Here is a 143,109-nt window from a genome sequence, read left to right on the forward strand (position 1 = left end):
TGTTGCAATTGTGTGTGCAATTTCTTTAGCACACTATACCAATCCCATAGATGATTAATATATCTTTTCTTGTCATGACAAGACATAATACAAAATGTCTATAACAGAAGTCCAGTCTCTGCATTATGGATGTGTTTAATGCTGGTACTTTAAATAACTGTATCTGTTACACTTGCAGTTTTATTTAACTTTTGGTAGTGAATAAGTTATTTACACTTTTAACCCTGTTTGGCCTCCACCAACTCCCTCAGGGAAATATCTGACCGTATAGCAACTAAACTCTAGGCTAAAGTTATAAGCTACTGGCTCAGCTGAACAGGTTTGTGAGACTTTTTTTTGCTCCGTTTCTTTTGCTCAAACTGTTCTGTTTCAAATACTGAGCTGAAAGAAGCTAGAAGGCTCTCTTGAGGTGTGTGGAACTCCGCAGTTAAGTGATATATTTTTTCCTGATCTACCACTTTTACATTGTATTTATAGCAATTAAAATTATTCAAAGGATAATTAGTTGGAGTAAATTTGAAATAAACCTATTATGCTTCTCCGTATTTTCTTTATATACTGTTAATACTGAGGTTCATATTTTATACATTTAACTCTGTGAGGTATCATATAGTTATGTAATATCTTGGCTCATAAGCACATCCGCCTCCCTTACCTACCGTGTTTGGTTTGGAAGAGTCTGCCACAAGAACCTATTAAGTTGTTGTTCTTGTTTTTTTAAAGACTCAAATTGAGCAGCTGCACAAATACCGAGAGTAATATTATAATAATATAATAAGTAGTGGATTTTTTTAAACCATGGCTCGCGCAAAGTGACTCAAATAGAGTCCAAAAATAAAATTACAAAGTTGATAAGATAATCAATTCCCTTGTAAAAATTTAGATTTTTCTCTTTATTATTAGCTTTCCCAGCATCAAATTTTCTATTCATACCACTAGAAGCTTTCTAGTGAGACAGCAATGAATTTAGGATATCAATCTATTAATCTATTCATTTGTAATTGTATGATTAAGTAAGTCAGGCATTCTATTAGTATGCTAGTCATATTTTGAGCCTTCCAATATTTCTTCAATTTGTTATGCTCTTCAAAATTTGAGATAGAATTACAAAACAAATATATGACAGAGAAATGTAAAAAAAAAATCTAATAGTGTATATGTATATAGATGAAACCATTCTTTTAATTTTTACTTATTTGGACTTGGATGTGAACATTATCTAATTTTATTCCATCCTACATGAATCTTGAGTCTTCACTGAGGTGCTTACTCTTACTGCGGTTAAAAGATTATATTATATGTAATAAACTGGGTACATGAACATCTGCATCCATGTCATTTAAGCCCATCTGTCCTGGAAAAACTGCTGAGATAGAAATCTAACATGAAAAATGTGTTAGACATCCTGCGTAATTTAAACCTCTGCACTGTGTATCAGAGTCCAGAACTTTTTCTCACAGAATTCAAGGAAGTCGTTTCTGGTTCAAGATATATTTAGATGTGTGGTCTGATGAAAAAAAAAAGTGCCCCAAAATAAATATAGAAACTTCAAGAATACAAGTTGGTGCAGAGCTTCTGCACTCATGTATTGCCATTAGCTCAGAATGCATGAACAGGGGTCAAAGTACTTCATTCACTGCTGCCAGAAGCATCTGATGAAGTACTGCTTCATTCACACAAACACATCTGCACTTATTTAGCTACAAGAAAAATCTCCTTGCTTGCTTTACTCAAACAGAATGTGAGAACGATCAGAATCTCACTTTAACTTTATTTAGGTTGGCTAAACCATGATATCTTTTAAATAGGAAACACTGAGTTGTTTCGTGGGGGGTTTAAACAGCAATGTAATAATTTGCTGGGCTTTTCCTGCTTTACATAGTTCACAATAGAATATATCTGGGTTTGAGCTCTGAGCAAAACAATGTATGTAATTACAGATTTAAGTACATTGAGCCTTTCTCATCATTGATAAAGAACAGAATGTCTGCTTTTGCTCCACATACATAAGATCACACGTTGTCCCCATCACTGTCTCTGTCTGACAGCCTGAACTGAGTTCCAAGCTGGACATTGACAGCTTTTTGCCCATGTTCTCAAAAAAGTTATTCTTGAGCTTAACAGTTTCACTTTGTGGTTAAATAAAGAGTAAGAAAAGCAGAAATTGATGATACAAGTCATGTTTTCAGGTCAGCTCATGTCTTAAGAGGAGCCAAGCTCTCATTTGCTTCTCACAAGTTCAAATTTTGACCCAGACGCTAAGCTTTTGTCCGAATTGAAAAACCCTATTGCGTGAGTTAAAAACAAGGCATCAAATAGCTGGGTGATTAGCTGGAAAAAGCCATGTGAGAAAAGATGCAAAAAGAGAAGTAGGATTACTACTAAAAGTAAACTAGTGACAAATGAAATTTAAAATATAAATGCAATTAATCAAATAACTTAATAAAACAGTCACTCTAATCAAAAGCCAGGCTAAAAGTCAGTTATGCAATACATTTTTTAAGTTTAAGAATAACTGGAAAGTAAAAACGCGGTCCTTTGATAAATGAATTCAGCCTGAAGAGGGAACGTGTGGAAGTTAACTCCCCTATCTTCTTCTGATGTTAGTCAAACAGAGTAAATTACTACTGAGTGGAAATCTCCAGTATACTCTTGGAGTAGTATACTCCAGCCCACCCTCATTTTAACCACTGTTATCTTTAGTGGGCATAGAGCATGAATTAAAAATGTTCAGTATTGTAGGTCCCAGAATTACTGGTTGAAAAAAGCAGTTGGTTGAGAAGCAAAACTATATCCACTTAAGCATCCTGGTGTAAAAAAAAAACAAGTGTTGGTGTATCTAACCTCATATATTTATCCACAGGAAAAAGACCACAGTCTGTGTTTGTATTTATTGCTAATTGCCAGAGAAATATACAGCTCTGGAAGCAGGCAAATATTGTTTGCAAGGCAATAAACACTCTTGCAATGAGCTGGAAGAGCTAGAAGAATAACTTTCATTAAACTTTAATGATGCATTGAGCAAATATGACAAACTGTACCACAGAAACAAAAGTATCAGACTGTTCTGTTAAAAAGGTTAACAGGTTTCCAGATGGTACTCTAAGTTCGAATGGTTGTCTGTCTCTATGTGTTAGCCGTGCGATAGACTCAGTTATTCCGAATGACGTGACCAAATGTGACACCTGAAAATGGTAACTAAAAAATTATTCTCTAACTGGGCACTGCATTCGTCCTTTAAAAGTAATAAAATCTAACATTTCCTCTCAAATTTAACACTTTGGAAATATTTCTGGGGTCTTGATGCCTTGCTAAGTTTATTTTTTTCCCATGTTTTACTTTAAAGAAGACTCCAATGTACAGTATATCCCCTTAGAAAATGAGAAAATATTGTCTTTGTTTTGGAGAGAGCATATAATCATTGCTCATGTTTGACAAATGTATCTGACCACTGCACCATGTGGGATCTATGAATTGAATATTTTGCCTATAAGATTGAGCATTTTTAAATAAATTAAGTGTTTAATAAATTAATTTTTTTGATTCATAAAGGGAGTATAGATTAACTGATATGAGATATGAAAGTGGAAAGGGATAAAATTATTACTTTGCAATAAAAAAAGAGACTAAGTGTTTCTTTCTTGACTCCTCTCCTTTAACTCCCTGTGTGTTTATACTACTGTATTTAATCATTAGTAATTATTAAACGGAGGTTCTTTATCTCATAGTTTCTTTTGTCCTGTTTCTCTCTGCCTCTTCTCTGAGCCAGATGTTTCTTCCTGTTAAAAGAGAGTTTTTCCTCCACTGTTGCCAACCATAGTGGTTGTTGTGGAAGTTTTCCACTTAAATAAAGCCTGCAGATGAGCGGTGAGCGGTAGCTAACATTCTTTAATCAAAACACACAGAACAGAAAACCAAGCTTGGTGGAGAGCCTGCATGACCACGGGGCAGGGTCAGCAGAGTCTCACTGAGCCTAGTGTGGCTCTCAGTTAAATACCTTCTCCAGGAACAAAAGGCAGTACACAGCTGTTTCACACCTTAAGGTTCACACTCCCTTGCTACTTCCCAGAGTCCTTGCAGAGACAAAAGACTGGTCCTCTGGAGTTCCTGTTTCCCCCAACATCCTACTACACCCCCTACCATTTGTCTTAAGTATGAGTGTCAGACATGCTAAAATCACCAAGGCATTACAATAACGTGATTAACACATAGGTGAAAGAAATTCCATTACATGGTTTTCTTCTAATATTGTAGTCTATACCTTACAATATAAACTGCCTTGACGCAATTGTGGTTCTGAACTGTCATTACATGAAAAGTCCTAAAAGTCCCCACTCGTCCACATTCAGTGATTCAAAATGATTTAAAAAGAAAAAAAAAACTTTTGTTGAAGACATTTTGTTGTAAATTTAAATTATAGGTAAAAGTTATAGGACACTTTGACAACAATTATTTCTGTTTTAATTCAATTTGTGCACCTGGATTTGGATAGTTTATACAATTCCATCAAATTTACAAAGAGTCTCGGATCTCTGATTTATTATTTCAAGTTTGGAACTTCAAAGATATTATCAACCCTATGCTTTGATGTTTCCCCATAATAAGTTTTCATTCTGCACTATTCCAGGACACGTGGGCTCTGTTCTCAGACTTGTTTTTCACCATCATACAGTTTGATCCTGTGAGTAAACAGCAGTCACATGGATTCCCACTAGACTTGTTTTACTGAAACATGTAAAGTTGAACATTTTAGGGTGTAATAAAAACAATTCATACAAATACCTGCTTTTATAGCCATTCTTGATGTCAGTGAAGTTGTGAGACAGGTAGAAATTTAATTAGAATTAACTGGTATATTTGTTACAGAGGAATCACCTTTGAACACATGAGTTTAACCTGGTTTCTTCTACTTTTAGATTTAGGAATGTTGTAAGTTAGAATTTGTTACATATTGCAAACAAAATAAATATGTTTTTGTTTCCAAACAAACAAATACCATGCACAGTGCTTTATAGTGTATCCACAACAACCTCAATGATCTGCTTTCATGATGGACAGATAAAAAACAGCAGAGAGTTCAGAAAATGGAATTGTATTTAGCTGACTGCATAATCGCAAACAGTCCTTGTTTTCACCCCACCCCCAGACACACACACAACACTGTTTGACATGAAAAGCAACAGAGGAAGCTCTACTTGGGCACATGGCATCATGAAATACAAAACAGGTGCTCCTGATGGATGAGTGAACATGTTTACCAATAAGGGGAAACCAATTTTCCAGGAAGCACGCATGGCTGCTTCACATTTATCTTGTTTTTAATCATAACTAACATTAATGATAGGACTTTGGGTATTTTATGTACCTTAATAAATCAGTTTGTCCTAACATTAATTGGAAGCTCAGTTCCTCTTTGTATTAATGTTGGACATGAGCTCTGAAAATAGTTAGTCACACCCGACTGGGTTCAGATGTGGCTTTTTCCTGTAAACAGACATTCATGTTACACACACGCACACACATATATATATTATATGTGTATATATTCCACACACACATATATATATTTTGCACTATATATATTTTGCACTTGCCCTGCACTAGCTTCAGCCTCCTAGGAGCTTCCTGCACATTATCTTTGCTATTCCTAGGACTATTGTCTTCTGTACAAACATCTCAGATGTCATTCCTTAATCTGCTGGAGCAGTGGGCGAGTTGCTGATGCCTTCGTCCTCCACCTCTTCTCTGGCTCATCTCTCTCATCTCTTAGCCCTTGGTATTTCTCAAGCTTCACATGATCTTTCTTCCTGATGTTGCTATTACTTGGTATATCTAAATCTATCACTACGGCCTTCTTCCTCTGCTTGTCCACTACTACTGTGTCTGGTTGGTTAGCTGTATGTATCTGGAAGTCCTACAAGATCTTAGCTCAGTCATTCTCAACTGTCCTAGGGGGCTAACCTATTTTGATCTCTATGATGTTCCTGTATACTATGCCATCCATATGGTTCGATTTATGCCCTGTCTGCTAGCACCTTGCACCCTGCTGTTACGTTCTGGATTGTCATAAGGGTATCTTTGCACAGCCTGCAACTGGGGTCTTTCCTGATGTGGTAGACCCCAGCCTCTATTGTAGTGGCTGACATTTGTTCCATTTCGTAATCGGTTTCCGCAGCCAGTCTTGATAATCATCTGGCTGACAGGGTCCAGGCCTATAGAGGACAGCAGTGGGGACAGAACATAGTAAATCCCACACTTAATGGTGATTTGTGCAATTGGATTGAAGCTGGCCTCTAGTGTTGTTCGCCATATTCCCATGGAATTCCTGATGAAGGCTCTTAGGCTCTTGTTGAGCTTGTTTTAGGCATTCCATGATCCATATCTGAAGCACTGAGTGATAGACTTTCTTGTAGTCAATCCAGGCAGTGCACAGGTTGGTCAGTCAAGTCAATCTCTGGAAAGCTGGACAATCTTAAGTGACTGCTCTATGCATCAGTAGCCCCTCTTGTGTGTCTGCCTACTTCTTTCTAAGAAACAAAGCTGAAAAAAATAATTCTACTAACGGATTCATAGAAATGATTAATTAATAATAATTACAGAAAACTCATACGGCTTTGTAATACTTTCACTACATATAGAGATCATGTGGGGAAATACAGCAAACCAAGTGTTTTTTGTTTAATCGGATTCACGAACCTAGCAATTCCTCATCAGTCCAGCATTGGCATCTTTAAAAAACTGAACATCATGTTATTTCATCCATGCAATGATTTCTTAGCCTTTGTGTGTCAGTCGCACTGTCTCGGACCAACTGGAAGACTTTCCTCGTTGCACTTCCTGTTGACAGTTTTGTGGGCAACTAAAGTCAAATTATGTGTGTTGTTTGTGTGTGCATGTGTACTGTTAATCATCTCATCATGGTGGCATCAATCAGTTTACACAGTCATGTAACAGCTATGAGAGGAACTGTTCTGAAGATCTCTGTGTTGTTTTAGTAGTACCCCATGATGAAGATTTTTCAGTCACTGTCTGTGCATGTGCCATGTGCAGAGTACCTCCCCCTCTAGTTTTTGGATGGTAGTGAAACACACAAACAGGCACACACACGCACTTATTCAAACTTATTCCAAAAAGTAGTCAACCAACTGACTATTTCATTGTTTTTATAACATATAATTATATTCTATAATACTGTCATTATAAAATATGTGTAAAGATGGTCGGTGTTACAGATAACACCATGGAAATGGATGAGTCACAAAGACATGCAGTTAGTGGGGTTTAGGTTAACTGGTGATTCTAAATTGGCTTAGGTGAGAAGTGCAAATGGTTGTCTGAGATGGGCTCCAGATCCCCCCCGCAATGCTTAATTGGATAAGCAAAGGAGAATGGATGCATGGATGGATAATTATAGTTTTCTGTACACTTAATCATGACAATACACTTTTCAGTCAGTCTATGAACAGAAACAGCATGTGAATGATGTATAAGGTATGGATGTTTTTCTTTACACTAGTCTATGCTATGTATATATATAAATATATAAATACATATTATTTATATATATAGCGTTAATCTCGTTAAAAAGACGTTAACTCCATAACCGCATTAACGCGACAAATCGTTAGCGAGTTAGCGCGGATGGCCCTGAACGTGGCGCTGCACCGCGCTAACGCGTTAACGAGCTAACCGCGCTAACGCGTTGATGCTGTGCAAAATATGTGAAATAAACTTGTTTATTTTGTTTGTTTGTTTTTTTTTAAGTGAGTGTGTGAGAAATAAAGAAAAGATATCCCTAACAGTGGAAATGTTTGACTTGTAGGTATAATATGGATTGGAAAATCGTCTGACAATAAAGCACACATTTTTTCTAATCCTTTGTGATTCCTAGAATAATGCATACAGAGAAAAACAATCATATGACCTCCTATGAGCAAGTACTTTGGCGACAGTCGTAAGGAAAAAACTCCCTTTTAACAGGCCACCTCCTGCGACCGGTTGGGATGAGAGAAGGAAGACAGGACAAAAGACATGCTGTGGAAGAGTGACAGAGATGAATAACAAGTATGATTCAGTGCAGAGCGGTCTGTTAACACACACAGTGAGTGAGAAAGTCGACTAAAGAAGAAATACTCAGTGTATCATCCCCCAGCAGCCTACACCTATTACAGCATAACTAAGGGAGGACTCGGGTCACCTGATCCAGCCCTAACTAGCTTTTACTTTATTCACAATGACTGTGTTGTTAGTTTTTTGTTAACACTCCTCACTGACACTTTGCAGTGCTCACTGCTCCTGCTCTCTGCTGTAGCCTATCTCACCTGTCTGCTACTGAAATAGGGAAGACATTCCTGCATTTTAACTAATTGGTGTGTGTTATGTGGCTTCATGCATAGATAAAGTTGAAGCATAAACAGAACTGGTCCTAGCACTGAACCCTGTGGAACTCCATAATTAACCTTAGTGTGTGTCTTAAGAAGACCATTTACATGAACAAACTGGAGTCTATTAGATAGATATGATACAAACCACTTCAGTGCAGTACCTGTAATACCTACAAGCATGCTCTAATCCAGTGTTTCCCAACCTTTTGGAACCACAGCACAGATTTCAAATTAGAAAAATCACACAGCACACCACCAAACAAAAATGTCCCAAAAACCAGATTGATAATTTTTCCCCGCCAGGTACAGCGGAATTGGCTCAGTTTGTCCCCAGTATACCTTTTTTGCTTTCTTCTGACCACTACTCATCCTAGGCCCTTCATCTGGGTCGGAATTTTTTCCAGGACCCAGGTCAGATTGACTACTTTTTATTTTCAATTATTTATTTATTGCTATTAAGTGCTGGTCTCACAGCATGACTATTACGTAATTTCGTCCTCGTTGTCTTCTGTTTTACTGGCAGTTGACAACCAATTTAATTAGAGCAGGTAGTTGTACTGCCCTCTAGTGGAAGAGAATGTAATTGTTTTACCCGTTATTCACACTGATTGCTTAAAGTAGCAATCAGGTGGAACCAGATAATCTTCCATGGCACACCTGATCATTTCTCACAGCACACTTATATGTCACGGCACAGTGGCTGGGAAACACTGCTCTAATTGCTCTAAAAGGATATTATGGTTAACAGTATCGAAAACTGCACTGAGGTCTAGCAGGACAATGAGTCCACTGTCAGAGGGCCTAAGATGATCATTTGTAACCTTCACTATGACATTATGAAAACCTCAATGCATATGACTTTGTAGTCACTTTTTATGGTTGTAAAGAAAAGTTCTTTTGAAAAAAAATCTCAGAGTATTTCACATATCTTTTGACAAGATAATCTCAGAATACACAGCCGGTATATTTGACAGCACAAGGCTTTGGGGCCAACAGTACATCACACTGCATGAAAGGCACATTTTGACTGGCAGCTACTGACAGTTACACTCTGTTCCTCTCAGGCTGACAGATTTGGCCCTGGCACAGTTCAAAGCGTTGAAGAATTCTTGCTTTGTTGTCATGTCATACAAAAGTGGGTTTTTTTAACCCCAGGTCAGACTAATTAATTGACTTTTGCGTCATACTGCTGTGGTGAAATGTTTTGAGACCGATCAAAAAAAATCATCTCCTCCTCGCATGTCACCCTGCAGTTAAATTTGACAGCAGTGGGAAAAATAAGAAATTATTCTTTAAATTTTGTAATTTTTGTTTACTTTAGACTTCTACACAACCTTACAACCACCGGACCCCCACCCCCATTAGCCATTAGAAGAAACACAGGTTCAAGGCACCTCGAGTGATAGCTTCCTTTTTCAAAGACTGAAATTTTCTGCAGCAAACCAGTAGGATCAATCCATTTCAAGAATAACATTTACTGTACGTTAGTAACACACACAGAACAGGCACCAAGTTTTCAGCTCACTTTATTTAATAACCAACACCCCCCACCACCAAGAGATTAAAAAAAAAAAACCCAAACAAAACAAAACATTCTTACAAAAAATTATGCAAGATGAGGCGAAACAGAAGTCGTGGCAAACTGGATGCATCCTTGTTCAAAACTGTATTTGTTTAACTGTACAGCCAGTTGAATGATTTCGTACTTGTTTAACACTGACATGAACTCTACTGAAATCCAGGACTTTAAAAAAAACAAAACAAAAAAATGTGACGATACACACAAATTTGCAGAGACTAAATAATGCACCTTGAAATGGAACGATTACCACTGGTAAACAAAAACATCTAGAGCATATCAAAATAATAAATAACACTGGATACAATATCCTGTAAATGTATGTACATAGACTTTCAGGGTCACACAATGCATAGCAAGATTTTGTAGTACCACTACAATACTCCTAACCTACAGTAATCAGATCTCCAATTTGAAATCTAAAAAAAAGAAAAAAAAGAAAAAAAAGTACCAAGCAAAACACTTTGCTGAAACAAATTACAGCACTGTGTAGAGGAAACCACATCATGTTGGGAGCTGTGAAGACACAGTTATCATCTTACAGGAAAAATAAACTTCTGCTTACTTTGAGCAATGAATTGTACACGGGCGACTCACAACAGTAGTCAATAGGCTCTTCATGACTATCATGGCTTCTGAAGATGGCTCTGACAGTAACAATTTGCAGTACCAGGTAGTATTCTAGCTTGTCACTTCCTCACTATTACTGATTTAAGCATCAGACCTCTTGAACGGTAGCCAATCAGCCACAAGGTTTTATATTGGTGTAATAACAAAAAAAAGAGCCAAGGAAACAAGAGGGAGAAATCTGTGCACTTAAAAAACAACAAAAAACAAAACAAAACTGTGTACATGTTCACCAGCAGATCAAGTGGTAGTTTTATTGTTGATACTTCGGGGCATTTTTGATCCAACTGATCACATAGATGTAAATACTGGAAAAACAACCCCCGCCCCCCTCCAAATACAAGGTCTATTATCAAAATTTGAAAATGTGGAACACCCCAATAATGTTTCAGTCCCAGCAAGATAAAAAAATAAAATAAAAATCATGACTGTAGAGAAGTATTGTGGGGAGATCCATTTTCAGATGGATTTTCAAATGTGCTCTGAAAATCCCCCCCTCCCCCTTTCTTGTGATGTGAAAGGACCTTTGGAAAATGAAGAACGCATGACGCTGAGGATGACCGTGCGTCACGGTTGACAGTCATATAAAATGGATCTTGCCAATGTCAAAGCAATGTCTATGGGAGTTTACCGGGAAAGAGGGAGGGGAAAAAAAACAACAACAAAAAAACCCCCCATCCAAAACGTCTCTAATGGGGCCATAGTGTCTGAATCATAGGAGCCAGCTGTAGAGATGTAAGGAGGAGGGATGGGTAATGTGACAAAATGAATAAGAGAAATATCTTTAGATGGGTTCACAATGAAATTTTGAGGTAAAGACTGCAAGGAGTACAGGCTGATGATGCAGTAGCAGGAAGTACTGAGTGAGATCAATAAAGATTAGCAAATGTGGCTGCAATGGAATACACATATGCCTGATGTCAGTGTAGTGTGGAGTCATTTTGTTCACTGTATGGTTTATTTTGAGGGGGCAAACTCTGCAGATATAATCCTGCTTTGAGGAAATCTGACGAACATGTCACTTCCTTTAATTGTCCACGATACAATCATTCTGTTTTTAAAAACAATAGCGCAATGACTCACATCTTGGTGAGACAAAAAAAAAGAAAAAAAAAAGTAAGAAATCCAGTGATAAACAATGATTACAAATGAAAAAACAAAAAACAAACAACTACTACCGATCTATGATATGTGATCACATTCAGATAAAGCACATATGCACACATAGGCATCTACATAAGCTTTAAATAGATCATCCCAAGTTTGCTTTGTGCTCAATTTTACTGTTAATGTTGTGAATTTCATGTGCAGATCAAAATTTCCCTTCCTTAAATAATTAATGTTAAACCAGCAGACAATACTGAGTAGCCTGTGAAAGCAGATAAATCAAAGAAATAAAGTGATAATTGATTATGATTACACATTGCTAAAGGGAAGAAGTCTTAGTTGGAGCATTAAAGAGCTCCAGAAAAGTAGTCCAGCTAAAAATTGCAACAATGTCAATCACCACTCAATATGCGCTCAATCTCCTCTAGTCTCTTCAAGGCAGCTGCTCTTTTTTTCTCTATATCTTTAATGTCCTTAGTGGACTTACCCTTAGTCCGCTTGTCAGACTGGCTATTATCTAAAGATTTTGATTGGTCCACACCCACACCTCTGACACTTTCTGTAGAGGATTTCCGCTCATTCTTCTCATCCCCAACCTCCTTTCCAACGGCATCAACACCCCTCCCTTCCTCTCCACCCGCAGCAGCCTCTTCCGTGCCCTCCTTAACACTCTGCAGCACTTCCTCCTTGGATGATGCAGCTACCCCCTCTGTGGTTGCTCCCTCAGTGTTAGCTGAAGACAGTGGTTGGCCTGCTGCACTCATGGCAGCCATTTTACTACGTACAATACTCAAGTGGCGACGCACATACTCCTCATTTGGTGCCAGGGCCAGCGTTTCCTCCAGGCATCGCTCGGCCCTCGGCAGGTCGCGCTCCTCAAAGTAGACCACGCACAAGTTGTGCTTCCCTTGGACATTGGTGGGGTCCATGCGTAAAATACGCTCAAAACAGGCCTTAGCACCACGGGTGTCCTTCTTGTGATTCATGAGGATGTCGCCCTTAAGGATTAGGCCCTTGATGTGCTCTGGATGGTGGTGTAGCAACTCATCCAACACAGGTAATGCGTCGACTTCACGTTTTGATTGAGAGTAAAGCAAAGCTAGGTTAAACAGAGCACTGCGGAAGCCAGCCTGCAGACCAATGGCTTTGCGCATCCACCGCTCAGCTGCTGCATTTTCATTTGCATCCATGGCCAGCATGCCAAGATTGAAATAGCCATTGGCATCGTCAGGCTCCTCCTCCACATAGGTGAGGAAACGACGATTTGCTTCAGGCCAGAACTTTGGCTCACCTGTCACAGGCAACAGACACAAAGCACAGGGTGACTTTGGGTAATCAAACGTTGATATTCAACCACAAAAGGTGCTTTTATGTGCATTGTGCAAGATTTTTATCCTTAGCTGGCATGAAAAAGTTTAAAACAATAATAGCTAAATGTGACAAAATCCATTGGAAACAGACTTTGTAAATCATGTTTACTGATATCTTTTTTCACAGTTTGAGGTTTTGTGATTTTGTTATGTCTCTTTTCCACAATCGCTTAAAGGCACTGAGTGGATAGTCGGCACCACCAGTGATTGAACCAAGGTTTTTCATGTATTGAAATGTGGATTAATTGACTTTTCTCCCCCAAATTTTGCTAATATTGTTATATTGGTATGGAATCCACAATTCAAAAACCCGAGGGATGGAGGTTTGTGAGAGTTAATATGTGCATGGGTTTTCAGCTTATTTAAAAATCAGACTGTAGAATTTATGAGAGACTGTACTGGATGCTAGGACAGTCCATTTTACAACAGCACACTGTTAGGCTAACCTTTATTGAAATTAATTTGTCTTACAACGTATGTCTATCTATCTACAGTAGAAAAGATTGTGGACTTATTGCTCTTGGTGTCAGAACTGACAGACAACTACAGATCATATACAGAGCTGGGATAGGCTCCTGCCCCCTCGCAACTCTTACACAGGGAAAAAAATATTTGCCTCCTTATGGATTTCTTGTTCTTTTTGCACAATTGCAGAAAACTAATCTTAATATTAGACAAAGATACTCTGAGTAAAAACAAAATGGAAGTTTTTAAATGATAATTTAATTTATTCAGGAAAAAAAGGTTATCCAAACTAATCATATAGCATGCATTTTTTGAAACGCTGAATTCGATTTCACTTGCCAGAGCCAGGCCCGATTACTGCCAGACCTGTTGAACCAAGAATTCCCTGAAATACAAACTGTTTGACAAGGTCTTACAAAAGGAAACTGGAAACACGCTCTCATGAACTTAACTACTCCAGTAATTGCTAATGTTTTTCAAATAATTTTGCAATAAATTTAAAAAAAAAGAAGAAAAAAAAAGTGCTGTACTTGATATTTTTAGCCCCTTACAATCAATAAGGCATTCTGATTAATCTGGGGCAGCAATGTTCCAGCAGTAGTTTGGTGGGTCATTTAAAAACAGAGGTGGGATTTAATGATGTACAAAGACAGGAGAGGAGAGGAAGAAGAGGTTAGATTTACAGGTAAGGACTGCTCAGTGGGATTTGATGAAATGGAAATTTAAAGCTTAGATGTAAGTCCTCATGTTTTAAAATCAGATACTGGGCCTGTACATTGTACTGTGTACATTGTACTGTACTGTGACATTGTTTTTTTATGATATTGTGAAATCTGCTGCAAAACAAAAACAAAGGTAGACTAACTGTGTTATTTAACGGTTGAATGAAAATACTCTGCAAGTTAGTGCAGGATAAACAGGTTAGTTTGCTGTTCGCCGATGGATTTAAAGTAAATAACAGTGTGTATAACCAGTACACAGTGTCTGTCTAGTATCAAGTTAATATGACCAGCAGGTCAGCTAATCACCTGTACACTAAGAAAACCTAATGGAGCTCTCAATAGAAATTATTGAGTTGTGTTTCTTTCCCCATGCTGAGTCATTCCAACTGATATTAGGGTTTTGCCATCTGTGTTTAAAAAACAAACAAAACAAAGTACAGGGGTGGAGAAACTAGCAAACACTTTTGTCATTGAGCTGATGAAGGGTGAACGAACAGAAACTTGGCTAAGAAATGTGTCAGTACATGCAGTGTGCACTTCAAAATAAGCATCTGGTTACACCCTAAAAGGTAATAAAAGGTTATTTCCTTTAACAAGTGACAAGTAAGGCTCTCCTCATTCTTCTTATGAGGAACAATCATGCTTTTACTTCAGTTGGAGATTGCAGTTAAATTATTTATTTCCTCATTACACTCACCAGACTCCTGCATGAGAAGTGCTGAGTTAAAGAGTGCCAGCTTGTGGCGTGGGTTGAGCTCCAGGGCATGGTTGAAGTTCTTCAGGGCTTCAGATGGGTCTTTCATCTCAATGTTGACAATGGCCAGGTTATACCACAGGTCAGCATTGGTGCGATCAAGCTCCAAGGCTCGGAGGTAGGCATCCCGGGCTTCTGTGAGCTTGTTCATCTTGAGAAGCAGTTCCCCTCTGAGTCAAAAAGTATAAAAGAAATAAATAAATATAGAGGTGATAATGTAAAAACACTTTAACACATTACTACATTATTTGACCAACAAAATCTGAGATAAGGGGAATGTCTCAGTACAAATGTTTGACAGTAATACATTTAAGATGAAGAATTGATTCATTTATTAAAGAATATGTGTGCCATTTTAACTCTTTATCTGACAGATAAAGAGTTAAAAAATAAATAAACAAAACTTGCCTGCTGATGTAAGCTTGTTTGAAGTCTGGTCTCATGCTTATTGCTTGCCGGTAGAGCTGATCAGCCTCCTCCAGCCGCGAATCATTGGCCCGGATCAGATTTGCTAGGTTTATGTAAACATTGAGATGGTTTGGGGCAACACGCGTCGCATACTTCTTACCGGGAATAACCTAATGAGTGGACAAACAATATTTCATTAGTATCAAAGCTTGTGTAACATCAAATAAAGTAGAGAATTAGAAGGGAGTGGAAAAAAATCTGCCTCATCATCGTATTACAGTCTGTTATGAGAGATTAGATTTTAATGCAGATTTCTAGTCCCTTTTTTTTGGCTCAGGCCTTTCTGGGTAGTGCACCTTGCAACTATAACTCTTATCACTATCAATGCTTTTATCCTAGGAAGGCCGTTTTCCTGAATAGAAGAACTTGGTGCCCCCAGTGAAAGTTTGACCAGACCCAAGCATTATAAGAAAGCTATTTTTGCCTTTTCAACCAGTTTTGTTAATTGTTGTTTACTTATTTACTGAAAATGGAGTTAAAATACCAAGGATATTTACAAATGTTTCTGCCATGTAAGGTATAGTCACCCCAGAAACACCATATCTGAGCCAGGAAAAATCCTGTAAGTGTTTATCCTAACACTGTAATTAAATAAGCAAAATAACTATAATTCATCAACACCATGTCCACATTCGTTATATATAATTAAAGTTTTCCATGGTATGACTGAAAGGCTCTTGTATGCTGCATGATCTGCCACCATCAGGTGGTAAACAGTGGCTACAATGAACCTTACAGCCTTGAATGGGTAACAATTGCATAAATGGAAGCAGAAAAAAACCCCCAAAAAAGCAAATGATTAAATACCTGCGGCATGAGGGATTTGGCAACCAAGTAAGCCTCTTCTGCCTCTTTGGACTTGTTCAAGTTCTTGTAGGTTCTTCCAACATTCATGTGAGCACCAATATCGTCTGCAGCAACAAGAATGAGAAAGAGCAGTGAGAAAACAAAATCCTACCCCATCGGTTTGTGTGTGTTTCAACACATTTACTAAACATGACTATATTAAATACCAACTAATGCTAAACATGACTACAAAATATAAATAATTTTTGGTTATAACATCAATAGTGTAAGACAAAACAAGCAACATTATTTTGAGGAGCTTATTTAATCCTTCTGGGAAGACGTAAGAAAAGTTAAGCTTTAAAAGAGGTCAGTTTGTAAAGCCAGAACTGATGCTTGATGATTAGCAGAGCAGGAAATCCTCGCTGGGAAAATGTGTTTACATTGCTAATCTTGGGGAAACACTTGTGGGTGATGAACCGGGCAAAGCTGTTGATATCTCAGTTTATGGTAGGCTTCCTCTAAACTAAGGCATTAAGCACAAATTCAAAAAAAACAAAAACAGAAAGATGCCCAAGATGTCGAAATGATACACTTTAGATAGTAGGATTACACTTTTGGTCTGTTTGACTGCAGTCATGAGATCTTAGAGTATAATGAATGGACTCATAACAACTGGCTGCCTATTAACTATGTGTCAAGAGAAGTTTAAAAAAAGCATGTTGGACTTTCAACTGAACTAGATGTCCAGGGGATTTTTTTTTTGTCATATTTTTAGCCAAGAGTGTTACTATGTAAGCATTTAATCTTCCAACAGTCACCCTTTTCATTTCTTCTAAGACTGCTGCCGAATTAAGTCATTGAGTTAACTTCATTACACAAAAACACCCTGTTACATGTGAATTTGCAGCCCATTTGATGGAGCCTACATTTAATTTCTTAATATTCTGTGTTTTTTCTTTGAATCTTTGCCATACTTTAGCCTGTTGTTGTCTATCCCCTTTCATTTTTAATCGCATTTTACAATTTCCCATTGATTGTTTTCGTTCCCCTGACTATAAGAAAACAAGCAAATGCATTAACAGACAGCTTCTGACAGGGTCTTTTGAGCATTGCACAACATCCTTTGTTAAAACAAGTTCCTACTTTACCAAAACTTAAATGAAAGAGGTTGGAAGCAGTAGTTCAAACAGTTTAGAATACACTATCAATGCAATCTGAAGTCACATTACTGGCTTACCATCTGACATAGTTAAGAGTTTTTGGAAGAGGCAAAGCAATAATGTAAGCAGTGATTACAGTGGGGAAATAATTATTTAAACCCTTGCTGAATTTATAAGTTTCCTCACAAAGAAATAAAGTCTCTAAATTTTACGGTAGTTTTATTTTAATAGAGAGACAACACATCAGCCAAAAATCCAGAAAAAATACATTACATGAAAGGGTGAAGATCAGCCCAAAACTAAATGCTGGCTGTCTGTGCTTATATGTGCTTGTTAGGCGCTTGGGACCACAGTCACCAAGAACACCACTGGTAACACACTATGCCGTAATGGACTGAAATCTTGCAGTGCCCACAAGTGTCCCCCTATTCAAGAAGGCAGATGTATACAACTGTCTTAACCTTGCCAGTGAACACGTAATATTCAGAGAAGGTTTGGGAGAAAGTGCTGTGGTCAGATGAAACCAAAATCAAGCTCTTTAGCATCGGTTGTGTTTGAAAAAAGAGAAATGCTGAGTATGACTCAAAAAACCCACAATCAAGCACAGAGGTGGAAACATTAACCTTTGAGGCTGTATTTCTGCCAAGTGTATTGACAACGTCATTGCTTTGAGAGGCCAATGGATGTAACCTATACTGTAAATATTTGGATGAGAACCTCCTTTCTTCACCCAGAACACTGAAGAAAGGTCTTGGATGGTTCTTCCAGCGTCACAATGACCGTAAACATACTGGCAAGGCAACAAAGGAGTGGCTAAAGAAGAAGCACATTAAGGTCATGGAGTGGACTACTAAGCATCCAGATTTTAATCCTATAGAAAATCTGTCAAGGGAACTGAAGCTTTGAGTTGCCAAACAGAAGCCAACAAAGGATTTAGAGAGGCCTCTCTCTTTCTTCCTAATTTCCTGTCTTTCACTGCTCCACAATCCAATAAAGGCAAAAATGCTCCAATAACAATCTTATCGTACAAATAGTGCTAGGGTACTAAGTCATAATTTGCTTAGAGATCAAGTACTTATTTTACTCAGTGACATGCAGACACCTTTGCATGTGTTTTTTGGTTGACATTCTGTCTCTCTCCATTAAAATTATACTACCATAAAAATGAGAGATTATTCATTTGTTTGTAAGGGAGAAAATTCAGCAGGGAATCAAACAGGTATTTCACACACTGTATAAGCTTCCTTGATTTGCTGTTTGAATTTGAAGAGGAAAAGTAGTATCTTGTGTAAGTGCAACTATTGTACAATAGTTGGTGTGTTCATTTTTAAATAAGAAAGAAAAACAACAACAACAACAAAAAAAACCCTTACAACTAATTCTACATGACAAACAAAATTAGCAATAATCATACCCTGAAATAAGATATAACCAAAAAGCACAATGAAATGTACTTGCTTACTATTCCTACAAATTGAAAAATGAACAATGTTATGAGAAGTACAATGAGAACCTCTGACCGTCTCAAGCTAGAATTACTTTCTTGCGGTTGCATCCAGCCACCAGTGAAACTGCAGTTTATTTACATGACCAGACTCAAAACATGGTTTCTGGCAGAAAAGTAAATAGGCCTGAGGTCTGTTATGGGTCTTTTTGGCTACACCGTGGGTAGAGCACTAATGGGCTAGAGCACAAAGGCTAATTTCCTTCATGTAGACTGATGGATGGTTTAGTCTGCCATAAACAGTAGAAAGATCAGCTGAACAATGCAAGGGATGTTTTTTTGATTCTTTTTCATTCAACAAACATTTTCATGCTCACAATGGTTAATGGCAAGAATAGATCTCTCTTTTTAAAGGAGCCTAAAGTAATTGGACAGTTGACTCAAAGGCTATTTCATGGGCAGGTGTGGGCAATTCCTTTGTTATGTGATTATCAATTAAGCAGATAAAAGGCCTGGAGCTGATCTGAGTCTGGTGCTCGCATCTGAAAGACTGTGGTGTGAACCGACAACATGTGGTCAGAGCAGCTCTCCATGCAGGTGAAACAAGCCATCCTTAAGCTGCGAAAACAGAAAAACCCATCTGAGAAATTGCTACAATATTAGGAGTGGCAAAATTTACAGTTTGGTACATCCTGAGAAAGAAAGCAAGCACTGATGAACTAAGCAATACAAAAAACCTTGGACGTCCACAGAAGACAGCAGTGGTGGATGACGGCAGAATTATTTCTATGGTGAAGAGAAACCCCTTCATAACAGCCAATCAAGTGAGCAATGCTCTCAAGGAGGTAGGTATATTGATATCCAAATCTACCATAAAGATAAGACTGCATGAAAGTAATTAATTCACTGCAAGGGGCAAGCCACTCATAAACCTCAAGAATAGAAAGGCTAGATTGAATATCTAAAAAAAGCCAGCACAGTTCTGGAAAGACATTCTTTGTACAGATGAAAACAAGATCAACCTCTATCAGAATGATTGCAAGAACAAAGTATGGAAAAGGCATGGAACAGCTCACGATCCAAAGCAAACCACATCATCTGTAAAACACGGCAGAGGCAGTGTGGCTTTGGCGTTCACGACTGCCAGTGGCACTGGGACACTAGGTAATACTGACACAGGACAGAAGCAGCCGAAGGAATTCTGAGGTATTTAGAGACCTATTGTCTGGTCAAAATGAGCTGAATTAAGTTAAATAATTGGGCGGCATTTCATAACAGAGATGGACAATGACCCAAAACATACAGCCAAAACAACCCAGGAGTTTATTAAAGCAAAGGAGTGGCGTATTCGTGAATAGCCAAGTCAGACATTTGATCTTAACCCAATCGAGCATGCATTTCACGTGTTGAAGACTAAACTTCGGACAGAAAGGCCCACAAACAAAATGCAACTGAAAGCTGCTGCAGTAAAGACCTGGCATTAAAATGGAGGAAATCCAACTAAGTATTTGAAATGAAGTTTCATTAGAAATGAAATTTTATTTGTAATTATTTAATTTGAGCCCCTGAAGTGAAGGGATTGTGTTTAAAAATGCTTTAGTTCCTCACATTTTTATGCAATATTTTTATTTAACCCATTAAATTAAAGCTGAATGTCTACACTTCAACTGTATTTGGGTCTTTTTCATTTAATAATATTAGTGTTTTGAAGCAGTTATACTGTGTTATACAGTGTTTCTGTTTTTGTATACCTGTTGGAACAGGTAGAACAACAAGTAAAACAGTTACTCTCAACACAAAGAAAATTACTGTAACCTCATTTGGTATCTCCCACCAAAAAACAAATAGTTCTTAAGAAGATCAACAAATTGGCAAACTGTAGTGGATTTTTCATCACTTCCATGACACCATCCTTCCTTTCTCAGTGATTTATGAATGACATCAAAGTGTCTCACCTGGTTGGACTCGAGTAGCCTGGAGAAAATACCGCAAAGCCTTTGCATAATTGTTCTGATTTTCTAAGGCATGGCCAACATTATTCCACAACTTGGCATTGTTCTTGTTAACCTGAGGTAGATGACAAGTAAAAGAGACATGACGATAAGAGTCATTCTTCAGTTTTGTCAGTGGATGATTCATTTTCTAGTTTACTCAACATTTTTAATCACAAGGTGTTTACAGACTTTGGCAAACTGCCATGACACACTGCCACCACAAAAACAGCATTTCCATCATACCTTCAAGGCAGATGTAAAGAGAGTATATTCTGACTCCCAGTCCCAATTTCTATGAAAAGTTTTCACTGTATGCGTAGTTAGCAGCACTCCAATCATCAACCAGGAAATCTTCTTCAATTGTCTACAAAGGAAATTATTAAGCAGATCAATGTAATTTTAAATACACATTTTCACAATCTTCACAAAACCTCATTATCTGCACCAATATTAAAAAACAAAACAAAAACGGGTAAAAGTGTAACCACAAACAGAAACTCGTAATTTCACAAACAGTTTCGCACTTCTGAGGGATTCTTCTTTTAAACGTCATTTTGGACAAGAACCTACCCTTTATGTGAGATTATCTTGAATCCATGTGCAACAAGAACACAAAAACCCATACTGGGAACATAAAGTACTCTCTCTGCTACAACAAACCCCACAGGGAAGAAGAGGTTGGATGCTGGAATAAAAGGCAGGACAATCAAAGACAGGGCCTGCAGGACAAAAAAAAAAAAAGAAATATGTCAGTTCATATGACAAGCTCAGAGCTCTTTTTTTGAAATAAGTAACAAACACTCAAAAATTATCATGGAGACGGACCTAAGGGGAAAAAAAGTCTAACTAAAAACAAGAAAACTGGATTTTGACATGTGTTCAATTTGGGAGCTCTTCTGATGTTTAAATCTCAGAAGTTCATTAATACTTCATTCACTTGTAGGTAGCAGGTGGTTAGGTTAAAATCTGTAATTTGTAAAACTTACAATAATTTGCAGGTTTTCTCATCTTTGTATGACAAACATGTTAGCTTCAGGTTCTTCACCAGTGATCACCTAAAACAAGCACTCTCTAGATGCTTGCTACATGACGATATAGGAATGACATTTATCGTCTATCTACAAAAGGATTAATTTAAAAAACAAAAACAAAAGCAAAACAAACAAACAAACAAACAAACAAAAAAACCCAAACCACCCCCCACCCCCCTCAAAAAACCCACCTAAAGGTAAAACTGATGTAACATTAGCCACAATGCCACCAAGTTCACACACTACATCTCTTTGAACTTTGCCTTCATTTTGCTATGAGCTAAACGCCTACAAAGTTTTTCTATGATTTTATCTTACAAATATGCAAAACTACTGGACTGACCAATCTCCAAAATGTCAAACAGAACTCCAAATAAAGATGGGTTTAAGCACTGAAAACTGACTCTGTGATAGTTCCTGCAGCACATCTACAATCTAGAAAGGGGCTCCTCAGTGGACAGTGGTTATCTAAAATTATTTATTAATATCTCATGCTCCATGTTAGACAGCTGGCAACCTTGCAGTGATGCAGTATGTTAATGTGTTGTGATATTGTTATGCAACATTTTTCAAAAGGCTCTTAGCAAACCAGAGTAAACACTGCAAAAGGTCATAATTCAGTTTTTTGTGCTGACTTGTGTTCCCCTTTCTAAAGCTGAAGCTTAGAGCAATATTGTGAGCAAGTTTACTGACCTTTAAGCATGAGAACAATGAACCTATTGCACAACACATGCTAATTTGTTTCTGTGTACCTCTATAAACATTCCCATTCATCCTTTCAAAGCTCAACTAAGAACTTGTGTTTCATTGCTCATTTCTGCTGGCCAACTTCATTTGAAGAAAAAAAGTGAAATATACACAAAGAGTGGTAATAAAAATTGTCTTAAACCCCCCCCCCAAAAAAAACAAAACACAAAAAACATAATGGTAAACTATTGCATCAGGTTGTATGTTGAGCCACTACCTAATTTAGCAGGATAAAGTATCATTATCTGGAATGTCTACTAAGCAGTGGATATGACCAGTGGACACCAGTGACACCACTTTAGCTTTTTATTCTAACGTCAGGGCTCTCTTATGATATTTAAAAACGAGTTCTAGTATTTATAATCCGTTTACATCCCATTAAGCTATGCAATGTGTAGGCAATGTGAACCCAGGGCATTACAGAGGGGGATAAAGGACCTACAGTGAGAATATAGTAGAAAGTAATTAAAGTCAACATGTTATTTTTTCCCCCCACAAGCAGACAGACGCTATATAAAACAAAACAAAAAAACCCCTTATGTTGTGTTTTTTTCCTCCAGTTTTGGCCTATGTAGATTATATGCTTAAGCTATTATAGAGGCCTTTTCATGTCGCAATACTGTTGTATTTTGAGTTGAGTACAATGAATACTGGCAGTAAATATTGTGCAAATACTTCAAGAATCATGCTATGTTCCCCAAGAAAGGAAACCATATTTTGTTGGTCATATGTCTCAGTAGTAATACTTTTGATTTTTTTCTGACTTTTCCTAAATACTTATGAACAGTGGTTATAAAGAGTGTTGTTCAAAAGTCATACAGTACTGAAAATCTATTATTTTGTTGTGTGTTATTTTGATATAAAGCTAGAAATAAGGATTTGGTAATGTTTAAAAACAGAAGATAAGGAGATATTTAAGATCCTATAAATTTCCAATTCCATTCCAATCCAATTTCTATTTCACTATTTTTCAACAAAATGAAGGAAAACATCAGATATCTTTGTGTTATATGTTCTATTAAAGTTTTATATGTCAAAGTGCTTCAGCTTCTCAGCAACAAATAAAAGCCTGTCACCGGTTAAGGCCACACAACCAGAAGACGAATACCTTAAGCTTTGTTTACTGGGAAACAGAAAAGCTCTCTCATCACAGACACACAAAATAAAGAAGGCCAAAATCCAATCGGCAGAAGTACTGTCAAAAGATGGCTATTAGCAGTGGTCTCAGGAGAAAAAGGGCCAAACACTTGGGGTTGGCCAAGACATGAATATTTCACAGTGGGTGGCTAGAAATAATATAAATAATTACAAATTTTAGATTTGTGGCAGTAGCAGAAGAGCTTATGGAAGGAGACAAACAAAACTGAATAAACTGCAATATATCAAACCCACAGTGAAACAGGGTGGTGGGTATATTTAAGTCTGGGGTTGATATGCCCACACTGGACGTGGAGACTGATTACATCAAACTGATTACAACCTGACCAACCAGAAGTATCACTTCAGTTTTCAGAACTGCCTAACTGTCTGGTTTAGTTTTGTGAAAGAAAAAAAAAAGTACACACACACACACACACACACACACACACACACACACACACACACACACACACACACACACACACACACACACACACACACACACACACACACACACACACACACTTACTTTAAAATATACATTATTTAACCAAATTTTCTCTCACCATGATGACTGTCTTGGCAGAACTCTGTCTGTATCGCAGGCTGTGATAAGCAAGCAGTCCAAGAAAGATGTAAAATACTAGTGTAGCCAGGTTACGCAGATCTACAAGTGATTCCACCAGGGGGATTGTGCCCATAGTCCAGTCACAACAGAGCTCTGAGGGATTCAGCAGGAGCCATGCATTTACAGGAAGTAGGTAGTTGAAAGTCAGTTGTCTGGTGGGTGTAGTGCTGACTGCTGCAGGGTTATCAAATCTGCAAGAACATTACATAGGGAGATAAGGAGATGATAAACATAACATAGTATCCACTTTCCTTTTCCTTGGTGTTATCATGAAATCATAAACACCAAACATTTTTGTAAACATAAAACAGTGCTATATTCTATTTGATTGGAAGGATCAAATTACTGCAAAACAAGTAAAGAAAAATGATTCAGAATTGATATTTTATATTTAGGGTAATTTCGTTTATTTTAAATTACATTGCATTTTGTTACATTCATACTGTTATTCTGGCCCTTCGAGGCCAACCATTATGTTGATGTGGCCCTCTGTGAAAATGAGTTTGACACCCTTGCGCTAAAGGAATCTCAAAGTGTTTATAGTTCAAATTACCAATATGATGACAAATCGCTAGGGCTGCACGATTTTGCATAAAATGAGAATCACGATTTTTTTGCTTAGAATTGAGATCAAGATTCTCTCCCGATTTTCTTTTCCAATATAAATATTTATTGCACTTATTAACTGCACATCAACTTCGTAACAGTTGAGACTGAACATAAAAACAATAAATGAACATAAAAACAATAAATGTCTCACATTTTGTCGTTGCCGCAAAATGTTGTACTGCTTGTAATTCCGTTTCCACCGTTGCTCGACACTGCGTGTATAGAGCAGGTAGTGCAACATTTGAAAAATAGTTGCGGGACGGCACTGTGTAGCGTTTGTCTAGGGTGTTGATCATTTTCCTAAATCCCTCGTTTTGCACAGTGTTGATGGGAGCCATATCTTTAGCCAGGTGATAAGTGATAGCCTCCGTAATTTCTTTGTGCCTGCGGGAGTTCGACGGGTATGGGGAAGCGCTGTATAAGGTTCCCGTTATTGATGTGGTTGACCGGGACGGATTTTTTCCTGTCACTTTCTTGGCTTTTACACCTTCGTCATCTCTCACGTGCTCTCCGTTGTTTTTTCCCCAGCTGGCTTCGGTATTACGTGGTATCAGGCTCCGCCCTTGCCATTTGTTGAGCAGGAAGAGTGAGCGCTTGTTTTCATGCAGATTATGTCCCGGATCAAAATGCAGTACAATTGTCATCTTCTTTTTTTTGTTTTTTTTGTTTTTTTGGTTAAATCGTTGTCATTTGGAAATGAGATCGCACATAAGTATGAACTGAGATCGCGATTTTCTAACGATTAATTGTGCAGCCCTACAAATCGCTATGGCTGGTGTGATCTCATAACAAGATGGTCTCTGGGTTTATCTATGCAGCTGCCAGTAAAGACGCTACAATAGGAACCACAGGAATGTTTTGTATCTGAACTGTTTGGGCAAAACACATTGCCCTAACTTGCTTTACAGAGGTGTTTCAGTCCACAATAGTCACAGCTGGGGATTTTATAATCTAAAGGTGTGGTATTGTTATGGCTTGAACACAGAAATCGTCTCAGACAATCGGGAGACAGCTTGAGGATTATAACTAGAGGATTAGGCCATCTAGGAACTGGATCCTATCTTTCCTGTCAAATGGCATTAGGCTCAATCCTGTGCAGACAATTTCAAGACAGTTTAGGCTCAATAAATGCATAATCTAGTTGAATTATTACTAATCTGGCATTTTCATGGTGTTCTAACCTCTTAGAATATCCCAACAATAGCTCCATATTATAGGAATTTGGGCATTAAATATCTGTCATTCATCTGGCTCTGTGTTTTAAAGAGATTTACCATGAAACTTCTCAGCTACATTACAAAGGACCTATTGTAAATTATGTTTAAAAATAGTTAAAAACCTTCCAATGATGACTAACAGTTCTGTGTGTTATATTTAAGGTACATCAGCTAAAGTTAAAACAAGTTTACGCAGTATATTCATGTAATACAATTAAGTACCACAAGAAGGCTGTTGTTCAGATTAGGATGCAGTCCCCAGCAGTTAATGCTGAAAATCAGTTAATGGTAAATGGACTGATTCTTGTATAGCATTTTTCTACTGTTCAATATGATACTAGATGATAGGTAGGGATAGGAAGTTCAATTGCTTGGAATTGTTAGTCTGTCTTTCTATCGATTCTGCTTATTGATTCTTGCACTCTTGTTGTGATCAGTTGATTTCAGTTCGTGTGTTGGAGAAGGAAAATAGTGGCGCAGTTTACAGTGTGGATATGCACATTACTTTTATTTTTATTGCATTATACTGTTAACACATCTTTGGCTCTCTGCAAGCACAGTATCCTAACACTACATTAGCCAAGAGTCCAGAGTGATGTTAAAGCTGAGTAAACGCAGACCCCAGCCCAGCACCGTGATAAGGTGAGCTGGAATTTGCGGTGAAGCCAAGCGCTGCTGAACTTCAACGGGTAACAAACTAATGACCAGTCAGGCTGCAGCCTCTATTTCTACCTGTTCATGTTTCTACAGTAGAATCACTGTGAAGATCGCTTTAAAGTCTCCTTAAAGTCTCTGGTTTTCATCTTTGATTTATGCTGTCGGCTTTGTGTTCATACCTAAATACTAAGAGAAAGATCACATGTGTCCTTGATAATTTTTCCCCACCAGGTACAGCGGAATTGGCTTGGTTTGTCCCCAGTATACCTTTTTTGCTTTCTTCTGACCACTACTCATCCTAGACCCTTCATCTGGGTCGGAATTTTCTCCAGGACCCAGGTCAGATTGACTACTTTTTAGTTTCAAATATTTATCTGTATTAGGCAGGGCGTAATATTGGTATTACACGCTGCCTTGTCTCACAGCATGACTATTATGTAATTTCTTCTTCGTCTTCTTCTGTTTTACTGGCAGTTGACAACCAATTTAATTAGAGCAGGTAGTTGTACTGCCCTCTAGTGGAAGAGAATGTAATCGTTTTACCCGCTACTCACGCAGATTGCTTAGAGTACTAATCAGGTGAAACCAGATAATCTTCCACGGCACACCTGATCATTTCTCACAGCACACTTATGTGTCACGGCACAGTGGCTGGGAAACACTGATATAACTAATGTCTTTCTCCTGGGTGTAATTAAGTAATGTACTGCATTACTTTTAAGAAAAGTGTTCTTTATAATTTGTTTAATTATTACTTTGAGTAATGACCCCAACATTGATCACAACAAAGAGGAAAATAACCTCCAACATGCACAAACATTTGACTACACAACATGTCATTAATTTGCATGAATGTAATGTCTTTGATATGCTGCTTAGAGATGGTGGTGACTCTCAAAGTGGAGCCAATGAGAATCGATAAGGGAATCGATAAGGAATTGAATTTTTTCTAGATCACCAAAACAAAAAGGTATTCATTCTAATATTTGTCATGTAAGAATAGCTTGTAAAGGAAGCTAATTCTTTAACTTTACTTGACTTACAAGGTTTCAGTAAGAAAAACCGTTAAGCCCATTGGCTTTGGCAAACAGAGGGATGATCCAGTTGATTAATATAATGCCATCCACCTACTATAAAGCTTGTTGTGTGGCACAAACAGAATAGCTGACGAACAGGCTTCTCTTGCAACATCTGTGCAAACCCAGTGTTAGAGAGAATAAAACACAGAATAGTTTATTATGCAGGACGAAGAGAGAACATTGAATCTCATGCAGCAGTTGATTAATCCTACTCTGAAATTGTTTTGAGCAATGACAGTTTTCCTTTATTCTTTTTTTCTTTAGTGGTATTACACATTAAGAGCACATTAGCAGGATAGTAAGACAAGTGAGATTAACAGAAGCTCAAAGGTTGCATCTTTGTGTATAAAAAAAGTGCAAAAAGTACAAAAATAACCCAACAGTTTTATGTTATTAGCACTTCAACAGAATCCCCTCTGTTGCATTTATTATTAATTAAACTGAGGTGATGATTGCTATTCTCTTACTGATAAATTCAAAAACTGTGGCGAAAAAGTACCTGGAAATGCACAGTAGGAATCGAACAGGCCAGTCACATCAGCTGTTGTGAATTATCGAGTCAACCCAGTGTGTAGCTGCTGTGAAGCCACAGTGCTAACAACCACAGTACCCCATTCAGGTCTTCTATACATAAATATCAGCAAAATCTGTTATCTTCCCTGTTCCAGGCCTTCAAAAACAGCCCTTCCTTGTTTTAGTATCTCTCTGTCTTTAGTCTGTTTTCTTTAGGTGGAGTGCACCTAAATCAGAGCAAAATTAGGTGTTAGTGAGGCAATTTCAGGGGGTTTCCATAACCCTCTCTGTGGCAAGCAATGTTTGAGATAATAGATTAACACTTAAAATCACTCAGTTGTCTTGTAGAATGGCATTCCTATAAATAAATAAGTCCTATTCAATGATGATCTAAATCTGGCTTTCACGCTACTTTTTAACTTGGTCCTAAGATGGCTGAAAAAAAAAAAAAAATCCATAAAGATGTGGTAAAATAAAAGAAACACATCTTTATGGAATTCAAAACTAAATTCGGTCAAATGTACTTGTGCCTTAATAAAAGGGCAGCAATAGCAATAAGCCTATTAACTTAGCTACACATTTGGACCATCAGCAGTTTTCTGTCTCTAATTTAAGGATTATCATTCGTTGCTGACCAACCAGGTTGATAATCACCACTATGGCAACACTCAACATAACTGCTGGTTATGTTAGTTTGTAGGTGTAGTCAAGCCAGATTGAGAAATATACAGAGTATGCTGCTTTGTAATAAAGGCATCAGTGACTCGGCCTCCAAGGTTTTTCCACTCCTTCACTCGTAAAAGCTGTCTGGAATGTTTTACTCATATGTTTAGATTTGTTGTTTTTCTGATTGAATGTGAGCACAGACAAAGCTCTTATATATTCATCCTGTTGATTCATTCAGCACTGAAGTTTTTAGTAATTGCCAGTGTACCAAATGCTCAAAACTATCTTTGTGGGAGGTTCTGTAACAATAGAGCGAGGACCATGCTTTTCCATGACATATGTGGTGAGACAAACTTCCTTATAAAGTGACCCATAGTTTGACACATAAAATTTGTTACTATAATTGGACAGAAGAAAACTGAAATTTCCTATTTATATAACACTTATATGAAGAATAAGTGCAAAGAAGAAAGGTAAGTCTGCTTGTTAAATTATACCAATGTGGCCTGCCAGGATAAAGTCTGAGTGTAGAACACATTGAAAGATAGGAGGAGGAGATACAACAACCACCAGTGGGTAGAGTCAAGGAGAGGCCTTGTACAACAGCCCTTGCTTGTTTCTATTTTACTGTGATTCCTCCTAGTTTTATTTATTTTACTCTAATTTTTGAACAGCACTTTGTGACTGCTTGTCTGTAAGACATTATTATAGAACAATAAAGAAAAACTTGGTAAATATTATATAATCCAAGAACACCAAATTTATGTTACCAGACTACATTTACAATACAAATTATAAATTTGGCGATATTACACAGGGTTTTTTTTTTTAGTGGCAACTTGTAGTTTATTTTTCTTTTGTCTGGAGAGGAAAAAAAAAAAAAAAAAAATGGGCAAACTCAAAAGATTTAATGACAAATCAATTAAAACAAACTGAAAATTCTTCAACACATCATTTTGCTTAGAGGAAATATATTCTTAAATTGTGAAATGTGTCTTTACCAGTTCACTAAATGACTGAAACTGGGCTTTTCCTTCCTATGAAAATGACCTTTTAGCAGAACTGTCTGTGTTTCTTGTTATTCCTGTTATGTTCACTTTGCTTAGATTAATAAATAAATAACAAAACTGGCTAAAATTTATTTTATTAAAATGCTGATGAGTTTTCCATCTGTAACACTGCCTACCTTGTGAAGACAGGAAGCTGGGACTGAATGACTTGGACCCTGATAATAACGAGCAGCAGGGTGCTGATCACTAGAACAATGAGCTTCAGAAGAGTTTGCAGGACAGCATAGGGAAACCCATCTTTACCCTGCAGAACTTGCCATATCGTGTCCACTAGCATGGGCAATGTAAACTGAGAATGGAGTAAAAGACATAAAGAATCAATTTAACATCATCATATAAAGCAATACCCATATGATATACACATTTATTCCAGGAATCAACCTGTGAATAATGAAATCTATGCCTATAGAAGAAATTAAAACAACAACATTATGAACACTCAAAGATAAAGCATTGATAGAAGACATGTCAAGATCTGAACAGTTCTGAACATAACTGAGTGTGAGCATCTCCAAAGCAGAAATCTTGTGGTCAGCATGGGTAAATACTAAAAGCCGGATGACTGTGATACAGTGTAGGGGTGTGTGTGCGTGTGTGTAGTCAGATGTAGACATAATTTATATAATGTTTTATGACACAAACACACAAAAGGTTTCTGATCCTTACCCCCTGTGCAACAAAGATCTCGTAGACACAGCAGACACCAACAACCGTGATTCCCTGTTCCTTACACAGTGTTGCTGCTGCCACTAAAACTACTGTCAGAGCAATGGGAGGCCAAACTGAACAAAAGAAGAAGAAAAAAATATTAATATATACACATGACAGCTTATTAACCTTGTAGCCACTGGTGCATTGATAACTTAACAAACCTAACAAATTCACTTGATCCATTATGAACATAAAAACCTCTGAGATGTCTTATTAACGTCTCCATGTAGCACCAGTTACAAGTTTAGACACAATTTTGTGTCTAAAGTGATAATAAAACTGAACAACAAAAGGTGGAAACCTCAAAGAAGAAAAAAAGTAATTTGAACGATCTAATCCACTTTTTACTTCATAATTCTATGTGTGTTATTTAATAGTTTTGATCTTTTCAGTATTTCTCTAGACTGGGGAAAATGGGAAGAAGAAAAACTCATAAATGTTAAATTGGGTTACTTTAATAGTCTGATTTATTGTGATCCATATAAACAGAAGAATGATTTAAAAAAAATAACAGCTCACTGTGGATACAAGTTAAAAACTTAAAAGCTACTGTTATAAGCAATTACTTGATCTTGCATCTTCAAAACTAAAAATTACTGCCTCACAGTTATGTGTTCACCAGCAAACATGCATGTCCAGACTCGCACACAGTGATATCCTCTTTGAAAACTAAAGCAATTTTAAAAAGCAAGTACCACAGATTAATACAACTGGACAATTGATACAAACTCAATATCTCAACAAAACAAACAAACTCCTCTTCTGCTCCTAAGCTTTATTGTTGAATAACTGCAGAAATCATTTTTTCCAGAACATTATGATGTCAGAATAAAGTTTAAATTTGAACTCTTGGATACAAAATGCTATCACTTTATAATTTTATCCAATAAAACATTTGCCAGAAATTGTGTGCGTGTTTACCAAATTCAACTGAATTCCAAATTTAAAGAGATTTCTTCCACATGGTCCAGAGACATTTGTTTTGGGAGACTGAGGAATACATACAGCTGCATCATCTAGAGGCATGGTAGGTGTAGCCATACTAAAAAGAAAGTATACCCTCTGTCATTTCTAAGGTTTTACATATCAGGACATCATAAAAACTGACCTAATCCTCACCAGGTCTTAAAAATACAACCTGAGATGAATGTTATACAGTGTCATTATTTATTTAACAAGAACATAATTCAGTAGCTTTAGAGCTACCTTTAGCAGCAGCAAGTTTAAGTAATTGTTTTCTGTATGACTTTATCAGTCTTTTACATCAGATAATTGAAGATTGCAAAAATTCACTTATGTATAGCTCTTACCACAACACTCAATCAGATTGAGGTCTGGACTTTGACTAGAGCATTGCAAAAGCTGGATTTGTTTCTTTTTCAGCCATTCTGTTGTGAATTTGCTGCTGTACCTCAGCTCAATGTCCTGCGGTGTGACCCAATTTTGATTAAGCTTTAGCTGTTAGACAGAGGGCCTTTGACTCTAGAATACTTTGGCATATAGAGGAGTTAAATGACTGCAGAGTGCCCAGGTCTGTGGCTGCAAAACAATCTTAAATTGTCACACTTCCATCGCTGTGCTTGACAGATAGTATGGGGTATTTTTGCTGATTTACTGTGGTTTTCTACATACGGCGCTGTGCATCATAGCCAAACATCTCCACTTCTTTATTTTTCTGTCTAAAGGACATTGTTCCAGAAATCTTGTGGTTTGATGCCACTTTGCAAACCTATGCTGTGCTGCCATGTTCTTTTAGAAAGGCTTTCTCCAAGCAACCATTCCAAACAAGCCATACTTGCTTCGTCTTTTTCTAATTGTATTGTCATGGACTTGAACATCTAACATGCTAACTGACATGAGCTGCAGTGCTACAGTTTTTTGCAGTTTCTCTGAGCATTACGTGGTCTGATCTTGCGGTAAACTTCCTGAGACATAGACTCCTGGGAAGATTGCATGTATGTGAATCATCTTTCTTACTATAGAATTATAGACTTCAAATTGCTTGGGAATAATAATAATAATAAAATAATAAAAATCTTTGCCAGATTGATAGATGACAACGACAATTGCTTGCTTAAAGATCATTGCAGATACATTTTCTACTTTAAACTGCTCTAATACATGCCCGAGTGCTCAAGATCAGCAGACTACCAAAGCTACTGCTTTTACACAGGTGGTAAACACCTGCTGATGATCATTTAATCAACTGCATTTAATTATCAGCACATAGCTGTAACTTAGTTACAGCCATGTGCTGTTACTCTCTTAGTTCCAATATAAGCAGCAAGAGTGCACTTTCACACACCACTTCCACATTTTGGCTTAATTTTGGATACATAAATAATGAAATGGATCACAAGTTGTAGTATAGCGAAAGTTTTATTTACCTAATTTTAAGAGCTGTTAACAATCAGGTCTGGATACATAAAACTTTAGACTTAGATTTATTACCATGACTATAAGTATTAAGTAACACTGACTGAACATTCCATATTAATTACCCTCAAAGGGAAGTGTTTATTTATATCAAAACACTGGTGGAAAAAAGATGGAAGTTAACACCTGAATACCCAGGTGTTTGATCTTATCCAATCTGTTGCCACAACACTTCCACTGCCCCTGTCTTGATTTTTTGTATATGTATTTGCTTATTTTGGTAATTAAAATAATGATATAATCTTAACGGAGACCAGCATGTTGAAAATAAGTTCATACTTAACGACCCAGCAGATTTTGCACATGAGACAGAAATAAATAAAGGCCAGGGAAGAACATTATACTTACCAATGGAATGGTCTGGTCCAGTTGACTTTGTATACGCCAGGAAAGCAGCCAGAAGAAAGATTGATGAAAGAAGTTCAGCTCTGCCAACCACACCAGTGACCTGATGATAAACAGTCAATCAACACAGAGACCCAACCATAAAGATTTGGAAAGATGATTTCTTAAAATATACTTAAATGTTCATTGTTTGGTAATTCAAGTTGAAATGTAGATAAAAAAAAGTGTCAGAAATAAGTTTGTGAAATCATTCAGAAAAGTTTACTTTTCCTATTAGGAGGTGCTATTCTATGCCCATGCTACTTTACCTCGACTCTGAGTCTGAAGCCACCACCACATGACCTCCATGCCTCAGACAACATATCTAATAACTCTGAGAACATTACACACGTGTCTTCGACTGGCACGAACCAGAGCTCATGGTCTAAGGCTCTAAAAATAAAAATAAAAAAAAAAAGCTCTGTTCAGCGCATATCAACTGATGGGCACGCAATTATATGTAACGTAGTCTCTCTGACAGCAACGTCTGTCATTTAAGTACATGATGACTGCCCTCATGCGGAAGAAATATCATTATCAAGTTCTTAGAAAGAGACATACTCTAAGAACATAAAGGTCCCACAAATAGTTCTACAAAGCACTCACTAAAAGAAGAGGGGATTGTTTACACTTTAAGAATTCAGCTGGCATCATGAGAGGGCTGCAGCTTCCAATAAATAGGGATTGCCATGAAGATTCAAAACAAGCACAGGCATTGTGCTCTGACTGACCTATTTGTCAACTGGTGGGAGAAGGAAAAAATGCTGGCAGCATTCAAGAGCCCCCTAAAAATGTCTGGTCAGTGCAATGTTACTTCAACAGAATCTTAGAAAGACTGATTACAGTTGGCTCAATTTCCTGAAAATACTCGAACTACAAATTTCACTTTCCATCTATACAGAGTTGGCAACTCCTTTCACCCTAATGCCATGTTTGACCCAAGATATTGGTGTGGTGTACACTAAATAATTTGTATCTAAAGATGTTTGAAGATATAAAAAAAACAAAAAAAACTGAAGTCCTCATTCAAAAAGACAGATCACCAAAAAAAAAAAAAAAAAAAACTACTGAAAAAGACATGGGACACACAGGCACTCTTTGTATAAGCTTATAATGCAGGGACCTTCAGTGCTTGAAGCATAATTCAAAAAACAAATGACCCGTTCAGTGAGAGATTCCAGACGGTGATAACATGAAGGGCATTTGCTGGACTAACACTAAAGGCTCATTTGTGAGGCAAATTGTTTCCATTCAAGAAGTCTGAAAGACTGTGCATAGATTAGAGAACATGATGAGGAAGATAGGAACAGTGATGCATGCTGTGTAACAGTAGCACTCCACACCCAAGAAGCAGAATGTTTCCTTTGTTTTTTTACTCTGGTCAAGGCCTGTCTGGTCATCAGTTCAGCTATGTTCAAAAGGATGAAATACAAGTCCTAATTGGGGAAGAGGCTTTTCAGACAGTAGAATGAGATAAAGTTCAAATAAACAATAAGCTAAAGGGTTTTGATTTCCTATTAAGTTCAATAAGCTTTGTGTTACAGACAACATCCATGATAAGCTATAATAACAATCTTTATATTTCAAAAAGAAAAAAAATATGAAGCCATAATTTTAAAGCATTTAAAGAATGTTTTTACTGTTGCCATTTAAGGCTGCATTAACAGAGGTTTAATGTAACGTGTAGCACAAGTAAGCTAATATCATGAGCATGAACAAAAGGGTTTCTTTGAATAAGGTGGAGTCCCTTCTTGAGCAAGCCATAACAGGCAAGATGTGACAATTTAACTGCTGTTTATTGTCTGGTTCCCTCTAACGCAATTTTAACAATCACTGAAACGCATTCTGATTTGATGCCACAGTGGACATGTTGGCGCAAAGCTAAGTTTCTGTCCTACACCGCTTAGCAAAGACACAAAGTCTTTAAATGTAAACACTGTTTCTATATTAAAGTCTCTTTAACACCTTATTGCACATGTAGATTTCAAACTTCAAAAGATCTTTGTCCCCTTCCTAATTTATTTTAATGTTTGTGACTTCATTCAGATTTGTATTAGATAACCTAAATAAATAAAACATTCCGCTATTAAATTAAAAACTCATTTATTAAGGGAAAAAGTTATCTAAACCTATCTGCCTCTATGTGAAAAAGAAATTCCCCCCCCCAAAATCTAATAATTTCTGGTACCGCCATTGTAGCAAGTGTTTGCAATAACTGGTCTTTCCCATCTAAAGGAATTTTGGCCCATTCTTCTATGCAGAATCCTTTTAATTCAGCCACATTTACAGTGCGGTGAAAATACTTCTACAGCACTATCAAGTGAATTGCTCAGCTTAAGTTGGAATATTGCAGGGCTTCTCACGTATTTTACAAAGCCACCTATCTTGTTTTAAAGGAAGAGTGAAGGTGTGGCTGACACTACTGCTTGTTTGGTTTGCGATACTAGAGATCAAGTGGGACATCCAGTGGTTATAATTTCTGTGGAAAACCCTGTGCTTAGCTAGGGCAGCTTAGTTGGCTATGTTACCTCATTGCAAGAAGGACCTAGCTTCCAGTTCAGTGTTAGCACATTGCATGCTTGTATAAGTTCTCTCCAGATACCCTGGCTGGAGCCCACTGTCCAAAGTGCTGCAACTCGGTACCAAAGACAAGCATGGGTCAGTTTAACTGGCAATTCTAAATTGGCCAGAAGTATCTATTTAAACTAGAATGGTTGTGTATCTGTGTTATCCCTGCAACAGATTTGTGAACGATCCATGATAGATCGTCCATGATAGCCAAGTGGAATGCTTAGTTATGCAAACCCAGACAGATGTCCCTAAAATTTAAAAAAGTGACCTTGTATTCTATCTCATTTTTCCTAAAACTTTGCCTAACATATGCTCATGGAAATGGTTAAAATAGAACATGAGAATTTTGAGGAAGTCAGGAGTCGGATTGCAGATGGGACTCAAGGACCACCTGACCAATGTTTAGCATTTGTCTATAATTCCCAGTGGGTCTGTCCCATCCGGTGGAGCATAACTTGATGAGATTACTTTAATTTAGAAAGTGAAAGATAAATTGGGAGTATTTCCAGTTACTTCTCTCACTAATTTACACTTTTTCATGGACTTGTACACGAACATAAGTCTCAATTAGGCCAAATTTAATTTAATAAAACACATTTTTTAACATTTGCTAGCCAAACAAATGTACACTTACAGCTTCAGTGTGAATGGGATGCACAGCAAACAGTAATGCTGCCACCAAGCTGGAAGTCTTGTCCAGGAACAATCGGCACACTCGCAGGAAAAGCACACATACGACAGCATGTAAAATGACATTGAGCAGGTGGTAGGAAGCTGCACTGAGTTCACTGAAGAGGTAGTTCAGTCGAAAGGTGAGTACTGTCAGGGGTCTGTAAGATTTATGGCTGCGCTCCTGTAGTGGGACACATGTTGGAGGTTTATTTCTCTCTAAATTACTTTGAGTAACAACAAATGACAAAAAGACAAATTAGATCCGTAATATAAAATTCTAAAGAGAAATTACATAACCTCGTATTGAGTTTGATTCTTCTTAAAGCTTACCTCAGCCATGGGTGTTCCCCAGAAATCATTGAGAAAAAGGTTGCGGATTGGGGTTGATGGGCGCAGATCCTTGTTGTCAAGGATTGCTGAGACATCATCAAACACAAACCCGCATGACAAGCTGTTCCAGTAACACCCCACCACCAGTCCACTCAAAAGTAAAATCTCCTTCCATGACACAACAGCCATTGCTGACCAAAGCCTTCATTGATCACTGTGCAGGACAACAAAAGATTTAGTATTATTACAATTTTGATGGCATGACGATTTGTGAAATAGACACTTATAAGTTCAAACTTATTTCATCTTTGGACACATATTTTCACTAATAGTGCAACTTTGTGATGTACTGTGTATGTAAACAAGTCTTCTTAGCCCGATTCCTCATCACAGCACCCAGTAAATTAAATGCCATGCCAGCATTACTTCTTAGAGTGTGCCTCCTCGGTTTGTTGATAAAGCTACAGATTCAGATGTAAATGGAAATATAACAGCTAAATTATAGAACGAATAAAAGTACAAGTGACTAAATTTGTGCTTATTTGCTGAAAAACCGAATAGTTTGGTTACCGGTACAGTGACAGCTGGCAGCAAAAGCTATGGAGGGCGTACTCCAACAGCACTGTCGTGGCCAGCTAATTTTACTCGAGAGGATTAGCTACGAGAAATCGAACACCAGGTGTTTGATAAATGAAATTCAGTCGGCATTGTGACCAATCGATAATGGTTACATAATGGCACAAAAAGCCCAAAACAGCATGTAATGACAATTTCAGACCCGCCGTAACTGCAACATAACATTAGCTAACGATGAAGCTAAATTAGCGGCTACAGCTAACTACCTTGTCATCTGTGTTTAGGCTGAATAAGATGGGAAGAGAAGTAGCTTAGGTCTTTCTCACCGTGTCTATAACAGGGCTGATAGTTGAGCTCATAAAACACACTTTAGCTGACAAAACATAGACGGAATACACAGTTCATCAAGCGGCGTTCCATATGTGCTAAGTAGCTTTGGCGAATACCCACTATCACTTCCGGTGCAGAGGTGACCGCGCAAGTTGAACCTAGCGAGATTTGATGCTTTTTGTGGACTAACTGACGTGAATATGGACAGTACCGAGTTGCAAAACTGCGACGATACACTTTAATAACTTTATATTCACCGTCTCGCTACGGTTTGGTTAAGTTTCCGGGAACCTTACCGATTTTTTTGTAGTTTTCTTCTGGAGTAGCTTCATTAGCTAACTGTTGTTGTCAGCCGTAACCTAGCAGCCAATGCGTCTCTATTCTATAACCGTCAATTTAAGTGCCACATCGATGTTATATCAGTTCCTATTTAGCTAAGTCTTTAAAACACATCATGGCCAAGATGCCTGCAGCTCTTAATTGGGATAAAGTGTTGAGAATTGACCCAGAAACCCTCAATGAACGCGACAAAGACGAAGTGGATAAGGTCTTCGATATGTTAGTTTTGGTAATTGCCCGTCGATAACATTATTAATAACATTATGTTATTTACTTCTGGAGGTTGGCCAACAAGCAATGTTTTATATTTTTTAATTTACAAATTCTATCAGCTCAGTGATTGTCTATCTTTGATGGCCGATGGAATAAAGACAGACTATAGTCCTGCTTATATGAGACTATTATTTTGAGTATAGCAATCACTGATTGACCACTGATTGGTCAACAATTATGTACTTATGTATGCTACATTTTTCATGCCTTCGGTGACCATTGGATACAACACATAACAATCTAACTTATGCTGAAAGCTCTTGATGAATTTTCCGCATAAGCCTGAGTGCTGCGATTGAACCTTGAGCAGTCTTTGTACACCTCGTCATATTACACGTATAAATATAGATTGTTTTGGTCTAGGCAGTTGTGTCGTACAAGCATTGGTATTATGAGGTTGAATGACTCTACATTTGACTTTTCCCACGCAGACAGAAGAATGGGGTGTGAAGGATAAAGCTCCAGAGAACATTATTCAAGTCCTCAGGGTGTTTCAGGCCCTGCTGAAGGTGTTCAGTTTTATTGTTTTTATATTCTGATCTCTCCCACGCACATCTGTGACCCACCCTACCAACATCTGTAATGTATTTTTAGGAAAGAAGAATATTCATAAAGGAGTCACACTACTGACCTTGGTGCTTTTACGTGTTTATGCATGTTGAAATATTTCCTTTGAAATAATATTTGTTTCTCAGCGTCTTCTCTACGTTTCTGTGTTAGATTAGAGATCGAGAACTTTCTGTTGCCTTCGACTTTATTGATGACATTGGTGTAAAACATGCTAGAAAAGGTTAGTATCATATAAAGTTTGTTAGACATTTTTTCTTTTTTGTCTGTCAGGTTAATAAACAACATCTGCATTATTTTTCTGTGTTTTAGAAAAAGAACTCCTGGCTAAGGTGTCACAGTTGGAACAAGAACAGAAGGTAAATAAAATCCAGTTTTTAAATATATATAAAAAAACGAACTGTATATGTTATTGCTTACACATTATGTATTGGGCATTTTTGTTGATCTGCTGAACTGTTATTTCTTCACATAGTTGAACTCAGCCATCATTATAAATGTTTATGTGGTTTGATATCATTTTCTATGCTTATTTACTTCCTTTCAGCAGTGCCAACTCTTTCAGCCAATCATTGAGCGTAACCCTCCTTATGAAGGGATTTGCTGTAGTGACCCCTAAGAAGATTACAGCTAATTCCTTGCGCACTCACAGAAATTGCTTATCGTTTTGAATTGTTAACCATTTTCAATTTTCCCAGGGTTGTGTATTGTCACTACTTATATTCTGGTTGTTCTTATGCCTTAAAAAACGTGAACAGAACGTTGTTTAACAACTTGGTCATGGAAATGAACACATATGAACAGATGGAGGTAATAAGACACTAAGAGATTTCTTTGTGGGGGTTGTTTGGGTGTGCATCTTGTCTCCTGTTTGTACTACTCAGCTCCACAGCACTGTGCAGAACACCGGCTTTATTAGAGATCAGATTTGGCACCTCGAGACCCAGTTGGAGCAAAGGGAGAATGAGGTGACCCAGTTAAAGAAAGAAATGGGGAAGGAAAAGAAAACCAACGAGGAGGTATGAGCACTTTACCTGCCATAGGTAGTCTTGCAAATGTTAGCTCATTAGTTTGCACATGCTATGTTGACAAAGCGCTGGTAAAACAACATGCTGGTGAAAAGATTGAATGTTACGTTAAACTGAAAATATTTATGTATGCACATATTTATATACAAAAACAACCAGTACAAGAATACGATACAAATGGTTTGACTCATCTGTTGCTTTGCTAATCTTGTTTGACATTGTTTGCTTCCAGCTTTCCATCGTTTTCTGATGGTTACAAGGCAACAGCAGAATGTTTTCGATGTTTCTACATTGTAAAGTTGGTTTTGTCTTTCTAGTTGGTTGTGCAAGTAGAGAAGGCTGAGGAAGTCATCAAGAAGCTGAAAAGAGAGGTATTTGATAGTGGGCATCACACTCGTCATTTCTTTTCATCCCTTGTTTAGTTACGATCCATTCGTACTTTATTTAAAAGTTTTGTGTACTCATGCTTTACCTTCATTTTTTACTCATTATCTCCTTTTAATCTATTTTTTTTCTGTCTCCATCTGTTCCGTGGTGTAGTTAGAAAAACTTAAGAGGAAGGTAAGACACAAAGGTAGTGTAGTTAAGTAAACTAAGTTTTTGGTTATGTGAAATGAGGTATAGTTTGTAGGTTTTGTAGCCATATAAAGGTGTACATGAGGGTTTTTTTGCATCACAGCTTTTTATAAATGTACATACAAAAAGTGAGTAGGATGATGATAAGAAGTATATCATATGCAATATGCAATCCTTAACATAATGGAATTTTAGCAGAATTTTGGGCTTTTAAAGGGTTTAAGTTTTGATTTTTGATTTTTGTGCACAAAGTGAACTTTACTAACCTGATCGATTATAAATTATAACACATATTTTATATTTAATATACATAAGGTGACACCTTCTAGACTGCGTGTTTTCTTATAAACTATCATAGAAAAATCCATCGCTGTTCAAAGTATACTGAAAAGCAGGAAAGGCTTGTATTTCAGGGGCTTTGAAAGTCAATTTAGTGTTTCCATATTTGTGAGTGAGCAGAGGAAATTTTTGGGGGTTCATTTTCTGAACTGACGTCTGTGTTCCTGCATCACATCAGAATGAGCAGCTCCAGCAGGATGTGGACTTTTATCGCGGAGAGCTGGACCAGAAAGAGCCTATGTCTTCAAAAGACGAGAATGCTGAGACTCAGAGGAAGCTCAACCTTGCCAACCGCCAGCTTTACCAGTGCTTAGATGACCTGCAGGTACTGAAAATCTGTTTGTTTACTATAAATTCTGGTCAACTAGGCAACAGACTATTGTGTGCCAAGCTTGGCAATGGTGCCATGCTTTAGTTGTTAACAAGTATCGGATGCTCAAGGCCTCTTACGCTGCCTCAAACATGCAAGATTAGTGCTGTTTGTAATTGTTAATTAAGACCTTTACTGCTTATATTTATGCTTTCATTTGTTTTTATTATATACTCTTTGTACTGCTGATTGATGTGTCTTAGACTACGCCCCCTAAAATTACGTTTATTGAATTATTTTGTGTTTATTAGCGAGCGGAAGATGAAAACACACATCTGAAGACTGAGAATATGCAGATGCAGAGAAGCCTGGAGGAATCTGTGAAGGAGATGGAGAAGATGACGGATGAGTACAATAAGTTGAAGATTGTGGTGCAGCAGACTGACTCCATTATGGACCAGCTTAGGAAGGAGCGAGATCATACAAAGCTTCAAGTAAGATCCTTCTCTTCACATACTGTTTTTTTTAATGGAGATAAATTACCTGAATCCATTAATTATGTCACACTCTGCATTTTTTAAGCTGATAAAATAATGTTTGAGTGCAAGGTACTGAATCATGGCTCCACTTTTTATGTGCAGGTCAGAGAGTTAACAGATAAGATTCATAGCATGACTGAAGAGAACGACCCTATTATGGCAGCTGTCAATGCCAAAGTGGAGGAGTGGAAGGTAAGTATTTATTCAAAGTAACTCTCCAAAGGGCAACTTTTATTTGTTTAGTTTATTTCCTTTAAGCAGGTGCCAGGTGCATTCGAGGAAAAACCTGAAACCTTGACCCTGACACCAAGGGGCTCCTGGTGCCTCTGTTAATCTTCACTTCTCTGCTTAAAAGAAAGGATCACTGAACATTAGTGGTGCAATGGATCAAAAATCTCACGGTTCGGATCGGATTTCACGGTTTTACGTCACGGATCGGATCAATTTTCGGATCAGCAAAAAAAGAAAAAAAGACAAAATTTTAACATTTACTTATTAACTTATTTAAGTATTTTTTGCCTATTAAAAACATTCAACTCAAAACTCATTATTATTATATATATATATATATATATATATATATATATATATATATATATATATATGTGTATGTATGTATATTATATATTATTATTATTATATAAAAACAAATTAAGGTGCAGTATAGGGCAGTACAGGGCTTTGTATCTACCACTCCGCTGTGATATAATGAGCGGTCACGGTCACGTAGCTTTCTGTTGACCTGGAGGTCCACCCATTTGTAGTTGGGCAACAGAAGATGCCAGGGACAGTTCAGCCATAACTTTAAACTTTTCCTGCTCATACATGCCTGGGTATGATCTTGTCACTGAAGTGGACGCGCAACGGGATATCATAGCGTGGCTCAAGCACGTTCATCATAGTTTAAACCCCTTGTTTTGCACAAGGGAATACGGCCTCCCGTCTGCAGCTAAACACCCCAGTAGCTTTTGTAATAGCTTTAGCCCGATCGGATTGGGGAGCAAAGGGCTGCTTAAATGCCGCAAACTCCTCTGCTCCTCCCCTTGGACCTCTAGCGCTGGCCATAACTATCGCTTGACAGACTGACCGCGCGCACCATACACATACTTTTTTTCCTTCTTTTTCGAATCTTCGGATCACGTGCATCCCGAACCGTGGAGTGGGATCGGTTCGGATTATGGATCAACCATGATCCGTTGCACCACTACTGAACATTAATATCAATATTTATTAATACATATACTTACATATGGGACTAGTCTCTTCACTGCCTCTTCACATAGTTTAAAACTACAACCCCAATTCCAAAAAATGTACAGAAAAACAGAATGAAAAGACTTACAAATCTCATTAATCCATGTTTTACTCACAGTAGAACACAGAAAACATATCAATGGTTAAACTGAGAAAATGTAACACTAGGAAATAAATAAGGCAATTTTGAACATGTTTCAAAATATTAGACAGGCCTATATTTACCACTGTGTAACAGTCATTTTCATAAACATCTGATAATTGAGAAGACTAGTTCCTGGACTTTGGGAAAGTAATATTGTCTCATTTTTCTCTGACAGAGGATTCTAGCTGTTTTACAGTTAACAGCAGTTTATTTTCTCATTTCATAATGCGCCAAATGTTTTTGGCTGGTAAAAATCGTTCACTCTTTGGAATCTTCAACTTCAAAGTTATAACAGATGAAGTATGGGGCTTAGCATTGTCTTGCTGAAATATGCAAGCCCTGTGTTGCTCTATATTTAAAATGATGCCTTTTTTAAATGCAGTGCTGTCTGTGGGGTTGAAGATCAGAGGCACCCAGTACTGGTTTTCAGCCCTGTCTCTTCTGGATTTCTCCAAATTTTCTGAATCTTTTGATGATGATATGTGCTGTAGATATTTAAAGTAGTTAAAGTTGTCACATTTTTATGTTGAGGAAGATTTTTCTGAAATTCCACAATTTTTTTAGACAGAGTGGTGAACATCTTGCCCAGCTTTACTTCTGAGAAACTTTGCCTCTGTAAGATGCTCTTATAATAGTCTGGTGTCTCACTGACCTATGGCCATTTAACCTAATTAGTTGCAAAATGTCCCTCCAGATCTATCTTTTTGGTACCATTTCCAGTTTTTTGTTGCACTCATCCCAACTTTTTAAACATGTGTTGCTGCCATTGAATTCAAAGTGAGTTTCTATTTTTCAGGAAATACGAAAATGTCTAACTTTAAGCATTTGATATGTTTTCTGTTTTGTGGTGAATGAGATATGGGTTTATGAGCTTTGCAGATTCTGTTTTCATTCAAAGTTTGAACAGCATCCTAATCTTTTTGAAATTGTGATTGTAAATAAATACTTTAGCTATAAATCTTTGATCTGTTTTCTCTGGTTCTTACAGCTGGTACAGTGTTCTCAGGTTTCAAAGTCTCACCTTTACTTTTCCAAGAACACTGCTTGTCAATGTGGCCAGATTGCTCAGTCTTTCTCTTCTCGCACCATTGAACCTTCTTCTTGAAGGCATTGTCCATGTGGGCACCTGCAAATTTCAGTCACTGAGTTCACCACTGAGTTTTGTTAAATTATCCTACAGGACTAACATGAGTTTACTTTTGTTGTTCCTGATAGCAAGTGCTGTCTGGGAAGGACGATGAAATTTTGGTGTACCAGCAGATGATTCGTGACTTGAGGGAAAAGCTGCGTTCAGCACAGCTGGACTTGGACAAAAGCAACATTCTGGCCTTGCAGCAGGTCTGTTCAAAAATAGGAATGAAATAATCTTTGTGTATACACATTTCTGACTTTCATCTCCTGCCATTGTGGTGCACTGAATGTAGATCATTGTGTTATCGTGGCGACAATTTTGTTTACGTGAACACAAAAACCCGAGCTCAGCATAGGAATGCAACTTTTACCTTATCTTAAAAGTGATTTGGGGACGTTTTGGGACACATTTCACCACATACTTTGTTATTAATGGATCTGAGTGTTGTGCTTGGATATACATATATGTTATTTTATGTCACCTTATCATAGAAAAGATTTTTGTTTTACCCACATTTTTTTTTCTGAGGAAGTTTGCTTAAATAGAAAGAAAAGCATAATTTTACTTCACTATTGCCAAAAAAAGTTAAACTAAAACAAAACAGTTTGTTACAGATATAATTCTTATCAACCTTACATGCATAAATAAAATACTGGGATAAAATAACGCTATGGACATCTTAAATGCTCTGTGGGGGGGCGGGGGGGTCATTGTTTATACATTTATTTTTATTCTTTGGGGCAGGGGCATCCTAATTTGGAGGTTATAGTCATATCATCTTTTTTTCCACCTATCTGTATCTATGTGTATATCATGTTTCTTCTTTTGGTTCTCTCTCTTTGCCCTGCCTTTACATATAAACCTATCCTTCCTTCCATCTCTATTGCTGCCCTGGGTCAGGTCATATATGAGCTCTGCGCTGTAAGTTTCATCCATCGTGGGCCTCTTATCCTGTCCCTCCCTTTGTTTTCAGTCCATAACGTTCTCCAACAATGAATGTGTAAATATTTATGTGTGCCACAGCTGTGTAGCATGTGTCTAACATTGAAATCCTGATAACTCTGTGTTTTTGTGTTGTGTTGTGTTTTAATTTTGTGGTGAATATCCTAAAGGCTGTCCAAGAGCGAGATAATCAAATCAAGATGCTGAGTGAGCAGGTGGAGCAGTATACAGGGGAAATGGAGAAGCACACCGTACTTATTGAGGAGCTCAAGACGTCTACGAAGAAAGACAGAGGTTTGTACATCCCTGATTAATTTAATATATGTTGTTCATTAGCCTGTCTTCTGACAGTTGTTGTTTGCATATATTTGTAGTTACGGGGAATGCCCAAAAAGAGCAAACTGTAGACAAACAGGTTAAGTTAGCCTTGGAAAATACCAAACATCAAAATGTAATCATCATAAAGGATATATGTTCTGAATATATCTGAATTTTTGAGGTAGATGTTTTGTTTTTTGTTCTTACTTTTTTTTTTTTCTTTTTTTTTTTTTTTACATTTTTGCGATTCATGATTAAGCTAAAGTTTAAACTGTTTAAATTAGAACTGATAAGACCTGGTTGCATGCCTAAGAAGGTAAATGGCCTGGAACTTGCAGGTGCAACTGAGCAGTTTATGTATTTTAATGTGAGTCAGTGGTTTTTTTTCTTTAAACAGAGCAAGAGATTTTGAACATAACATTTCTTAGCATATTAGCTTTTTGTATTTTTTGTTTTGTTTTGTTACCAGTGTCAGTGTTATTAGCAGTGATGGGAATAACGGCGTTACAAGTAACGGCGTTACTAACGGCGTTACTTTTTTCAGTAACGAGTAATCTAACTAATTACTATTCCTATCGTTACAACGCCGTTACAGTTACTAACAAGGTAACGCGGTCCGTTACTATTTTTCAACAAACAGTTGAAGCTGTGTTCAGCTTACCGCAGTTTATATCAGTTGCACGGAAGTAGCTGTAAGTAATCTGGACGCTACAGCTTTAAGCAGCTGCGCGCTCCCGCGGACGGTAATCACGATCACTAGCACAACACCTGGAGCTAAGGAGGCAAAACAATCGCATGAGTGCTGCTGTTTGACTGAGGAAGAATAAAGTAGTCGTGGTAAGTCAATCACATGACCACTTAAAGACAAAACAACAAGGTGCCAGTTTATAAATTGTGTTGATAGGCCACGTAAAACCAGAGTCATGATAAACAAGATATACGCGGCGTTTTTTCCTCAATAGTTTCGCCACGTTAGCGCTAGCAAGCACTCTCTGCTTATGAGCAAAAAACAAAACAAAAAAACAGTTTTAGGAGTGACGGCGAGAGAAAGAGAGAGGGAGAGGGAGAAAGAGGGAGAGAGAAAGAGAGAGGGAGAGAGAGCAGGAAAAGAGAGAGAGAGAGAGAGCGAGTTTTGAGATGTGAGATTTGTGACGTTTAGCGTGTTTGGAGTGTGTAGTTAATGTGTTGTCTTGTGTAGTTAGTGTGTAGTGTTGTGGATAGTTTTGTGTTGTGTGTCAGAACAATGAGGCGACTGCTGTCTCCAGGTAGAAACAGGAGTGATACACCTGCTGCTGTCAGACCTGCAGGTATCAGGCTGTGATGTTCTCCTTTATAGTGGACAGAAATGATTTTTTTGGAGTGGCACAAATAATTTGTGTGGCATCTTATTGAAGAACAGCTGATTGTTCTGTAAATAGTTTGAAATGGTTATTTAAAAAAAGGGTAAAAGGTAAATGGATGCAAATAAATTTGTTGTTTGCAAAACTTGTGCATAGGATTTTAAAATTGACAATTTATATTTGCATTTGAAGTTATAAAATATGATTCATTAAACATGTTTGTGGTTGTTACAGTAAAAATATAACTTTTTCTACTGTGATTTTATGTTTTTTGTCTGATTTTAGATCAATTCTGGTTATACAGTATGACAAAATGAGAACATAACTGTAAATTCAGGCACGTGAGGTTGCGCTAAAAAGAATGATACCAAACAAGGCAAAGTAAATAGTTTTTAAAGGTAAAATGTGGAGGGAAAATCAAGAGTAGTAAAAAAATGGCCAATTATACCCTGGACGCCAGGGGGTTAAACGTTCTTTGTTTTTTTTTTTAAGTAACGCAATAGTTACTTTTCCAAGTAATTAATTACTTTTAGAATATTGTAACTCAGTTACTAACTCAGTTACTTTTTTGAAGAAGTAACTAGTAACTATAATTGAATTACTATTTGAAAGTAACTTGCCCAACACTGGTTATTAGCACCCTGAAAAACTGACCTTTCAATGACACATAGAAACAGAGAAACCACAAACCACTGCTGTGCAATGAAGGGCTTAAAGCTTATGGTCAAAGCTTGTAACATCAAGTTTAAACTGAGTGTCATCGTCAGTGTTTCCAAGTATCAAGAACTGGAGCAATCATCAAGAATTCCAAGGAGTTGCCACAAAGTACAGAACAAGCCTGGAAGTGAAAGATTTCAAAGAAAGAAAACTAGAGAGAAATGTGCTCAGACATAAGTGAACGACTTAAAAAAAGTGGGAATTGTAGTCTCAAAGAAGACTGAGGTTGTCTCTGAGGTTGCAGTCAACCTGGAGAAAGATTATGCACACTGGAAGCTCGGCCTTTGAGACGAAACTAGAGCTCTTTGGCCTCAGAGATGTTGCTTATGTTTGGAGGGAGAAGGGAAAAGTGTAAAATCCAAAGAGCATCACAGTGCCATATTATGCTATAGAGTGCGTCTGGCTTGTCGTTTTGTCTTCCAGCACATCATGCACGTAGTAGCGTCCAGAAATCCAAAGTGAACTTTACTGTATGGCCTCCAGAAAGGCCTGACTTGAATCCCTTTAAAAATGTGCATTGTAAACTGAAGACGAAAATTTCTGCCAGAAAACCATCAAATCTGGAGGAAGTTGAGAGATTTGCCAAAGAACAATGGGCTGAGATTGCTTGGGAAACATGTGTGAGACTGTTGTTAAAAGGCTCTTTATTCAGCAAAAAAAAAAAAAAAGATTGGGCTGGTCAAAATGATCAGCCAAAACTTTTTTTTTTCTGAATAAACAACCTATATATATATATATATATATATATATATATATATATATATGTATATATATAATATATATGTGTGTGTTTGTGTGTATATATATATATAGAAATATAGATATATAATATTATATATTATATATAAAATTACATTTTTCATTTGTTCTTGAAGGCCTCCCATCCACCTTACAGCAGAAGAAAATGGAGGAGCTGAAGTTAAAGCTAGAAGCTGCAGAGACAAGAGCAACAGAAGCAGAGCATGCGGTAAAACTAGCAGAAGCTCATGCTGAGGAGAAAGACAAGGCACTTATTGAGGCTTCAAACCGCTTGAGCCAGTATGAGTCTGTAAGTCTGCAAACATATTTTTTGTTCCTCATTTTTTTCTGTTTTGTTTTGTTTTTTTATTTTGGCTTTCAATAAAAATTTGTTTTCAGTCAAATTAAATTATTTGTGACTTAATTTCCAGGAATTGATGCATGTGATTTTTTTTTTTCTTTTCCCCATCCGTCCTCACTTTTAATAGAGACATTGAAATGACAATGTGACTATGGTGTGATCCACGTGCTTTTTTTGGTCTACAAACATGGTGTTTGTTTTTCACCATGCCAAATCACATCCTGATTTCCCCAAAAAGCATATGAGTTAAAAACAAGGAAGAAAGACATTTAGACAAGACTTGCTTTTTGGTGAAACACTTTGAACAACAACTTGGTTTCTGTCTTACAGGGCACTTATGGCCTGGAAGCAGCCATTGCGGAGATCAAAGAGTGTAAAAATGTAATTAGAGAGAGAGAATGTGAGGCAGAGGCCATGACCAAAGAGATCAACCAGCTTGAGATGAGAATCAATGACCTCATGGACGAAAATGAAGGTTTCAGAGAAAAACTAGGTCAGATGGGTTTTTTTATTTTTTATTTTTTAACTCGAACAGTCCCATTTCGCAGTATATTTAGACAACACTCACTGACGTGGAACTATAAAATTAATTTAGCTTTTGTTTATACTGGTCTTGACTCCGAAGGTCTGGAACCAAAGCAGGAAGTGGATCTGACAGAGTTTAGGCGTGCCGCAGATCTCAGACAGCGCCGATACAAAGCAGAAAACCAAGTCCTCACCAAAGAGGTATAGTGGGAATTATACTGGTTAAAACTAATATTTAAGTAATGTAAGTAATTTTGCTCATGAGCTTCTTTCTACTAACACCCTGATGGTTTTCTAGATTGAACGACTTGAAGAGGAAAGACTGGAATTAAAGAAACAAATCAGACGCATGGTGAAGGAAAGAGGTGACATTAAAATCACTCAGTTTAATTCCACAGATTATTCCTTTAAAAAGTGTATTTGTATATCTTTTCACCTGTTCTGAAAAGCGCATGTGTAGTTGGTTCACCACATCTATCGTGTAACAGGGGTCGGCAACCTTTCTGATGATGAGTGCCATCTAAAATTTCCTCAGAAGTCAATGTGCCATATGATTGCATTAGCATTAAATTTAATAACGCTCTATATGGACAGTTACACACTATATAGAACAACTTTAAAGAATTGTATTTGTTTGCAGATGTTGGCAGCTATCAGCAAATAGTTATCAGCTATTTTGAAACAAAAAAAAGACACTTTTTATCCATAACAAGAACCGCAAATGAACTGTACAACAGAAAATGCAAATGCTATTTATGGTCTCCTCACAACAATGATAAGAAAAATAAACTGGGCCAATATGGCATATTTGTTAATACAGAGATACACACGTTAATGTGATCTCTGGTGTCCCACTCAGAGACACAGGTCTGCGAGTGTCCAGCATTCAGACGGCTACCTGAGGACACTCTTCGTGTCAGAGAAAATCTGTTCACACAGATATGTACAGCCAAGTACTGTCAATAATGCCTCTGCAATGTTCTGAAGACAGTTAAACTTGTCAGGTAGTGATGTCCAGCAGGTGAAAATGCAAGCTCCATGAACACGCACAGCTATGGATTCCAGCTGCGTTCATAGTTCTGCAAACTTTGACCCCCACAGAGTCGAGCTATTCAGTTCAGTCAGCTGCATTTCGATGTCCTCTGTGTCCAGCCAGTTAATGTGAGACAAATCATTGGGTTACTTTGCGTAATCCTTGGTTCTTTTTCTAACTTCGCTCGGTGTTTCACTATGGGAATCGCCTCGGCGTGACCAACTACAGAAGCTCCAATGACACCACATCTGTCTATGACAGACCTTTCGAGCCGTGCTCAGGGCTCCGCCCCCTCATTATAACACGGCCGACCAGCTCCTCCTAACTCATTCCAAGCAAATTTCTTTCTGTGCCTAAGCAAGGAGGGAAGTGTTGGTGAAACACCTCACTCTGTTATCAAAGAACCAGGGATTACGTTTAATTAACCCTACATTCTATTTCTAACTTTGCTTGGTGTTTCGCTATGGGGGATATGGCCCACTCCCAGATTGCGCCAGCTCCCGAAGCTACGCTCCAGTACTACTCCAGGATCTCAGGTTGAACCTGAGGCACCAGAATCAAGCACTGCCGGAGCCAGGGATGACTGTGCAACATCCAGCCGATAAAACCGGACAAACGTGTGTGGTGTAGCCCAGCTTGCTGCCGCACAAATATCCTGAACTGATACACCTCTGAACAAAGCCCAGGATATGGCTACACCCCTAGTGGAGTGAGCTCGGAGTCCCGGGGGGGCCCGCGAGCCCTTACAGCTATAAGCCAGAGCTATGGCCTCTACAATCCAATGAGCTAGCCTCTGGCATGATATGGGCCTGCCCTTGTGAGGGGCATTCTTCAAAAACACACCATTTACTGCTGCAAATGGAACGAGTGGAGGAGGCTCTAGCATTCTGAATGGTTTCAATAACCTTCAGAGGCATGCCTGCCGCCTTCAAATTCCACCTTTCACGGGCCAGGCCTAGAGAGCCAGACCAGGTCTGGATGGGGATGGTATATCTCCCCACGCACCTGAGACAGAAGCTCCCTGCGGATGGGGAGTGGCCATGGCTCGTCCACCAGAAGCTGGATGATTTCTGCTATCCAGTGTTTGGATGGCCACCGTGGAGCTATTAAAATCAGTGACAGCCCCTGATCCCTCACTCTGATCAGTGTTGGGGAGATCAGGTTGAGGGGAGGGAAAGCATACAGCAGTGTTTTTGGCCATGGATGGGCCAGCACATCCACGCCCAGTGGCGCATCTGCGTCTGACAGGGAGAAAAACAGAGGGCAATGTGTGTTTTCTCGTGAGGCGAAGAGATCTACAGCAGCCCGGCCGTATCTCTGCCAAATCTGCTCCACCACCTGTGGGTGAAGCCTCCATTCTCCGAACAGTGGATTCCCTCTGGATAGGAAGTCCGCCCCCCTGGTCAGAATTCCTGGCACATGAGTTGCTCGAAGGGAGAGGAGCCGTGCGCTGCTCCACACAATTATTTCCCTGACTAACCTGTGTAGCTGCCGGGAACGGGTGCCGCCCTGGCGGTTGATATAAGCAACTACAGTGGAGTTGTCTGTTTTCACTAAAACATGTTGTCCCCGGAGATACGGCAGAAAATGCTTTAAGGCTAGGAGCACCGTGCGGAACACATTTATGTGTTTCAGCGCGAGTCTCTGTGACCAAACGCCATTCAATGCTCTACCCATCATAGTTGCACCCCAACCTGACAGGGATGCATCTGTGGTCAGTGTCACCCTGGATGATACTGCCCCGAGAGGTACCCCCGCAGCGAGAGCTGTCGAGCTCCTTCAAGGCCGGAGAGCCGCAATACACGACTGCGTTATTTTTACACCACGACTGAGATGTCGGCGAGGGCACAGCTGCAGAGAAGCGACCCACCGCTGAAAATCTCTCATCATAAGCAGCCCCAAATGTACCACCGATATCACCGAGGCCATGAGGCCGAGGAGGCGGAGACAGAGTCGGAACCGCACGACAGACAGTGAGTGAAGGATGCGATCCTCCGCTCTGAAAGTGCGATACGATAAGAGATGGAGTCTATTCTGAGCCCCAGATACTGTGCGGGTTCCAAGTGGCTCTTTTCCAGGTTGATTGTGAAACCGAGCTCAGTGAGGTGATTCACTACCACCTCGGAGTCTTTGATCACCTGCTTGCGCGATCGTGAGCATATTAGATAATCGTCTATGTTAGAGAATATTCTGATGCCGCTGTTCCTTAACGGAGACAGAGCTGCCCCACACATTTGCTGAACACCCTTGGGGCTAAGGATAGCCCGAATGGGATAGTCTGAAACTCGTACGCTACTCTCTGATAAGCGAAACTGAGATATTTCCTGTGTGGAGGATAAATGGCGATGTGAAAATAAGCATCTGAGAGGTCGATTGTAACTAACCAATCGCCTATGTGAATTGAGCGACAAAGCGTCTTGTGTGTGAGCATTCTGAATGTGTACTTTCTCAAATGCTTGTTTAATACACGCAGATCTAGAATAGGACAAAGCAATGTTTCGTCCTTTTTCGGATTGAGGAAATAGCGGGAGTAAAAGCCCTGCTGAGCTTCTTCGCTCGGAACCGCTCTGATCGCCTGTTTGTGTAACAGGGAGGATATTTCATCCTCCAGCACATTCGCTGAATCGCCACTAGCCACCGAAGCTAACACTCCGCCGAATCCCGGTGGTTTTACCACAAACTGTAGTCTGTAACCATGGGAAATTGTTGACAAGACCCAGGGATGAACTGCACATGCGCGCCACCGCTTCAGCCGCGCTGAAAGCGGGCCCCTGAAGACGCGGTAGGGTGACGTCACCCCTGTCTCCCAGAAGGAGTTGGGGCTGTCCCCCTCGCGAAGAGCGTGAGCTCGCCCCGCTGGGGACAAAGACAAATGGCAGTGATTTTCTTTTGTTTTTATTTTGAAACTGGGGGTACATTCTGCCCTTGGCAAACTGCCTGGCTGCAGAAATGCATGTTTTATTTCTTTTGTTCAACCCTAAAACACAGTGAAGTGCCTGGTGACTCTGGGCAGTGCTTGGTGACACAGACCGAGTGCTTAGGAGTGCTTGGTGACACTGCGCCATTTGTCCACAAGTCTGTCCTCCCTGAACTGGAGGAGGAGACTGAGAGGGTGCTCCTGGTGAACTGGAAACTTCCAGAGACCCTGAACCTTGGAGTGATTTGGTTACCCCTTCTAACATATCACTCGATATCACTCGTAGCAGTAGCGGCCGACAAGCAGGGGTCTTGACTGTTCGTTACTGCTACTCTCAGCCTCCTTTTCAGGACTTTCTCTGGCATCAACGCACAGTGTGGGCATCCCTGAGGGTCCGCCAGTGAAGCCTGAGCATGCTTGGCACCCATACAGACGATGCACATTGGATGAGGGTCTCTGCCCGAGATGGTGGCACCACCTGATGCGGGGCATGGGCGGGATACAGCCTCTTTGGCCTTCGGTTCCGACCCTTTGGCGGGGGTAGGAGCCATAGACATGGTTAGCAGAAAGGGGTGAGACTAGGCTACACCTGGCTCGTCGTGACATGTTAGCCCGTACGTAGCTAGGACTAGCAGCGGGAGTTAAATCCGAGCTAGTCGCCGCGGGAGTCAGCTCGTCGTGACACGTTAGCTGCACTCCGCTACCCAATATCGTTAGCAACTTAATGCTAACCGAACCCTAGGTCGACTAACAAGCTAATGCTAGTGAGACGCTATTGTGGTTCGTGGCCTGCTAACAAGTTAATTCTAGCCGGACACGGAAAGAACAGCTCGCCGTAACGCGTTAGCCCGAGTTACACAACATCGGCTACCTCGCTAACTAAAACCAGGAACCGCTGGGACAGCACGCCTGACGCGATTGCTGTTCCACAGTGTAACTATAAGTACACTTCTTTCGAAGGACTTACTCAGCATGATCCAAACTGGAACCGGAAAAACTGCGTTCGGCGACGTACTCCTACACGGGATGCCTGAGAACTGTTAAGCAGATAATCAAGTTAGCCTGGATGCGCTGAGGGAGCTCGAAGTAGTTTCAGACGGGAAGAAAGCGAGAATGAGTTAGGAGGAGCTGGTCGGCCGTGTTAGAATGAGGGGGCGGAGCCCTGAGCACGGCTCGACAGGTCTATCATAGACAGACGTGGTGTCATTGGAGCTTCCGTAGTTGGTCACGCCAAGGCGATTCCCATAGTGAAACACCGAGCGAAGTTATTTTTAGCCAACTACAAGTTGAATCTGGTAGTTGGTGTTGTTAGCTAAGATACTGTCATTAAGAACTGGCACAACTATGCAAGCTAATTTGCGATGTGCACCGCTGGCCCGGCCATTTATATTTCAATGCACCTTCTCAGATTAATTCACTGCGTGTCGTGCGCCATGCCATCAGTTCCCCCTGGCGTGCCAGCTGTGGCACACGTGCCCAGGGTTGCCGACCCCTGGTGTAATGTCTCCACAAACAGGCACATAGACCTCAGTAAGGAGCCTTGCCCACTAAGTTAATGTGAAATTTATGTCTCTCAAATCCAGTTGTCCCCTATTATATACACAGACATGAAACCTACAACACTCCTTTCAGGTTCCCGGTCAGACCTAACTCATTTTCATCCTTTTGTGACACTTGCTGTCAGTTTTAATGGAAGGGGCATATGAACTCATTGGCCCGATCATATCTTTTTCTTGCAGGGTCTTTCCACCTAAAATGTATTTGTATGAACCAAATCTATTGGTTTAGCTTGTACAAAAGGAAGACATTTAGCTATTTTTCTCCTGACTTATCTTGAATTTTGAGTTTTGTTTCAGATATACATTTTAAAAAATGTTGCTCTTAATCAGCTGTGTCTACAGGGATTCCACAGTCAAGCTTACTGCTGGAGGAAGATGTTAGACCGAGCAGGGCGGCACAGCTGTCGCTCAAACAGAGTGGCATGTACACAGATGAAGAAACCAGGCGCAAAGTAAGACTCTCAGTCTTACTTTGGTAAGACTGAGATGGTATACCATGGGAAAGGGTTATGTCAAAGTTTTTAGGGTTTTTAATTTGAAATATTACATTAACATTGCATTTCAGAATGAGTACCTTGAAAAAGAGTTAAGCAATAAGGAGCGAGAGCTGGAACTTCACCGGACCCAGTTTCAGGTCAAATGTGAGTATAGTCCTGCTCTGACTTCCACTTAAAGTTCACACAGACGTTTTTACACTTGAGTCACTGTAGCATCTGTACATTATGTAGTGAGACGATGATCAATGCAATATACACTGTATTGCCAAAAGTATTCACTCACCCATCCAAATGATTAAATTCAGGTGTTCCAATCACTCATAGGCATGAAGACTGCTTCTACACATGTTCATGAAAGAATGGCTCGCTCTCTGGAGCTCAGTGAATTTTAGTGTGGGACCATGATACAATTGCGATTGGCAATCCATAATCTGATGTATGAGTGTGGGTTTGGTGGTTGCCAGGAGAATGGTACTTGTCTGACTGCATTGTGTCAAGTGTCAAATGTCAAGTGTCAAATCTGGTGGAGAGGGGATTATGGTGTGGGGTTGTTTTTCAGGAGTTGGGCTCAGCCCCTTTGTTCCAGTGAAAGAAACTCTCAATGCTTCAGCAAGACATTTTGGACAATTTCATGCACTCTTTTGGGAAGAGTCTGGGGACGGGCCCTTCCTGTTCCAACCTGACTGCGTACCACTGTACAAAGCAAGGTCTGTAAAGACATACAAGAACAAGTTTGGTGTGGAAGAACTTGACTGGCCTGCATAGAGTCCTGACATCAACCTGACAGAACATCTTTGGGATGTATTAAAGGGGAAGCTTCTGAAAGAATGGTAAAAAAATTCCCATAAAAACACTCCTAAACCTTACGGAAAGCCTTCCCAGACGAGTTGAAGCTCTTACAGCTGCAAAGACATCACATTAAACCCTATGGATTAAGAATGGGATCCCACTCAAGTTCATTTGTGTGTGTGTAAAGGCAGACATGCGATTACTTTTGGCAATATAGTGTATTTAAAACATTTTTATCTGAATTATTTATGTCAGGGGTGCTGCTTCCCTATTGTTATTCATTCCTGTGCATGAACTCGTAGTGGAAGAACTTTCAAAGGTGAAAAAAGATCTGGAGGCTGCTCTGAAAGATGTCCTTCAAGCAATGAGGATTAATCAAGAGGCTGTTTCTGTTCCTAATCTGGAAATGTTGGCCAATGTAAGTATGCATGAAAGCTGATGCGAAACAGTGCTTAGTTTAAGACAACATTTGATTAATAGATGGTGTTTTTCAATGTGTTTCACACGGGCTCACTTTACGTCATGCCTTTACACGTAGATAAGCTGAAAACAATGGACTTTGTCCCTCGTCTGCGTTTTACCGTTGACCTTGTCATTTGTTGAAACACAGGGTTTGTCTCATAGCAACCTGATAAACAAATGTGGTTAGCGTCAAAGAAAAAGGCAAGAAAGCTATGCAACATACCAATCAGCAAGGAAGTAGTAGATGCTAGCACACATCAAACACATGAAAATCAATCTTAGGTAGTGGTATAAATTTATTTTTATCCTACACTATACAACTGTTGCATCTTGGATTTGTGAATAGCCCTTTTTTGGGGGGGAGGGTGGCAGTAAACTTTGTTCATTCTCCTACAGGGTTTAGATGTCAGTGGCATGGGTGGCCAGTCTGAGTCAGCCCCACACTTCAGGTCCCAAATACACCAGCTGGTGGGGAGAAATGAAGAACTGAGGCAGGAGCTAAAATCAGCTCGTGAGGAGGCAACCGACAGCTTGAGTCAGCTTGCCAGAGCCAAAGAAAAGGTAGATTAATATGATTTAAGTCAATGACACAAATTAATAATGTGGTGGACTGGCAGCTTTATTTGGCCATATTTCTGTCTTTGGCAAGAAAACAAAGCGGTATGATTTCTCAACTTGTTTCTCAAAGCCAAACATGTATTAAACTCTAGTTATGGAAGACCAAATCCCAGTGGTAACGGTTGCGTGTCTCTTCTCCAAATCAACAAAATTATTTTCTTATGTAAAAATTTGTAACCACAGAAATACAAAGATTTATGAAGATAGCTGCATGCCTTGCGTGGGCTCCATGGTGGAGAGTCATTAACATGTCTAGAAGATTTTTCCTTTCCTTTTTTTTTGGTCTGGTCAGTCGCCTGTTTTTGATATCTGCTACTTCTGTTTCATATAATGAGAGAAACGAGGTAAACAAACTTCTGTCTCAACTGTTCAGCGTGCATTCAGTTTCAATTTTCAAAATGATAAAACTTTCTTACAAATAACACTTAACAAAAGCCACATTATCCAGAACACAGGCAGTAACAATTTTGTTTAAAATGGGGAAGCCTCCTTTACAGAACTCCTCTGCCATTTCTCCAGTTTTATTTTCCAATAAGATTTTCTCTTTTTGTTGATCATTCTCTTTCATTAATTATTCCTTTGTCTGATTCATTTTGTTCATAAATAGTGTTACACTGTTTATTTTAATCCTCTATTTATTACTGCCTTTAGTCTCAATAATTTTTTGTTACCTTATGTTTGTGGTACATTACAATGGCCTCCTCACATTCAATAATCAATGATGTGTGTCTTCATTGTCCCAAACTATGCTAAATAATACTTTGAATCTAGAGACAAATGCATGAACTTTTTGATAAACAAGTGATTGACGTTTGTAGTATAATAAACACAACGTTTAATAGCCAGGTTTTGCTTGTGATTTTTTTTATTATTATTATCTGTGCCTGTTAGATATACCAACTTGAAAGTGAGTTGGAGTTGCTCAGGAAGTCTGGCAGCAATGGAGTCGTCCTCAGACCTCTGAGCCTTCCTGAGGGCCTGGAGCCCAGCAGCACTGAAGTCATCAGTTCCCTGAACGAGTACGCCGTTCGACTCCTTCAGGTTAGTGTCACTGTCTTCCAGTAATGTGGTTGGGAAGAACTGTAAACTAATTGTTTCAAGTAAAATCTAAATAAATTGATCATAATTATTTAGGAGATCAAAAACAAGGACGAAAAAATGCAGAAACTTGCAGGCGCTCTGGAAGAATACAAGGAGAAGTTTTCTGTTATTAGCCACCAACAGGGACTTCTCTACAAAGAGTACCTGAGGTGGGTTATCATGAAAGGTTTTGCACGTTGTGGGTGATTTATTTACATGTAAGAATCTGAAATATTTTCCTGTTTTTTTTCTCAGTGAGAAGGCAGAGTGGCAGAAGGAGAAGGAGACATTCACAGAGATAAAGAACAGGCTGGAGGAACAAAAGCAGGTGGACGATGTTAAAATCAGAGAGTTCAGTGTAAGTCAGCTTTAAAAGGTTAATAATACTTAAATGCTACAAGATGCACTGTGTTTATTTTGCAAACACTTTCCAATGTGGCTCTCATTCACTCACACAGATATATGGATGGTTTAAGATGATTCACTGTTAAAGGCTGACAACATGGAACTAAATGTGTCTCAGACAAATTACTGGAATATTTTCCTTTAACTCAATAAACATAAAATGCACATTAGGGGAACAGACAACTCGTTCTGGCATGTAGTGTGCAATATCAGCAAGTCGACTAGCAGCTCTTAAGTGATTAAATAACTATGTACTGACTTTTTACAAATTTGAGATGTACAAATATCAGAGTAGATTTTTTTGCTGTGCTTCTTTTTCCTTTTGGTATCAGTTTTATTAAGAGCAATTATTTGCCTTATCTATCAGGATCTGCTGGACACACTTCAGAAGGATCCAGAGGACATCAGAAGACAGCTGAGTGAAGCAATTCGTAAGCTGACAGTGCTTAAAGTTAACGAGAAGAAACTGACACGACGCTACACAACCCTGCTGGAACAAGAACAACACCTCCGCAAGGAAAACGGCAAGCTGAGAGATGAGAGCAGCCAGATGCAGGCATCGGTCACTCAGAGGATAGGTTACCTACAGAGATACAAGGTAGCAAGAAGCTAAATCCCACCAAAAGCCTCAGTGGCAAACAGATTCTTATCTATTGTCTTTTATCTCAACTAGATGAGACTATATAAAACATTTTACACAAAAGTTTCCCACTCAAGTATTTCCTTAAATAACAGAAAATAATTTATGAAATATTGTGACCATTTCCATCAGAGTGTAGCGAGATGTTGTGTTTTTAGCACTATGTTCATTCAGCACCTTTCTAACGTCACTGCCTTTTCTTTGGTCTTTAGGAAATGGCTGCATATAAAATAGCAGCACTACAGAAAGCTTTGGATGATAGTGTGCCCTCATCAAACCTGGAGAAGGCTAACAAACAGTACACAGAGCTAACAGTCAAATACAGAAACATGCTACAGAGAGACAGCCGCCTCATACAAAGAACCACCAACTTAGAACATTTAGAGGTATTAAAAAAAAACATTTCCTGACCAGGTTTGCCCCACATCTCATGTTGTGTTCTTGACTAATGATAACATTTTATTCATCTTTTTTTCCCTTCCTCTCAGAGTGAGAATGAGTCTCTTCGAGAACAAATCTCTGCCATGAATAAAGAACTGGAGATCACAAAGGAGAAACTTAATACTTTAGAGCAAAGATGGGAGAACATCCCTTCAACAGGTAAACTAAGGATAGTGATCATTACAAACAGTTTTGTTTCTAACAAAATTCATCATATAATGATGTGAGTGTTGGCCACGGGTACAACATTTAAAAACTGACTCCCACTTTTAACAAAAACAATGGGGGTGGGGTGGGTAGATTGATCAAGAATCACATCTGAACTGCATATCTGAAAGTAAATTGGTCTGAAACAATATTGGTTCAACCTTCAATATAAATATTTTGAAGTTAGAATAAAAGATGTTCCAGCATTCTTGGATTCACAACAAGAAGGTATCACAGTCTATGAAGGCCATTAAAGTCTTTTACAAGCTGAAGTTCCCGCCATGAAAACATTTACTGGGCTGTGGTGAAACCAACAGAATAAGCCAAGGGCACAGACTTCCCACAGAGCCAAAAATTACAGTTATTTATGTCTATTGCTTTCTTCCTGAGCTTTTATCTACTGTATTGTCCTGCATGCATGCAGTGTTGTAAGACAGCTTGAATACATTTAGTGCTCACTGGATCTGAGCCATAGCTAGTGGGGTCATCGCATTCCAGTCTCAACAATGAGGAGGTTGGGTAAAATTCATCATATAATGATGTGAGTGTTGGCCCGGGTGCAACATTAAAAACTGACTCCCACCTTCAACATAAACATCACATTTTTGAATTTCATATCTGAAAGCAAATTGGTATTAAACAATGCCTATAGACAGTTGTGTATCATTTTTGCTGGATAACTGCTTGAAGTTTTGCCACTCCTCAGTTCACCCCACAGTTTGTCAAAGAGATTTATGTCAGGGCTTTGTGCAGGCCACTCAGTAAAGTTCACTTTGGTCTTCTGGACGTAGTTCTTGACCATATGTTGGGTCTTTGTCGTGCTAGAAGACAAAACGATGACCTAGACCCAGTTTTGCTGCTGCTTAAGGTTTTCCTCCAGATTCTTCACGTATCCATCCTTCTTCATGATTCCTTTCACCTCGTCGAGATTCTCAGTTCCAGGCGTACTGAAGCATCTTAACAGCATAATGCTCTCACCACCATGTTTCACTGTGGTGTTCTTTAGGTTGTATGCCTCTCCATTCTTTTTCCAAACTGTGTTTTAACGGTCAGTTTTTATCTCATCTGATGAGCTTCCAGTATGCAGAATCTTTCTCCAGGTTGCCTTTAGCATACTTCAATCATTCAATTCATTCCTGTGCATGGATCTAGTAATTGTTTTCTTTGACACTACAATTCCCAACTCTTTCTAACTCATTCACTAGTGTCTTGGCAGTTCTTTTGAATCTCCAGGCATATCTCTCATTAGTTTTCTTTCCAGAGTCTTTGAAATCTTTCACTTCGTACCTCTGCCTGGGTTACTCTGCGCTGTATGGCTCTTCCTTGAATTTCGTGATGAAATTCAAGGAAGAGCCACACAGCGTTCCAGTTCTTATCAGTGGTAAACGCAAAAGTTTAAAGTGGTTTCTTTTGGTTTTTTGGAGTGATGCTTCTTGCACCTGCCTGTTCAAAACCTTCCTGAAGTTTTTCTGCTTGGAAGATAACCCTCAGAGTTAACTTGGTATTACATGCTTTGAGCACTACAAAGTCACAGCAGTGGTTTGTGCTATGCCTCAATAGAGAGGTCAGTTTTTCAAATAACTAATAATATTTGACCTTGGTCATTTTTGTTTTTTCTGAAATCATTCTATTGTTGCCAACAGAAATAACTTGCGCTTTCTAAATCAAATTAGTATGTTAAGAATTTCCATGTCGAAGATCTTTTGCTCTGTTAAACAACACACTCTGTAAATTTTTGGCTAATAATTTTGTCCTTACCTGTATACAGTGCCACAGTTTAACGTCATTTAAGTAAATTATGCATATGATTTGTATATTTGTATTTAATATATTGTGTGTTTTAAATTATCATTCCAAACTGTTTACATATTTTATTATCAGGAGAAGAAAATGGGATGGCTAAAGCAGACAAGGCATCACTCAACAATGAGATGATATCTGCTGTAAGACGAATCACCACTTTAGAGATGAAGGAGCTGAATGAGAGGCAGAGAGCTGAGCATGCCCACAAAATGTATGAGCACGTGAAGAACTCACTTAAGCAGGTGGAGGAGCGCAATGTGGAACTGGAATCCAAGTTTGTGGAGGTATGAGACCAAGGAAATCAACAGATATGTTTTTCTGTGGCACATGAAATGTGTTGTTTCCCCAGCCATCACCATGACCATCTTTTAAGATATCTAAAAGGCGATTTGGTTCACCTGACACATAATGTTACAGTGAGAGAAGTGAATAAATTTTGATTGGATTGGATTTGCATTTTTATGCTATCCAGAGCCTGCTCAAAAGTAATTTTTTATTTCATTATCTTAACATTTTGGTTCACAACCTTTGCGATATATCTCACTTGTCAGTCTCTATCAGGTTATAGGTGTTCAAAAAAGAATTTATATGACTCTTATCAAGAAGTCTTACTTCTGTTTCTCTTTAGTTGACTAAGATGAATGTGGAGGCCCAAAGGGTTGAGCGGGAGCTGAGAGATGAGCTGGCAAGCAGCGTTAGCAAAGCTGTGAGCGATGCTGACAGAGCCAAGATTGCAGAGCTGGAGAAGGCAGAGGCTGAGCTTCGCATTGAGGTTTCTAAGTGCGTCTGACAGCAACTATGCCTTAGATTGATATTTTTTTTTTTTTTTGCTCTCTATCATGTGATCTAGTTTTTGATAAGCACTGCAATCACAATTATCCCGCGTGTGTGTGTATTTATAAAAGCATAGGTTTTGCGGTCACAGCATTGTGTTAACATATCTGGATCCTATCAAAGATAAGCTTGTCCTTGTCAGCGGGGGAATAAAAACATTACAAGCTAGTTGTTTTTATATGAATGTTTAGTATTGATTGATACCACTACCACCATTAAATCAATCATCAATAATTAAAAACAAAGATCACACCGTGTTTCACTATAAAATACCAGAGCATTAACAAAAATAAAAAAACACCTAAACAAATATCCAGCTATAATGTTGGTATTTAAAGGGGTTCACTATTTTATTTTAAAAACAAAACATAAAACATTTTATGTTGCATTTTTTTATGCTTTTTTCCCCTTTGGCAGGCTTCAAGAGGTCTCTGATGTGGCTGTGACACAGGTGTCTGCTCTACAGGCCAGACAAAAAAGCAACGAAAAAGAAGTGGAAACTTTGAGAAGGCAAATATTGGACTTCCAGGTAACTTGGTCCTGGTCCTTTACTGCACTTTCTATTTGTTGGCATTTGACACTGTGAGATACTAGAAATCAATCATTGCTACTTTTTATGGTGATTTGTACAGATTTTCAGATCTTTGCTTTCAACATAGTGGAATAAAGTGGAACAAATGTCAGTGGTTTGTTAAATTCTCACATGTCTGCGAGGCAAAAATCAAAGAGAAATCATGCTTTGTTTTTCCCTCAGTCGCAGTCAGACGAGAAAGCCCTCATTGCAAAGCTTCACCAGCACATTGTGGCTCTGCAGCTCAGTGAGTCAGATGCTTTGGGAAAACTTGAGGCTGCCACCAATCACATCCAGCAGTTGGAGGCCTACAAGCTGCGAGCTGAACAGCGGCTTGATGCAAGTGAGCGTACTCTGTTTCTCGCTCGCCAAGAGGGCCGAAACCGCTCGAAGCACCTACGGCAGACTATCCAGTCGCTCCGTAGGCAGTTTGCAGGTGCGTTGCCACTTCCTCAGCAGGAAAAGTTCTCTTTGACCATGCTGAGCCTCCAGGAGGACCGAGCAAAAGCTCAAAAGGAGAAAAAGAGGGCAGAGCAGGAGAGCAAGAGAGCGGAGGGAAGGGCAGATGAGCTGGAACTAAGGCTGCAAGGGCTGGAGGAGCTTGTCTCAACCCTAAAGGATGTGAAAGGGGCCCAGAAGGTTAGTGGGGAATAATATTCTTGAGATCACATCTTGTCTTGTTTTGACCAGTTTGTGCTGCAGTTGCCAAAAACCACACTGTTTACGACTTAAACCAGGTAACTGAGTGGCACAAAAAGATGGAGGAAACTCGCCTGCAGGAGCTCAGGAAAGGCAGGGAGCTGGTGGTCCAGAAGGAGGAGATAAAATACCTCAGAAACCTTGTAAAGGAACAGGAACAAACCATCCACTCACTGGAAGAGGATATTGTTCAGCTAAAGACTGTGAGAGAAAAATTAATTTATACACACTCAGAAATTTGGTCATTTCTCAATCACTATGTTAAAAATAGACATCAAAGTTGCACAAAAATTAAAGATGATTGTGGTCTGATTAAACTGCAGTGAGTGGAGAATCAGGCATTTTTAAATACATATTTAGGTTTTGGGCGCATAAGTGCTTCGGGGTAATGCAGAAATATCTTCTCATTACTGTATGAAGCTTCATGAAGAATGCCAGCTTGCATGGGATCAGCGAGAGGTGGAGATGGAGCGTCAGCTGGACTATTATGAGAAGCATCAGGATGAAATTCTGAGCAATGCTGAAAAGGTAAACCATTGTTTAACTGATAACAAATAAAACACTGAAAACAAAACCAGTCATCTCAGATGAATATTGGTGATCTTGACCTCATGGTAAAGGTCAGAGGTCAAGTTCTCTTAAAATCTTGTGTACCTGATAACTTGAAAGATGTCACCTAAGATTTTCAAATTGATACCATAAGTATATCTACTAGGAGGCTGAGGGGCAGCACTGGCAGTCCAGGATTGGTTTTTGATTATTTAATGTGGAATTTTACATGTAATTTGTTTTTTTAACATGCTATTGCAAAGGTAATTGCTCTTATCTTTGTGCATTTTAAGCTTGATGAAGGTAAAGGATGGCTACCAGACCCAAGTCTACCTCTCGCTCGTCAGTTGGAGTTTACCTTGGGGAAAATCAGAGAGCATGTCCGCACCATTTTGGAGACACAGGCCACGTGCAGAAGTTTGGAGAAGGCACAGTATTTTGTCCCTTTTCACATACTCTACAGTCCCTGTAAGTATATAGCAGTATTGTTTTTATGTATTATTGTTTAAATTTGTTCATTTGTACATATGCAGAAATTGAAAGAGAGGGAAGCAGCTCTGTGGAAGGCAGAACAGAACATTGTGTCAAGGGATAAAGTAATCAACGAGCTGCGTCTGCGACTCCCAGCTGCTGCCGACAGAGAACGGCTGCTAGCCAACCTTGCCAAACATGAAGAGGGGCAGTCAGACAGACAGTCTGCCCTCAAGCTGGCTCACCAGACCATCAAAGACCTGCAGGATCGACTTGACAAAAAAGAGGATATAATAAAGAAATACCAGAACCAGCTGGCTCAAGCTAGACAGGTACAGTGATATAAAGTGACTGTGCAGTGATTTTAAACACAGCAAGTCTCTGATGTTGATTTCTTTTCTATGGGCTGAGGAGAATCATTAGTGAATCAGTAACATTTTATCAGTGATTAATTGCAGTGTTGTAGAATCTTCAACAGGTGAAAAAATTAACATGGCAGATCTTAAACAGTAAATATCACTGGTTAACTCTACACATGAAACATTTCAGTTATTTACTTCATTTTAAGCACCATCACAACAGTTTAAAAATGATTTCTTGTTTTAACCATTTATTTGTTTCATTGTCCTCAATGGTGTTGATACCAGGACCAAGAGGAACTGATAAAGAGACATCAGGAGGAGATGAAGATGTTGCACGAGAAGCTGGACTTGCATACAGACACCTCGCTGGATCGCTTTAGACAAACAGCGATGGTACTGGTGAAAGTGTGGCCTTGTTTCACAACTTTTTTGTTCTGTTTTTGTAGATTTTGATTTTTTATGTAGGGCTCACAAGAACATTAGACCATTGTAGACCAGAGAGGGCATTCAGATTCATTTCCTGAAGCGTATTTCCACAAATAACTGGATGTATTTTACACCAATTTTCCCAAAGTAACAAAAGATAATCAACAAAGAATGTGCTGTATTTGTATAAAGAAAGACCAGCAGAGAAAAACATATATCTGAGGGGCTTTGAGCTTTTAAGGCTTCTGTTTTAATTCTCTCTCTCTGTCCAGGAGTTGATGAAAAAGCCCACCTTAAGGGTGCCGACCTCCAAACACCTGGAGCGTCTGGCTGAGCTAGAGCAAACAGTGGCCGAGCAAGAAATTTCACTTTGCTCTCTCACCGAGAAGCTGAAAGTGACCACTGCAGAGCTGGACCGACTGAGGGTTACCATGGAAACGGAGGCTAAGAGACACACTGACGAGACGTCAAAGTGATTATCATTTTTAGTTTTTCTAATGTGTGTTTATTTCTGTTTTTTAACCCAGTGTTTGCCACTAAAAGTTACATTAAAGCAGCATCGGAATACTTAATGTTTCCTTAATGTAGTCCGTAAAGTAAATATTTAAGTACTTCATGGATGTAACTACCCATATTGGTTGCCAGTTTGTTAGGGAAGTCCCATGTGAAGGTGCAAGCTGTGCATTTTTGCTGTCATTATCTTGGTTCACTGCGCATTCAAATAATAGCACCTTGTGCAAGCAGAGCCGTTTTATCCTTCTTAATTACTTTAATGGGAAACATAATTTATAAAATAAATATCCCTTTCTATTCAGTGCAGCTTAAATTTATCAATTAAGACCATAAATGCAGAAGGAAAGTGTTTACTGAAGTCATTTATCCAGGAAGCTGAAGGATGTTTTAGACTTCTGTGCAATCAGACTTTTTCTGCAGCCAGAAGAATGACAGGCTGGTGGCCATTCCAAAGAACACAGCTGTAAGACAAGTCTACATTAGCTTCACTATACAGGCATAGCATTACAAGCACTGATTATCCCTTCTTCATGGCACCTTTTAGTGGGTGATATGTATTAGGGAGCAAGTGAACATTTTGTCTGTAAAGTTAATTTGTTAGAAGCAGGAAAAATGGGCAAGCATAAGGATTTGAGTTGTGTTGGCTAGACGACTGGGTCAGAGTAAAACTGCAGCACTTGTAGGGTGTTACCGGACTGCAGTGGTCTTGTATTTGCTTTCTATCTATAAAGAAAGTGGTCCAAAAAAAGAACAGCGGTGAACCAGCAACAGGGTCATGGACGCTAAGGGTCACTGATGCACGTGGGGAGTGAAGGCTGGCCTGTGTGGTCCAACAGACAAGCTACTGTAGCTCACAGGGAGCACAACAACAAGTTTGAGGTGTTGACGTGGCCTCTAAATTCTCCAGTTCTCATCTGTGGGATGTGCTGGACAAACAAGTCCGATCCATGGAGGCCTCACCTCACAACTAATAGGACTTAAATGATCTGTTGCTAACATCGCGGTGCTAGGTACAACAACACACCTTCAGGGCTCTAGTGGAGTCCATGCCTCAAGGGTCAGGGCTGTTTTGGCAGCATAAGGGTGACCAACAGTGCTGTGGACATGGGTTCATTTTAATGGTTTCATTCATAACTAGCCAAGAAAATCAGCATTGCCAGAATTCACTCGAGTGTACCCATACTTACTCAAAACACTCAATTTACTGAAGAAGGACAGCATCAGTGTTGTGACTGAAAGGGTTTGGCTGACTTAGAGCATATCTATTTGAAAGAGTTTCTCTTTCAGAGAGCAAGACGTTGGAAGGAGGGTGCTTGAATTAATTATGTAAATTTGATTTGCACTACACAGTTTAATGGAAATTGCACCAAATTTAATGCTAAAAAACATGTTATACTGTGTCTGATGTGGTTGTGATGCCTTAGACTCTATCAGAGTGATGGCTCAAAGCAGTGACCATGCCAGTGTCTTGTAACACATTGAGTCCTCATTCTGCGTGTTTAAAGTTGAGCCTCACATGTTTCCACCTCTCAGTAATGCTGGTATTTTGATGAAAAAGTGCAGAACTTAATTCTGTTACTGAGTTACTTTTTATAGTGAGCTGTTGTGTCTGCACTGTTTTAGATGTTCAGTCACATTTTTACAGAATAAAAACGTCTCGTGCTGCGTGTGTCTCGTGCGCGCACATGATAAAGTAGCTTGAAACACTGCTCTCCTCTGGGTAAATCAAGTCAGATTGATACAGAGAGCAGCTGTCCACACAAGAACTTCTAACAAAAGAGTATGCTTTTACGTCAAAAACATACTCCTCCCATTTCAGCTGCCTCTCACTGATCTGAATGTCCATGCTGTTTCCAGAGCGAGCATAAAACCTTTGCTTTCACAGTCACACTAGTCACACGGCTCATCTTTGACCCTCTAATTTTTGTAGCACGTTGGTCATTAATGAAATGAACTGTCTGCATGGTTGCTTATAAGTCAGCCCAGTGTTAGATCACCTGCTAACCTTTGGTCCCCCATTGCTGCACTTTTGCAGTTGTGGCATCATTAAGTAAGAGCAGGTTTCTTGAGTGTATGTGCTGTGGAATTCGAAACCAAAAAATACATTAACGATAGTCTTAGGAGCTTGGAAAGAAAAGCATCTGGACTTCTTTAAGTTTAAACTTAAAGAAGTCCAGACGCTTTTCTTTCCAATCTCCTTAGACTATGATGACCTGGATGACTGAGAACCTTCACAGACACACATTTCTTAAACAGAGGTGGTGAGATGCACAAATTATTGTGTAAATGATATCACTGCGGCATTCTTCAAAGCAGTAATATGCTTTAGTGAAACGAGTAGCTCACAGTTGTGAAGAAATATAAGCACAGCCTTAATCTTGCGTGGGCCTCTTCAATAATGCAGCTGCAGTTAAGACTCGTGAGGTGATGATGCAAATATCTGGAGGCTGCGGCGGTATTGAATAGAACTGTGTTATATTTTATAAGTATTTAAGCCAGGGGTGTGTCCACACAAAGATGCAACTTTTCTAGACTTTTGTTCTCAAAAGGCCGTTAACACTACAAGCTTTAGCCATTTGCTCACATGTTCATACAGCTCTTATTGTAGACATTTGACATTTTCCTTATCACACTCACATACCAATAGAAGCTTTGTTTTGGGATTCAGAATATTGCCCAAGGACACTTTGAAAATGCACACTGGATTAGCCAGGGATCGAACAACAGACCTTCTGATTAATGGGCAACCCACTTTGTGATGTTTGATTCAACTTGCTATCTGTAAAAATTAAAAAGAACATCTATGCTCGTGTCAGCCTCTGAGTTATCGACATTGGATATTTCAATATTATTTAAAGTCATTGAGTTAGAAGATTTTAAAAAAAGAGTAGAGTTTTGTTTTTTTTTTTAAGGATATGAGGTGTGAGACTACGCCCTAGCGCTGACATTAGACCCTGTTACCCCTTGATATGCTGCTATGTTGCTTTTCACACAATTGATGCAATGGCTGAGATCACTATAAGCCTGGGATCAGAGCTGCATTAGTGCCAGACAGATTCTTTCCTTAGTTTACAAAGCATCATTCCACAGCTCCATTGTCCTGATCTATCAGGCTAAAATACTAACGCCTACACAGTTTAGATCACTGGCGTTAGTTCATATCAAGATGGCAAGTCTTACTGACCACCTTAAGTACTTTAGAGTACAAGCCACATTTAACTACAAAGTCTGTAACCTTTGGCACTTTGTCTGTCTTTTATACATGGGAAATTTAGAATCACCAGTTAACATAGCATGCATGTGTTTGAAGTGTGGAAGGAAGCTGGATTACTCAGAGGAAACCCAAACCAGTCACCAGGAGAACATCCAAAAACAGAAAGGCCCCACTTGTGGTTCAAACCAGTAATTTTCTAACTTTCTGGCTGTGAAGTAACAATGCTAACTACTGCCCAGAGGGGAAAAAATGTTGCTTTCAATAGTGCAATATTTTTTTTTAAAAACTCATAACTAAATCCCTTTAATGCCACAGACACATGTTGATCACATTTTTTTTTAAGTCATTATTCTCAAACTGAGGCAAAGTAATCCCGAAAGTATGCAAAGCTAACAGATTTCTTGTCTTAAAACTGATATGGGGGATTTGTTGCAGGCTGGAGGAATATCATGTCAGCCAGGTGAAAGCTCTGACTGCGGAGAATGAGGATCAGAGGAGCCAGATGGCCCAGATGGAGAAGGAGATGAATGATCTTCGAGCTGAACTGGAGGCCCAGAAGGAGGCTAATGTCCGCTCCCCCAGTAACTCCATGAAAAATCTAGTGGAACAACAGAAGGCACAGCTCACCCAGAAAGACAAACAGCTAAAGGTTGTTGTTTTTTCCCCCCAGTTTTTCTTTGAAAGTCGTGCACACGTGTAAAGTGATTGGCACTCAGAATAGTTTCAGCGTACTGAGAAAATGCTTTCCACTCATAGTTGGTATTTTCCCTTCGTACCGCAAGTCCTTCCTACTCCAAATTTGTGAAATAAATCTTGACTGTCTTCTCTCTGCGCTGGCGGTGTGATGGAGTGGAAGCCTCACCTGAATATTTAGAGTTCACCCAGTATAATGATTTTGTGACTAAATGATTTGGATATCTGTTTCAGCTTTATTACAGCTGCAGAAAGTCTTTTAAATGATGCATTTATAATTACACCACACACATTGTAAAGTCAGATGTTTTTGATTGCGTCAATGTCAGTTTTGCAGTTTGCTTACCAAAATTATGTGTATGGTAGAGGGGAAAGAATCTGTTAATAGATGCTGACGTATTGTGTGTATTTTAAAGGCTCTCAGTAAGGTTCTGTTGAACCTGCGTGCGGAAATGACGTCTGCTGCAGAACAGCAAGTTATAGCAAGTGCTGCACAGAAAGAGGAGAGTCTGAATGTCCAGATGCTGATTGACAGACAAACCAAAGACCTGAAGGTAAGAGCCCACAGTCATCAGAATGTTTTTTTTTTTGTTTTTTTGTTTTGTGTGGGGTGTCTGTGTGTGTGTGTATGTTGTATTTCATCAGCTGTTGAACTAGTTATTCAACACCACAAATAATGATTTACTGTTGGTTCTATACTTGCCAAAAACCTGCTTCTAGTTTGTAATGTTTTACAATGTTGTTCTGAGAAGAGTTGGTACGCTGTTTAAAAGTGAAAAAAAAACCCCAGAATGCATGGATATGTAATTTATTTCAACACCATATTAAAATGAAAATAGTACAAAGACCATAAATCAAGTACTACCAAGACTTTTTTATTGTTCCTAGAAAATTAAATGCTCACTTTGAATATGAGTCCAGAAGGTTACAAAAAGAAGAAGTTAAATTGGCCACAACAGATGGTAAAACAAACAATGAAACAAGCTTTCTGTTGTTTGAGGCTGTGTTTCATAAGTAAAAAAGAAAAGAATCTGAGGATTTTGTCAAGCATGGCAAATAATATTAGAAAAGTTTGAGAATCTGGAGAAATCTTAAGAAACTGGTTATTAAAAGAGTTTTTGCAATCTTCCGGCCTCATAGTGGAAACAAGAAACAGTTAGAGAATGCAAACCTCTGCCAAGGCAGCTCACTCTCTGTGCAGAATTTACTTTTGAGGGAATATTTTTAAAGGTAAGTTTGTAGTGTAGTATAAATCAGACAGGGCAGCATGACAGATGTTTACTTTGATTATGACAAATGTTTACTTTGATTATTCAGAATCTCCATATATCATTCTTATATGCCTTTATGTTGTCAATGCAAATAATAGAACCAAGAAATATAGTTTTAAATAGCTCTATATAACATTATCAGTTTGACCAACAGATCTGTCGATTGACCTTGACGGAGAGGTCAAATGTGCCATATTTTAAATATTTATATGATGCTTTTATGTGTTGACAATACACACCACATTTGTAAAATTCACAGTTTTATTATGTTATAAGGCTTTTTTTGTCAATATTTGACCAATAAATCATTAAGTGGACCTTGAACACTGGTGGATGTAAGGCAAATTTTAATGGATTGTTAACATTACCCCACTCTACACCCTACATAGCCATTGTGTTTACCAACAAACAGAATAACATGCTACCATAACAATACTACCAAAAATATAACCTCCTTGGTGGAAGTAATCACAGCATGGGCTCAGGAACACTTTTGTAAACCAGTGTTAATGATCAAAGTTTGTTGCTGCATCTGCAAATTAGTCTCAAAGCAATACTATGCAAAGAAAGATATACTATATTACCAAAGGTATTCACTCACCCATCCAGATCATTGAATTCGGGTGTTCCAATCACTTTCATGGCCACAGGTGTATAACATCAAGCATCTAGGCATGCAAACTTGTGGCCTTCAGATTAGCAAAGAACAGCGTGCACCTTCATGGAATTTGTTTCCATGGCTGAGCAGCTGAATCCAAGCCTTATCTCACTGAGCACAATGTGTAAAGCATCAGATGCAGTGATGTAACGCATGCTGCCACTCGACTCTAGAGCAGTGGAGACATGTTATCTGGACTGATAAATCACATGTCTCCTTCTGGCAATCTGATGGACAAGTCTGGGTTTGTGGTGTGGGGTTGTTTTTCAGACGTTGGGCTCAGCCCCTTTGTTCCAGTGAAAGGAACTCTTAATACTTCATCTCCAAAAATTGAATCTGTTCATCTGGACGTAGCGTTTTGTGGGAGAAACGGGTCTCTGTGGCTTTTAAACCCCAAAATACGCTGCGCCAAAAACTGGTCCACCCCAAGGATCGGGTCCCCCGACACAAACAGAGTAACATAGTGTACGCTGTTAAGTGCCAGGAGGATTGCCAGGATTTATACATCGGGGAAACCAAACAACTTCTAGCGAAGCGGATGGCACAACACAGAAGAGCTACCTCATCAGGCCAGGACTCTGCAGTTTATTTACACCTACAGGCCAGTGGACACTCTTTCAACGATGAGGATGTACACATCCTGGACAGGGAAGAACGCTGGTTTGAGCGCGGAGTCAAGGAGGCCATTTACGTGAAAAGGGAAAGACCATCTCTGAATCGAGGAGGGGGCCTAAGGGTACATCTTTCGCCATCTTACAATGCTGTGATTGCAGCCATTCCCCAACTCTCTGTGAATGGTACTCATGGCCATTGATCAGTGTTCTTTGATCAGTGGGTTTTGGTCAGTGATTGTTGATCAATGGTCATGGGAATTTGCATAATTATGATTAAGGAACTGACCTCACAGCCCATTGTTCCTTCAGTGGGCTGGTTTCAGTCATTATGCAAATGTACTGTTTATAAGGTTTGGGGAAACCTGCAGTCAGCTGAGACTGAAGAAGTCACTTGGATGAGTGACGAAACGTTTCTCCCACAAAACGCTACGTCCAGATGAACAGATTCAATTTTTGGAGATTTACTTTCCTGGATGATTGAGAATGCATCAAGACGTCTTAATACTTCAGCAAAACATTTTGGACAATTTCATGCACCCAATTTTGTGGGAACATTCTGGGGACGGTCCCTTCCTGTTCTAACATGACTGCACAGGGCACAAAACAAGGTCCATAAAGGCATGAATGAGTGAGTTTGGTGTGGAAGAACTTGACTGTCCTGCACAGAGTCCTGACCTCAACCTGACAGAACATCTTTGGGATTAATTAGAGTGGAGACTGTGAGCCAGGCCTTCTCGTCCAACATCAGAAATGCATTTCTGGAAGAAAGGTCAAAAATTCTCATAAAAACACTCCTAAACTTTGTGGAAAGCCTTCCTAGAAGAGTCGAAGCTGTTATAACTGTATTGTGTGGGAGGACATCATATTAAACTCTATGGATCAAGAATGAGATGCCACTCAAGTTCATGTGTACGAAGGCAGACAAGCAAATAATTTTTAATAGTGTATATAAACAACATCCTAGACTGCCTTCACCTTTTCTGAGCCTGAGCTCATTGAAGATGGACTGGGGAAGAAAGGAAACTGTCCTGCACCCTGACCAATCAAATGGTTTCTGGAAATAATTGGATGTCAAGTACTCTGGCCTTTTTAGGGAGAACTTTGTCAAGACAAAGCCAAAGCAGATTCTGCGTGTATTACAACAGCATCTCTTTCTGGTCTTTACTTTCCAGACTTGTAACCCATCAACAACATTTAGTACTGTATGAAACATTATCAAGCAGACATGGAAAAACAATTTGCTTTCAGAGCTACAATAACCAGATACCAGACAGTGGAAACTATGTCCCTGCTCCAACCTTTTTTTAAAACATGCTGGGCTAAAAAAAAACCCCTGTCAATTTCATATTTAATATTTGGTCCTGGTTGTATTTTTAAATGGTATAGATTTGTAGATGATCTCAAAATCACTGCATTCTGATTTATTTGCATTTTTTATCATTCACTCAGTTTTAGGAGCCAGGCTTATACAGTCACAACCTGATGTTTTTGAATAGTAACTAACCAAAGATCAAATTGGTGAACAAGCTGCTTGCACTGGGCTTGTTGCATAAACAGCATGTTTGACATCTGGCTAGCCTCAACCAACCCTTCCTCCCATCATTAATTACCATTAGCATCCTCATGGGAGGCTCGGAGTGATTTATAAAGCTGGTAGATAGAAAAAAGTTATCATGATTTAGTTCAACTGATTAAGGAAAAAAAACATTACAGGCACTTAGTCTGTGTGCCGTGGCACGAAAGTAATGAATACAGTGCAAAGTTTTTATAGCACATAAATTTAAATGATCTACATGTTTTGCAGTGCTGCTATTCATAATTCTATTTGTTTAGGCAAATGCAGCCGTTTTTCCATACTGGTAGTTATTTACACTTAAAGAACAGTGTGTGTGATTGACACAGTATTTGTGGTATTAAAGTAAACTTCACCCAGCACAACACTGTGAAACCTTTATGTGTTTTAGTCAAAGGAGCTTGGAAAGAAAAGCGTCTCTGAAGAAGCTTCTCGGATGAGAGGTGAAACGTCTTCAAGCAACTTAAAGAAGTCCAGACGCTTTTCTTTCCAAGCTCCTTCGACTACGATGACCTGGATGACTGAGAACCTTCACAGACTTTGTGTTTTAATTGATTTGAGGCAAAATGTTACTCTATAGAACAAAAGAAAACTCTGATTTTGGCCACACAGAAAATGGATTACTATCGCGTCTTTTATGGTTGCCATTTCTCATCATGAAATAATATCAGACTTTTTTGAATCGGATAAGATTTAAAATGTCTTTTTCTTTTCCCAAAGGTGCGAATGCAAGAAATTAGTGAAGAACTTCAAGCGGCAAAAGAGTCTGCCAAATCAGCCAGAAGCCGCGAGAGCTCCTTGAAAGAGGAAGTGGACAGGCTGAACCAAGACATCCAGAAAGCTCAGAAAACCCAAAGACGTCTGCAAGCTGAGAAGGAGGCGCAAGAACAAGAAATCGAGGAACTCAAGCAGCAAATCAAAAGGCTCACCAGTGCTCTTCAAGTTAGTGCCTCCAGAAAGTGCGAAATCACAAACCACACCAGGGATTCCTGAGGAATCATACAGCTTGCTTTGAGCCGCTGCTTGTTGTTGTTAAGCTACGTGTTACATTGGAACCTCATGCTGACGAGCGACCACATGCTTTTGTTTAGGCGTCAGACCTTGCAGGTGATAAAACACGAGATGAGAGACATCCAAACCCTGTCGTGCTTATCTGTGGCAAAAAACTGAAGCATGCATCAAGAATGGAATCTCACATGTCACAAGCTCATATATCAGAACTGATTTAATTCTTGTGGATCAGTACCATGTAGGAGTTATTTTTTTGTAAGTTAAGTTTCAGGTTTATCTCAGGAGTTGGGCTATAATTTATATATTAACCAAAACTCCCCACTGTGACCCTAACCTAAACAGAAAACTTTCCAGCTCCATCTATGTACCTGTCTGAGAAAAGGTGCTTTCGTGTTTGTTTTTAGAGCCAACGAGAAGCAGATGGAAAGCGACCAACTATTGAGAATCTGCAGAAGAAGATCTGGAGATTGGAGTCTGACTTGGAGAAAAGAGCTGAAATAAAACACGTCAAAGACGATCACGGAAAGGTATGAACATCAATTCAGTCGGCATCAAATATTTTGGACCCTGTTTTCAAGGTGGTGCAGTGACCGGGGCCAAATAGTACAGCGATATTTTGCTCTTTTCCTGGCTATGCACATCGTGGAAAAGAGGCACATATTACAGGAGATGAGAGTCACTTGAAACTGAGTCAGTACAGTCGTTGGTGTTTTTTCTTTCTTTTTTTAGTGCAAAGTAACATCAGTTTGCAACCAGCCCTGTTATTTTAATCAATAAGCAGAACAAGATAGGTGGAAGAAAGCATTTGTTCATAAGGGCTGCACTGATCTCTGAAGGAACATCAGTGACTTTGACCAAATCTGCTGCCCAAAGTTGCCGTTTGTCATTTGAAAACCTTCCCTTGCGAATGTGTTTAATCTCAGTGGCTCTCCGATGGCCTTTTGGGACACGAGTGAAAAGGACTCTTGTTTTCTGCAGCCTTTTAATATATTATTAATATTTATATGTTGTACATGTAGTGATTTGATACATTTTGGACAGACTAAAGAAGAAATTGTGCGATGGGAGGAGGGCAAGAAATGGCAGGCCAAGATGGAGAAGGTCAAAAATTCACTGAAGGAGAAGGAACGAGAGAATGAATCCCTCTCAAAACAGCTCAGCACTCTTAAAGACCTCTATGCCAGGTTAGTTTGGACATGACACAAACAGCCTTCGTTGACTTACTTCTCTTCGTGTTTTCTGTCTAAAACCCAGAGGCACTTGTGTGGATGTAGAAGACGTTAGTGTGTCAGTGGAACTGTCACTTAATTCGTTTTATTTGCTGCTTGTGTCTTTTTGCATTTATAGGCTGGAGCAAGAGAAGAGTGCGCTGCAGAAAAAGCTGAAGGCTCGAGGGGTCACTGCTGATCAGGTGGTGGGGGTGCGGTCCACTGAAATGGAGAAGGAGATGGAGGAGCTGAAGAAGAAGAACTCAGACCTGGAGACAGAGATTCTCACTATAAAGTATTCAAATGTCCTAACGTGTAGATTGCATTTAGGCGGGCACGTTGATAGTTTTCTAGGCTTCGGCTTCATCTCTTTCTCTTCTTGATGGAGAGTAGGCCATTCTTGGAACATGCTAACTTTACGAAACAATAAAAGAATCTGAATCACATACACAAAATTCAATATTATGTGTAGTGTGCCGTTAAATTACATATACACAAAAGAGGCAGTAAACATTAACTAATTGGAAAATAAAAACTCACAATGAATTGTTTTAGTAATAAATACGCAGTAATAAACATAATAATATAATAAAACTAATCACAAACAAACACTAAATATTGACCAAAATACCAGTGCATTAGTTATGAAAAAACATGCTTACAGTAATCATATTCAGATCTCAAAACTGCAGCTGGATGTCGTAAAGTTAACCACAAATACACTCTTTTAATTAAAAAAATATCCAGGATTAATACGGCAAACTTAAATCAAGTTAATGTGTGCATGGATACATAAAGATGATGTCACTCGAGCACTGATGTCCTTGCCTTTGCCTGTGACACTATACGTTTCAGTGCTTGTAAACTGTTGGTAATTATAGATTCTGTCTGATAGAGCAGCTTTACATAGTCCAAACCTCCCTGCAGCTGTCAGACTGTACAATCAGAACTGCTCCCAACAATCATAGATGTTTACATCTGCGCTGTAACTGCAATAAGTTAATCAACCGATTCGCACTACAACCTGGTTTGCCTCTTATCTGTAGTTATTTATATTTAATTTAATAACTGTACAGTACTCTGTTTATAGTAACCATTGTCCATTGTAAATATGTAAGAAAAAACTGTGTATGTTTCTGTTCTGTGTCCTGTGTACTGTTTGTTTGTATATGTGTCTTTCTGGCTGCTGTTACAACCAAATTTCCCCTTGTGGGACAATTAAAGGATTATTCTATTCTTGTTTTCTTACTCAATGTACAGACAGCAACAGGCTTTACCGCGTGACGGTGCCATTGAGGATATGATGCTGAGAAACCGCTTCCTGGAGGAGAGACTCCGTTCCTTAGAGAGCCAGGTTATCAAAGAATCACCATCAAGACCTTCTGTAAGTATTTATTTGACTCTGAGATCAACAAATAAGATACATGTAAGAATTTCATCAAGCAAAAGGGCAGCTTCCAACTTTGAAATATGGAAATTTGCTGGTTTTACTCATTTTATGTCATTTTAAATTCATTATTCTTAACTAACTTAACATGGGATTTAATGTTAAGGCCATTATTTTGTCAATTAATTTCTTTGGTTGCTATTCATAAGGGCATGGGTGTACAAGGAAAACATCTGTATATATGTTAGTGTCATTTGCAGCTCTAATTGGAAGACACAGATATTTTTTACTCTTATTTATGAGTATGGACCTTAAGCAGAAGCTGAGGTTTGCCTTTTACTTTTCAAAAATAACATAATGAAAGGGGGGTTTTGTTAAAATTTATTTCATTTCTGCATTCACCCTTTTTTTACGTCCAGTTTTCTCAATACACATCTTTCATTTAACTGTGTTTGTCCATGAAGGGAAAAAGCATGTCTTCTCAGACTCTAAGAGAGATTCGCTCTGCTACTTTTGATGTGGACGATGGATCATGTGAAGGGCATGCGGGTTCCTGTCCTGTTGAATCCTGCAGAAGCCTTCTCAGCACTGAAACTGCTGAAGATGCCTTTGACCAACAGAGGGAGCCAAAGCAGACTTGGGTGAACAGAGAAACTCAGACCAGCTGTGCAGAAGCAGATGATGTTCACACTAAACAAGCGCAACCAAGCTCTGAAGCTCCAGGCGATCTCGAACCAGATGTGACCAGAGAAGTAGATCTTAGAACTGATAATGCTGAAGATGATGAGAAACAAACCGAAGGTGACATTTTAGAAGGCACAGAAGAAATTCATTGTGGCTCCAAAGTTCATACACCTGAAGACAAGGAAGAAGAACAGGCAAGAAAGGAAAGTGAGCCTGATGAACTGTCAGGAAGACCAGGATCAGTTATATCACCCCCTCCAGCAGAGACAGTTACAGATGATGAAATGAGTGAAGCGCCAAATAAAGAGGCTGTTGGCGACCAAGACGATCAAAATACAGATGATAATGATTATGATGTGGGAATCGCATCAGAGAAGCCACAGCAGGTGGACGAATGGGTTACACAGAAAGATGACACAACAAAGAATGCAAGTGTGGAAAATCCATTACATGAAGATGAGGACCCCAGCTCTATTCATAGCAAACATTTCATCAGGAACAAGATGGATCATGGAGTAAAAAAACGTGAAGGCAAATCTGTGAGCTGTCGAAAGGTATCTGAAGGCTTCTGTAGTCACCCTGCTGGAGTGGTAGTGCTGTGATAGCATTAGACATGGAAGAGCAAAAATTGCGCCGTGACTTGCTTTTTAGTGTGCCGTTGTTTCCTTCCCTCACACAGTCTATCATGGACTCGATGTTCCCAGTGGTTTCTGCACTCCCTTTGCAATATTTTGTTTCAGTTTAATTTGATAACCTTTATTTCCACCTGGTTCACTCTGTGCCCTTGCTATCCTCTAGACTTCAGGACGAGGCACCAATACTCCATCAGAGAGAGAGCAGGACCTCCAAAAAGAAAACCTCAAGCTGGCCTCTGAGAACCTGGAGCTGCGCTTTCAGCTGGAGCAGACCAACAAAGACCTGCCAAGGCTCAAGGTAGACATTACCCAATTAGACTGAGGTAGCTGATCAGTGCAACACGAGGGCTATGGATATATGAAAACATACATACATCCATAATATATATATATATATATATTTTTTAATAAATGTTACAAGCTGCAGATCTGGGAGAGCCAGTTTGGCAGAAAGCCCTGACTGTAAATATTTCCTGTGTGAGAACTATAATTTTAAAATATAAAGAAGACCATTGATGGCACCTGCAGAGTTTACCTCTTCATTAAACACATTTGCATTAATTCGCTTAAGAATCCTTTAATAATAGACCATTTACAAAAATACATAAAAATTATGAAAGTTTGCTTTATTAAAAAGTGACTTCATCTGTAGCATCATGTTGTTTTTCTTTCAGCACCACATTAAGAGGTTTAAAAGAATGGAGCAAATCTATTAAATTAATACTTTGATTTGGACAAACTGGAAGTAGTTTTTTTTTGCCAAAGGTGTTTTGTTTTTTCCCCCCTACAGAATCAAGTTGCGGACCTTAAGGAGATGTGCAACGCACTGAAAAAGGAAAAGACAGAGGCAGAAAAAAAGCTGGCTCATATACGTGGAGTACGTTTTTTTTTTCTTTGCCTACACGTGTAGGCATGTTAGACATGTTTAAAACAACTGAAAATAAATCTGTACACAGCTAACAAGAAAATGAACTAGTTCTGATGTAATACATGATTTGTTCTGTGATCCTCATCAGGGTGGTCACAGTGGTAAAACGGTGCCTGAGCTCGAGAAGACAATTGGATTGATGAAGAAGGTGGTGGAGAGGGTGCAGCGGGAAAATGAAACACTGAAGAAATCCAGCGCCACTGTGAATCAAGACAAAGTCACTGCCCTGGAGAAAGAAAATATTAAGCTAAAGGTTGCCAACGCGTGTCTCTCCTTACACGTCACAAACATTTTTTTGGAAAGGTTTATTTAGCATCTTTGTTCCGTGACTGCAGCTGACAGTAAGCGCTGTTTTCCAGGCTGACTTTGAAACGCTGAAGCGTGAGGCTGAAACTGATCTGAATTCCAAACTTGAATCCAAAACCAAAGGCCTGGAGAAAATAGTGATTGAAAATGAACGTCTTCGAAAGGAGATTAAAAGGGTAACTTCTTTTATGACTCGTTACAAGTTAGTTTTAAAGAAATTGAGTCGGGGCAGAATTAATTATTCCAAAAAAAAAAAAAAAAAAAAAAACCTATCAAAAAAATCTAAATGCTTGTTTTTGTCTCTTGGCTATGCGTGTCACTGTAAAAGGAAATGGAGGCTGCAGAAAGGCTGAGAGTGACCAAGACGACTCTAGAAGTGACAAATGAGAAGCTCGAGGCAGAGCTGGAAGACACCAAGCAAAGACTGAGGGAAGCTCTGTCCAGGCCCATCACAGAGGGGGTGGACACTAAGACCATGAAGTCATCTGTGGTAACCAGGTCAGCGAAACCTGTAGTCTTCCAGAAAAGGACACTTAAAAGTAATTTTTAAGTTTTAGGCTTGTGCAGCAGGTTAAATCAGCAGCGTGTGACTTAAATACACAATCATTATCATGGCCATGGAATTCAAACTCTGGTATGCTGCGAAATAGACTGTCGCTAACAGGCTTAGCATTATGCAAACTCTTTGGTAATAAAGGATGTTCATTTACGTCAGTCTCATGCTCAAGCTTTAATAAGACAATATTAACAAACAGCATGTTTATTTACTTTGGACACAATTTGAGATCTGATGGTCATTTGACTTCTATTTGTGCAGGATGTTTGAGAACAAGATGAAGGAGCTGGAGAAGGAACTCTCCCAAAAGACCGTCCGACTGTCTGAACTCAAACAACAGCTGAAAGAGATGACAGAGCGGGAGGAGAGAGCTCAGATAGCAATACGACAACTCGAGGATCAGGTGGCAAAAACTTTAAAACGTGTAGCCAGAATTTGTTCATTGTTGCTGTTATTTTAAGAGAGTGCTGAATCTAGCAGTCATGACAATCTTTGGTAAGCAGATACTGATCGGAAATGTCAGTTTTTCAAACTTTTTTGTTGTTTTTAATGCAGCAGCTTATGTTTATTTTGACAGCATTTTTTATTGTAGTTTTAGTCATATTTTGACAAAAACATAATTAAGTTTTAATAAATTCTTTTAGTTTTATTCGACTTCATGTCATAAGATTATAGTACACGAAATCTAAAGTCGATTCAGTGGAATAAAATGTAAAGTGTAAAAGTTTGTGTTTCTAGAGTTGCTCCACAGTTTATAACGCGTCTTATTTTCCTTGACATCAAATGCAAAATGAGTTGACATTTTCTGTGGACATTTTGTTGTGTTTTCAAGAGAAGCTTTAGTTTTTAGTTAGTTAGTTATCATCCTGTTTTTTTTTTCTCTGGAAAAAAAGAGATGACAAAATCTGTGATGTAACACGGTTATGTCTGGGACAAAAAGTTTTGTCTTTTTAGGTGCTGTATTTGATTGATGCTATCAGTTTGTCATTCTTAGGCTGACGTGTTCAAAACTTTTCCTGCTGCTGGAAAAGGTGATGCGGGACGCAGCAAGGCCTTCCCGGAAAGAAGGTACATTAAATTTCGCATGGAAATGATTTTTTTTTCTTTCTTAGTCTGAAACATTCAACTTTACATTTTGCTTTTGAATAAACTCTACATGTCACGTACGTGAAGACTGGCCAACACTCAGCTGGAAAAAGAGAATGAAGAACTGAAACGAAAGATGCAAGAATACAGTGAGCGATACGGCGAGACGACATCTAAACTAGGCGAGTCTTCCAGCTACGCTATTGTTTTGTCAGCGTGAATCTGAGGGAGGTTGGGATTTTTTTTTTTAAATATGTGCTGTCTTAACAAACACCTTGATAGGTATGAGGTACAGTACCGTCTAAAGAAGAATCGTGATGGTTTCTCTTCTTGTGTCCATAGATTATGGGAAACTCAAAAAACTTCTGCAGGCAGCTGAAACTGAAAAAACCGAACTTCAAGCTGAGGTCACGAAGCTGAAAAAAGAACTGGAGAACTTTGACCCAGCATTTTTTGATGAAATCGAAGACCTGAAATATAACTACAACTTAGAGGTGAAGAAGAATGTTCTGTTGGAGGAGCAGCTGAAAAAAGTGTGTCAACAATTTGGGGTAAAGGCAGAAGTGCCCAGTGTGTCTATCACTTAATGTGGGGTATGTAAGTCATGCTTTTACAGTCACATTCCTTGGAGATTTTGAGGAAGGAGTTTCCTTTTAACAATGAAATGACACAATATTTTTGTGTTAATATGTGAATACTAACTTATTGTGAAAATGTAAATTTGTACGTAACATTAAAGTTTTTTTTCTGTGTACTGTCAGTCACTTTTGTATTCTGTCAAATAAAAATTTGTTGAATAAAATTTTAATATTTATTCCTTCATACATTTATTCTTCACTTAGCAACAGATGAGTTGTAGGATACAGTATATATAAATTGGTCATTTTAACTTAACTTGCTAAAAAAATGCCAAGTTGGTCAGTTATTTTTACATTAAAGCTGTACACATCTCTGCAAAACCATCTTAAGTTTTGATTCACTTCACCGTTTCTTTTTTGTGCTAAACGTTAAACTTTGGCAGTCAGTTTTCTCCTTATTTCTTCCACTAACAGCTCACTCACTGTAAGCTACTCTTAAGACTTTCATGAATTCAAAAAGCAGCAGTTCTTAACTGGTTTCTGTGGAATAAATTAATCTATATGAGTATAGGATTGTAAATGACTCGCATGGAATTACAGATGAAATATCAGGGATCCATCAGCAAAGCGGCAGATCCTCACAAGATCCGGAGAGAAAAGAAATCCGTTTTCCCCGCATGGACTTATAGCTCAAAGTGAATGTCCTGAAGCCGGCTGAAGCAGTGTCCATTTAGTGCTACAAACGATGTAAACAGGTCTGTGCTGCCGTAAGCGTCGACACGGATGGCCGCCGGCTTGTTACCAAGGCAAGTGTTCACTTCTGGCCACTTCAGTCCCAGGTGATGACGATGAACCTAACAACACACACAGAAGAGCTCGGTGCCTGATTTCACACTATTCAGAACATTGAAGCATGACAGCATTGCTCTCTGTAAACTTCTTATGGCAGCTCAATCTTTTAATACAGATACTTAAATCCATTTAATGCACTGAATAATATATATGTCATCCCACCTTGATGAGAGTGCCGTCACTGCAGTGCCAGACTATACCCTCAACTCGACCGTCTGGATTCTCGTGAAACCAGGAGCACAGCTGCTGGAAGTCCACAGGTGGTGGGTTTCTGATTGGAACACTCCCATGTGTAACCAGGCAGTGGACAGGCTGCTTTTTGCTGCCCAGCCCTGTTTGTACAATATTAATGAACCTTGGTTTACTTCAGTTTTTGTTTTAAATCAATCACCCAATGAAGTTAATTAATGTTAATCATTAATTGTAATTCCAAACCACAGATTATATAAAAAAAAATGAATGCAGTTTCTATTACCATATGGGTTTCCATTGACATTGGTTCCAATAAGCTCCAGTGTTTGTTCCTGGAGCTCAGCTAATGGGACTGATGTGATTTCTAACATGTCTTCGTTGTCACGTCGAGGCCTGAGAACAAGAGCAAGCCCAACGTTGTAATCCACCACAGAGGAGTGCCAGCAGTACTGCTTGTTGTCTCTCTCCACTGGAACCCAGCCTACATATTTATAACAACAAAGAAAAGTACTCGTCATGCTGATGGTTTCCATGTGAAGGACGATACTTGCTGCTTATCGTCTCTTTGACACTTACCCCCATTTTTCTACATAAACTCTTTTACATAGACATAGGTGAATGCACTGCACACGAACTAAAATAAGAACTAAGAACCTGGAATATGTCCATGTTCATCGGGCACTGGACGGCCGTTGTGATGTTTGACTCCATGAGCTGGGATCCATGTTTCTGGCACCGGTTTAAAATCTTCCTCTATGTTCCACGTGAAACCTGAAAGAAAGCCCGGAAAAATTTAATCCTTCCCACTGCTAAATGTGTTATGTATTAACATTTTCCAGGCCTTTTGTTTTTTGCTCCACACTCAATATTCTCACAATTAGGCCCATAGGTCTCTGGTAATTATGCTTGTGTATACCACTACAGTGGATTTTTAAGTAATACTGTTATTAAACCCTTTGAATTGAGGCTCAGAATCTGCTTCAGTCACTGTGGTGATGTGTAAAAGCAATATTACCAAAAAAAAAACGTGTTCAAATATCTTGTGGAACTGTTTTTGACAAAGTTAATCTACCTTTACAACTTTTGTGAGAATGTTGGTACTTTTTAAACCTCTTCTCTGTTTGTTTGTTTGGTCTTCTGTCAAGTCGAGCCCACAGGTAATGCTGCCCTAAAGAAAACAGATCAACTCCACTTAGAAAACTACACAGTAGTAGCAGTTTGTAGACGCTGACTAGGAAAGGGTCAGTGTTATTCTGAGATCTTCTCACCTTTATGAACTGTAACATAGCAGCAGGTGCCATCAAGTTTTTCAGTGGCAAGCGCACTATGTACGTTAGCCTCCAGAGCAACAGGGTTCACATTTTCTGTGGCAACAACCTGAAATTGCTAAAGAGAAGCAAAACCATATGTTTGATCAGTGCAAGATATAAATGAAAGTGACTATACCCAACATTAGTAACGGTACCATGAATGCATAAATGAGTTATCTATATATTATATAGCATCAAACTGAAGCCCCACATTATAAACCACCACTTTTCAATTATAAGTTTGGGCCTGATTAAAGAACCAACAACAGACCAACAGAACCAACAACAGACTACATGACTGTGCTGACACTGAATCAGCTGCACAATTCATCTAATGCAATTTTAGAATACTTTCATGACTGCATAGTTTTAGCAACCAGGGAATCAAAAGGTCAAATATGCATCTGTACCAGCTTCTTTTGCAATTACATGAAATATAAGTGAATCCCATGAAAAGCGATTCTCTTTAAGTATATCTCCTATACATCTATTAACAGGTGCTGATTCAAACAAATGTCGTTTCATTTTCTGGCTATTATCAATAAACAGACATGACTACATTTATCACAACATAAAAAACATAACATTAAGGGGATGCAGATGAGGTGCCAGTGATAAGAAGCTCATGATCATCAGTATAGAGTGTCATCATTGTGCCAAGATTAAAGCGTTCTCTACAGTTTTAGATGGATGGATGAAGTATATCAGTTTGGCAAATGATTCAAAAACACTTATTTGAAATCTATCACTCCACTGTAAGCAAAATTATCTTCAAGTGGTGTAGAGTTTGAACGAATGCCAATGTGCTCACGGCGCACATGACATGAATTAGCTGGTTGCTCCAGCTAATTCAGAGAAAAACTGTGCAAAGGAAACGGGCCTCCAAGAGCCACAAACTTTAATCCCAGGCTCTGCAGGGAACTCTTGCATCTGGCGGTTTTAAGGCACATGCATTTAAAAATCAGAGAGGGGAAAAAAAATTTTTTTAAATTACAGTTTGCCAGTTAGCCTCATATCAAGTGGATAAGTGGATCTGGCATGTTGAGGCTTGGGTATGAAATTTATGGTTTTCGGGGTTTTTATCGCCTTTTCCCGTGTTGTAGTTGTGTGTCTTATTTTGAAAGAAATATTAACGCGTTACCATAGTGACCAGAGAGCATTAAGAGGCAGAGAGGAGGATGCTACTCTCAATGTTGTTGGCGTATTTCAGGAGGACGCCGCTAATAAAGTTATACAATTACACAATGAATTTGCGTTTATTATTATATTACAAACTACCATTGTTTTTGTCTTGGTCGTTTCATTTTATTTTGCTGTATTTATCCGCGACACCTTAAAGGCCGGTACATGAAAATATTGTCTGACATTAAACTCGTCCGTGGCGCAAAAAAGGTTGGGGACCGCTGTTCTAAATGACCGGCATGAGTAACGGGCAGAACAATTACATTCTCTTCCACTAGAGAGCAGTACAACTACCTGCTCTAATTAAATAGGTTGCCAACTGCCAGTAAAACAGAAGATGATGAAGAAGAAATTATATAATAGTCATGCTGTGAGACAACGCAGCACATCATAGCAATAGATAAATATTTGAAATGAAAAAGTAGTCAATCTGACCCAGATGAAGGCCCTAGCATGAGTAGTGATTCAGGGAAAAATGATCAATATGTTTTTTGTGACATTTTTGTTTGGTGGTATGCCGTGTGATTTTTCTAATGTGAAATATGTGCCGTAGCTCCAAAAGGTTGGGGAAAACAGCCATAGTGGTGGTAATTATATTTCTGTTCCATCAACGGGGTAACCATTCTGTATAAATCAAGTCATTTCTATGATGTTTGGGCCTGCGACAGGCTGGAGACCTATGGATGGATGTTGTTTGATGTGTCCCTGTGGAGAAAAATCTGGGGGGCCAGCTAGCATCCCAAAAAGACACTAACAAACACTATTTCATCTTCTGCCTCTATTTCAAGCATCCTCCTCTGTCACATAAACCCTCTGCATGGCCTTCTTCACTCTGGTCGTCCCCTTTCCTTCCCTGGCTCCATCCTTCTCTCTGTCTCCAAACATGCCTTCCAACTTTCCTCTTTTCCTCTTCGTCTAACAGCAGCACAACTTCCATCCACACCCTGTTGGCCAACAGCACCGTAGGCGGTCGTTCTTAACCCAGGCCTCAACTGATCTGCTATGGAAATCTCATTCTTGATGATTCACATGGTTGATTTACACCAGATGCCCTTCCTGACATAACCCTCCCCATTTATGCTGGGTTGAGAACGGCACTAGCACTACACCAGCTTGTGGCCCCCCTGTGGTAGGGTTCTAAAAGAAAAACTAAAGAACCGCTAAAGAAATGAATAAAGAAAATGACAGTATTATGTTACTGAATATCTAGGAAAATGACTGAAATAAGTCTTTGCAACCATTTAACTTGAGGGTAAACAGCTAATGTGTGAAAACAGACTTTTCCTGTTAGATTCTATAAAATATGCAGTTCTATCCTGACACCTGCAGATCTCTCCTTTGAGCTGTGTATATTAACATCAGATAGTGACGCCTCTACAAGATCCCTCAGAGCTCAGTGAGTGCATAGTAACAGGGTCTAAAGTGTTTCGGTAATGAGCATCAGTAATTAATATCAATTCTCAGAAACAACTTTATTCCTTGATTTAGTTTTTTTCCTGCAAGGTTTAAATTGAAACCAGTTTTATTGTTCTACGAGTCTCACTGACTACAATCCTAAAACAGGCCATGTATTTGCACTTGCTGAACTTATATCAAACTTGCAATTAGGTTTAGCCTACATTTAAATTATGTAAAGATGCTCTCAGTCTTACACGGAATAAAACATTAATTTAATGTAATCTGTCAGGTTGTTCCATGTCTTTAATGATAGAGCTGAAATGTCCATAAGTCTGTTAACTGGTATGTTCTTCCTCTCTTCTTCTGCTTTCCAGCAGGCTGGCTAAAATTTTCTTCATTCCAGAGTTTGTTTGTTTGTTTTTTCCAGACTTGCAGTGACTAAGCCTGCAAGAGTGGTCTGCATATGTCTGTGTTACCTGACAAAGAAGATTTTGGTGTTTTGGTAAAGCTTAAGCAGGAAAAACCCTTCATTCAGCCATGCAGGTATTTGCTCTACTCTATTCATTACACAGCAGTGCCTCGACTCGACTCACTATTAAAAACTGGGAAGTTGGCACAGCATATAACTGTTTGATGCCAGATTGCACCACATTTACGATAAATAAATAAATCAGACAGAAATTTCTCCGCTGTTGAAACCAGCTGTACAACTATTTGTCCCGATGACCATGTGTCAGTTAATTTGTTCAACCTGTTGCCCTGTTGTTTACGTTATGCAAATCAGTGTGGTCCTCTGTCGAGGAAGACCCGAGGTGTGTCTTCATGCTACAGCCGACAGGAAAATACAGTTAGCCACCTCCCCCTGCTCTGGCTCCGACATTTACTCTGCTTACATTTCACTTCCAGTAAAAGATAAAAAGACACGACTAAGAACTTGTTCACGACGGGTGCTTCTCCGTGCTAACAACTGTAGCAGCAGGAGATACCCATAATAAACCTACTGCGCCTGATAACGTGTCTGCACATGCATTCACCTGACAGTCGCGTTTTCTGGACTGTTCTTCCTTCACGTCAGTCAGAAACACACACGGTATCTTCTGCTGTACGGAACCCAGGCGTCTCATTTCGTGTGCTTTCTACCAAAGCTGTAACGTAACGTTTACAAGCATGGATGAGCAAAGCAAAAAAAACAGCAACGGTTTGGCTCTGTTGTTGTCTTCTTCTTCGTTGGTTTTATGTCGGTGCGTAAATACCGAAACGACTCATTACCGCCGCCATGTTGCTGCGTTTGTAACAACATGTACCCGTGTGTATTTGGAAGTATATTTTTTTTTTGTGCTATTTTACGTGAAATAAATACAAATAAATGCACTTTTACTCGATTGGCAGAGAAGATTTGGTAAGTTTTTCATACTCGTCTCTGCTGCACAACCCACACATGCATTTCTTTACAAATTAAATGGCGCCCTTTAAGAGGAAATAAACAGGCTTTGCAACAGTATTTATTGCCAAGATGCATAGTTACAAAGAAAGATTTGGCCAAAGCCAAGCACAATTTATTTTCATAATAAAAGTAATAGTAGTATTACTTTGAAAGCTTGTTTGTTAGTATCTGTTGTCTGTAATACAGAAATACAGATCACACTATTATTATTGTATATTTTCAATATTATTTTACAACATTGGTGTGTGTCAGTTACATATTTGTATTGTTTTTTCTCCACCACTAGGAAAGAAGCGTCTGTTGGCTTCCACTTTCATTCATGTGTATATGACAGCAAGTCTAAACATATAGCCCGATTTAGTTGTCTGTAGCCAGAAAAGTCCTGTAACAGGCTGTATAAAGGACTTTTATGAGTACAACAATCTACCAAAGATTTTATGGTGTGAGTGATCTTCTAATCTTGTTTTTATCAGATAACACAGCTGTGTCTACAAAAAACTTGCACAAAATGGTCATATTACTTTGAAGAGTTTGCTTTGATGTCTGACTTCACACACAGAGTGATGTCACTGGAGTACATCCGGTGTGATTCTTCTTCATCGTCATCATCATCATCATCATCCCCTTGCAGTCCGAGATGGTTCATAGCATTATTAGTAAAATTCCACATCTCTGTCTCGATGTTATCCATCTGCTGCCAGTGAGACAAGCACCTGAAAACATTCCTTTTCCAAAAAGACAGAGAAAAGTGTTTTTAATAAAAGACAATACATGTGGATTACACCAAAAGTTGTTCCTTAAGTGCTTTAAGCCATGCAGATCACCCAAAAACATTACTCACACTTGAAAGTACCACATAGCGCTTGCTGCAGTCAGGAGCAGAAGAATGATGCCAAGAACAATAACTGTTACATGTAAAGCTGATAAAGAAAAACAACAACAAAAAAACAAGTAAAGAAGCTAATTTGATTAAAATCATTTATCCAAATGGATTTTTTTGCTGACATGATGTTAGCAAAATCAAACAATGAAAAAAGAAAAAGTGTCTTAGATATTCCAGAACATACCTCCTAGAGATGGTTTTGCGGAGCTCTCAGTCTGTGGCAGCGGCCACTCAGAGGAAGCTGGGAAATTGAAGGCATGAGTGGAAGCAGAAAAGGTCAAAGTGACAGCAGGGGGGTTCGTGGTGGTTAGTAGGGGAGGCAAGGAAACAGGAATATGGGTTGAGAACGTTTTAAAAGAAGGGGTGCCAAGGGAAGAAATCCTAGCTGACCGCGATGTCATGACGAGCACATCAGAAGCTGAAGTTGAGGGTGTGGGCTGAAGTGTCGGCCGAGATTTTCCTGTTATTGACTTTTTTGTTGAGGACATGGACCTTGTTGTTGATGTGACCAAATGTGTGGTTTGAGTTGTCAGTGGAGTTGGAGATGTGGGGGATTGTGGGCTGGCTGTTGTCTCCATATCTGTTAATGCTGAGAAAATCAATGGTTCAGTTCTATTTAAGTGATCAGATGACTGTAATTACAGGCAGTAATTAGGCACAACATGAAAACCACTTGCAGGTCACATAAATCACACTGATCATGTCATTACATTGTTATGTGCCACTCACACACTTTGGTCTTGGCATTAGACATTTGTGATGGATGAACTGACGTTTATGGCATATATTAGTCTATTAAACTAAGAAAATAAGTAGTACCGGATGCATCGAAGCAGAAGACGCCAAACTTTTTATCTGCTGGTGCCTTCCATGTCACTACCCCAGTTTTGCCCTGGCCACAAGTTTGTTCAGGGGAAATTCGTGGGACGACGGCAGTCTGTTCAGCTATCCAGCCATATCTGTTAAAATAGTAACAGTAATATAGTTTTTATTAAACAACAATCATTATGGTCAAAATTAGGTCAGTCTGTCCAATTAGTTTTGAGCCACAGAAAATCAGGGATTGTGTGTAATTTATAAACAGGGAATGCAAATGTTAAACTCCTTGATTTAAATAGTCTTTGGTTTAATTTAAACTGTGATGGTGTAAGAAGGCAAAATTACCAAAAAAAAAAAAGTGCCACTAACCAAATATATATGGATCCAAGTGCTTATACAATACATCGATCTTGTGTATTTGGGACAGTTATTTGTGTTTTCTAAAATATTTTTATGCTATTACCGGGAAACACATTCGAGTCAGTCACCTGTTTTTGTGCACGGTTTATTAATATGAAATCTTGAAAACTGCATATGGGTCAACATTATAAAGTATTTGCCTGTATTAAACCCTGGTTAAATGCTTTCTGCTTACTTGCACGTTTCCAGTCCATGTTGAATCGCTTGTGATATCTGAACTTCCGTCGCCATGGTGACATTTAGTGAAAGACAGGCATCTCGGGCAGCTGTGAAGTTCAAGGTGTAGTAGGTTCCTCCTTCGATAAGCAGGAAGACTCCAGTGGCTCTGTAACTCTGAGAAATTACTAACAAAAAAATTATAAAGCGAATTTTCTTTGTAAATAAATTACATTGAAAAGATGGATGGATGCAAAAGAAGAACTGATCCTGACTGTCCTTTGAAAAGCATTATGATCTGTCACTTATGATGTACAGTATACATATCAATATACAGATAAACCACAGTGTGTAGATCTACTTTATGAAGAAATAAACCATAATATGAGCACACACACACACAGAGACTCCGTGTGCGACAAAGAATACTAAAAAAAAAATCATTTTTTTAAAAAATCATTTTAAAAAAATCATTTTTTTTATCTTTTGCTAATATTTTATAGTTTACAGTTATTAAAGTTTAATATCACAGAAGGAGCCAAACGTCTTCGTCTTCTTAACAATAAAATCTGATGGCAGTCTTAAAAGACATGTCAAAAACATGAGTTAAACTTCTTAACAACTATGAAATTTTAGACTTTGAAACACTAGACTTGTGGGATATCCCAGGATTAAGTCTAAAAGTGAATTCAGAAATAAACATACAAAAACCTTACCTCTATTTAAAGCGGATTCACAGGTTTGTAAAAACAGGGCAAAAATCACAGGTAATAATGATGGCAAACAACAAAGTCTTGCCATGTCTTGTATGACAAAATATACCCAATGTGGACGAGGGTGGAGGATCAAATAAACTGAAGCAGAGGGAGAAGCCCAAGAACAAATGTGACAGGGAAGAGAAAAGGAAACAGGAAAAACAAGGTCAAATCTGCTTTATGGCCTGTTAGGAGATAGGACATGCATCCAGAGAAAGACCTTCACTCTAAAGCTCTCTCTAAACGTAGTTGTTTGAGTGATCAAATTGCAGATGCATGACATATAGAACATTTAAAGCACTAATCTTGTTACCAGTAATAACATATTAATGATTTCCAAAGCAGAGATATAGGAATATGGGTTTCATAAAAGAATCAAATAAAAGGATGTAATAATCTAAACTGTGAATAGCTTGTTCATTTAAAAAAAAATCAAACTTTTCAAGTGGATATGGTTAAAGAAACCTTCTTAAATGTTGTTTTGTACTATATTTATGAGCAGTGTTGGTCAAGTTACTTGAAAAAAGTAATCAGTTACTAATTACTGATTACTTCCCCCAAAAAGTAATCCCGTTACTTTACTGATTACTTATTTTCAAAAGTAATTAATTACTTAGTTACTTAGTTACTTTTTAAAAACACGATTTACAACCTGAATAGGTGATAAAGCGATAGATCTTTCAGCCCAATTCTACTTTTGCTGCATAATTCATCATACAAAATGTAATCAAATGGAAAAGTCTCTTTTTAAAACTTGTTTTATTAGTTTTAATCTTTTAACTTTATGCATCAAGCAAAAATTAAATTATATGCAACATTCTCTGACTGGAAGAAATTTGTTTAACATTTAAACCTATTTTCTGCACATTTCAGCACATAAAATAAAATATTTTTTTGTGTTTACACTCACTCTTTCAAATAGATGCAAGTAAAACACAGCAGAAAATAAATAAAATCAAAGACTAGCGGTCCTGTTGCTCTATTTTCACCTGTAAAGCAGGACTGGGGCAGGCGGAGGTTTACCCTGGTGCAGGTGTGCTGCAGCGGTCAGTGGAAGAATCCGCGAGTTTCTCTGTGAATTTCACATTACGTTGTAGTACACTCGGTGCTTGCTTGGAAGTTTAGGGGTTTTTCCGCTGTAAAAAGAAGTTTTCTTCCCACGCACAACGGACGCTAATGTTTTTGTCACTTTTTATGGAATCAAACTCAAAATAAGGTCAGTACTTCCACGCTTTAAACGCTGCATGCTACACTCTGTCCCGCACTCGATATATTATGATCTGCACACAGCTGTTGTCACGAACGTCGCACTCGCTTACGTCACTGTCATGAGACGTTCTCGCAAAAAAAACACGGTTTTAGTAACGCAGTAACGCAGCGTTCCTACGTGAAAGTAACGGTAATCTAATTACCGTTTTTGCAATAGTAATCCCTTACATTACTCGTTACTTGAAAAAAGTAATCAGATTACAGTAACGCGTTACAAGTAACGCGTTACTGCCCATCTCTGTTTATGAGTTTGGAGCTTTTCTGCTTCGTAAGCATCTCTGATGAAGGTATTTTTGCACTCCACAGGCTGTAGGAAAAGGAATTTCCTCCCCACTGTTTCTCTGCTGTCCTCACTTTTGCTGTCTGTTATTGGAACCAATTTTATAAGTATAACCAAGTTTCCTCTGTGTTTATATTATGTTTCAAATCATCACATTCACGGCACCCATCAAAGATCAAAAAAGGAAAAAAAATCACAGCTCATGGCACATAATCCTTAAACTGCTTGTATGTTTAAGGCTGTCTTTCACAGTAATGGTGCAAATGTATTTACAGTTGTTTAAACTGCTGTGTGCTTGTTCACTTGTTAATTGCTTTAAGTCCTACATCGATTATGCATTGATCAATCATTTGTTTGATCTTTTCATTTCATAAAGCGACTCAACATGTAGCACTATATCAGCCCCAGCCCCTTTCCATTAACAGAGCTTACAAAATACATACAAAATGTTGATATTATACAATTTTTTTCGAAATAAAATTATCAATCATTTTTTATCAATCAATGGGCTAAAAAGTGTTGTATACAAAAATATAGTGTTGTATATTTTAAAAAGTATAGGAAAAAAAAGCCAGTTTTAATGTATTCATACAGCACCAACCCACAACAACAGTTAACACAGAGCTTTTATATTGTAGAGACAAACTGCAGGAGTCCCTTTATGAGGACTGTATATGCACGTGCAAACACTGAGAAGAAAAAGATGCTTAAAAAAATGTTCAACTTCAGGAAAGCAAAGCGAGAAAATACATGTGTAGAAGCACAGTTATATATGATTTTTGACCAGTAAGTTTTTTCCCTGGTGGTTAATGCATAGTAACATAAACAAGAGTGCTTCATGGTATTCTGCAAGGTAACTTATATAGTATATTCTACATGGACAAAAACAATTCATAACAGAATTTTGGGATCAAATCATTTGGATAATAAAAATAAGAAGTGGCACACTGAATGCTTAAGCCTGGAGCATCATGTGAAACGCCTCACTGCAGTTTAGTTTCTATCTTAGTAAATACCAAAAAACCCAAGAAAAACATTCACACAGGTTTTTATCGTGAACACATAAACGAATAAATGCACTTTCATGATTAGATGAGAACATCTAATCATGAAAGTAAAGTTGAATGATTTTCAGTGAAAGGACTCATTAATATTTTTGCATTAATTTTTTTTAATGATTAAAGTTCAGTTCAAGTCCATTTTATCTATACAGCGTCAAATCACAACAACAGTCACCTCAAGGCGCTTTATATTGTAAGGACCCAACAAAACCCAACAATCAAAGTGTGGCATTTTCAGTTGAGTGTTAAGTATTGAGGATTAAGGTTATTTATTAATTACCTATTGATTGCATATGGATTATCAACTCAGCTGACGCATTTAACTTTTGGCACTATTAAAACTAGCCTTACAATAAAAACAATGCGTGCTTCTGCAGTGTAATCTCTAATCATGTGATCAGACCTGGCATTTGGTACCCTGAACACATCATAATCACGAGTTAAAGGCAGGGTAGAATGACGAGTGCTTTCCCCTGTTGTGTTAAAACTTGCTGTATCACCACTTTCATTCTACTGCAGGAAGCAAAACAGTTCAGCATGTCCTATTGCAATGACTCAGTGACTGTTGTGTAAATAATGGTGCTTCCTGCTTTCTTCGGGTTGCAGCAGTAATGACTGAGGAAAGCGATAGACTGCTGGTCCACTGATAGGCCCAGGAAAGATGTTAAATGGTCACACTTCCTTGGTTGGGTGTGTTTATCTTCTTCTACAGACTGTGAGAAAATCCCAAACCAGTAAAAAAAAAAAAAAAAGTGTGATAACATGAAAACGAAATCTGACATCACAAGAATTCCTTTCAAGTATAGATACAGAGATACGTGTGTGTGAGAGAGATGCTTCTGTTGTTCTGATATGCGACCCATGGTTACTGGTCCTTAGTTAAGTTAACTGAAAAAACTTTAAATGCATAAAAAATTGACACCACTGGCTTTTTCAGTTTCACATGTAAAAATTATTAATAATTTTAAGGCTTTTTAAGGGATGGAAGGTGTCCTCTTACCTAAACACAGAGACTGTTTGCCTCAGTGCGTTTTCTGCTATCGTGTTGCCCAATAAATGTTGAATGAAGCTGGGCTGGTGATAGGATCCACCCAGTGAACCAAACATGAAACTGAGAACTTTATTCAGGTTGCTGGCCTATGTTCTAACAACAAACCGGGAGCCCTTGTTTTCCTTTGGTGACAGTGACATTTTGGCAAAACTGCATCAGTTGTTTTGTTTTTTTCTCTTTTTCTTTGAAATGTCAATCAGGGCCAGATCGCACACAGATCTGCAGGCGGCTGGGACGTCCTCGCTAGATGACAGCCTGTACAAATCTTTCTCCATGAGCAGCAGTAATGTTAACAGAGGCAGCCGGTTCAAGAATGGGGTAACGGAAGAAGTTAAAGTCCTCTCCAGGCCGTCCAGGAGGCCTGTGCGGGCGGTCAGGCCAGTCAGCGCCGTCAGCTCCAGTGGCTCCTTCCTCCAGCTCAATCATCTGCAGGGGGAGCTGGTCAGAAAGAGGAAGGTAAGAAGGTAGAAAAGGACATCGGTGAGATTAAATAATTCGTATTAACTCTGATTCAGCACTTGAATATTCAGGAAACTGTAAAAAACAGTTACAGAGCTAACACGTACTTTTTTCACTTTTTTCACTTTTTTCACTTTTTTAAAATTTTTATTTATTTATTTTGTAGATTTTACTGCTGTGTTCTCATATGACTCATAACAGCAGGTGTACCAGCCTCACTGTAAGCGCATCCTGACAGGAAATGTCTGATAAATATTAATAATTCCTGTTGTGTAAGCCAGCGCACTCATGACCTCTCAGATATCTAAGACCTTGCTTCAGAAGCTGGATCCTTCTACATTTCATCATTTAAAATATAATTACACGACAATTTGTAGATACAGAGAAGAAAGCCTTTACTTCACCAAACTGCTGAGGGGTATTCTGATTTTAGCAGCAGTGTTAATGAGTGCGTTTGGACATTTTTTTTTTGTTTAATTAATTCATTATTTAGTTTCCCAGACGAGTGTAAAAAAATGATCACACTCGTATTGTTATTTCCAAGGCCAGTTAAATGATCTTAAAAAGACGACATAAACCATAAACCATAAAACGTAAAACAACAAGCATGATGAATGTGAAAAAAAAATGCTGTAAATATAATGAGAACTTGTAAAGGTCATAATTTCTTATGATGACATAATTCATGATTTTATGAGTTTATATATTTTGGGGTGGGTGGTGGTGGGGGGCGACTCTGTAGCTTCTATTTCACACTGCGTGTCACTAATAAATTTGCTCAGGAATGTGAGGACCTGAAGAAAGAAAACAAGTATTTATCAAACGAGATCCACATGGAACGGATTATGATGCGCACAGAGAGTGAGCTGACCATGAGGAACCTCAGAAACTTGAACCAGGAGCTCCAGGCTCAAGTCAAGGAGGTACGGTACAGTGTTATTAAATGGCACTAATAACCGAGAGATTAAAAAGTGGGCGGCTTATGAGCACAAAAACAAAAGTATAACCACACACCTATATGGTATTCAGTCAGACTTTTTGGAAGGAATCAGTCATGTTCTTCTTTCAAACCTTGTCCTTACATCAGTTGGAAAACTTTGATTTAGTTACATCAAGTTACAATTGGCTTATAGCAGCTTCCTGTTCTCCAGGACATTAATGTTAGATTGACATGTTAAAAAAGCAGCAAAACAGCATGTGCTTCTATCAAACAGTGTTTACATGCCAGCTTTAAATGTCAGACTACATTTACAGCTCTAATAAAATATGTGACCTTTTTAGATTTTGAAATGTATGTGTAAAAAAACACTGCTACGGTCAGTTAGCCATTCCTCACCATATTTTTGACAAGTGGGCAACTGAATGTGTAGCATAAACCAGGAGAACCGTACAGGCCTGACTGCTTGACCCTACACAGAGATGATTATTTGGCTGTGGTATGCCGTGAGAGCACTTTGTGGCAGGAAATGTGACCGCCTTTTCAGAAATGGCATTGTGTCAATGAGGGAACATGAGGGATCTTCCAGTAGGCGTTCTTTAAATAAATGCAGGTGTTATAAATGAAATTGTTATGTTCAGAAAAGCTTGTTGAGGTGTTTGAAGTCTTAGATCTAGTTTTATATAAGACATCTTATATGAATGTATGAAGGAGATGCATGTTATTCTGCTAACCTATATCCATTCATGCCAGCTAAAGCAGACCATTCTCACTCCAAAGGGTTAGAATCACATTACGTTGGTAAAACAAAGGCAGGCGTCTACTGTTTCTTGATCTTGTCACTGCAGTACACATTCACCTCTCTCTGTGCGACCCCTATCAGCTGAAGCAGAAGCTGTACCTGAGCCAGCAAAGGTCGATGTTATGCTCGCGAGCTGCAGATGAGGCAGAGGAGTCCAGGGCGGAGGCAGAGAAGAGCAGGGCTGTGGCTGAGGCTCGGGCCCTGGGCTTTCAGCGGGACAAGGATGCAGCTGAGGCTGACAGGGGACGACTGAGTGAAGAGCTGCAGAAGCTTAAAAAGGAGGTAAACACACGACAGAAGCTGATCTATTAAGCAAAAGACAGAATATAATTCCATCCATCCTTTCACTTCCGCTTATCCTTTTCAGGGTCGTGGGGGGCGCTGAAGCCTATCCCAGCTGTCTTAGGGCGAGAGCTAAATAAAAAGACCCTTTTGATTGTTTCTTTATATTATTAAATAAATAAATAACACTGCAACTGGGCCAGAAAAGAATAGAATATATAATCTTCTAGGTAAATGAAATAAAAGTGTATATTTTTTCAGTATTTTATGTTTTCCTTTCCTCACCTTGTGAAAAGGTTGTCACATGGCATTTTCTGTTACTATTATAAGATTAGAAGCAGTATTTACAGTACTCATCTAGTGGAGCCTGATTGATTAGCTATTTGCCATTCTGTAAGTAACAGGAATTATAATGGCAGATAAACGAACATGAAAAAGTAAGGAAGAAATTGGAGAAACACCCTTTAACCACGTTATGAGTGTTGATGTTGCATAGTCTGTCCACCAGAGGGCACTCTGCAAAGTGTTTGGAGCACCAAAAACACAACAGCCAGCTGATCTGAGCAAAGACCAGCAAAACAAATGTTAGAGAAATCTGTTTTGTAAATTTAAAAGAAAAAAAAACTATTGGATGATATATGAGAATATCTGATTTTTAAATAACGAAATATTATCAGTCTTAAAAATCTTGTGTCAGTTGGGATGTGTCACTTAGCTTGCTTTGCATCAGTTAGTTGGCGTGATATAATATAGGACATGATAAATTAGGAATCTTAAATGGATTGAAAATGACTTTTGATCATTAAAAACAAGCATTCAAAGTTAGCTATTTTGTTACAGTGCAAACTCGCACACCACCATTTTGGAACCTGTGTCATGGGAATGTTTGACATGACTACACCATCGATTTTCCTTGACGTCACTTTGGGGCTTAATGAGTTAAAGTGAAGGATAAAGCCTTAAGAGGAGCTTTCCAGGATATGTACATGGTTTGTGACGCCCGTGTCATCATGGCAATCCATCGTGGGTTTATTCTAAAAGTGTTGGCTTTGTTGTGTGTTGGCCCCAGTAAAGCACTTTGAGACATTCATCTGTGGAAAGCACTGTAAATTCTGTTTACCTTTGCTTTAACGAGTGTAACTAATAAAAGGCCCCGTTTAAAGATCAAAACCTGATGGTTTACAAGCTCTGAAGTGATGAAATAAGGAAGCATCACATCTCCTTCTGGTGCCAAACCTTTCCCCAGATTAAAGGGTGAAAGGAAATTTAATTTTAAAAAATATGTAAATAAAAATATGATGAATCATCATTATTACTATAATTATGTCTTTAATGAGCAAAGCTGCAAGGTATTGTTTATTTATTTTGCATTAACAACCAAGAGTAAAACATGTGGAGAGTTACGTGATGACAGGATGTGGACGTCTCCAATTGGTGCTCAACTATAAACTTTCATCAGATCGTAAAGAGAGGGGAAATTATTTTTGTATGAATTACAGTGAATTATCTTTAACACCATCATGGAACAAACTGCAGATGTAATCTCTGTGGGCAGAAATAACTCAAAGTGCTTTTAGACGCAGTTTTCCAGCTGAGTTCCTTTTTTTGTTTAACCTCAGTTAATGGACTTCCTGAATCAAGCAGGAAGATTATCGTTGGACCGAGTTCATTCAATCAAAGCCCGTAACACCTCATTTGGCATCTGCTTTTTCTTTCTGCAGCACGCGAACGTGCAGCTTTTACTGGCACAAACAGAGAAGAACTACTTTGAAAGTAAGCTGAAGTTGGATCGTGTGTCTGGAGAGAAACAGGCCCTCCTGCAGGAGAGCAGGAGCCTGGAGGCAGACAGAGATGACCTCCGACACAAGCTGAGGAAGATCACCCAAGAAAATGTCCAAATTAAAGAGAGGTAGATACATTTTAGTGACACCTGGCAACTGTGATTGATTTTCTTACATCCCACTAAATTATCTTAAGTACCTCTCTTTTCTAATTTTTGCTTTCAGGGTTTTCTTTTTTATCATTAATGAAAAATAGGAGTTGTTGTGCTTTTGTCCTAGCTTCTTCTACATAAATAAGAAGTTGTACTGCCTTAACAAGAAAGAATTTTGAGTAGATGATTGAAGCAATAATCCATCCATCCATCCATTCGCTTCCACTTATCCTTTTCAGGGTCGCGGGGGGTGCTGGAGCCTATCCCAGCTGTCATAGGGCGAGAGGCAGGGTACACCCTGGACAGGTCGCCAGTCTGTCACAGGGCCAACACACAGAGACAGACAATCATTCCCGCTCACATTCACTCCCACATTCACACCAATAGGCAATTTAGATTAATCAGTTAACCTATCCCCACTAACTGCATGTCTTTGGACGGTGGGAGGAAGCGGGAGTACCCGGAGGGAACCCACGCAAACACGGGGAGAACCTGCAAACTCCACACAGAAAGACCCCGGCCTGATGGTGGAATTGAACTCAGGACCTTCTTGAGTGTGATAAAAAAAAAAACAACAACAACTAATTAAAGTGGTATTTTTTTTTAGCTATTCAGATTTTTTGATCAAAATGCATTTTGAAACACCCAGTTCTTGGTGATATACCAAATACACAAGCTCTTTTTAAAAATCCCATCTAATGCTGGGAATATGGGAAAGATCAATTCTAACATCAGGATGTTTGCGGATGAAAATGTTTGTATGTGTGTGTGATTACTTTGACTTTTGCTTTTAGAGCGTTTTTTTTTTTTTGATTTCCTATTTATCTTCAAAGGGAATTTCCCAAAACTCAGTGTCATTGTCCGTGACCGTCCATGGTGCAACAATAACAGCCTTTTAGCTGATAGCGCTGAGAAAATTCAATTCAGCTGAGTCACATCAGCAAGGCAGAGGAGGAGAAAGCAGAAACAAAGAGAAAAGTCACAGGAAGCCTACTTGACTCCAAGAAGTTCTGTACAATATATAAAGGACTTTAAGAGGCTCTAAGTAAAAGTGTAGAAAGTCTGTAAAAGTGTACTTGTTTACCTTCACTGCACAGTTTTCACATGATCTCTGTGTTGTCCTGTGAACACAACACAAGATGATTCTTCTAAGAGTGTGAGGAACAGTACCAAAGACCAGGTGTGCTTATTTTGCACAGACTTCGAGTCAAACAACAAATACCTAACTGGATGACACAGTTAACAAAAGTGCTTTAAGTACTCATAGTAGAAAAGCACTATATAAGGACCAGTCCATTTACCATTTTCAATTCACGTCTTAGGGATTTTCTTTATTGCTTTTCAGTAACTGCAGACCAGAATGAGAGTACGCCTCACAACAGGCTGAAGACAAGACGGTTTAAAGATTTAACTGGATTTAGTTTAAAGATGCATGAAGATCCGGTCTGGCTATGATGTTTTAGCATGCAATTTCATCCTCTCCCTTTGCAGTGAGATGAACTGGAAACGCAGAGCGACTGAATCAGAAGAGGAGAGCAAAAGAGCTAACCAGGCTCGGCGGGAAGTCGAGGCAGAGAGGCATCTGGCTGAGAAGGAGAGGCAGGAGAGAGTGGCCGAGTGCCTGAGCTGGAGGGAGAAGTACCAGGAGCTGGCTGACATGTTTCAAGCTCAGGAAGACCTGAAGGCTCTGAGGCAGAATAAAGCAGTAAGACAGCACACTGCTCTCACGCCCACTGAACAATTACAAAACAGTGGACACTACACTGCTTTTGTGCCATCTCCCACCCCTTATCACCAAATGGTCACAGTAGAAATTATTTGAACTGAGCATAAAATATATTGTTCAAATGATTATTTCCATCTTGTAAAATGTCCCTGAGTGATTCACTGTGGTACAATACTGCAAGTCACGCATTTGCAACAAGGCTGAAAGAAAAAATCTTTGGTCTGTACATTTTCATCTCTTTAAAATAAAATCTTCAAGTGAAATATTTTTTTTTTCCAACAGTGTCAAGCCCACATCAAAAGCTACTTCCTGTGCATGACTGAAAGCGACCAGAGGGTTAAAATCCTCAAAAATCCAGATGGCACTCCGAGAAATTTCACAGTGAGATGATCCTACATCTCATAATCACAAGAGATCTGTGCATGTCTAGGTCTACAATACAGGACATTTAAAAAGCAGCTTATGTTATGATTTTTGTTCAGGAAGGAGATCCTGTATACATCTCCACTCCAGAGTCCAGCGTTGAAGAGCCTGAAAGGAGTTCATCTAGGTAAACAAAAACTGTGGCCACCAGGGGGAAGCCACACAAACTACAATCGTTCAGACATGGTAGCAACATAAGATTAAAATTCTAATTTACAAAGAAAAAGGTAAGTGTAAAGCTTTTCTCTGGCTGAAGACCACTATTGAGAATTAATTGTGAACTGTATTTACTCAGGACCATGCTCAGGGTGACAGCTCCACACATGGGGAGAGATCTGGGTCCGAGTCACTTTGATGAGCTGCCTGCCTATGGAGGAGAGCGACCCGACTCAGGCCCTCTGCGCAGAAGCAGGAAGGTGGTGGAATACTTTTGGATTCCCACAGATCAGGACTGACCACGAATATAACCAAATGCTCCTGGGCACTTCACTGCAGTAGAGCTGCTGCTTGGAAGATTCAAACTGTTGTTCATGTGTGAAGTATTTTACTGGACAGATGGAATATGTAACCGTAAAGCAGAGTAAATACAGGTAAACAGTAGGTGCTCATGTACTGACTTTATTGACATTAAAGCAATAGAGGTGCACAATAATTCTGAATACCTTACAATAAGACCCTAATTGTATGTCTTATACATAATCATGGCTTGAGAGTACAATTCTTGGTTAAGCCTGATGGTCATTTGTTTAGCTTTGGGAGAAGGGAAATCAATTACAATTTATAGTTTGCCAATTTAAAGAGCCACACAAATGTAACATTTTTTATTATTTTAAGACCTCAATATAAAAACCAACCTCATCAGGGCCGCTTCAAAATCTAGTCAACATTACTCTTTTGATAACTACACATTTCATCATGTGGGTCAAATTTCAAAAAAAAAAAAATCCTTCTGAGATGTTAACACTTGTAAAACATGCAACGGCATCATTGTTAATGTCTGCTTCAATACATTTATTGTGCAATTAGGCCAGGATTAAACCAAATACTTCAGCATTTGCATGGGCTCAATATTCTTCTTAGTGGATTTCTTTATCCCAGCACACAAAAAAAAAAAAAAAAAAAGCCCATCTAACTAAGAGGTAGAAACACAGGCAACTTTGAAACGTGACGACAGCAAACCAATGATTACAGATTTATTTATTTTTTTCCTTTTTTCAAATATTGTAACATTTGGAGAATGGGTATTGCAACCACTCATAATAATAATAATAATAATAATGATTTAAAAAAAGACAGGAAGAAAGGACAGAACAAAAAGAGTAATGCTAATGAAAAGAACATGCTCATCATCAGTGACTATGAAGAGCACTTATATAAAATAAAAAAAAAAAAAAAAGTGGGAATTTAGTGAGCATATGTTGACTATGAGACACCTTTATCAGTCATGAAATGTTTTGCCAGCTTGTGCTTCATTCAACTTCAGCGGGCCATCTAGGTTTGACGTGTGGTACACGAGAAGGATCGCTGTGCAGCCCGTTTGTCTACATCCCCAGTACTGTTTAAGCATGTATGATAAAAAGCAATCCAGGCTAGGCCCTGATAGAAGATCACAAAAGCAGCTTGCTGACAAGACCTTGTGTTAATGTTTCTAGTTGTTTGCTTTGTAACTAGAATTAGCAAAGATCGTGAAAGATTTGTCTTATTTTAGAGAGGAAAATCCTACATGTTCTTACCATAAAGCAGTTTCCTATCTGGGGGAGGTTTAAATTCGTAAGAAAAAAAAAAAAAAAAAAAAAAGTGGGAAAAAAAAAAATGCAATACAGTGAAAATAAAGTTACAACCTAATGGAGCAAATTGAGAACAAAAAAAACATGGTTGAGCCACTCTAGAATTCATGTAGCTAATCAGGAAACAGATCTCAGAAAATTAGGCAACAGATTAAACAATGCTTCTCAGCCCATCATCACGGTGCAGGTGGTAGCACGTGAGACCCTGTAGGTACAAAGCTTTCGGTTTATATTTGAGAGACACAAGCAGCTGAGTGCCACATCGTAGTGGTTAAATTAAGCATGGAGTTTAATAAGGTAACACAAGTCTAACAATAAGATACGGTTGATCTACGCCATGATGCTTCCGCTTGGTTTCTTAGTCTGCGTCGTCCTCAGATTCCTCCTCCTCTGCCGTCTCCAGCCAGGTGAGCCACTGGTTTACCTGAATTTGGCGGGGGGGGGGGCATAAAACTTGTGAACTCTTGTGTTTATGACAAACTGAAGAACACTTTCTTTCTAACCAACTAAACTGCACTATTGTACCTGGAATAAAGCTTTTCCTTTTCCAGGGAATTCTTGGGTAATATCTTCTTTCCATGCAAGGAAGGCTTCTTCTTCAATGATCTCCATGTCGTAGAAGTTGACAAAGTAGCGCAGTAGCATGCCTTGTTAAAAATAATAGACAAATGAATTAATGTGCACTTAATTCACAACTTCTGCATTATTTATATTTCACTTTTGTAACTAATCAGAGTAATCAAGACTTCACATCTCTGCACTCCCCATTTGTTGTTGCTTCCTAGCTAAACTGTACAAGATTTGAGGATACTTTACCTTTAGGGAACCCTCGGGCGTTGCAGTGCACCTGCAAGGCGTATAGGGCGCTGACCTGCAGCTCGGTATGGTCGTGCAGGAACTTCTGCATGACGGGCTTGAAGGCCAGCAGCAGCTGTTTCTCTTGCTCCAGCATCTCTTTAGAGGGCGCTGCCAGCTGCTCATCACCCTCTGCCTCGCACAACTCTTGGGAGATGTACTGGAGGAAACTGGAAAAAGATCAGAGGACAAATGTTAGTTAAAGTGAAGGCCTTCTGTTCAAAGTTACAGTGCCTTAAATGTGTGACCTTGTGGCTATACATTTAGTGACTTCGCAGACAAACCAACACTGGTATGCAATTTATAACTGTTATTTAAAAAAAAAAGAAAAAAAAAAAGACTAAGACTATCCTGGGAAAACTGTTTGAGATTCAGTGAAATCCATCTGCAAATTTACCTGGTCATGAGGATGTTGACAAAGCCTTTATCAGTGTGAAACTTGGGTGAAATGTTGTCTTTAATCCACTTGTAGATGGACTGTGGAGAGGGGTCTGCCTTTATCTGCTTCAGCAGCTCCTTCTCCAGCTTCAGCAGAGGGAACAGGAAGCTCAGGCCTTTCCCCTCCAGGATCTCCAGCATGCGGTCCTTGTTCTGATCAATTTCTACCAAGTGGGAGAGCAAGTCGTGTATTATCCAGACAGAATGTGCTCCTGATATGACCCAGGTAATTAAAGATTCAGAAAGTGATCGTTTTAATATGGTCATGATGAACAAATATTTAGCTCTGTGCTATTAATATTTTAGTTACTCACAATACTCCAACATAATATACATAAGAAGCATTATTATCTACAAAACTCTTCCGACAAACTGACATTTGGTAGGACTGTATGTTACTCTAACTTCATTTAAATATGAATGTAATAATGTCTCATTTGGACATCATCGATGTGGGATGGGGCAAACTTGAATATTCACTGGGTACTGTACAACTATTCTGGTGATCATTATACTGTAAACTGGAGTGAAATGCTGAGAATATACCATGACAGAATAAAAGAAGCCTAATAGATGAGGGGAGAAATCACTTTACCCCTCCTGGAAAAAATGCCAACATGTAAGCCTGTGCTCTCTTCCATCTGAGATTATATTCCTGTCAACACTTGCTTCCCCCCCTCCCTTTGCCACTATTGCCAAGTGCTTACTCATTGGCGATTTTAAGATTTATCTGTTGTGAATTGTTGATATATTTAAAAAAAATAAATCCTGAATTGGTAGATGGATCGGGGGCCTACCTGGGAGCATCTTCTGCATATTGACCTTGCTCTGCTGGAAGAGGTCAGTGAGCCACTCACGATCCTTGAGCTTGGCCGTCTGCTGCAAGCAGAGCAAGAAGAGTGGGAAATGGGTTCCGTTCTCCAGGGGGTGAGCCAGCTCCGCCACGCTCACCAGCTCTGCGATGATAGCCCGAGCCGCAAACTGGGCCAGATAAGACTTCACCAGGGGCACGTCCACCTCGATCTTAGGGCACTGGTCCAGGACGTTAAGGAAAGCCTAAAATGAGTGAGGGGAGAAAATAAGAAATTATCTCAAGCATGAAGGTAATTTGCTCCTCTGGGTTCAGTGACATATGTAATTAGTCACAAATAATTACATCAATCTCAGTGAAATAATAAAAGATCTTTTCTTGTCTTTAAACGTACTGAATGTGTTTGTGCTCAAACACAGAAATGCTCTCCAATACTGAATGAACAGCAGACGTACCTGCATGAAGTTCTCCCCAGTGATGAGGCCCTCCGTGCGGAGCATGTGAATCAGAGTGCTGGCGTGCTCTTTGTCCTCATCAGGACAATCCAGGGAGCACACGATGATCTTACTGAGCATCTCTGGCAGGAAATGCTTTGGAGCCTTCATCTCTCTCACGCCGCTCACAGCCTCCGTCAGGTTCTTAGTGTTCAAGTACTCAGTCATGATTGCCTCCTAAACAGAGTAGGCAAGCAAATGAACAGAAATGAACCGTGGTCACTCTGATCACCCAGCATAACACAAACTCATTCGTAGGTCTTGTGGTCCCATCTACTCTGTATGCACATGCTGAGGAGGTAAAATGCTTCAAGTCTTAGTGGCAAGCAGATTATCTTGCAGTACACTCAAGTGCTTACATAAATATATTTTGTCACTTCTATATTTCACCAGTAGTGAATAGAAACTGCTAAATAGGGAGGCTTAGCCATATTTATAAGTGAACTGCTTTGCTGTTATGGTTACAGCAAAGACTTTCAGAAGACAGTGTAGCAAACCTTTTGGAAAACTGACCTGCAGTTTTGATTCAATTGTGAGTATGCTGTGGTAAAGCTTTTTATTCATGAGGATTTTACATGATTGTTAAGTGTTGCTTCAGCCTGGAATAGATGCGATACGACGGAAACCGTTCTCCCTACCGTCATTTTAAGAAGCTCCTCCTTTGCAGGAGGTGGTTTCTTGTTAGTCTTCTGAGGTTTCTCTTGAATAGGTGGAGGGTTGGTCTTCAGGCCAAGCTGTGGAGGCTGAGGGCAAAAGTCATGTATTTGAGTACACAGATACAGCTCTCCAACAAAACGACACTTTAATCTGTGGTTTAATGTTTGTTGTTTATATGCTAGTTGTCCAACAACCAGTTTTTTGTTGTTTTTTTAATCTCACCAACGGTTCTGTTAGATTAACTCACTGACAAACAAGTAGACACTCTCATACCTGTCCCAGAGGGGGAGTCTGAGTGCGTGGGGGTTGGGCACTGGGAGGCATCATGGTCGGGATCTGGGGCTGGAGCTTGGGCACCTGGTTCTTATTGAGGAGGAATGACTGAGCAGGCCTGAGGCTGATCTGTGGGGCCATGAGGCATCATGAACAAAGCAGACAATAGTATTAGTCTTTGTATTTAACAAAAACAACTCAAGTTCCATATCAGCTATAAATAAAATGCCCTCATATCTCATAATCGCAGTCAGCGGACCCTGTTGCCAGTTTGAATAAAAAGAGAAGTGGAGGAGGGACAGAAAAGAGGAGATTAAAGACAGAGACGATAGTAAAAGAAAGACTAGCAGCAGGTTGGATTCCTCAGAATAACGCGTCTTTTTATAATCACTGGGCATCACGACTCAACACAGGACATTAGGAGAGCAGAATGCAGCCTTTAAAGGTTAGTGTAAAACATATGATGTTTTAACTTTGTTAAATCTTTTTTTAGTATGAGACAAAAACCAAAAAAATGCCAGTTTTTGGCAACATTTAACTCAGCCAAACTAGGACCTACTTACCTCGTCAGCATTGAGCTGTCCTTTCTTGCTGAATCGTGGAGGCATGTCCTTGGACTGGACCTGCTGCTGGGCCATGTGGTTCTGGTTCTGGTTGAGGAAATGCTGGTTCTGAACCTATAAGTAGTCACATGGGCAAAAAGATTCAAATGATGAAAGACAGTCAAAACCAGCTAAACAGGTTCTTTGATTTTCTTTCCCCATTTCCACACAACTTTAACTTTGAGAACTTTAAGACTAAACTAATGTAAACTTTCAAAAGCAGGCTACCTGGTTGGACTTAACAAAAGACTTGGGCCCCATGTCAAACTGTGACTGAGGTGCAGGGGCAATGTGACCACCGTGGCCATTGAAGAGTGGGTTGGTGCGATGGCGTCCCATAGTAGGCGAGTACCTGTCCTGAATAACCCCCGGGCCAGTTCCAATCCCACTGCCTGAGAGAACAAAGATGTTTTAAGATGGCCTTGTACAACAAAAACAAGAAAGGAAGTGCACAGGTACACATGATACAGGAACAAAACACACCTGGCATCTGTCCAAACATGTCAGCTAAACCCCCAAGAGTCTCCCTGTCCAGTTTCATTCTGCTGGGCATGAAAGGGCTTTCCAGGAAGAAGTCCATCCTCATCCCCTGAGACATGGGTGCTGGGATGAAAACACCCAAATCCTACAACGACATGCATGACAGAATCAGTCAGTAACTCTGCCACAGTCCAGAATTCACAATTGAAAGCTCTGAACTAAATTAAACACATCTCAGAGTGGAAACCTTTAACTGTCTGCTTACTTGTCGCATCACATTTATCACAAGGGGCTCCTTGCTAATGTACAGAAAAGTAAACAGAATGAACTGAACCCTTTAATAATGGACTCGCCTTCACTGCATCTTGACGGATCTGGTTAATTGTCTTTGGTCCGTTGTCGATGAAAGCCTTGCGGGGGACCCAGTTGTTTTCTCGAAGTTCCACTGTATCTTGCAGCAGGAAGCGGATCCTAGCGGGCAACTCCTTGTTGTTCATTAAGGATTGCATACGGCCAAAGTACTGATCCATTAAAGACTGATGAAAGGATGGAGAGAGAAAGGAAGTGAGCAACGAGCAGTTCATAAATAAAGTTTTAGAGCCGATTTTATATTAACACTGGCTGGGTCAATTGCCTTCACTGTTCTTTCTGATGATTGAGTAAAAAATTAATGTACCTACTTTGCTTGCATTTAACAAACTAATGATTCAACTTGGTGACCTATAAATGTTAGTTACACAGTCATTTTTTTTTAATAATAAATAAAAAAGGGTTGAATTGAGATGTTGTGTTTATACCATAAGCCTATACACAGCCTCTCCAAACAGCTATAGTTTATGAAAGCTGTCACCTTTGCTTTCTCATGGTCGAGTCTCGGCCCCACTGTTCTCATTATCTGACAGAGGCATTCCAGATCCTCTCCCATATCCTTGAGCTGGACTCTCTTCTTCTTTTCCAGAAGCTTCAGAGTGCAGGGAAACAAGGGAGAATTGTCATGTAACGCGTAATGGATCTATTTTATGGTTTATCTTGCAAATAAGAACACCAGAATTAAAAGATAAGATTTTAAACACAATTTAAAAAAAAAAAAAAAAAAGTCTGAAAAAAACAAAATTCCATACTGTCTTGATGCATTTATGAAGGATAGATTCATGGATGAGGTCGAGTTTGCCAAGTTCCCCGATGAATTTAATGTTGCCAAGCATCTTGATCTTGGCAATGGCACGCTGCTCCTCCTCCTCCGAAGTAAGAGGGTTGTCATGTTTGTCATAGACTGAGGTGAAAAGATTATCAGAGGTAAGCAACAAAAAGGTTACGTAACTAACTACATCGCGAGGACCTCTTGGCAGATTCACAAAGACAGGGACTTACTTTCAACATTTCTGGTGCGGTTCTCAAATTCATCTTGAAGCTTGGAAATCAGCAGTCTTCTGAAGGTCTACAAAAACAAGACAAAACCCAATGTTTGGACAGTTTAAAAAAAAAAAAAAATGAATTCAAGGCATTTTCATAAAGGTTAACAAAAAGTGATACAGGACTTGCTTTTTTTATCTGAGTAAATGGGGATTTTAAAAACAATAGTCATTAAAAAAAAATTATCCTTTTCAAAAGTAAAGTTTTCCTAATGACTTTAAACTGTGTTGAGCAGGCCTAATACAACAGCAGGGTCACAAACAGAAAAACTTTGCTGTATCACAGACTGAAAAGAATATTTTGCAGCAGAACATCAGTGAGACTCACTGTGCTCTGCTTTTGGGGTGTCTGGATATCAGGTGAAGTGCCATCAAAGTTTGGTGCGTCCTCTGCCAAGCGCAGACATAGCTGAGCATAGAGCGAGCTATACTTCGGCTCTTCTAAGGCTTTGTCTACAATCTGAAACGCAGAAACAAAACCAGGGAGGTCATGAAAGCATGTAGTGTATGAGTCACTCAGAGCAGCCAGCCAAGTATAGATGCATATATTTCCATTTAGCTGGGTTCCAAAGAATACAGATAAGTGCTTACCAGCAAGATGATTCCTTTAAGGACGAGTTTTGAATCTACGCCCACATTCAGGAGCTCAAGGCATAGCTTGTCAAACTTCTCAGGCGTGAGTTTGTTGAGTATGCTAACAAAAGAAAAGAAAGAAAAAAAAAAAGAGAGAGAGAGGTAGCAAGAGTAAATATTAGAATCTGAACACTTACTTGATTTTTAGGATTTGACTGGATATAATGATTGCCCAAGACCAAAAAGTAGGCATGTGATATTACCAAGAAGGTTCTGTATATTTTAAGGAACCCCCCCCCCAAAAAACATTCAAAAAAAAAAAGGTAAAAAATTAAATAGAAATCCTGAGCTCAGATCCTGAGCCTTCTGTGGTCAACACTATCAAGCTTAGATTGCCGCAAAACACATGCCATGTAAGTGACTCCAGCCCTACGAAATTCAATACTTTATTTCTAATCAAGTTGGAATAATCACAATAAGAGGTATAAACACCTTAATGAAAACCAAAATTATCTTCTTTTGGTAAGTCCCTTCAAGGATTGCCACAGCAGATCATCAGCCTTCATCTCCCCTAGCATCCTCCATCACACCATCCGGCAGCATGTCCTCCTTCACTACATCCACAAATCTTTGTTCACTACATCCACCCACCACCCTCTGCACATATCCAAACCATCTCAGCCTTGCCTATCCAACTGTCCCTCTGATGTACTCCTCTCTAATCTTGGCCAAACTGGTCACTTCCAATGGAAACCATAACATCTTCAGCTCTGCCAACTAACTCAGGCTCCTGTCTCTTTTCTTAGTACCGCTGACTCCAAACCATCATAGCAGGTCTTATGTCTTGTAAATCTTCACTTTCACTGCTTTTGTCACAAATCACACCTGAGACTCAACTCCACCCTGCCAGCACTCTCTTCCTCACTAGTACATCTGTCTCACTCTCATTCACACGCAGCCCATGGAGACTCCTGCCTCTATCTTAACTATTCATCACCACAGTAAACAATGAGCCGCAAAACAAAATAAATCAATACCAATAACAAATAAATTAATCCTAACTCTTAAGATGGTATTTAACAGATTCCACAGAAGTCTGCACAACACAAAAGTATAATTTGGACGAAGATTAAACTTGATTCACAGACAGATTTACTGTGGCATTCAAACACTAATCTGTTTAGATGAATTTGTTTGTTTAGTCTGAGCACAACTGAAATGGGTTAAGTAGCAATAAAAAAAAAAAAAAACTAATAAAATCTCTCTCTCAGTCAACCCTTTAAATATGCATCGGGAGTTGAAACTTACCCCCTCACTTTCCTGAAGATTGCATCGTGTCGCTCTTTTTCATTGCTGGAGTTGACATCTCGTCTAGTGCTTCGTGAAGGAACCCATCTCTGAACGCTTTGCCCTGGGGTTTTCCCCAGGAACTCGCTGTAGAAATACAGAGCAAAAGACTGAGTATACTGGCACAGAATCTCAGTTTGTGGTGGGTAAAGAGAAATGCGCAATTGTTCAAGCATAAAGCTTAATACCACACACTCATCACAACAGTGCTCCCCGCAGGTCTATCTGACCCCTCAAAAGCACGCAGTAGAGCAGCAATAATTAAAATTCAGGCGTTAGATAAAAATAAGCCTCTCACTAAAAGCAGTCAAAAATATTTTTAAATGGTCAACACAAGTGTTAATGCTGCATAGCCAACTTGTTAAATACTTTAAAAAAAAAAAATCCTTTGTTGTAAAGTGATCTCAGGCCTCCCAGAATGGTAAACACATTTGGGCAACCTGCAACTATTATGTTGCATGACAACAGGGTAATCAAGGTTTTCTAGTGAATCTCTTCCACACTGGGGAAATGAATAATACCTACTGATTCCTTATTACAACCAATTAGCTTATTACATATTAAGTACGCATACAAACCTGTTGCCGACAGTCTTGGGATAGTGCTGAGGTGCACCCCTACCACCTCCTCCCCCCGAAGAAGCACTGCAGAAGTAAACAACACAGTGGAACACTTAAAATTCACGCAGCACTGGTGTTCTTTTTCATTCAACCTTCAGTTGCACTAAACAACACATGAGAGAAAAGCACTCACTAAAAATACATTTTTAAAACTGCACAGTTGGATAATTAACTATCGGAAAGAGCTACATAGATATAAAATAATACCGCACAACATAAAATATCTTTCAAATTAAACTGTGTAGCACCGCAACTGATCACTGGATTTAAAACTGTCATCTAGTTTTTGTAATCACTAGAACAAAGCTCGCTTGAAATCCAATAAGGCACTGAATATACAAATTAATAAAAATGAAACTATAAACTGAGAAGTAGTAAGGGTTTGGCCGGGCCAAGAGCTTTATGAATAAGACTCACTTGAGGCACTTATGCCAGTTATTGGAGAGCCAGTAACAGTCTGTGTTTGCTGACAAAGAACTGTTATATTTATGAATTCTATGCAAAAGAATGCACAAGTAAATCCATCTGCGAGAAGGAAAGCTTAACTTCAAATGTAAAGTCAGCTTGGTAGAAATGCAGTTCTCTGGTATAGCCCTGACTTTTATGTTGTATTGTTGGATAGAATTCAGTTTCCTTCTACTTAATTTATGTGGATTGCATTCAGAGGTTGCTCACCAAATTACCCCATTACTGCATTAATATTTTGTTGTTGTTGCTGCTGCCATTTTGACTCAAATTAGTAAGGTTTGTTCTTTTCTGAAACATTGGTCGTTCACATTTCCATAACAGCTTCTATTTAAATAGAACTAAATTAACACCAATAGGATGAAAAGACAATGCTATTTGTGTATCCATCACTGGTGCTTATTGTACATGAGGAGAGACAAAAATATAATGTATAGCTCCACACTCAGGTGTTAAAGTGGGGCAGAATGATCTGGAAATGCAACATTTAAATGTATCTTTTAAACCACTGAACAAATATTAGCAAACACAGTATCAGCAAAACTGTCTCTGTGCAGTTTTTCTCACTGTGTGTCTGCTAGCTAAAGGTACAGCTACTTTATTTCCCAGGGAGATAAAAGAAAGGGCGGTGAAGCCGCTCAGAGACAAAGAAGAAAATCATTTCTAAAGTTAAGGAGTACTTTGTGACATTTGAGAGGGAAATGTTAAAGACTTTGTGTAAAAGTATGACAATTAGGTTTTTTTAATGAACAGATATTGGTCAGATATAAACTCTGAAAGGACAATGTCAGGTTACACTAAGTTTAGCCAAAATTAACTTCAGTTACAATCATTTTGATTCGCTCACTGAATTCCACCTTTATATTGCCTAGGTGTTGGAAATTAGCCGTGACAATCCGTGTTAACATCTGCTTTGCTGTTTAACACAAGTCAGCTGATCACAGCCTGCACATAAAATCTACTAGTGGTCACAACAGACATTAATGTGACATTTCTAAGTGATACCCCCCCCCACTCTCCACCACTACAGCTGATCTACAACTGCCAAATCCCAACCGTACTCCTTTCTCTGTTTAGATGTGGAGGCAGCACCCATCTACAATGCAAGCAACAGCAGCTAGGCAGTTTTTATAAAATTCTTTTTGTTTTTAGTCTGCTTGGGTTCTACACAACAGATGCTCAAGCTTTCATTACCATTAAGGTTGAACGATTGTTTCTATTCGTGTGACTTAACATAGTTTTATTATTATCATTATATTAACACGTGAGGTTCAGCTTCCTTTCCAAAAACAAACTTATTCATACAAAAGACCTTACTTTTCCCCGTTACCTCAGTCAAGTATCTGTACCTCTACTTAAGTGAGGAATGACTGTAATTTTGGCTACCTCTGCTTACAGATGTGCTGCCTTTACCAACATCCAACCAGAAACCCTTTCAAGGATCAAGTCTGTATACCCAACCCCCTTTTTCAAAAGGTCTCACAAAGAATTGCCTGACAGCCATTTTGAGCCTTCCCACATCCTGCTTTGTTCTATAGGCCGGAAGTTCCTGCTCAAAATGCTAGCAGAGGGCTAACCATGGGGAGAAAAAGAAAATTCCATGTTGGCATTTCCTGTACAGGCCATGACTTATTACCTGAAACGAGAAGCACCCCCTTCTGCAATCACACTCTCCACTTTGGCGGCTTGACAATGAAGAATACTCAAAAGAATAAGAAGAATAGGAAGGGATGGGGAAAACGGTGCTGAGGAAGAGAGAAGGGAATGCAATTAGCCACTGTAGGGGCTCTGGGAAAACAAGACAGGCACGGACTACACGATTAGACAAACGTTAAACAGGACACGATTAGTTTTTTTGTTTTGGGTTTTTTTTAAATAACATCCAAAGACATTTACACATGACTGATAAACAATCCCGTGACTAGGTCTTCCGAGGCCCAGCCACTCACAGAAAAAGAATAAATAAAATAAATAACATAAACCTGCCTCCTTACTTAAGTAAGTTAAATACACGAACGCACTACAGATGTGTTTGCTGAACACTGATTAAGTGGCATGACCAAATGATATTAAATGTCGAAATGTAGAAATGTGTGCAGCTCTTTGCTCGGCTACAACAAAGCAAAGGTGCGTCAGCTAACTGGCTACCCTAATTAGCTAGCTTGGTGGGTCTCTAAAGCCATAAACTACGTCACGACATTGCTAAGATTTTTTTATTATTTTTTCATAAACCGTGTTTGAGCATTATAGTTTTTCTACAGATTAACAAGTGTTAAGTCAGAAGCGTGACGCTACGTGGAAATACATGCTTGGGGTTACGCTGGCTCTCCACAGTTGGTGCTTTGTGTTGCTTTGCTGCTATAGATCGAAAAGAGGACCAGTCTGCATACCCAGCGCTGCACCGTGTTGCAGTGAAACAGGGCAGGGCAAGCATGGCTGGCTAACGTTTACAGCCGACTGTTCGTGTCGCCATCCCATCCCTTGCTGGGATTACTTATACAGATTTCATACGAGTATTGAAGCGAACTTGGCTGAATCTGTGTGATGGGACTCGTGAATTTAATCATTTAGCGGACCCATTAACACGTTTGTATACTTTGAAGTTTTAGTTGGAGTAGCTAAAGGACGACGCCATTTTCTACCTTTATTTAAATTAGCCGAGACATCTGCAAGCTAGGCTATCCACCGGCTCTTAAGCTAATATGCTATAGTTAGCTTAAGCAAGCTGTTGGTAGACGTTTCTATTTTAGCTTACTAGCTAGCAGAAGCCATTTTGGATAAACCAGTGCGGTCGTGTAAAGGAAAGAAATGTCTTACCTTCACCAAAGCAACTTCAGTTTTGTATTGTTGTATGACTACCAAAGAAGAAATGAGAAGATTTATAAATAAAGAGGGTTTTGCGTTGGGTATCAGGATAGCTAATAGCAGAGAGATGGCCGCACAAACACACACACAAACCCCTTACTGGCCGCTTTGTTTGCATTAGCTAGCTGGTAGAGAGCCCAAAAGCTGGCAGCCTTATGGGGGCAGAAATGTCACCAATTTGCATCACCACGCATCTTGTTGCCATGTCAATTCTGTCCAATCACACCAAAGATATGTTTTTAAGGCGTTTCTACTGTCCAATGAGAGCACCGCCTCATTTATTTGATTGACATACAATTCAACATATAGCGTACAGGAACAATTTGATCTGTTTAACAGAAAATCAGCTAATTGCTTAGAAGCACTATATTTTTTTCAGGAATTTACAAAACTGACGAATTTTTTAAAGTAAAGATTTAAAAAAAAATTGTACAAAACGGATTTGATGGTATTTGAGTTTAAGTTCTGAGAAAATAATTCTTACTAATGACCACTGGCTATTTCTAAATAACTTTATTTTGCTTTTCTGTTCTTTTTTTGTTCATACTTTTTAATAGTTTTGGGAGAGCTTTACACCATACATTGTGAGTGTTTTCACTCTGGAGGAAGTCCCATAAACATGCTTAGGTCTGTAATGTTTTCCCTCAGCATATATTTTAGTTGGTCATGTTGTTCAGAAAAATTACACTTCACATTTATATGGACTTCACACTCTTACCCCTTTGACTCACCAATCAAATGAAAGTAATTTTTTTTTATTAGTTTTCTGTTGCTAATGGCTGAAAGTCCACTGACAGTCTTTAAAAAGATGTCTATTCATTTTCATTATTATATATAGGTTAATCTCCAGGAAGGAGTTAATCATGTATAAAAAGAAAGAGGTGTCTCATGCGAACCTTTATAGCGAGTTTGGATTTTATTTTCGTCTAGTTACTTCAAGTTAGATGAGTGGTTCAGTCACCATGAGACTTGAACCCATGGCCTTTTATTTAAGAGCTCATTTGCCCTGCTAGTTTTGTATCTGCTGAATAAAATCCACTAGGAAGTGGGCAGTGGATTTTATTCAGTCCAATGCCAAACAGTTATGTCATTTCACTTAATTCACAACTGCCAAGTTTGGAGCTGTATAGGCCAAGGGCAAACCACTCACACTTATAAGTTAACTGAAAAGGGGTCTTGACCTCCTCTTCTCCATGCAGCCAGGAAAGTAATTGGGAACCTCCATCACCCCAGACACCCCCCCAATACTTGCAGTTAATCAAACTCCCACCTCTTCACCTTTAGCAGCACTGTTGCTAGGAAAACAACATCCAGAAAAGGACAGAAAACAGGAAATAAAATGGGCTTTCAAGAGTCAGTATTTATTCCTTAAAATGAAAATAATTTTAGTTTATGATTTGTTTATGTAACCAGTAGGCTTCATGCAACTGTAAAGGCAATTTTTATCAGTGAAACCAACTTATGAGGTTGGGCTTAAATGTAAACTGTGTCTCGTTAACTGAAAACCACAAACCCTTAGCAGTCTAATTTTGCCCCATTAGATCAGGAATAATAATGCACACACAGTTGCAAATGCCACGGATGAATACTTGACTGAATCCCCCTCTCTGGTTCAGTAGCATCTGGTTGAAAGAAACACTGCAAGAAAGGTGACTCATTATAATAATATCTGTAACATAATATGTATCAAACAAAACATGCAGCTTCAAATAGTTCAGCCACCTGCTGGTGTTTAAGTAAAGCATACAAGGATGACAAAGAAGAAGCAGCCAGCTTCTGTTAAACTTTTTTTGCATTTTTTCAAGTGTTATGTTAAACATATGTAACATAAAATTTTACCAATGTTTTTAGCATTAATACAAAACACATTTGCTAATATTTGATATTTCAGCTCAAGTTGCTTTAGGAAAATAATTCATAGTTCATTCATAGACTTCATTTCTTTTAGGGAAAAAGGCCCGAATGAACACAAAAACTGTTTGTTTGGAGCATATAGAAAGCCCATTGCGGAAAATACCAGAGCATTTACCTACCTGACTTACATATTAATTAAAAAGCCATTCCAAGAGTGTGGTACTTAATTACTTGCTGAAGAAAGTAATCCATTATACTACCCATTACATTACTTTTCCGTTTCTCCACAACATGACCTGAAATGCATTGTCACATAATTACCAGTTAACATTATAAACCTTAGGCTATAGTTTCACACACACCGACACACCCCAACAAACACAACAATGTCGATGAAACGTTTTGTACCGTCAAAGGCATCGCGGGTGCCTTTGGTTTCATTCTATAATACTGGACTTATTTTTCTATGAAGGTTTGAACTTTGAGAGAGTTTAAAGAAGAGAGAAAAGTGTGAAAATGTTGGTGCCTGTGTGAGAAAAGTGTATAAAGTGTGTAGTGAGGGGTTTTAGAGCCTTAAAATATCTCTAATAATTGTAAAAAAATAAAGTTGGGTACTTTGCGGATTTCACTGGGTTATTTTTGGAACGCAACTCCCGCGTTAAACAAGGGACCACTGTAATAGCAAAAAATACAAGTGTATGAATGTTTCCCAGGACTAAAATCTTCTGATGCTGAAAGACATCTTTTAAAATGAAACCTCCCACACTAAAACAAAGAAGGGGAGAAAGGCACAAGATGATGACTTAATGCTGCTGCATGTGTCTACCAAAAAGGATGATGTTGCATTGGTGTTTAGGAGCAACAATACCTGGAAATGAATAAAAATAATTAAACAAAACTAAATATGCCCAGAAACATGCTAAGAGGAAAGTGGAAGAAAGGGATGCTGTGTGACACAAATGAGAATTGCATTTTGATGCAGGTTTTTCAGATTCCCACTAGAGGGCAGAATGAGCTCTTTATTTGAAATGGAAAAGCATTTGAAGTGTTCACTGACTTCTGCTGTCTGCTGTTCAGTCCTCCATTAGGTTGCACTCTCACCCCGGCTTCTTTCTGAAACTTATTACCTCCCCCTCTCAGACCCACTGACTTCAACCCCTGCAAACAAAATGGAGCACCTATATGCTAGACCATTGACAAGACTATCATGTAGTTCTCTCTTTCTCAATTCTCTCTCCATTATTATCCCAGCTTCCTTGAGGAAAACTTTCATCTTGCAGGTGTGCATGAACCCGTCTTACTGCTAAAGATCTCTGACCCAGTTAGTTATCCTTATATAATAATAGTCCACAGGCCCTCATTTAAACCACTAGCTGAATCTTATGCCAGCCTCACCCTCCTTTTGTGTTGTTAAAGTACAAAGCGATTACAGATTTAATTAGCTCAGGACCTTGCTCCCATATCTGTACTGATATTTGTGCAGAGTTCAGAGATAAAAGTCTCAGCTGTGCGGCAATAAGTTGCAAAAGGAAAGTAGCAATGTTTCTGCTCTGCTTATCTGAGACCAAATCCCTGCTGTAAGGTGGTAAAAATCACTCCCCACCCTCAATCAAAACACACAAAAAATCACTTTAAATAATTTCCTAATCTGTTTTTCAGTTTTCAAACAAAACAGGCAACATCTGCAAAGGAGATTTCGCGTAAAACGATCAGCATGTAGAGCTGTACTTTACTGACACATCTCCTAAATGTATTTGAGTGGGCTTCCAAAATCTCTGTTCTCTTCGCCCACACTAAAAACAAGTCAGTTTTCAGATTCATCTCCTCTAGAGACATTTTTTTTTAAAAAGCTGGGCTTTTTGAGTGGTGAAATGGCTTGATATTCCAACTCCGTGCAGTCATGGGCAGCACAAGCATGTCTGAAAAGAGGCCCTTTGCAGAAATCATAGGCATAAGGTTACCATGGACAGAAGGTCAAAAGGGAGGGAAACAAAGACGAACAATGAAATCAAGAGTCTCAACTTAAGGGTTGTGATAAATACTACAACCTTCCACCCTTTCAGTCATGTTCTATAGGTAGATAGTTAAACATTACGTACAGACATGTCAGCAGTCATTCATTTTTTTACAATGACATTTTTAAATCATTTGATCATATAAAAGTTTTTGTTGTCATAAATAAAAGACACTGATGAAACAGTAAAAGAAGCACATCCAGTAAAATCTGATAAATGGGGTTATCTCTTCATTCTGAAATTCATTATAGGGCTGTCATTTTTCTTAGGCATCAAACTTTGTTTTTATTTGCATTACTCTCAAAAGAAATTCAAAAAGAGCTTTTTTAAAGAACCAAGTGCTGACAAAGGTCTGCGAGGACGACTGGGGTTTTAAAAAAAGAACCACTGTGACCTTTTCAAAAGACGCATTTATTGCTAAATGACAGCCACACTATTATTTATTTCTTATACTTTTCTTATATTTAGTTTGACTTAAAATGCCTATTTGTACTTCAAAAGATGAATAGGGTCAAGGAAGGACTAAATGTGTAAGACAGAGAGAAATAACGCATAACACGCACAGAAAAACATTGTTATGATTTTGTAACTTTCCGAAAGCCCTTTAAACTCTGGTAATTATCTAACAGAGAGCTGCCAATAACTCTGGATCACAGCAGTGTAATTATCTTCTTCTATGGATGGACAAGGTCGTGCTTTGCACCTTTCCACACCAGCTATTTATACCAGCTTCACCTTTCACCTGCTCCTGTGTGTATTCATCCCTGACCTGAGAACATTCATTAAAATATGAATGAAACACTCCTTCGGTCTTCCCTTGAGACGTGTACGACCTTTCTCACACATTTCAAAACTTCTATTTATCCAGGGAAGGGTTTTTTCAGCCTGCTGTTTTTCAGCTCCACAAGCTCTGTGTTTATACAATATTCATAACTGAGAGAGATACCCAGAACCGGGAAGGTCTTTTACTGCCAATGAGTACCAAGAGTAGTGTGAAAACTTTTTTTCCCTCCAGACTTACTAAAATCAGATGTTAAAAATTATTCCTGTTGTTTTGCAGAGTAGCTGTCTAATTGCTGACCTGTCACACTCAAAATAATTATTGGCAGCAGCTAATCAGCTGGGTAATACCTGAAAATGACAAGGTAACATTGGCCTCTCTCTCTGAATGAGAACCTTCACAGACACATTGGCCTCTCTTGTGCAATGACATTAAATTATCATTCAAGGATAAAACCATCATTGCAGAAGATGATTCACCAATTTACAGTGACCTTAATAAACATCAGTGTACTATAATAAAAGCATAAAAATATACTTTGACTGAGGAATAAGAGCCTCACTATCTTTAACTGCCCAAACAGCTTCATACCACATAACAGAGACCTGTTGAAGGGTAATGGCTAAGTAAAGCTAAGTGAAGACGTCCTCGAAAACACTGATAATTACAAATGAAAATCATCTAATAACAGAAGTTCTGAAGACATCTCTAGAAATATTTGCTCCACCAAACATGTGACATTTTTCCAGGCTGAGGAATAAGCACTTCACAAATTCTACAAAGGTTTTTAAATGTTTGTCAGGAGGCGTGGCACTGGCGAGCTGACACCCCCCCCCCTTTTTGTATTCTTCAATTACACAAACATTCACTTTTTCCAATGCTACTGATATTTTGCAGAGTAGGAGTATGAATATGTTGTCATGCTTATGCTGCTAGCGTTTTGCTCAAAGCGCTGCTGTGCTTAAATACAGCCTTGCAGCACCTTACAGCATGACTGTAGGCCCTTTCATTCCTTTTGCAGCTTTGCTGATTGACATTTTAATAGCCGGGTTTAGTATTCAGCCTGGCAACTTTCCACTCACAAGTCACTGTCACCTACATTTTCTCTTCTCCAAGGTAAATTATGCTGAGAAGTGTCTGATGTATTGTGCTCGACGCCTTTTTCAATGTGGGTTCAGTGTAAGAGTGGGAACAGGGCGTGGACGTAAACTTGAAAACAATTGACTGAGTGCAACCTTTTAATATCTCCCCCTTGTCCCCTGGAGGGTTTTATAAAAAGTCTCCCATTTCCAGACTGTCTGCCGGGGTGCTGATAAACTGTGGTACATGTGACCCTCTTAACATGTGAATCAATAATGCACTGTGATATCTTCTTTTTAATCTCCCCAGTCAATTACATTGTACCTGACAGGCTAATCTAAAAGAACACATTACTGTTTGAGTGGCCTTTGGCAAAAGGGTATCGCTCGCCGCATAAGAAAGGGGTTTCTGGCTGCTTGTATGAATTGGAGTACAGACAGCAAAATGACCATAAATCAAATTGGAGAGATGTGGTAGAAATAATTCACTCTTCATATGAAAATCAATATAAGCCTATGTTCGCAAACCCCCACTCAATTTCTGCTCCGTCACAAGATGGTGATCTGTTGAGCTGACTCTTTCAAAAACTTTTCTAAGTGGAGCAATTGATCACTCGTCAGCTATTTGTCAGTCCAGAATGACACAGAGCACAATCCAAGGATGAGTGCGAGAGAATTACTTCACCATAAATACACCTAACAGTATAGAGCGGATGAGTTTTCTCTGTGTGAATCTATACTAGTCTTTATGTAGAAAAAAAATACTCCAAATTTCTTTCATACAAAAGAAAGAAAATGTTATTTGTTTTTGTGTCTCTCCATCTTGGGAATACAGGATTAAAATATTAGCGCTTCCTATTCATACTCTTCCCTCTGGTTCAAAAACAAAAATCAATATGAGCTCCATTATGTAAAAATGTTCAAAGAAACCTGGTCCCAAGGGTCAGGTCGCTCACTCTGAGTATTCCAGTGCATTTCAACTTAGATGTACACCCCACTGATAGAACCAAAGATTATCTTCAGACTGAAATTTTCCACAAGGTCACTTCAAAGTAAAGCCTTTTTGTTTTTGAATATTACATTTTTAGATTTTTATGTTAAGTATTCATGATGCCTATGTGGTTTGTGTATAAATACTAATGGCACTGTAGCAGTAAAGTGCTCCAGCCTCTTGATGCTGGTTGTACTGATGTCGAAATTATGATCTTATCTTAAAACAAAGAATCCAAAGCGTCCGAGCAAATCAGCTAAAGCTGCCAAGGTAAAGCTTTGAGATTGAATGCCATGCAACCATGGGAGGCTTTTGCCTTAAGTGAACAGAATGAAGATTTGTGTTCTTTCATGCCGCGTCTTTACTCCCTGCCAAAATTAAAATATGAATACAATGTGAGTAAAATGAAATTTCCTTCATCTCTGGACTTGGGCTGAAAAAGAAGAAACGTAGCAGCACAAAATGCCACTCAAACACACAATTACTCCAGACCTCTGTGGTAATTCTGCACGATTCCAATTACCACGCCCTGTCATTTGTGCCATTCACACTTTAATGGGCAGCCTAACATAAGAGAGCTAAAGTATCCAAAAATAATTTCTTGCTATGAAAATGGAGGAGACCACTGAGCTAGAAAGTGGTCTTGCTGCTAATTAAAAAGCCACCGTCTGCGCCAGTCGGCTTGCTCATTAATGCCTTCAGTCCTCCCTGGCTCGAGGAAAAACTGTGTTTCTATAATGACCAGGCATCAAGATGAGGGACAGTCAGAGGTTACAACTAAGGAAAAGCAAGGCGGCTTTTTGGAGGATGACATCTAAACCCAAATTAAGTTAATTTGAGGTTCTGCAGTGAGCCTGTCAAATCCTCACAGCATCAGAACTCCAGCACACATAAGACTAATAGGCAGGACAGCTCTGTGGATGAAACACTGTGAGGTGCAGCGTTAGTGTCACATTCTATCTGTGCCTCAGCCCTTCCCATGCCCTTCCCTGACACTGAACATGAATGACATTTTCAGGAAGGAAATTAGAGTTTATTTGTGTGAGGTGTATCTCTGTACATTTTCTCAGGGTTTCTGGTAATGCTTTAAATGACAAATAGTTGCTGTTGTGGGTTGCATGTTGTTATCTGTGCTACTGCACAATATTCTCATTAGGGAAATAAATTGACTTGCTGAATTTTCGTTGGACAATTGCCGTAGCACAATGATGAGGCATAAGCGCCAGACATCAACATCCCCCTTCTTTGATTTATATTCAAATGAGCTGTACACAAGGAATTGAATTTCATGTCATTTCCCAAAGGCTTTTTAATATTCCAACTCACAAATTAGAGGTGATTCCTCATTTTGCATTGCCATTTGATAAAGATACGTCCACAGTGGAGCACGAACAGAAATTAACGTTAATTCCACCCTCTGCGTGGAATCCCTGCTTTTTCCTTTTTGTTTGTGATTTCCTGAAATAATTAATTATCACTTGGCTATTTTCACATTTTTACTTGAAAGTCTTTTTTTCCTGCCAATGAAAAGGTTGTAGAATTAAAATGAAAACAGTTTGACTGTAGTTTAATATGCTGACATAAACTGTCTTTGTGCAAGGCCTAAATGACATTAGATATGCATTATGCTGTATATCAAGTCATCAGTTATGATTGTCTGAATTAAAACAAGTGTAGATGCAAACTTGAAAACTACAGGGCACCTTTTTGAGCAGAGAGATTCCACAGTTGCTCTGGTCTGGTGTAAGAAATACATTTGACAATGTCATTGAACTTCCAGGAAATCCCTTGAGAGTTCAAGGAAGGTCTCAAAACCCAGTACCCAGGTAACTAATATTTTCTGCAGTTATCCAGTAACCTGACCACCATAAGCTGGAAAAGCACATTAGACCCTACAATAATACAGGGAAAATTCCAACAGTCCACAACCCCCTGTGAGGAAGCACTGTGCGACAGTGGGGAGGAAAAACTCCCTTTAAACAGGAAGAAACCTGCAGATCAGACAGTGCGAGGACAGAGACAGGACAAAAAACACATGTCGGCAGAGAGTCAGAGAATGACAACTACTGATTAAATGCAGTGAGTTAAAAAAGGTGAGCGATGAAAAATAGCTCAGTGCATCAATGGAAGCCCCCAGCAGCCTACGCCGTGTACGTAAGCAAGAATTCTACTATAAAGGGTCTGTCTCCCAAATCCAAACTGGGAGCTAGTTCCACTGACAGCAAAGTGCTCTATTGGGGTGATATGGAACTATGAGGTCTTTAGGATAAGATTGAGGCTGATTAGTCAATTTTTATTCCTAATCCGATGAGTTTATTTTTTTAAAACAATTTTTATTTATTTATGCACAGTAATGAACTATATCTTGCTGAATGTTTCAAAGATATTACATATAGAAACTGGATGTCACCGAATAAATATTCACCTGTAGCCTAAAGGTGGATGCTGCTGGGGGTTGAGAAACAGCAGGCACCAAGGCATGCCTGTGTTTAGGAACAGCCAACATGATAAATGCAGTGAGCCTATACAAATTACTTCTGGCTTTCATCAGTCAAGCAACATTCAAGGATGCTTTTGTCATGATGCTGCTGCAATTTAAGGAGCAGATTCAGCCAATAAAACTTTAAAACACTTATCTACCAAACGAATGGAATGAATGACACACAGGTGAGCAACTGGGCAGGAACTATTTCAGACAGGAGGAAGACGGGTCTGCAGAGGGAGACCGGTTATTGGTGAGGGGGACACATTAGCAACTCCAGCTGAAAAAGGAGTTAAGAAGCTCAGAGGCCTTACTTGTTAGCACTGTAATCTGAAGCTAAGAAAAGGTAACCGGTGGCTGGGATCTAGAGAAGATGAAAGAAGTTCAGCGAGATTGGGCAGGCAGGTCATTAACAGGTATGTCCTTGTTTCCACAGTGACTGAATGTGATCTCCTGACTCCACAAAGGAACACAAGTGAGATCTCCAGGGAACTGACACCAAACAGGGAACTAGAAAACAGACAAAGAAAGAGGATTACTGAGCAAAAAGCACAAAAACAAGAACTAAACTCGTTGAACCAATTTTGAACTGTAATGGAAGCAAAGAGTAACAGCCACAGTTGGTTGTTAAATACTCCGTCTTAATGAGGTTATGTGCTGCAGGTGGATGAGTGCAAAGGGCAGCCCTGCCCATAGGCGGAGACACAGGTATGCACACCTCTCCACCTGAGAGAACAGAAGAGAGTAATCAGAGAAAAACCCCAGAGCCTGCCCAGACACTGACAGGTTTTTGATTTCTTCTTCATTAGCGATAAAAAGGCCACCACGCTGCTTGAAATGTGTTTCTAACGGCACTTTTTTTTCGCCCCCTTCTTCATTGCGTACTTAATGGATATCTGCTGTTGGCAACATTTCTGTGACTTTTACTTCCATCTTCTATGTGTTCGGTCCTCACAGAATAAAGACATACCCGAGTGATTTGTACATGGGTGTAATTAAGATGCGGGGCTGTGATAAGAAATCTCTCAGAAAGTTTACAAAATGAGGAAACATGAAATGATAATGTTTAATTTATGTCGGCGCCTTTCAACATTTAATGATGTCCTCTGATGTTCTTTAGGGAGGAAACACACATATTTCAATGCAAATGAGAAGGCAACACAAACAAATATGCTAGTCTCCTGGATCACCACATATCACACAGAACCAGACGCTCAGATTATGCCAGCGTCTGAACAAATATGCCCTTGTCTTCTTTATTCATGGCTCCTTTTTTTTTTTTTTTTTGTTTAGTTTGTTGCCTTGTTTGTTTGTGCAAAGAGAATTATTCTGTTCCAGCAGTTATCCCGCTCATATTGTCAGATACTGGCCAGTTCACTGCTCAAACAGAACGAGTCTGCTGGCGGAGGCTTAGAAAGAAGTGTTTTAATTCAAATAAAATGAGACTAATGTGCAATAAATTTTCTACAACAACAAGGGAAATTAAGCACCTCTATTTGGCATGAAAAGGTGTGATAGGAGGGAAGATTAGCTTAACTGGTTCAATGACACACTGTTCTCCACAGGGGAATCAGTGCTGTTAAATCTTTTTGGTGACTGGCTGTGATTAGGTGATGTCTGATAAGTAACTGCTGATGGGTTTTTGCATTTGTTAATGAGAACACTACAGAACTTTCAGCTGAGGTTTTGGTGTTATCTAAACAATCTAACGCATTCAATTTTTAACCCCAAGTCAGCCTGATAACCCTGTTTTATGTTCTTATCTTTTAGGAGTCACATGTAAACGCCTCCCGGTTAATATACTCTGTCGGCAAAAGAAAAACATATATTTCTGCAGAGCTGCAGAATATTCACCTACAGACAGAATAGCAAATACATGATTTTGTTGTTGTTGTTCTTTGTGGGTTTTCTGTTGTTTGCCTGGGAAAGAAGACTTTCAGCACTGTACCTGCCAGAATAATGGAAGGCAAAATAATGGATTCCAGTGGGAGTCTGAGGAATGATGTGTTGAATGCTGTAGATCATCACTGGCAAGGCCACAAAGGGCTTGTTATGCTCGTGCCGTATAAATAAAGTTTGAGTTGTATGAGTTCAGTCATTATTTTCTGTCACTCAAACCCCAGGCACACCTAATTGCAGCATAAACAAAAGACAATTTAAGGCTGAATCACTAAAATGCTGTTTTTAGGGCTTCGTAGCAATCAGTGACACAAATTGGGAGCTATATTAAACGTAAAAAAATGAGTAATTCTCTAAAACGTGTATTCCAAGTCTCACTAACTCAAAGTAAGGTGTGTTGCACATTATTAAATATTCATGTCACTTCGACTTAATGTGAGGCTCAGTTTTGAAATCCAGTTTTACGACCTTAAAATTCCACCAATCAGTATTATGAGTGTTTTGGGTTTTTACTCAATAAAACTTCACGTATTAAACACATTACTTGTTGCGTTTCTTAAAAGTGACGCAATGTATTACTTAATTACTCCCAGAGATAGTAACTTGTTATACTATTCGTTATATTAGTTTAGCATTACTCCATAACATGATGTGAAATTCACTGTCACTTTGTTTACATATGAGCACAAAGCAAAGTCGAGAGACTCAAAAGCGATCGGAACATTGAGTCTACTCTAGAAATATGTACAGATAGAAATGGAGGCTACAATGTTACCAGCCTGACTGCTCGCAGTTAGGAGTTAAAGAGTAGTATTTTTTTGGGGGGGGGGTGTTTGCTTGTTTTGTTTTCATGGAATATGAAATCTTACATAACACATATAACTATACAACATATCTACAATTAAATATGTGTTAGCAAACAACTAGCAAGCTTGGTTAGCAAGTTTCATAAACCGTAGCCAACAGTGACGCATACTTGCTAACTGGCGCTACGTAATACAACACTAGAATTTTACTCACCAAAGCTCAAGTACAAACTTATTAGGTAGCCTGTACTGAACTGTACAGAAAGCCATGTTATTTGTCAGATAGTTTCATTAAAAAGGACCAACAGCACAGACATGATGGACAGTTCCGTGGCTCTAATTAGCAAAGGTGAGGCCTAACATCCACCCGCCTGCTACAGCTGTCTATGTGTCTGGACACCTGTCAGTCATTGAGGTCTAATCCCTAACTCCAGAGTCCAGACGGATGACTTATTATAAAAAAAAACTTCCTCTAATGTTGTTATGAAGAAGGAACCTTAAGGAAGGTGGCACAGCAAAAGGTTACTGTAGCACACACCATCTGTCTTGTAATGTAATTATTGCATTGTCAGCCAATGACTTTATTTCTCTGCTGTTTCTTCAGATTGTGGTGTGATGCCTTGCTTTTTGAGATCTTTTCATTTGCTTCATTTGTCAGTCAGGCTCTATGTAAGTGATTTGTTGAGTCAACATATCTGGCAGTACTCCCAACTCAGCTGTCCAAAGAAATGTGGTTAATCACAGTTAATTCATGAGGGGAAATTGCTTTTTTAACACAGGGTCATGTTTGGATTGGTCCCCCACACCCCCTTAATAACTGAAATAATCATTTAAAAACTGCATTTTGTATTTCTTCTTTGGTTACTTTGTTTAATATCAATTTTTTTTTTGATAATTGGAAACATTTAACAGCGACAAATATGTAAAAAATCAAGAAGGGGGCAGATATTTTTTTCACAGCAGTGTAGTTATCAATCTGCACACAAAGTGCATTCAGTATGTGGCTGCCCTCATGATGGGCAATGAATGTGAATCATCACATCGAAATATTCGTCTCCATGTGCTGTGATGCATGGAGCCTTGCTGGGCAGCCAATCAGTGCTGGATGTTGTTTGCATTAATTGCTCGTTATGATGGGTCATTCTTCGGTTAATGAGACTCGCTGCACTATTGTATTTTCTTTTGCGTTTTCAATTAATCATCTGATAGTTTGGGAAGTGGTGTTATCTGTTGCTCTCTTGTTATCAGAACACTGGGTCAATAGATTTGTCATACTGCAAAGCACAGCACATTTCTCCAAAACAAAAGCCCTGTCAAAACATTTACTGGACTCATTGTACCTAACTTTGTCAGAGGAATGTAAACTATATATACAACAGCAGGCTGCTGCTCATGAGTTGTGACATGTTAGCCTCTATATTTCAAAGAGAGGATGAGATTGTTTGCTCAGAAACAATGGTGATTACCCCTGACACTTTTCGTCAACACCTGATTTTCATGTCACCGCTCTCTCCTCCGTAGTGGTGGCTCTCTCTTGCCCTCCTGCGTTCACCTGTGTTGACGTAACGTGGCAGCCCGCCAGCAATGTGTGCAGAGCGCTGCAGAGAGACCTCCAGCTTCAAATAAGAGAACAGAAAGCTGAGTTCATGCTGAGCCCGAGCGTAAAAAAATAAGGAGTACTGTGTAGCGAGAAATGGCAGCAGGAGACATGACAAAGGTTGACAGCGCTGAAAGGAGACAAAGGCTCTGTCAGTGTCAACGCTGAGCCCCGCTGCTAAGTCAAGGTGGTGTTACCTTTGTAGGTATTAACGTGAGCTTTAAGGACTGATGTAAGGTCTTTCCGACGTCTTGTTTGAGGAAAAGGTCAGGAGGTCACGGTGTGCTAAAGAAAAATAAACAAACACAGAAAAAAAGAAAAAAAAATCGTCATGCTTTTAACCTGAGCATATGTATTAAGAGCTGTGTGGTTATATGGTTATGATGAATTTCATAACCATCTTACGATGTCCAAATTAGGATTGGATCATAGTCCTAAAATATCTTTCACAATATGATAAAAACACAAGGTAGAGCATAAGCAAAAATTAGCATTAAAAGCAAAAAACAAACAAACAAACAAAAAACAAAACAAAAACACTTGCTGAAAACAAAGAGTTGATTTGGGGGAATCTATTAGCCAGTCATATTATTCTGCTGAAGCATGGTAACAGTACAAGTTCACAACAATATCAGCTGTATGGCTACAGGCGTAGATACTCTTTGGCCTAGTTAATATGTAGCTAAGTGCATGTATTATTTTTCTTGGTTCACTCTTTTCATACTGTGAATTATCATTTAGCATTTGCTTAGTGTTTATTACATATGAGCCAGGCAGGTTGAACATGTTGTCACTGTGGACTTGAGCTGGAGCCTTAATGTTGTGCACATATGTGATGTAGGAGAAGAAATTAGTGGAGAGAAAAACAAACCAACTTTTTAACCTTATTTTTAGGCAAAGTCACCAAAGCTTTCAGGTGGGTTTCTATCAGATTTGACTGATCATTCTATACATGGAGTTTTTATTTCTCACTGATATTAATGTTTACTCTCCTTTACCCTTTAATAGGGGCATCAAAATAACTATCCAGAGGTATTACCCAGATGACTTCCAAGGCGCAAGAGTTTCTGTTAGAGGGAGTCTGGTATAATGTAAAAGCATCAGTATTTATTTGCAACACCAATACCACAGATACGGTGTGAAATACACTGTGATGAGTGGTGTGCCCGGCAGTCTATCCACTTTAAGAAAATAGCATTGTCCTTGATCTGATAAGTGAATGACTCTGTTGCAAGTGTGCAAGATGTAACGTGAGTTGCATGCTAAGAGGGCAGCCAGATTCGGTAGAACAGTTAGTTTTGTACACCATGTTTGTTGCTCCATAAAAGGAAACATGGACCCAATTCATTGTATTAAGTCCTTATCACGGCACAGTTGACCTGGACAGTGAAGGCTGGTTACCAGCTACAACAATTTTCCTAACTGTTTATCCAGTTGGATTGGAGCCAATGGAGAAATGGACAACCACAAACTCTAAACAAATATATAGTCCTCTAAACCGGATCAGTTTAAAATCATCAATTTTTTTGTGACTTTTTGTGACTTTGTGACACTGTCTTAGAACATCTGGGTACTGTGGTGGTCCTGAGAGGTCAAACGCAACTTAACAAATCACCAGCAAATAGAAGAAGATTGTAAAATCACATTAAACACGACAGAAGTAGAATAAATCAGAATCTCACAACAAACAACAAAAGTGTTATTGGGGGGACAATAACCTGATGGAATAGCTGCAGAAGGGACTAAACCCAAAACATGCAAAAAATCACACTGAAGCAGACTTAAAAGACGAGGAGGACTTGTTAGGGAGAAACAGGTTCAAGATAATGTGTGTTTTAATCACATGATTCATATAATGCTGTAGATACATGTTTGCTCTTAGCTGTTTAGTGTTAGCTTATCACTTCTTTGGCTGGCCCGTCATGTTATTGCCTCTCCAAAAACACTTCTGCTGTGTTTTGTGAGTTTTTTTGTGAATTTTTGCAGCTTTTTTTCTATTTCCTTTGTGCTGTGGGGCGATCGTGGCTCAAGAGTTGGGAGTTCGCCTTGTAATCGGAAGGTTACCGGTTCGAGCCCCGGCTCGGACAGTCTCGGTCGTTGTGTCCTTGGGCAAGACACTTCACCCGTTGCCTACTGGTGGTGGTCAGAGGGCCCGGTGGCGCCAGTGTCCGGCAGCCTCGCCTCTGTCAGTGCGCCCCAGGGTGGCTGTGGCTACAACGTAGCTTGCCATCACCAGTGTGTGAATGTGTGTGTGAATGGGTGAATGACTGGATATGTAGAGCGCTTTGGGGTCCTTAGGGACTAGTAAGGCGCTGTATAAATACAGGCCATTTACCATTTGTATTCAATTTCTGTTGTGTTTTGTGAGTTTGTGCTGTGTTTTTCTATTTGATAGTGTTTTCTGAAATTGTAGAATGTTTGACCTCTGATCTAAAATACACATCAAAGGTAACCTGCAATATAAACCAATATTAGATTTTCATTCACTTCCAAAGGATTGGATGAATATGAATCAGTATCTCACTATTTCACCCATCCATGGGATAAGCAAGCATTAATTTGACTGCATTGCTATAATGCAACCTATAAGTCAAATACTGTCTGGTGACTGACTGGTTGGTGACTCGTATTTACTCTGTTTGTTTTCCCAGCCGAGTCAGAGCAAGGATTTAGGATGCTATAGTTGGTACTTCTAAGGAGCAATTGTTCAAAGTGCTTCCATCAAATTCTGATTAATTTTCAGCTTGCCTTGGCACCTGGTGTTTATTTACTGACTATACTATATAGTCTATATAGTATATGTAATTCTGAAGTACTGCAGTTTCATTGTAGTCAGTGGATATATGACACGTACCTTCCTTGACCTCGGTGGTTCCATCACATCTGTGAGTTGTTGAGATCACAAAACAGCGTGCGTATGTCAGAGTTCAGTTGTGTGTTTCAATGTGTGAATTCCTGAGAAACTGCCCTGAGATGGACCTGGCAGCTTCACAACAATTTACACCTTCACATGACATATGAAACGTCGCTGGACACTGGACTACAGAAGTCATAATAACTCAAAACTCAAAATAACAAAACAGAAGGACCAGTTTAGCTTCCTTTGACATATGACTGCGCTTAATATTTACCTGTCTTGTGAAGTCATTGTGCTTGACAAATTAAGTCGCTTTAATTGGACTTTTCATTTTTACACCATTTTTCAGAATCAACAAATATCAGAGGTTATTCAATCTTTTTTCCTTTTATTTATTCTCATACACACAGCAATCTACTGACATCAGCTGTAAGAGTGTTTGGGAATACTAGGTGCATGTGTCTTTTTGGGTTGCTCCAATCTTTTGGCATGCATTTGTCTCAAAACAAAATGATGTACAAATTAAGTCCAGAGGGAGCAGATGAAGGCCTCTGCACTGGCAGTTCATGTCTCACTGAGAGCTGAGCTATACAATCTGACAGCATCCTGAGAATTTACTGAAAAACACTGCAGGCCACGTCAACCTGACGACATATATACCTACTGCATGCAGTTTGATTCAGTTGAGAATGTGACTAATCACGAGGCATCAGGGGAATACAAACACAGATCACACATGTGGCTGAAAACCTCAGAACATAGCTCTTCACTGAACAACTCAGGCTTGGAATGTTTTAGAGTAGCAGACTGCCTCCTTAGAGAAGTTTCCAGAAGTGTTTTTGCCATGCAGATGGTGCGTGACTTTCATAAAAGGCTTAACAAATGGAAGGAGTAAATGAAGTGGACAGTTCCTCCCAACCGGAACATCCAGGAGGTTCTACAATCTTGGAGAAAATAGGTTCACATCTAGTTTCACTGGTCCAAGGAAATAATGACACAAGAAAAAAAGTATCCCGCAGCAACTAACTTTGTTGGTAGTCCGACTCAGGGAGCTTGATACCCTTTAGAGCCAGTGTTTGTCAGACAAACTACCCTCTCCCTCCGGGTGTGTGAATACAACAGATCTATTGTTATCTGTTTCACAGTTGTTTGAACATGGTGCACAGAAAAGGTTTGAAAAACAACAGCGATCTATATTTCAGTGGAGTCTCGCACGTTTTGGAAGACGAAAAAGGCAAAACAAACTATTTCAGAGACTGCTTTAAGCTTCTTTACATATGATTTGTACTGCCTGATATGAATGGGACTCACACAAGGCAATCAGTTAATTAATCTAAATTTCAATTAACAAGGCAGAAATGTTTGCGTTACCTCTGCTGCTTCCGATAAAGCAAATTAAATGAGCGTCAGCACTTGGATGGGCATCAGATGGAATGCAAATGCCATTGATGATTATAGTGAGTTGTACTGTAGCTTGACTAACAGGTGTAAGTAATGTTTTTCCATGAAAGGCATGAGGGTACAACAATATAAAGTTAGTTATTAAAGGCTTTTTTTGGTTTCATTTAACGTGGGTGTTATGTTCATGTGTAGCTTTGACATAGCTGTCATTAACCAAACAGCTACTGAGAACAAGGAACACGGCCTCTTAAACTATTGCCTACTAAGTATGTTAGGTCAAAGCACTACATGTCTGAAGCTAGGCCAAAGTGATATTTAGTGCTTTTTTGCTTTTGCACTAACCTCACTTTAGATAAATGTCCACTGTGATTATTATATATATTATGTAATTTAATTGTTATTATTATATATTGGTTCTACGGGAGGACACATTTTATTACAACTTTATGCATTCTGGATATATCTGGTGATTCTTTTTTCTTGATCCTTAGTTATTGTTTTTGTATATATCTTGTATTTATTTTTTGGTTTTTAAGATGGCAGATGTAACAGTGAAGATGAAAGTTACAGAGGTAGTGAAAGTGCATGAGCCATTTAAAGCAATGTGAAGAAGAGAGAGCAAGCAAGGTGGAGTGGGTGGAGACGAGTGTCAGAGGTGATTTGTGACAGAAGGATAACAGCAAGAGTGAAAGGGAAGGTTTACAGGACAGTAGTGAGACCTGCTATGATGTATGGTGCGGAGATGGTGGCGCTGACAAAAAGACCCGCGGCTGAGCTCAAGATGGAGTCGAAGATGATAAGATTTGGACTGGGAGTGACCAGAATGTATAGAATTAGAAATTAATATATGAGAATGACAACTCAGGTCGAGTGTTTTGGTGACAAAGACAAATTAGACAGAGGTGGCTTAGACATGTACATAGAGGGGATAATAGATGTATTGGGCAAAGAATGTTGAATATGGAGTTGCCAGGCAGGAGGAAAAGAATGAGCTCCGAGAAAAGAGTCATGGATTTTGTGAAGAAGGACAAGCAGAGGGTTGGTGTGACGGACGAGGATGCTAGGGATATGGTGAGTTTTAGGCAGATGGACCCTAATGGGACTAGCTGTTATTTTTTACTGTGGGACTACTATAGAGTGTGGCATTCTCAAAGCAATGTGTGTCTGAGTGATGAGTGTGTGCTGTCCTGCTGTTTACAATGGAAGAAACTACTGTACTGTACCTACTGTACCTGTACTGTAAGAGAAATTGTAACTTATCCACCCACAGCTCAGAGAGACCAGAGAATGTTTCCAAACAGGATTCAGGATTAACAAATATTATAGCTGCTACTGTGTTAATTATTGAGTAGTTTGGCAAATTCATTGATTTATATGCAAACTCTTAATCTGTAATGTAAATACCAACTCAAACTGATAATGAATGGTGGAGAGTAAAACATTTTCTCAGAGTGTTTGGTAAGTGAAACACCTCTAATTCCGTCTTTTCTGCAGATGAAAAAGCGCTAAAATTGCAAAAATTAACAACTGAATGATTCTAAAAGTCCCTGCTTTGCATAGAAAATCCACTTTCTTTGTTGACTCGATAGAAATGTTCTGACTGGTGTGTGCAGCATGGCCGCGAGAAATGTATATTAGCCACTGTGATCAATAAGGAGTTTTAGGCTTATTGCATTCCGATCAATAACACCAAAACAAACTAAATGTTCATTAGATTTCGTGATACATTTGTGAAATCCAGAAACAATAGCTTATTGATTCTTACAGAAGTTTTATATCGCACAGATTTCATAAGCCGATAACGATTAACACATTTGACTCTAAAGTTATCACATTATGGTTTATAGCAGTGAGTATTTTTGGAGCTCTAGTGAAGTGCCACAGAAATCTTACAGAAATTAAAGGAACAAGTGGCACACTACAGCTTATGTAAATTACATGCACTGCTGTGAAAAGTATTCTTTCTTTCTTTGTATTTTTCCATATTTGTCACACTTACATGTCTTAGATCCATCCTTTCTCTTCAGCTTATCTTTATCAGGGTTGCAGGGAGGCTGGAGGCTTATACCATCTATCATAGGGCGCCAATCTGACACAGGGCGAATACAGAGAGACAGAAAGCCATTCACACTCTCATTCACACCTATGGGCAATTTAGAATCACCAATTAACCTAACCCCACTAATTGCATGTCATCGGACTGTGGGAGGAACCCCGAGTACCTGGATATTCAATTCAATTCAATTCAATTCAATTCAATTCAATTCAATTCAATTTTATTTATATAGCGCCAAATCACAACAAAAGTCGCCTCAAGGCGCTTCATAGGTACAGAGAAAAATCCAACAATCATATGACCCCCTATGAGCAAGCACTTTGGCGACAGTGGGAAGGAAAAACTCCCTTTTAACAGGAAGAAACCTCCGGCAGAACCAGGCTCAGGGAGGGGCGGGGCCATCTGCTGCGACCGGTTGGGGTGAGAGAAGGAAAACAGGATGAAAGACATGCTGTGGAAGAGAGACAGAGGTTAATAACAGATATGATTCAATGCAGAGAGGTCTATTAACACATACTGAGTGAGAAAGGTGACTGGAAAGGAAAAACTCAATGCATCATGGGAATCCCCGGCAGCCTACGTCTATTGCAGCTTAACTAAGGGAGGATTCAGGGTCACCTGGTCCAGCCCTAACTATATGCTTTAGCAAAAAGGAAAGTTTTAAGCCTAATCTTGAAAGTAGAGATAGTGTCTGTCTCCCGAATCCAAACTGGAAGCTGGTTCCACAGAAGAGGTGCCTGAAAACTGAAGGCTCTGCCTCCCATTCTACTTTTAAATACTCTAGGAACAACAAGTAGGCCTGCAGAGCGAGAGCGAAGTGCTCTAATAGGGTGATATGGTACTACAAGGTCATTAAGATAAGATGGGGCCTGATTATTTAAGACCTTGTATGTGAGGAGCAGGATTTTGAATTCAATTCTGGATTTAACAGGAAGCCAATGAAGAGAAGCCAAAACAGGAGAAATATGCTCTCTCTTTCTAGTCCCTGTCAGTACTCTTGCTGCAGCATTTTGGATTAGCTGAAGGCTTTTCAGCGAGTTTTTAGGACATCCTGATAATAATGAATTACAGTAGTCCAGCCTGGAAGTAATAGAACCCACACAGACCCTGGCCAGATGGTGGAGTCAAACTCAAGACCTTATATAACCCAAGTAAATACAAAATGCAGTTTTTAACTAAGGATTTTATTTATCAAGGGAAAAAAGCTATCCAAACCTGCCTGGCCCAATATGAAAAGGTAATTGCAACCCCTGTTTCACAGCACTGTATCTAAATAAATAACAAATACTTGAAAATATAACTTAAGGGAAAACTAATGAGGGCCAGAGGTTAAGGTAATAAGGTTTCTTCTGCTGCTGATATCTAGTTGACCACGTTGCTGTGCAGGTTAAGCTTGCCTGCACCAGCCAAACAATGCAGGCGGATTTAGATGATGGGGGAGCTGAGTCCACATGAAGAATAGTTGAATTACATGGACTCTGATCAATACTCCAATACTGAGCAGTAAATTTCACCTCTGTCAAGACACTGTCACGCCACAGACACTCTGACAATGATGGTTCAATAATATTTGGAAAAGTTTTTTTTTTTTTTTTACTTCCTTTGCCAATTAAAGATTTAACTTTGCCTACATGCAGAGTATGGATTTTGTGGTTTGGTATCAAATGCATTTAAGAACAAAACTGGATGTTTGACTGGCTGAATTTCTGAATTTGTAAGAGACAGACACAGAGTAAAGATATTATCTTCAGAGAGGCAAATCAATAAGGCCAATCTCACACACAGGGTGGCTTTACTGCCCTGACAGTTATTGATGCGTTCACAGTTGTGACCCTGGTGTGCCTTAAACCCCTCAGCTCATCCTTCTGCCCCTCAGGAATCAACTCTGAAACGCCCCAACACTGTGGAGATACCATTTATTTTTCAGTTGAAAGCTTTTGCTTTTGATTCTCTAAGAAATTGCTTCTCGTTGAAACATTTTTACCTTATACGGTGACATTAAGTGGCACAAAAAGTAAAAGAAGTCATTTTTGTGCTGTTGATAAAGTGCTGCCTCTTCATTAATCCTCCAACTTTATCTGAGTCCTGAGTCTAAGCTTACTGAGAGAGAAGTTTTTAGAGCTGCTGGTGAGGGGGTGGGTGTGGGTGCAGTGAGGAATGGTGAGAGGTACGCTCGCACCAGGAAGCAACTCAATGGCTCCTTTTGATGCTCTTTAATGATATACAGTATTTCATTACCACTCTCACCACACACACACACACACACACACACACACACACACACACACACACACACAACTATTATAAGAAAGACCATCACAAATGGTATACACATCCATGTAACGTCAATAAAAAACACATTTTGTTATTTATAGCCACAGCTGTTTCACACACAAGCACATAGTGTACTGGCATAGGAACAATAACAAAATGAAATCAGACAAACTAAGAAAAAACATTTTGGGGAACATTTGCACAGAGCCATTTCTTTTAACTTGAGACAGAGTCAGCCTCGTCTCTCTAATAATGATAGTCGAATGGAAGAGTTCTCTTTAGTCAGGTTCCAAACTTTCTTCACAGAAGGATAGACTGCTGCTCTGGGAACATATCAGTGCTCATGCTTCATGTACGTTTGAACAGTTTTGTTCCTTCTTTCAGCATATGGACTTTAAGATGAGTTTTTAGATAATATACAAGTTCCTAAAGCACAGAAAACACTTTTACAGTTGAGCTGACCTATTAGGATTAGCAGGCACTAACCCATTAACCCTAATCCTGGGCAAATGGTATGAGTCTACAACTGCACTGCTATTCAATCATCATGTTACATCACAGGCAACATATTTATAAATATTTTATGTGCCTATATGCATTCGTGGTGTCCAGGCTAAATACATATACTTCTGGTTCTTTTTTTTTTTTTCATTTAATTCATTTAATTGCTAGAGACACTTGACTGTAGTGTATCCTCTGATTCCATCTCATTTTATTCCTAACATCCTGTCACGTCATATGTCCCTCTTCACTACATCCAAGTTATGTCTGATAACTTCATATTCAGCAATCTTTTCAACAACCAATATATGTACAGAGGAGGAATAGTGGGTATCACTGTTCCTCCTCTGAACATGTCCAAACCATCTCAGCCTCGCCTTTTTAACTGCCTCTCTGAACCGCTCAACCTGATCTGCCCTTCTGATAAACTCATTTCTAATCCCGTCCATCCTCGTTACTCTCAGTGAAAACCTTAACGCCTTTGCCTGCTGTCTTATTCTCAGTGCCACCACCTCCAAATAATATATCATAGCAGGTCTTTCTACCAGCTTGTAAATCTTACATTTTTCTTTTGCTGCTATCCTTCTTCGGCAAAAAAACCCTGACACTCGTCTGCACCCGCTCCACCTCGCCTCTTATTCACCTCTCTTGTGCACTGTCCGTTCCTTCAGATGGTTGATGCTAGATATTTAAACTACTCTGCCTTCACTACCTTTGCTCCTTGCAGCTTCATTAATATACCCTAATTATTCCCTCTTATTCACACACGTATCCTGCCTCACTTCTACTGACTTTCATTCTTCTTCATTCCAGAGCATACCTCCACCTCTCACAGCTCTCTTCCACCTGCCCCTTACTCTCTCTGCAGATCACAATGTTGTCTGCAAACCTCAATGCATTCTGTTTTTACAGGTCACCCCAACGTTTTTGGAGCTGTGGTTCTCCAGTTGTGTGCATTGGCTAGCTAAAGAATGTAACTTGCAAACAAAGAAATCTCAGGAGTGTTTTGTCTGAGAAATAAGAGCTTACTCTGAAAAAACTAAATTGGTTGTCAGTTATCAACGTTGCCTGTGAGTTTCCTGCTTGTCCATTCTCCACCATCACTGCCACAGAGAAACTTTGGCTGCCTCCCCCACCTGAGGCAGTTGTTTTCAATCAAACCTGAAATAATAATTCTGGGAATATTAACTGTTTTGAAACGGTGCTAACCTTGCTCTCTCCTCTGGCAGTCCTGTTGTGTTTGCATTCTCTCTCTCTGCTGTAACACTTACCAGCATGACACTTACTTGAATCCTGATTTCACTTTAATTTGTGTAATTAAAAAGCTAAAACCTGCTTTGAGTCCATTTGATGTTCTCACCATTTGCACTTAGACGTTTTTGGTCTCCTCCAAAAAATCTGGAAAATCTGGAAAGTACAGTCGTTGCAGAGTGACCACTGTGTTGGTGCGGACAAAAAAATAAAATAAACTCCTGCATACTCAAGATAAAGCCACCAAAGTCTCCTGATGTTGTCATATAGCTTTGTCTGACATTTGCTTCTGACGTGATTTGACCACTTTGGGTTTGGAGACTGTGGACTTTTCTGGAAAACTGATGTTTGCTTTCTTGGCCCTACTTTTACTCTCTGTTTGAGTGTGAGGTCTGTGTTAAAATTGGACTCATAAAAGCAGCTGGTCAGTACAGGGATTCTGAGGGGAGAAAATGTAGGCACTGAAGGAAGGAAACCTTGAAAGGACAAACTGCCAAACTTAAATCAGGTATGCTAATTGTTTTTCATGGTTGGTGATGTGTAACTTTTTGAATTCAGCTCATACATACATAGGGTCCACTCTTCAGCTTTCCTCTGAGTCACTGATGATGGCTCAAAAGGGAAAAGAATGTAACAGAAGTGGCATCGTCACACCTTCCAAAACTAGTAAAACTTCTGTAATCATGTCTTCTGCAAATGTAAAAGAACACTTACCAAATAGCCATTGATCAAATGAGCAATTTAGCCATTATGAGTCAGACAGGATCACTCTTAAGTGTTACATTTTCTAAAAATGGCAAAAATAGTCCCAATTTTCCCCACATGAAACCCTGCTCCCCTGTGCTGTCCCTCTAAAGCAATTTGTAGCACTAAATTGCCTCTGTGCAGTATGACAGGGAGAAGTGGCTGTTTATCAGGCAAGCTGGTATTTAACTTTGTAGGACACATTTGTATTGATTGGGCTTTGTAATTTTCTCCTGAGTAGATTGAGCTGCTGGTTGCAGGCTGGTGTGCATTAAAATTAACAGGATATGCCTCCAGCATGGCTGAGTAATGCCACAGTGTAGAGAGCAAGGCATGATTCTCACACTCATTTGTGTAAAATGGAAGATTGCCACAGGAGAGGTCTTTTTCCTGGCTGAGAGAAACTGTGGCATCTTTTTTGGGGCTACTAGCTAAACTTGTAACATATAGCTGTGCTGGATTTTAAGATGTAAAATTCAATTTTATTGATGCCTGTAGGGAAGGTTAAAATTATAGATAAATATGGTTATTTTAAAAAGAAGAGAGGACTATGCTTCAGTATAATTCAGTATAATTTGTTAACAGCCTCCAAACCAGTGGCCCTGGAGCATGTATATGTAGATTTTCTTTGTTTTTCCTGTAATTAATGGGAAAAGCTGCAAAGTTAGTTTTTCTTGTCTGTTTTGTTCGTCTCATATTTGAGACTATGGCCTTTTGCTGAACCAGTAACAAGATGTAAGCTAGTTTATTTATTAAGCGCCTTTCTTTTCTTTACTTCTTGTTTCTTTACTCTAACACCACTAATGTATACATGCATTCTGAAATAAAGATTCATTTTTAGTGGGAAAAAAAGAGGCCTGTATAAATAATTAAACATTCATGCCGACATGAAACCATACATATGAGCTAAGGTGAGCAATTAGCTCATTAGACATTTATTGTAGACAGCTGGTAGAAAGCAGAACACAAAGAATTAGACCTAACAGCAATAAAAGGTGAGTTATTGTGAAGAGCTAGATGTAGCGAAAAATGAGACTGCAGTAGAAAAAAAGTTCTATTTGCAGCAAGAGTCTGTTAAAGTAACCATGTCTGACAAAAAGTTGTTTCCATGCGGAGGTCAGTTGGACAAATGAATTATTCAAATTCTTAATGCTATTTTTTTTTATTAGATCAACTAATACCTAAAGCAGTTCAAATTTGCTCCACCTCTAACTGCAACAGTATTACAATACAGTTACAGGCTTTTTGGCTTTAAGTGGCATATACAGTGCTTTTGTTGATGTTCTTAAGACAGAGATATCAAATGTATTTAGTTCATAAGCCACATGCAGCCCAGTTTGATCTCAAGTAGGGTAGACCTGTAAAACCATGGCATGACTACCTATTTTTAAAAACAAAGCAAAAAGAACACTCCAAATGTTTCACTTTTTGTGAAGAAGTAAAATGCATTCTTAAACTGATTATATTTAGTAATTAGTGCATTCACAAAACAGTTGAACTGAGATGCCTGAGATGTTTGAAGAAAAAATAGCAACAACTTTGTTTTTCCAGTCCTTGTGTCATGACAAAGAAATGCTGAAGAAAGTGAAATTGAAGAAAAGATTTATTTTAATTTTTTTTTTTTTGCCTAAATGTCTTTGTCAGCAAGTTTCTAACACTGACATCATTCAGACCTCTAGCTTGGATAAAATTAAGACATTTTTAACAACCACTTTCCCCCCCAACTAGCCATGGCAGATAGCCACACCTCCCTACGCCTGGCTCGTCTGGAGGTTCTTCCTTTCCGCTGTCGCCAAAGCGCTTGTTCATACGAGGTCCTGATTTCTGTTGTTTTCTTTGTTTTCACTGTATTATTGTATTGTCTTTACTTTACAGTGTAAAGTGCTTTAAGGCAACTGCATGTTGTTGTGATTTGGTGCTGTATAAATAAATTGAATTTCACTGAAAGTAAGTCAATAGTTGCATAGCAACAGCAGATCTGCCCAACAAGTGGACAAAGGAAGACTCTTTGCTTTTTAATGGCACTTCATGCTATTAGTGACACATAGTTTACTTCAGTTTTGCTCACTCCAGAGTTCAGTTTGTCAATTTTATCAGCTTGTCATGGTTCACTGCCTCATTCTGGCTAATTTCCATCTGAGCAGAGATGTGATTATGCTCAAAGTGAGAGGAAGTCTTGATCAACACTCTGGGTTCCCTGCTGAGAATCATTATCTTCATTCGCAACATTATGCCAAAGGTCAGACTTATTTCTGTC

The 143,109-nt window shown here is 39.0% G+C and overlaps 6 protein-coding genes, 1 long non-coding RNA gene and 1 other non-coding gene across 13 annotated transcripts; 2 read left to right on the forward strand and 6 right to left on the reverse strand.

Moving 5' to 3' along the window:
• Window positions 1-9,894: 9,894 nt before the first annotated feature.
• On the reverse strand, window positions 9,895-38,631 carry tmtc3 (transmembrane O-mannosyltransferase targeting cadherins 3). 3 transcript variants are annotated; one of them, XM_005454170.2, is made up of 14 exons: window positions 38,527-38,631; window positions 37,325-37,538; window positions 36,957-37,175; window positions 33,716-33,815; window positions 30,887-31,002; window positions 30,337-30,509; window positions 24,348-24,600; window positions 21,434-21,582; window positions 21,107-21,227; window positions 20,825-20,936; window positions 16,284-16,387; window positions 15,417-15,586; window positions 14,952-15,178; window positions 9,895-12,988 (listed from the first exon to the last, which is right to left on the reverse strand). In XM_005454170.2, exons 2-14 carry the CDS (start codon window positions 37,511-37,513, stop codon window positions 12,090-12,092), a joined length of 2,832 nt encoding a protein of 943 aa, XP_005454227.1. In that variant the 5' UTR covers window positions 37,514-37,538; window positions 38,527-38,631; the 3' UTR covers window positions 9,895-12,089. The 3 variants fall into 3 exon arrangements, with proteins under 3 accessions (XP_005454227.1, XP_003449248.1, XP_025765045.1); XM_003449200.5 differs by lacking the exon at window positions 38,527-38,631 and adding an exon at window positions 38,227-38,362; XM_025909260.1 differs by lacking the exons at window positions 36,957-37,175; window positions 37,325-37,538; window positions 38,527-38,631 and adding an exon at window positions 34,021-34,119.
• Window positions 38,632-38,655: 24 nt separating this feature from the next.
• cep290 (centrosomal protein 290) lies at window positions 38,656-83,181 on the forward strand. 3 transcript variants are annotated; one of them, XM_013273780.3, is made up of 52 exons: window positions 38,656-38,798; window positions 39,274-39,351; window positions 39,563-39,632; window positions 39,722-39,768; window positions 40,294-40,428; window positions 40,755-40,808; window positions 40,978-40,998; window positions 41,531-41,677; window positions 41,974-42,156; window positions 42,304-42,393; window positions 44,816-44,938; window positions 45,845-45,968; window positions 48,925-49,097; window positions 49,479-49,641; window positions 49,774-49,874; window positions 49,972-50,038; window positions 55,513-55,634; window positions 55,748-55,823; window positions 56,771-56,886; window positions 57,327-57,491; window positions 58,440-58,589; window positions 58,683-58,798; window positions 58,884-58,986; window positions 59,401-59,631; window positions 59,886-60,059; window positions 60,162-60,273; window positions 62,203-62,408; window positions 62,753-62,904; window positions 63,376-63,487; window positions 63,713-64,168; window positions 64,267-64,431; window positions 64,649-64,756; window positions 65,071-65,205; window positions 65,311-65,580; window positions 65,896-66,003; window positions 66,309-66,508; window positions 70,199-70,412; window positions 70,873-71,010; window positions 75,293-75,514; window positions 75,988-76,110; window positions 76,625-76,767; window positions 76,931-77,086; window positions 78,052-78,175; window positions 79,661-79,795; window positions 80,288-80,374; window positions 80,514-80,678; window positions 80,785-80,907; window positions 81,060-81,229; window positions 81,549-81,690; window positions 82,282-82,355; window positions 82,461-82,555; window positions 82,716-83,181. In XM_013273780.3, exons 1-52 carry the CDS (start codon window positions 38,685-38,687, stop codon window positions 82,958-82,960), a joined length of 7,323 nt encoding a protein of 2,440 aa, XP_013129234.1. In that variant the 5' UTR covers window positions 38,656-38,684; the 3' UTR covers window positions 82,961-83,181. The 3 variants fall into 3 exon arrangements, with proteins under 3 accessions (XP_013129234.1, XP_005454231.1, XP_013129235.1); XM_005454174.4 differs by having other exon boundaries at window positions 55,525-55,634; XM_013273781.3 differs by lacking the exon at window positions 40,978-40,998.
• Window positions 83,182-83,353: 172 nt separating this feature from the next.
• On the reverse strand, window positions 83,354-89,127 carry rlig1 (RNA 5'-phosphate and 3'-OH ligase 1). The gene is made up of 7 exons (XM_003449198.5): window positions 88,920-89,127; window positions 85,264-85,381; window positions 85,068-85,163; window positions 84,650-84,766; window positions 84,279-84,476; window positions 83,966-84,135; window positions 83,354-83,805 (listed from the first exon to the last, which is right to left on the reverse strand). The coding sequence occupies exons 1-7, from the start codon at window positions 89,007-89,009 to the stop codon at window positions 83,635-83,637; spliced, it is 960 nt and encodes a 319-aa protein (XP_003449246.1). The 5' UTR covers window positions 89,010-89,127; the 3' UTR covers window positions 83,354-83,634.
• On the forward strand, window positions 85,396-103,707 carry LOC102076739 (trichohyalin). Its single transcript, XM_005454177.4, has 10 exons — window positions 85,396-86,357; window positions 88,313-88,428; window positions 96,224-96,479; window positions 97,265-97,405; window positions 98,303-98,503; window positions 100,225-100,412; window positions 101,928-102,141; window positions 102,445-102,543; window positions 102,645-102,712; window positions 102,881-103,707. Exons 2-10 carry the CDS (start codon window positions 88,349-88,351, stop codon window positions 103,038-103,040), a joined length of 1,407 nt encoding a protein of 468 aa, XP_005454234.1. The 5' UTR covers window positions 85,396-86,357; window positions 88,313-88,348; the 3' UTR covers window positions 103,041-103,707.
• lyve1b (lymphatic vessel endothelial hyaluronic receptor 1b) lies at window positions 89,366-92,707 on the reverse strand. Of its 2 annotated transcripts, none has more exons than XM_005454176.4 (6): window positions 92,324-92,707; window positions 91,627-91,776; window positions 91,032-91,171; window positions 90,397-90,801; window positions 90,171-90,249; window positions 89,366-90,054 (listed from the first exon to the last, which is right to left on the reverse strand). In XM_005454176.4, exons 2-6 carry the CDS (start codon window positions 91,680-91,682, stop codon window positions 89,847-89,849), a joined length of 888 nt encoding a protein of 295 aa, XP_005454233.1. In that variant the 5' UTR covers window positions 91,683-91,776; window positions 92,324-92,707; the 3' UTR covers window positions 89,366-89,846. The 2 variants fall into 2 exon arrangements, with proteins under 2 accessions (XP_005454233.1, XP_003449207.2); XM_003449159.5 differs by having other exon boundaries at window positions 91,627-91,795; window positions 92,324-92,706.
• On the reverse strand, window positions 103,188-115,872 carry eif4g2b (eukaryotic translation initiation factor 4, gamma 2b). The gene is made up of 21 exons (XM_005454275.4): window positions 115,851-115,872; window positions 115,036-115,144; window positions 112,893-112,958; window positions 112,276-112,401; window positions 110,986-111,088; window positions 110,723-110,854; window positions 110,354-110,420; window positions 110,104-110,255; window positions 109,833-109,943; window positions 109,336-109,518; window positions 108,986-109,127; window positions 108,731-108,894; window positions 108,464-108,577; window positions 107,901-108,029; window positions 107,609-107,713; window positions 106,932-107,147; window positions 106,463-106,721; window positions 105,625-105,829; window positions 105,189-105,397; window positions 104,898-105,019; window positions 103,188-104,796 (listed from the first exon to the last, which is right to left on the reverse strand). The coding sequence occupies exons 1-21, from the start codon at window positions 115,870-115,872 to the stop codon at window positions 104,731-104,733; spliced, it is 2,802 nt and encodes a 933-aa protein (XP_005454332.1). The 3' UTR covers window positions 103,188-104,730.
• On the reverse strand, window positions 108,126-108,298 carry LOC112847623 (small nucleolar RNA SNORD97). Its single transcript, XR_003221259.1, has one exon. It is a non-coding gene; the product is annotated as a small nucleolar RNA SNORD97 (small nucleolar RNA).
• A 9,305-nt stretch (window positions 115,873-125,177) lies between the features above and the next one.
• LOC102075962 (uncharacterized) lies at window positions 125,178-128,984 on the reverse strand. Its single transcript, XR_002061879.2, has 2 exons — window positions 128,386-128,984; window positions 125,178-126,192 (listed from the first exon to the last, which is right to left on the reverse strand). It is a non-coding gene; the product is annotated as an uncharacterized LOC102075962 (long non-coding RNA).
• Between the last annotated feature and the right edge of the window lie 14,125 nt (window positions 128,985-143,109).

The sequence above is a fragment of the Oreochromis niloticus genome, linkage group LG7 (assembly GCF_001858045.2).
Source record: "Oreochromis niloticus isolate F11D_XX linkage group LG7, O_niloticus_UMD_NMBU, whole genome shotgun sequence".
Taxonomy (NCBI): domain Eukaryota; kingdom Metazoa; phylum Chordata; class Actinopteri; order Cichliformes; family Cichlidae; genus Oreochromis; species Oreochromis niloticus.

What these genes read in the sequence shown, in the direction of transcription:
- cep290 (XM_013273780.3), top strand. Translation starts at nt 38,685, where the DNA reads ATGGCCAAGATGCCTGCAGCTCTTAATTGGGATAAAGTGTTGAGAATT. An exon ending in TGTTTCAGGCCCTGCTGAAG is followed by an intron (nt 39,352 to 39,562) that starts GTGTTCAGTTTT and finishes TTTCTGTGTTAG; the next exon opens with ATTAGAGATCGAGAACTTTC. An exon ending in AAGTCATCTGTGGTAACCAG is followed by an intron (nt 81,230 to 81,548) that starts GTCAGCGAAACC and finishes CTATTTGTGCAG; the next exon opens with GATGTTTGAGAACAAGATGA.
- LOC102076739 (XM_005454177.4), top strand. Translation starts at nt 88,349, where the DNA reads ATGTCTGTGTTACCTGACAAAGAAGATTTTGGTGTTTTGGTAAAGCTT. An exon ending in TCCAGGCTCAAGTCAAGGAG is followed by an intron (nt 97,406 to 98,302) that starts GTACGGTACAGT and finishes GACCCCTATCAG; the next exon opens with CTGAAGCAGAAGCTGTACCT. An exon ending in TGCAGAAGCTTAAAAAGGAG is followed by an intron (nt 98,504 to 100,224) that starts GTAAACACACGA and finishes TTCTTTCTGCAG; the next exon opens with CACGCGAACGTGCAGCTTTT.
- lyve1b (XM_003449159.5), bottom strand. Translation starts at nt 92,408, where the DNA reads ATGGCAAGACTTTGTTGTTTGCCATCATTATTACCTGTGATTTTTGCC. An exon ending in TGAATCCGCTTTAAATAGAG is followed by an intron (nt 91,796 to 92,323) that starts GTAAGGTTTTTG and finishes TTTTTTTGTTAG; the next exon opens with TAATTTCTCAGAGTTACAGA. An exon ending in CTTCTGCTTCGATGCATCCG is followed by an intron (nt 90,802 to 91,031) that starts GTACTACTTATT and finishes TGATTTTCTCAG; the next exon opens with CATTAACAGATATGGAGACA.
- eif4g2b (XM_005454275.4), bottom strand. Translation starts at nt 115,872, where the DNA reads ATGGCGACACGAACAGTCGGCT. An exon ending in ATCTTCAGGAAAGTGAGGGG is followed by an intron (nt 111,089 to 112,275) that starts GTAAGTTTCAAC and finishes TTCTTTTGTTAG; the next exon opens with CATACTCAACAAACTCACGC. An exon ending in CTTTTGTTAAGTCCAACCAG is followed by an intron (nt 108,578 to 108,730) that starts GTAGCCTGCTTT and finishes GACTACTTATAG; the next exon opens with GTTCAGAACCAGCATTTCCT.
- rlig1 (XM_003449198.5), bottom strand. Translation starts at nt 89,009, where the DNA reads ATGAGACGCCTGGGTTCCGTACAGCAGAAGATACCGTGTGTGTTTCTG. An exon ending in TGTCAATGGAAACCCATATG is followed by an intron (nt 84,136 to 84,278) that starts GTAATAGAAACT and finishes TTGTACAAACAG; the next exon opens with GGCTGGGCAGCAAAAAGCAG. An exon ending in GTGACGGCACTCTCATCAAG is followed by an intron (nt 83,806 to 83,965) that starts GTGGGATGACAT and finishes GTGTGTTGTTAG; the next exon opens with GTTCATCGTCATCACCTGGG.
- tmtc3 (XM_005454170.2), bottom strand. Translation starts at nt 37,513, where the DNA reads ATGGCTGTTGTGTCATGGAAGGAGATTTTACTTTTGAGTGGACTGGTG. An exon ending in CCAAATCCCTCATGCCGCAG is followed by an intron (nt 15,587 to 16,283) that starts GTATTTAATCAT and finishes TCCACTCATTAG; the next exon opens with GTTATTCCCGGTAAGAAGTA. An exon ending in AAACAAGCTTACATCAGCAG is followed by an intron (nt 15,179 to 15,416) that starts GCAAGTTTTGTT and finishes TTTTTGACTCAG; the next exon opens with AGGGGAACTGCTTCTCAAGA.